At 38.2% G+C, this 144,179-nt stretch overlaps 1 protein-coding gene and 1 pseudogene across 1 annotated transcript; both read right to left on the reverse strand.

The window, feature by feature from the left end:
- Positions 1-23,386: 23,386 nt before the first annotated feature.
- Positions 23,387-97,238, reverse strand: HTR1E (5-hydroxytryptamine receptor 1E). Its single transcript, XM_019743235.3, has 2 exons — positions 96,690-97,238; positions 23,387-25,104 (listed from the first exon to the last, which is right to left on the reverse strand). The coding sequence occupies exon 2, from the start codon at positions 24,917-24,919 to the stop codon at positions 23,822-23,824; it is 1,098 nt and encodes a 365-aa protein (XP_019598794.1). The 5' UTR covers positions 24,920-25,104; positions 96,690-97,238; the 3' UTR covers positions 23,387-23,821.
- Positions 45,460-50,465, reverse strand: LOC148758788 (E3 ubiquitin-protein ligase RNF13 pseudogene; annotated as a pseudogene).
- Positions 97,239-144,179: the final 46,941 nt, after the last annotated feature.

Raw genomic sequence — 144,179 nt, forward strand, 5'->3', positions numbered from 1 at the left:
GCAATTCAGTGCAATCTATTCAATCCTTTTGTGTCTAGAGTTTTAGTAAAAATACGTAGTTTTAGCTTATATGCTTTCAGTGTGTATATAATTATACCATAGATGATTTTTGGTGGAGTGGTAGTTGTAAGGGCAAGTTTGAATAAAGTATTGCAATTCTAAAGGGTTGAGAATTGTTGATTCACAGAGCTAAAAGAGGCAATTTTTCATCACTGTCTAATTTAGGGTGAGGCCAAAGTGTGACACCTGTGGCTTATTTTTGGAAAGGGACAGAAATTGCTCTTAGATAGGATTCAACTGAAAAAAAAATTCAGTCACCCTCCCACCCCATCCTACCCCAGCCCACTCTACCCAAAACTTTGCTTTAGTACTTCAGGAAATTCAAGAGGTTTAAATTTATTTGGTTTTAAGAAAATAAATCCATTTCCTTCTTATCATCTAAATTATTAGCACCAATGTATATAAACTAAAGTTAAACTGTTTTCCTACTTAGTATTTCACGTAAAAACTTTCTTTTCTATGTTAAAACTTCCCTAAATGACTCATTCTTTGACTACTGCTCAGTGATTCTTTCCACCTCTTTTAAGGACTTTGTCAATTTTCAACCCCTTTTCACATTTCCTTCTTGCTATCACGTAGTTGTCACTCTAGAATTGGTTTGTGATGTCACGCATGAATAAAATGCCAGATGCAGCACAGACTCAGTAATTAGCATTATTTGGGAAGCTTGATTTGAAGTAGTAAAAGGTTTGAACTCAAGCCAGTTTGAAGAGAAAAATATTTATTGAATTGTGTTTCCACACTGCGTTGCTCCTTGGATGTTTAAAAAACAGTAAAAGTCAATGGTGTCTGACTCGAAGGAGTTTACACTCAATTTCAAGAGCTGCTTATGAAAAGTAACTAGAAAGAAAAGCTGGATTGTGTAGTGAGAGTGGGTGGAATGGATCTTGAAATTCAGAGAAGAGCAACTCCATAAAAATGAGTAAGAATATGTCTTTCTTCAAGGAGGTGGGACTTGCGGTGAAACTTATAGGAAGTGGGAATTGTTAAAATGAAAATGATTAAGGAATTGAGACCCTGTAGCTGTTGGAGTCCTAAGTATGGAAAACATCTCAAATTTCTAGATTCTGATCCCAAAGTGTGGGGGCAGGAGGCACGAAGGACAGAAGGGGCAAATGAGGGATCAAGTTGCCATGGGATGGATGCCCAGGGGCCACAAGCAGAGTGGCTTGATGGAATTAGGGGGTTGTACTGGGGAAGAACAGAAGCAGGGGTGGGATAATAAATAGAGCTGGATTAAGGAGGGCCTTGACTATCCAAATGAGGATCTTGGGCATTATTTGTGTACATTAGGAACTCAGGAATGTTTGAAAAGAAATATTTTTTAAGGTTAAAACACTGAATATATAGTTGTTTGACTGAAGATGGGTAGTGAATGCCTGAAGGGATGTTATGATTAGATAAGCATAATTAGAAACCAATTCATTACTCATATACCAAGGGCAGCAGTTAAAATTTTTTCTCTATTGGTCCCCCAATTCTTCTGCAATCTTGCGAATACTTGCAATTGCCTCAGTCATTTCTTTTACATATGTGGTACAAGTGGAAGGTTCAGATTCTTCAGTCAAATAATACCAATTACAAATTAGTGGTATCCGAATCAATAAAGCATTATTTATATTGAATAGTTATCTGAGAACTCTGAAGAGCTAGAGACAATAATTTAATTCTACATTTCCATCTCTGGCAGTCTTAACATTAATCAGGGTGCTATTATTGCAGTAAAGGTTACATTATGGACTGAATTGTGTCTCCCCACCTTAAATGCATGTTGCAAGCTTAACTTTCAATATGACTGTTTGGAGACAGGGCGTTTATGGAGGTAATTAAGGTTAGCTGAGGTCATAAGGGTGGGGTGCAAATCTGATAGGATTGGTGTCTTTATAAGAAGAGAAAGATATACCAGAGAGCTCTCTCCATGTGAATACAGAGAAAAGACCATTGAGGAGGTGGCCACCTGCAGTGAGAAGGTGGCCATCTACAAGCCAAGGGAGAGAGACCTTACCAGAAACTGAATTTCCTGACTTCTAGCCTCCGGAACAATAATAAATTTCTGTTATTTAAACCACCTAGTCTGCGACACAGTAGCCTCCCCTTATCTGCAGTTTCATGTTCCCAAGTTTCAGTTACTTGTGGTCAACTGCGTTTTGAAAATATAAAATGAAAAATTCCAGAAATAAACAATTCATAAGTTTAAAATTGTGCACCATTATGCGTAGTGTGACGAAATCTTGTGCTGTCCTGCTCCATCCTGTCTGGGGTATGAATCATCCCTTTGTCCAGCACATTCATGCTGTATATGCCCCCTGTCCATTAGTCACTTAGTAGCCATCTGAGTTATCAGATGCATTGACACGGTATCGCAATGCTTGTGTTCAAGTAATGCTCATTTTACTTAATAATGGCCCCAAAATACAGGAGTAGTTTAAACTGTATCACAGATATATATGTATAAAAAAAAGCATGGTATATTGTATATATAGGGCTCCATACTACCCGTGGTTTCAGACATCCACTGGGGGTCTTGAGACATATCGCCCTCACACTACTGTGCTTTGTTATGGCAGCCTTAGCAAGTTAATACAGGTAGCGACCCTCACAATGAAGCACATTGGGGCATGTGGGCTGTGGCTTCCAGCTGCTTAATTTGTCTTGCTGTCCCTACTGAGTTGTAGGCATGGGGAGCATGTAGGGTTGCAGGTTTCTATTAGAATTACTTTAAGAAGTGTGAGGTCCCAGATCCTGACTGTCATCATTATATACATACAGCTCTCAAGTGTCGGGGGATAATTTCTTCACAAAACCTTGGCAAGGACAATTGTGAATTTCGGTCATGGGTGAGAAGTTAATGAGAAAATGTCCCTGCAGAAATTCGCCCTTTTGTGTGGATGAGAGTAGTTGTGCTTTTTAAAAAGAAATATTGATTCATGGGCTCTAATTGAAGTTGGTGAGTGATCTTTTGACAGGAGCCGGGACTGACACCTCTATTTGTCTAGCGAGCAGATTGCCATTTGGTTGATGGGTGGCTATACGACACTGTGCCAATAAGCTTTTCCTCCTGAACAAATCTGCATTGCAACTTGTATTTGTATAATGGTTTCCAGGCAGAATCAACGTGATTTTGAAAGGTGATTTTCACCTATGTGTCCTAGAACTCTTTCAGGTTTTCCATTCCCTTCAAAATCCATTTGTGAGACTCTAAGGTTAAAGCTGGTCTGCCGGAAACTGTTTTGTGCTACAGGATGCATAATAATAATAATAATAATAATAATAATAATATTGCCTCCCTTCTAAAATGATGCCTGTTTTCAATCTCTTTGCCATGGGGGAAAATCTATTAATTCAAGTAGAACCTATTAAGATGTCTTATTTTCAGGTTTTTAAAAAATTATATTTTAGTAGGATAGTTACTGTAGTTTCCAGATCAGTTATCAGTTCTGGTCATTTAGAAGAGAAGCAATTCAGCCTCACTTGGTCTGATTGTAACCTGGAATTGCTGCTCTCTGTGTGATTCATACCCAAATGCTGGTTCTTTTTCTCATGGATTTTTCAGACATCCCTTCCCATCCTTGGCCAAAGCCTTCAACTTTTCCCTGATGTTGGCTGGTGTTTTCTGGCTGATCGCTTCCAACGCTTGCCCTTGTCTATACCATGCAGTCTCTTTCTGTGAGGGTCACCTCATCTCTCCAACAGGCCTCTGGGGGCAGCGTCCCCTAGAGGTCACTCAAGCCTGACTATCTTCTGCTATGCCCACTTCAACCACCTGGAAACACACCCCCTTGGCTGACTAAGGGTGCAAGTGCAGCTTTCTGACACCCCAGCCTTCTCTCCTGCCCATGTAGTCAAAAGCCACTTCACCCAGCTTCTTCCCTTACCATTTCCAGATAAGAGCAGGTCCAGATATCTGCACTCTCCAACCCCAGAGGGCAGAGGTCAAACTCTCTCCCATGGCTGCACCAGGCAGACTAACACATGCCTCTTCTCAGTAAACATCCCCCTTGGGTGCCCCTCCTCGTTGTCCACCCTTGGTCCTCCCAGCAAACACCACCATTCTGTCTGAGTAGTTCTCTGAAAGCTTTGTCCTCTGGCCAGTGACAGGGGGAGGCACCCTTCTAATGGGGTTGGAGTAGGAATGCATATGACCCTTTTGTTCAACAGCCTCACCTATAACCTTAAGTAATTGCTTAGCTTTCTTTCCAATATCCTGGAGATTGGTGATGTGCTAAGGACTGTAGTTTTTATTATTGTTGTTGTTTTTGTTATTATTATTTATCATTATTATTATTATTATTATTATTATTATTATTATTAGATGCTTCTTAGCCAGTCCAGTATGTATATTTGGCACCTTTCTTTAGAATGCAGGGATATGAGACACCTATTAATTTCAGCTGATATTTGGAAATGTCCCATTTATTTAACACTCTATTATAAGAAGAATGATTGGAATTGGGCAGGGGAGGGAAAGATGAACTAAAATGAAATCTAAGTATAAGTCATCAACAACTCATAATCAAGATAGCAAAGCATAACAGAAAAATGTTTTACAATTGTGAGCATTGTAAAACATGATACTGGAGACAGTTAAGCATGGATAATAAATACACCATATGTTATTTTGGGCACCTATTCTAGAGATTTTGTAGGATATGTACATGAAGTGCCAAACTACAGGAAGTGTAACTTGGCAAAGCTTTCACATCAATAGTGCAGCTTTTGATTTGGGGTTTATTAAGCGTCACATCTAAGATAATGAGATTGTTAATTGGACTTACAATTAAAACATAAACGAATGAATGAAATGCACCCACATTTTGTAAATAACAGTGAAAATTTGACAGACTAGTAGCAGATTTAAATTCTTTTTAAATAATGTTTTATTTTAGAATGGTTTTAGATTCACAAAAGAGTTGCAAAAATACTATAGGTAGTTTTCATGTACTCTGTATCCTGTTTCTTCTATTGTTACTGTTTTATGTAAGTATGGTACATTTGTCACAACTAATGAACTAATGTATATATGATGTATATAATTCTCATGATACATTATTATTATTAACTAAAGTCAATGCTTTATTCAGATTTCCTTAGTTTTTTAATTAATTTTTTTCTGTCCTGGGATCCCATTCAAATATCACATTACATTGAGTCATTCACATGTTTTCGTAGGTTCCTCTGGACTATGACCATTTCTCAGACTTTCTTTGTTTTTGATGACTTTGACAGGTTTGAGGAATATTGCTCAGATATTTTGTAGAATGTTACTCAATTTGGATTTCTCCTGATTAGACTGGGGATATGGGTTTTGGGAGGAAGACCACAAAGGTAAAGTGCTATTCTCATGACATCATATGAAAGGTCCATGCTATCACCATGGCTTGTTACTGTTGCTGTTCACCTTGATCACATGGCTGAGATAGTGTTTGTCACTGGTGCAGTTAATCTTTTGCCCCCTTTTCCACACTGCACTCTTTGGAAGGAAGTCACGATGCCTAGCCCACACGTAAGTGATGGGGAGTTGTGTTCTATCTCCTGGACGGGGCACGATCCATATAGACGATTTGGAATTCTGTACTACAGTTTTTCTATTCTACCTAATTTACTTATTCAATTATTTGTATCATTTGGGCTCATCGATATTTATTTTATACTTTAGTCTATAATGCAATACCATGTTATTTATTTTGTTGCTGAAATTGTTCCAGGTTTGGCCATTGGGAGCTATCAGTTGGCTCTTGTGTCCCTTTGGCATAATTTTATCATTGTGTTTTGTGAGCACATTTTTGCTTTCTAGAACTACAAGATGCTTTAAGCTCATCTTGTATGTTCCCTGATGCATCAGCCATATGGGCTCCCAGAAGGAGTCCCAGTTCCCTTTTTTTGGAGATTATTAGAAACCAAGGTCTGAACACTGGGTGTGCTCCTTGCTACTGAGCACTCGCTGTATATTTAAATGTTGACGTTTCCGTGATATCAGGAAAGAAGTAAAAACGTTTGTCATGGTTGCACATGTACATCTGTCTGTGTGGGTTAGTGATCAATAAAGAAATTTCCAGCAACATTGGTGCCTGGAGATCACAACCTGAGAGAGGTTTTAAGTATTAAAGGTTGAGGACCTTCAAGGCAATTAGGATAGACTTGCTGAATGGGGGAGACTTGTTTCCAGGAGAAGTAGGAAATGTCCCGACCTTCAAGAGTTGAATTTCCAGAGACTGGGAGATGACAGAGGTGAATGTTCCCATGGTATAGTCCCAAGAGTGTTGGCATGCTGTGTCCTACTGTGTGCAGCACCTAACAGATGGCAGAATCTTGGACGGGTACCTTGGTGGATACTCTACTAAGTGTGGAGACCTTAGGTAACCTCAGAAGTCCCCACAGCAGAGTGGTACCAGGGAAATATATTGACTGTGGAATAAGACCCTTCAATGATCCATACAGTTGGGGAAAGGATAGTGGCCTGAGAATAAGGGCTCTGTTCCATATTTTTCTGGAATACAAAGCCCTGAGTTCATTTATGTTTCTCTGTGCAATATTTATTTCTTCTTAAAAAGTGAAAACAAGACAGCCTAAATTTTAGGAAGTGTGTCTGTATATTTTTGTTTCAGTTTCATGAGTTTCCTGTTTTCTATGTGCCTTTGTTGGAAACGTATCTTACAAACGTCTAAATCACAGATGAACGTGATTGCTGGAGCTTTCCCATGTTTAGCAGACCGGGACAAGGTTAGGAACTTGGGGTAACAAGAGATATTAAAATTGAGTGAAGAAATGGTCTGGTTAATATTGCTTCATTAGAAATTACCCCAACATATACTGGCTCTAAACAATCACTTTACTTGCTCACAATTTGTGGGTTTGGGTATGCAGTTTTGGCTTGGGGTGTCTCACACATTTGCTATCAGATATCAGGTAGGGCTGCCGTCTTCTGAAGACTCAAGTTGGTTGGACATACAGTGGCTCAGTCTCGTGGTAGTGGATGCTGGGAGCTCACCTGGGGCTGTCAATTGGAGCACCAGATTGAACTCTCCAGGCTGGTAATCTCAGGGTAGGGGGATTTCTTACATAGCAGCTGATTTCCTCCAAGGTGAGCATACCAAGAGGGCCAGATAGAAAATTAATGGTCTTTTCTGACCTATCCTAGGAAGTCAGAGTCCAATTTTGTCCTACTCTATTGGTCTAGGCAATCACAAACCCATATAGATTGAAAGAAAGAGGACATAGACTATACCTCGAGATAGGGGTAGTATCATATAGTTTGGGGGGTATGTTTTAAAATTGCCACCAGCAACAAAGTCTTTTCAATTTTAACTATATTTCTCACCCTAGTCTATGTAAGTGTGTCTGTCTGACATTTCAATTTTAATTTTGAATGTCACCAAAGAAGTGTTACTTGTCCCATCTCCTTGAACTGTGGATGAGTCATAAGAGAGACAAGGCAGCTGGGCTTGGCTGTCATAACTCAAGGGATGTGCACAAGGCACGGCACTCATGAGGCCTGGTGAAGAGCGTGGGCTTTGGTGTTAGAGAGCCCTGAGCCCAGCTTTGTCACTTACAGGCTACGTGACCATGAGCAAGTTACGTAATTTTTATGAGTTGACATTTTCTTATCTGTAAAATGAGGACAATTATAGTGTCCATTCATTAATTTCTTTGTGCAATTATTGAGCATCTATTTTGCACCAAATTTACAGCATTATAGTGAGAATTATGCATGAGAAGCACTTGTTATTGTGCCTAAAATGTGGCTCGAAATGAGAAACTGTTATTATTATTATAACTAGTAGTAATAATATTTTGGCAACTGTATGATATAGACGAGGAGCTACATGAACAGAAGATTCAACCTGAGACCCAGCCAGTCGACCAGAGGAACCAATATAATGGTCCACATGAACTATGGAGCTGTTACCAAGGGTGATAAGATTCCGTGTTTAGGGAAGAAGAAATTTTGAGTAGAGGCAAGCAACAATGAGAGCCTCAACTTCCATGGGCAGATCTGAGGGACTCAGCCTATTGGTAGAACATCAAGGCAGGGGCTGCTCAATCATACATGGGCATAAGGTCTTGCTCCCTGGGCCTATTAGATACCCATCGATATTACGGGTTAAATTGTGTCCCCGTCCCCCAAGATTTATATGTTGAAGCCCTAACCCCCAGCACCTCAGACTGTGACTGTATTTGGTGACAGCGACTTTAGAGAGGTGATTAAGTTAAAATGAGGCAATTAGAGTAGGGCATGATACAATTTGACCAGTGTCCTTATAAGAACAGGAAATTTGGTCACACAGGGAGATACCAGAGAAAGGCCATATGAGGACACAGCAAGAAGGTAGCTATCTGCAAGCCAAGGAGAGAGGCCTCAGCAGAAACCAAGCATACTGACACCTTGATCTTGGACTTCCAGCCTCCAGAACTGTGAGAAAATTAATTTTTGTTGTTTAAGCCGCTCAATCTGTGGTATTTTGTTATGGAAGCTCTGGAAACAAATATAGACATTGGTCTGGGATGTGGAAGACAGGTAGAGTAAGGGAGGCAGGTGGGAGCCCAAAGATGAGTCTGGGACTAAGAATTGGGGCCCACAGGAACAAGAAGAGCCATGTGCTACAGGGAGCATAAGGCCTTAGGGATGACTGGCAGGGAGCGACATAGGCCCCCCCTTAAGTTATGGAACAGGACTAGACAGTGGGCCTTGGAAAAGGTTGTTTAGGAGGCAGACCCCACTGGGTCTCCATGTGGGAATTTTTTGCTGGACTTACCTATGAGGGGCTAGGAAAGGCAGAGACCCCAGAAATGATGTGGTGATAGAAGTGGATCTTGGGGGATCATCAGTGGTTTGATTTGTTATGGATTTAACCGACCATAATTTGGTTTATTTTATGGGTTTTGATGTTTCTTTGGGTCAAAAAGTATGATTTTACGCTGTGCATGGTGTGCATGTATGTGCACATGAGTGCATGTCGGCATTTTTGTATGTATAAAACTGTGTGGGAACCAGGAATATATTTTAGTTTGGTCTGTTTTAGTCTAAGGCTGTCGAAGTGGTTAGTACATTCACTCATGCTTTTCTGTTGCCTGTACTTCTAAACATGGCATCTCTCAACATTTGATAATCGAATCCTAATAATTCTGTTTTTCTGTGTCAAATTCAGGAATATATAATTCACTAGACCATCCTTATAGAATTTGGGGCAGTTGGAAAATTTTAAAATAAAAACAAAATTCACAGCCTAGTTATTGTATTTTATAGATCAAATATTTGGTGAAATTAGTTGATATCATAATTTACCCCAGTAATAATTTGTTTTGGGTTTATTTCATTGCCTAAATATTTTTGATGCATTATTGTATTTTTATAAATTCCTATATTATTTACTTATTTTATCTCCAAAGTAAATCTTTCTAGTGTTCATGCATATTATGAAGTAGATTAGTAGGCCATGCAGAAATAACTTATATTGTATATTGGACAATATCATTATGGCCTGTAGAGGGCATTAAGGAATACTCACAAATACAAGTTTTGATAAGACAAAAATATTGGTATTTTAACTTAAGGACAATTTCAGCCAAAACATTTGTATTAAAATAAAATAATTCTATGATGTAAAGGTGTTTAAAGCATCATGGTAGTGCCCAATATGAAGTTATTAAGAAGTTTTAGAAAGTATTGGGAGGTGCTTAAATGATGAAGCTGGAGCTCTCGTGAATGGGATTAGTGCTCTTGAGAATCCACAGAGCTCCCTAGCCCTTTCCACCATGTGAAGACGCATCCAGAAATCTGCAGGGCAGAAGAGGGCCCTCCCTTGACCGTGCCAGCACCCTGATCTCAAACTTCCAGCATCCAGAGCTGTGAAAAATACTTTTCTGTTGTTCATAAAAAACAAAACAAAACAAAACAAAAACCCATCATGGTTACATTGATGAGTGGTAATTTCAGGTCTTCGTAACTATATACATGCCTTAGTTATACATTTTGAGAATAAGAGTAGCTCTGATGTTGGAATGGAAATTGTTGAATTTTGACATTCTCAGGAAAAATGTAAGGTGTTCAATTTCAAAATAAATGGTATGATTGTTAACTTTTGAAATACATATATGCAGACTCTTAGTGCCTTTGTTTCTTCATCTGTTATGTGGGTGCTTGAGGGAATGCTCTCCACAGTCTTTTTTTAGTTATATCATAATGTGACAATGAGTCTTTGTTCATCTGGGAGCCCCTCTGCAAACAGGAGAATTTAGATGCATCTTATCCATAGCCACTTGGGGGCTCCCTTGATCAAATTAGAACTTGAATTACAAGTGCCATAACATTTCTGGACATTGTGTGTCTGATTTCTTAGCATTATTTATCAAAACAGAACCATTATTGCATTGCATTATCTAATACGGTTTTAGAGATTTTCTGATTGCACTACCCATCCCCTCCAATTCCCCCCTTTAGTTTTGCAGTTCACCAAAACACCTTTTGGAGTATTACATCATTTAACTCTCACAACAACCTGGGGAGTAAATATTTTTACCCTTATTTTTATGGAGGGAGAAACTGAGGCTCCAGGAAGTTACACAACTTTTCCTTATGTCATTCAATAATTTTGGAATGGACATTTAAGTCTAGTTTGTCCTACTCCATGTCCAGTATTCTTTTTATTCTACCAGAGTAAGTCCCACCTTAATTCCATACATATTACATGAGAAAAGTAACTTATTAAACTATAATTACTCGTGGATATATTTTCAAGAATCATAAGATTTTAGAGGTGGAAAGAATTAGCTGTTCTAATTCCCCATTAACAAAAACACTATGGCTTTCTCCATATTTCCAACTCTCATTTCATCTTGTCTCTTGTGTTGGTCTCATTAGCTCAGGTGCCTTCAAATAGCAGAGAATTTGGCCACTGGGTTCCTATTTTTACAATTCCCAGAAACCATGCATAAATCCCAGGGAAGGACTTTTATTGGCCAGGCCATGCTCAGATGCCTATTTCTCTCTGGGGGTCATGTTAAGGTGGTCACTGTGGTTGAAAGCCTCTCTTGAGCCATGTGAAATGGGGGCAGGGGAAATTCTCCAAGCAACTGAGGGAGCTGTTTTCAGAGAAAGAGAGAAATCTACTGAACATTGGATGTTGGCCACCTCTGGGAAAGTTGGTAGGCAGCTAGGAACAGCAGGTGGACTCTGGTACTATGTGATGGTTATCAAAGGACTGAAGAACACAGAGAGCAAACTTCATTTATCTAACTCCTTTGCTGGGGTCCAGCCAATGAATGTAACCAAGAGCAAGTGTAGAAAAGGCCCAAAGAGTCTAAGGGTGTTAAGGGTCACTCTTCAGAAACATTGTGTAAGGCACTTATAGGTTACCAATGTAACAAAGCCAAGGAGTGCCAAGCTATGATTTTTTTTCTTGACAGCGTAGGGCCAATCCTTTAAATGAGGAGGTATGACGTGCCTCCTTACCCAGGGCTTGTCTCTGTATTGAGGCTTTTACCAAGACTCTCAAGGCTAAGAATTACAGCTTCCTGGCAGGTAATGAGATCACAGAGTATGGTCTGCTAGAGTTCTGGAAGCCAGGTGAGCCATTTTTCAGGATGCTGACTCAGACGCACATTTAAATATCTTCTGTCAATGGTAAAGGTTTAAATCTGGGAACTTAAGCACACATTCTAGTTTTTTTTTTTTATACTGTATTAAAATGCAAAGTACAGGACATTTCCTTAGGGCAGGGTCTTTTATGAGGTCTTCAGATTGCTTGCTTTATGTTCCTGTGTGCTGCTGTTGCATCTGTTAGGACCCCAGGTTTGCAATGTGTTATGTAGGCAGGTGTGAAGGAGGCTAGCTAAATAAACAAGTGCATTTTTCTTCCTTTTCCCATTTTCTTTGTTTCTCTTGGCATTTTTATTTCCTTTGAAAAGACAAAGTGCCCGAGTGTTTACATGGTTTCAGGACCTAGGTAACTTAAACTCTCTTAGCTCAGTTATTCTTTTTAATTTTTCCTGAAGAGGATCTTTAAGATCTAGAGATTTTGTTAGGACAACAAAAGGATTAGTTGAGAAGTGCGATAAAGAGCATTTATTGATAGAATAGTTAACTTAAGCATAAATGCACATAGAAAATTGTTTTAAAAGTCCTGGTACAACTTAATCTGGGGGTAGGTATTAAATATTAATCTTTCTACACTGTGCTGTGGGAAGAAAATGGAAGCCCGAGAGAACAAGTGAGTGCTCTATCCTCGCCATGATCTCTCGACTTTCATGGCTCTGGTTCTACATGTCTGCTTGGGTCTCAAGTGTGGATTCTCATCCCCACTGTCATTCTGTCCCAACTTCCTCAGAGATGAGCTCAGATTTTCTGCTTCAGTCCCATCAGAGTTCCGCAAGTATGCTTGTATTGTGTTTGTTATTTCTTTTTCTGTTGTTAATTGCTGTTGCTCAAATTATGAAGGGCATTTCCTGCCAATTTCTCTTCAAATGGGTTTGGGTGACAATGGCCTAGACTGAGTTACAACATCCTATGTCTTGCAGAGTATGGTCCCTAGACAACCAACATCAGCATCACCTGGGAATTTGTGAGAAATGTACAATCTCAGGTCTCGCTCCAGACCTACCAAATCAGAAGTATGAGAAATAGCACCCTTTACTGCATTTTAACACACTGTATTGGAAATGTTACTTAATTTATCTCTCTCTTCCATTAGACTGAAGTTTCCGTTAGGGAAGGAATCTGTATTGTCTAGTTCACCACTGAATATTCAGGACCTGGCATAATTTACGGCAGATAGCAGGTGCTCAGTAAACGTTTGTTGTTGAATGATGAATGAATATCTGGAATAACCCTGGAATAAGGGTTGTTTGCTTAACCAAGTTGTTAAGTAACCAATGTGTTTAGAAGGGCTCAATGAAAGAGTATTGCTAACAGTGGAGACAAATGAGGTGTGTAATTAACACCTCAGATCCTATTGTTATTTCCTAGGAGAGATTTTCTGCCCAGGTGACTGTGATTAAACAAGTCTCCAGTGCAGGGAAAGGATTGGACTATTTGTCAAAGAAGGTGACTCTTGTTTGAATCTGCTATATCCTCAAATTGTGAGTTTATGATCCGCTGCTGAAAGTACTACATGTTCCTTTTGGCAGTCTGAAATTTTGCTCTCTTTCAATTTAAAAAGGTCATATTCCAGTTAAATCAACTGATTTGTCTGTCCTCCAGCTTTATCTCTGTGATCTGAAATCTCTCTACCCTCTCCTTCCCCTCACTTTCCTTTTCTTATTTAGTAGATTCCCCTTTATTGCTCTCTCGCTTACTCTAACACCTGTCTACCTGTCTTTCATTCTTCCATCCTCTTTCACTCAAGGGTGCTTTCAAAACTGCAGGTCTGGTCAACTCCTTTGATTAGAATTTTCAGGCAATTTTCTGTTGCCTGCGTGATAAGATCCAATGTCCTTAGTGAGGCATTTCAGGCCCTTCACGGACATGCCTGCCTGGCCAACGTCCACGCCTACCATTCTTCTGCATACCCCACACTAGCCACCACAGGCCGCCTCTCATTCCCTGAACACCATTTGGATTTCTGTGTCTCCATGTCTTTGTTTATGCTGTTTATCTGAAAAAATTGTCAGCGTAGCGAACTCTTATATTATGTTCCAGTTCCAATTTTCAGTGAAGGCTGCTCTCTCCATCTACAGAACTGTGTATTTCTTCTGTGCACATAGGGCATTGTGCATATCTCTATTATGCAATGTGTCACTGTTTATTTCAATCACTTACTTGTTTACTTGGCTTTCTCTTCTGATAGACCATATTTTTCTGAAGGGCTGGGGCTGTCTCATTCACAACACAGTATGTTGCAAAGCTTGACACACAGATATTCATGAATGTTTGTTGACTTAACTTTACCTTTAAATTGTTTTTTAGTAAATTTTCCCCAGCCCCCACTGGATTTTAGTAATGCTTCTTATTTGTTTTTATTTTTTAAAATCTCATCTCATTGGAAATACGCCCATTTGCTGCAGTATACTCAGATCTACAAAATTTTTATAGGATTAAAGGAAGTAATTCTATTCCCCAGGATGGTTTTGAGTGAGCTAAGCCTGGCTAAATACATAGTGGGCCGTAATGTCATGACTCCACAAGCCCTCAAAACAGCCAGAGAGGATGCAAGTGAAATTGGAGAAGCCCGGTCCACAAACCATTTAGAGATGCTTGTTAGTACTTGTCGTGTGCTGAATAGTGCTTCTCACCCAAATTCATATATCAAAACTGTCTCCCCCCAATGCAATGCTACTGGGAGGTGGGGCCTTTGGGAGGTAATTAGGATTAGATGAGATCATGATGGTGGAGTCCTCATGAATGGGACTAGTGCCCATTTAAGAGTCACGAGAGAGTTTGCTTCCTGGTGAGATTCAAGGAGAAGTCAGCTGTGTGCAACCCAGAAGAGTTCTCTCACCAGAACCTGACCAGGCTGGCACCCTGAACTCAGACTTCCAGCCTCCAGAACTGTGAGAAATACATTTCTGTTGTTTGTAAGCCATCAGCATGTGGTATTTTTGTTATAGCACCCTGAACAAAGGCAGTACTTGGGTCTTTCTGCCCACTGTCACTGCCCTTCCACCTCCTTCCCACTCCCAAGGCTAAGACTTACGGAAATCAAAATCAGTTGCTCATTCAGCAAAGGGTCGGTCACTTTATCCTAGAAACCAAAACAAATAACGATAACTTAAAAGACCCCAAACCTATGATGGATACAATTGAAATACATGGAGTGAAAACTAAATGCAGAAATTCAGTTTCATGAGGGGAACTGGAGGGTACCAGTGGGTAATGGAAACTATGTACATTTCCACACTAGAAAGGTCAGTGGAAATGGAAAGACTTGAATCTGGCCCAATTGTACTTAATGTTCAAATGGAGCCAGTGTGCCTGTTTCAGAAGCTCACAGCTCAGAGACCTCGGTGCTCTGTGTGTTAGGGCTCCTTTGTTTGGAAGAAAGAACAATGCAGGTTACCTTAAGTGGTGGTAAAGGTCATGGTAAATGTTGGAATCAGAGAGAAGGGAGTTTCTGGACTATTCTTACAGCCAAACCTCAAGGATCTGGAGCACAGTTCGGGAATCGGAAGACTGTCTGGATTGTAATAGGCAGCTGCAGAGGAACAGGTGACATTGTTAGTTTCCCAGTAGCAGGAATTAATTGAACTTCATTCTTCTGCTTTGCCATGAATGGGAATTAGCTGCTTTTCAGGTTTCAGCTTCACTTTGCTTATCTTTCTACTTCTGTGTCCACTGACAATGGAATGTTGCCATGTCGTTTTCATTTGAATTCTTGAGAAATAAGAATGTTATTATCACAACTAATCACCTTCTGTCTGGGGAAAGCCTTTGTCCCAGACCACCTCATAATATTTGGCTGGCCCATAGATCTGGCTGATCTGAGGCCAGATACCCAACGGCCCTAACCAATCAGCTGCACATGGGGGGTGCGTGGGCTGGGGGGCCGGGGGAATGTGTTGTGTCACATGTTGCCACATGATGGATTATGGTTAAAGAACCACCTAGAGCTGCTTTTCTCAGCAAGGGCTGTCTTGTAATCCATTTAGGAGTTTGTGGGCAGGGCAGCCATCCTGAAGCAAGATCTCTTCAGATAGACATATTTTGGAAACTCTGATCATGATTTCTCCTAAATATTAGCGGTAAGGCTGATATCATCATATCCGCCTGTTTTACGTTTTCTTTTGCTCATACCCTCTCCTTTGTTCTCTTTACTGGGGTTGAAAACACTGGTTTTCTTTCTATATACACATGTGTGATTAGAAATGGAAGTCAGGTCTTAGTTTTTTATTAATGAGAGACGGAAAAATTAGTAATCAGGTAAAGTTGTCAGGTAAAAGGCTGCATGCTACCTCAATGGTTTATATGTCAACACTATTTACATTATGGTTGTTCTTATTGTTCTCTATAAAACACCTCTTCTCTGCCCTTTCCCACAAAGTACAGAAAGAAAAGATGGTTGATGGTTTAGCTTGCTGACTCAGCTTTTTATATGTGTTTCATATATCTAGATGCATATTTTATTAGCATTTTTCTTACTGACTTAGATAAATACTTTTGTTATATTGCCAAGTTGTTCTCCTTTGCCACCCAACTTCTAACTCAGGCTTGATCGATTAACTGAGTAATTGATATATTCCTTTGCCAATCCCTTATTGAGTGCTTAACCACAAATCAGAAACACTTGGGGTCACTGCTCTGCTTATTATTAGACTGTTTATAAGTCTAAATTTTCCTGAGGGAACTGCTTCCATCATCATTCCTTTAGATGTTTTCATAAATTAGCTTTTCTTAAATCATCCCTTGATGTATGACTATTTGATATCATACAAACTGGAAAAACATGTCTATGAGAACTTATTTCTTGTGTTCATGTTATTTATACATTTTCTTTGAAGAACCATTCATTCTCCTCCATTCTTTAGAGTTTCTGGCATCACTTTCATTTTTCCTAAGGTTCAGATATGTAAGATGCTCTCCTCTGCCTCCTTTCTCTGCCACCCCCTTCTACAAAGGCAATGTTTATAATTCCCTCTAAAATGCAGTTTCATCCAAATAGAAAATAAATTTACAAATCTGCTCTTAAGATCTGATCTGGGTCTCATAGTTTTTCACTTGGATTATCTGCCCTCTTTACCACCGCCCCTCCCCTCTTTTGTCACTTTCCAGAGACCCCAGTACCTAACATGATGCCAAACTCATGGCAGATGCTCACTTCGTGTTTGTAAACCCAAAACCACCAACAATATTATCTTCTAACCTCTGCTCTTTCCTTTCCTGTATTATTGCTGTCTTCATATCATTGTTCTTATGCCTCTTTTCTGTCAATTAAACATTTTCATAATCCACTCAAACTCACAGTAGGTGAGCAGTCAATGCTTTTTGATTATCGAATGCTCTGCTGATATTCTCTCTCAACTCCTCCTGTTGCCGTTCCTTTTGTGTCATAATTGTCCTGATGCCCCTCTTCGCTTTAAATATTTGACAACTCCACTTCTATATGAGAAGATACCCTCCTTATCCATGATGTAGTTCTGCTCCTAAAGTCCTTGAAGTCTGTAATCAGTGTTCTTTTCAATTAAATCCAACAGATATATATTATATAAATTGAATGCCACTCTGCATCACCCTCTGGGTTAGGTACTAGGAGCTTCCAGGAAGCCAACAGACTACTTTCCTGAAGCAATTTTCCCTTCTATTCTGAAGGAAATAATTTCACATTATTTTTGTGGCAAGGCTGAAAGCGGCTGTATATTCTCCAAGGTGGGGTTTATGGGGAAAGAGAGGAGGTCTCCTGCATAATTTAAGGGTCCCAGGAACATCCAATGTCTTCCTTCCTTCTGTTTGTATTATCTCCTCCTCCTACTAACAGGTGCCAGAGATTCCCCTTTAATTCTAAGTCTGGGGTGACTTAGGTGAGCCTTTACTTAGTCTTTGAAGGCCTTTCCATCAAATAAGAATATAAGTCAATCCTCTGAAGCATTAATACCATGCATATGCTCCTCCTTGTTGATAGACATTTATTGGGTCTTTTTTGTTAATGATCTCTGCTCATGTCATGGGAAACTCTTTAACACATATGGTACCTGTATTTGTTGGCCTGACCCTCACTTTGATATTGGGAAGATTAAAATTGGCCTTGAGCCTTCAAACCCTTCATGGATTACAGTAAAATTCATAAGCAGCCCTTTCACCATGCTCAATGTTTCAGTTCTCAAATAACCCCTCGCTGACACTTGAATTAACATTAGGCTTCTGAACATCCATGTTGATGCTGATATTCCTGAGCTATTCAGGAGGCGGTGATATTGATATTCTGGGTAGAGCAATTCTTAATTGAGTGGGGCTGGTGTCTTAATTGCAGTATTTAGCTTCCCTACATCCTACCACTACATGCTGTTAGTGCTCTCTATTGGGATAACTAAACATGCCCACACGCATACCCAAACGCCTTTTAGAACTGCTGTGTAATGCTTAGATATTTTCCCATCTCATTAATTGCTTTTCCTTATTATTTGTAGATTATTGTCAATAATTTAGGTTAGAGGGCTTTTTCACATATGGCATATAATGGCCCTTGAAAACTAAACAAAATTTGATCACATTCTCATATGCAATGGTTGTCATTTTCTCAGCACTTTTCATAAAAATTACCTTTACTTGTATTTCTATTGTAGTCATATGCTTCTTTTCACTAACTTTTCTGATGCTCTCATGCTTTTGCAAATACTGTCTATAATTAAGTTAAAATTTGTGTGTAGAAGACCTTAAAAACTAAGCAAACACAATGAACACATATTAATAGACAAAGACCAATGTGATTTTTGAAACTAAAGTGTCTTGTGCTGTTAACCAGCACAGTTGCTGGACCTCGCTCTGGAACTTACTTTGTATATAATTATCAGAGCTTGCAAATTGAAGTTCATTAAGTATAGGAGTCCTATACAGTTACCCAAAGCAGATAGTGATCGCAATGCTATTAGGGGTTCTTATTGCCCTCCGTTACAAGGGAGTGACTTATGTCCAAGAATTCTTTCACTATGTACACAGACCAGGAAGTCCAAATTTTTTAGTTAATGGAGGTGATTGAAATGGCACCTCTGGGGTTTACTTTTAATCTGCCAATGTTTATATTAGAAAAACTGACCATATCAGAAGGTTTTGTTACTTCACTCTAGTTTTAATTTAAATGGGCAATAGTAGTCCATAGCAGCTAGAACTATCAGTTAATGAGTAAACCAAAGTACAGATTTTTTTTCAACAGCTTTGATTTATACTAGGAACTATATACAGATTCTTCTTTGTTAAGGGCAGGGGAAGGTGTGAGAGAAATGCATTTTATTAATGCTTATCTAGTAAATTAAAAATGAATTAGTGAAAATAAGTAAGTGAAAATTAGTTATGCAGCTGATTTTTGCTTTTTATTTACTTAGACTCTTGAAATTTAAAAACCCTTATAATTACCAAGATGATATATGAAGGATGATGGGAAAGCAAGTGAGCTGCTTTTACAATTTCTAGACATTATAAATATTATAGTCATAAGTAATAAATACTGGATTTTCAGCATATGCACAATCTCAGTTAAATCACTTGTCATTTAAATCTCAACATCCTTGCACACAGATCACCATGAGCTGGGCAGCCATTTGACTTGCCTGGTAATATTTGATCTGTACATACAGAAACCAATATCCCCTTGTGGCAGAGACTGCTCATTGTCACCTTGTAGTCATCTTCTCCTTCTTCCTTTTATTATAAGGTCCTCATTATTAGCAAGGCATATGGCTGCCCAGCTACAGATTTACTCTCCTATTCTCTCTCACAGCATTGTGTGGCCGAATCACCAAGTTATTGCCAATGGAAAACAAGCGCAAGTTACATGTATAACTTCCATGTAAGTTCATTAAAAGGAAATTATTTGTTCTCTACTTCTCTCTCTTCCTTCCTATGGACTAGAATGTGGATATGATGGAGAGTCAGCTTTGGCCATGTAGACAAGGACAAGCGCTGAGGGGAAGGCAGAGCCACAAGATGGAAGGAGCCTGAGTCCCTGGATAATTTTGTGGAGCAGAGTCTCCTACTCACTCTGGGCTGCCCTCCTATCTCTTAACTGTCATGTGAGAGAGAAAGAAACTATATTGTTTGAACTGCTATATTTTGAAGTCTCTTCTTTCAGAGCAGTTTAATCTGAACGCTAACTAGTAGAGGACATTCATTTATATTCAATGAGAAGTCTATTTGTTTTCCATGTGGAAAGCATTTCCTAGCATTTTGTGGAACAAGGCTGGGAATGGTAGCGTAAATTTGGGGGGAAAAGGAAGTCAGCACTCCACCATGAGATTTCAGAAGTTCAGTTTTCTCACTGAGAGAAGATATAATACCGTGTTTCCCTGAAAATAAGACTTAGCCGGACAATCAGCTCCAATGGAGCAAAATTAATATAGGACCTAGTCTTATTTTACTATAATATAAGACTGGGTCTTTAACATAATAGAAATAATATAATAGAATGTAATGTAATATAAATAATGTAATATAAATAATGTAATATAAATAATGTAATATAATATAATATAATATCAGGTCTTATATTAATTTTTGCTCCAAAAAGACGCATTAGAGCTGATTGTCCTGCTAGGTCTTATTTTCGGGGAAATACAGTAGCACATTTACGTTTTCTCTTTCAGAGAGTTAATTCCATTCATATTAACAGATATTTATTCAGTGCCTACTGTGTGTAAAATATTGTAGGAGTCCCTAGGGATACAGAGATGAAATAGATATGGTTCCTGTCTTCAAGGAGCTCACAGCCTACTAGGGCAGACAGCAAAAAGGCACAAACAAATGTACTACAAGATAGGATGCATACAATAATAGAGGTAAAAATGAGGTTCTATGGGAGCGTAGAGCTGAGAGAAAGGACTTCCATAGTGATAGAGAGGCACGGAGGATCTCAGGAAGACTTTACAAAAGAAGTTGCGTTTGAACTACATGATGAAGGGTTGGTAGAAGAAGAGTGGGAAGCCATGGTGTCAGGTTTCTGAAACTGGGAATGGATTTTAGGGCAGCTCAGAAAACACAGGAAATATCCAGACTTCTCTGGAGTAGGAGGTGAGAAGAAGTGGTGACAACAAACTCTGGAAAGGTAGTTTGAAGCCACACAGTGAAGTAGCCTTGAGTATTATACTCAGAAATCTTAATTATTTCATGCTAATGGGGAAATAGTAGAGGATTTTGAGTACTGCCATTAAAAATCAATGATATGCTCTAGGATAGTGATTCTCAAACATTAGCACGTATCAGAGTCTCCTGGAGGGCTAAAGTAGAGATTGATGGGTCCCCCCACCTTCAGAATTGCTGATTCAGTAGGTCTTCATTGGGACCCTCGACTTTACATTTTTAACAAGTTCCCAGGTGATGCTAATGCTGCTGGTCTGGAGAATGCCACTCGGAGAATCACTTTTCTAGGAAGATGTATCTGGAAGGTACACAGGGGCAGAGTTGCCAGTTTAGGAATCTGCAGGTCGGTGGATCAGACAAGAAGACTGGTCCAGGTGAGAGGACCAAATTATTGGAAAAGAGGGGGCATATACAAACATTTCTATAAAGGTAAATGGACAAGAGTTTAGACTATCTGGATGTGAAACAAGCCACAAAGAGAGAAAATCACATTTATTTAACATGAATGATAAAAAGCATGGTAATCCTGTTATCTGAGACTGAAAAAGTGGAAGAAGGAGAAAGTTTGTATGTGGGGAAATGAACATGAGTTCAGTTTGGAAAACTTGTGTTTGAAGCACTGACAGAGTATTCAGAGGGAGATGTTCAGCAGGCATAATTCATGGGTCTGGAGTTTGAGAAAAAGAGAGATCAGAATTAAAGACATACATTGAAGAACCATAGGCATGGAACTAATTCTTGAAATGATGAGGTTGGAATGGAGTATAAATGTACAGGAGGTGAGGGCTGAAAAGAAAGCCCTACCGTGTTTCCCCGAAAATAAGACCTAGCTGGATAACCAGCTTCTAATGCGTCTTTTGGAGCAAAAATTAATGTAAGACCCGGTATATTATATTATATTATATTATATTATATTATATTATATTATATTATACCTGGTCTTATATTATAGCAAAATAAGACCAGGTATTATATTATATTATATTATATTATATTATATTATATTATATTATATTATATTATATTATATTACATTATATTATGCTACATTATATTATACTTGGTCTTATATTATAGTAAAATAAGACTGGGTCTTATATTAATTTTTGCTCCAACAGACACATTAGAGCTGATTGTCTGGCTAGGTCTTATTTTCGGGGAAACATGGTAGGATGAAGAAAAGAGAACAAAGAATGAGGAGGTAGTGGGAGAACCAGGAGAGTGAAGTATCCTGGAAGGCATGGGCTTAAACAAGAAAGGGATGGTTAGCTGTTTTAATTGATGAGAGAATGGGATATAAATAAGGACAAAAGGAAGACCACTAGATTTGCCTATTGGCAAGTCACCAATGACTTTTGGGATATCAGTTATGAAAGAACTAGGAGGGGCATGCTCAGATAGCAAGGACAGAAAAGTCAGTGGAAAGTGAGAGGTGGAGCAGAATGAGTGGATTGATTATTGAGAAACTCAGGCGGGAGATTTAGGAAAGAGATGAAACAGGAGTTTGAGGAGGAAGTAGGGCCAGAGGAGATTTATTCTAGTGCCCAAGAGACTTGAGCAAATTAATAGGTAAGATTGAAGAAGAGTGAATAGAGAAAGAGTTGGGACAGAGAAAGAAAGGGCGGGGGAGAGAGAGAGAGAGAAAAAAGGAGCAAGATTACAGAAAAGTTAAGAGGGGATTAATTTAAGGGCTAAAACATGGCGGTGGAGGGGGGCAAGTTAATGTCTTCTCAGTAAATAAAGAAGAGAGATGATCTGTGCAGAATGAAGAGATGGGGAGAAGCTGTGGGTGAAAGGTGAGAGGGGAAGCAGAGGTTTAGAATAGTTAGTTCCTTAGGAATATACAAGAATTTACAAATATTCAGCCTTTTCTGTGATCACTCTCAACTTAGTGGTGAGCTCCTCCACATAACTTAGAGTGGTCACTCCAGGTCAGGCGAGGCTGATTCAGGCCCCTGTGTGGTCTTGGGTTCCCTTCTGCAGTCTCCTGGCCCCAGGGTGAAGTGTGGCATGGATGCCACAGGAATTCCAGGAGACACAATTTCATACTCATGCCCTGATGGGTGGCATTTGCTGTAAACATAGATATTCAACTTTTAATTTTTTTCAACATCACAATCAGTAATTTAATGAGTAATATTCTCCAACACAGTTCTTCGGGTAATATATTCCCTTATTTGATCACTGCCCCCCATGAAGCTGCTTTAAAAGTTCCCCAAACCTGTCATGTATTCCCACCTTAATCCTGCTAGAGTGACAGAGTGTATGCAAAGCGTAGCTGGGACACTTTTTAGAATGGGAGGAGCCCCATGTATCTTTCAGGTAATATAGCAACACATTGACCAAAGTAGATTTACATTATTTCTAACTTACTTATGTTTCATATTTATAGTCAAAGACCTAGGAAAGTGCTTGTGTATTCATTCCAGGTTCTTTTTAGAGAATGAAGAAGCTTATCTAATCATAAACTGAACAGGACATGCCATCTATACTATTTGTGCCTGAAAGGAGTGGGCTATGCAGTCACAGTAAATGATTTTAGCTCAGGTCTGCAAGCAGTGGATGACAGCACAATACTTTTATTTGTTTGCTTGTTTTTTGTTTTATGTAACCATGCAATTCCCACTGGACTTTGTAAGCATTTGGAGCCATAACCTCGGATTTAATGTTACACGAGGGCAAGTTATCAGACATTTTATTTATAAGTAATACAAAATTCTGCAAATAAAAATTTATTTTGGCATTCTTTAATTTCAGGGTTAACTGAAATGGCTGAAAAAAAAAGTATTTACTATTTCACCTAAATATTATTTCTATAAAATGTTTGTTTTTGTATGTTTATTTGAAATTATATATCACAAATAAGACCAGAGGTAGAAAACAGCACACCGAATAACAAGCCTCAAACAAAACAGAACAAAACAAACAAGATCACACATACTTACAAACTCTCCTGAACCAACTATGTTTAAGAATTAAGAAGTTGCACCCCTTACCCCGGTCCACTCATGAGGCGGGTAAAAGTCATGCCTTCTGATTTCTTACAATCTAAGTATGTTCTCGGCACCTAATGAGCTTTTTAAAAGCCAGCTTAAAGTCTTCATTAAAACTTGTGTAGAGCAGAGGGTTGATCAGAGAATTAACATAACCAAGCCAAGTCAAAAAATCGGCCACTTCAGAGGATACGGTGTAGATGCTCAAGCCTACAATCAACTCTTTGATGAAAAACGGCAGCCATGACAAAATGAATGCACCCAAAATCAGTCCCAGGATGCGTGCTGCCTTGCGCTCCCTGGTACTAGAGATCTGCTGGCGTTCTCCCGGGTGATCTAGGTCATTGTGGAAGGGAGGGATCCTGATGGAGGTGTGGATCTTTTCAAACTCTGTGGTAGGGTCTGAGGTGGAGAAGTCAGACACACAGAAAGTCTGCGTAAGTTTACAACTCCCAAATGAATTTTGGCTATCTGTACTTCTGTTGCTTAAGTGCCGGCTTGACCCTCTTTTCTGGTAAAGGCTCTTGGCTGCATGGTAAATCCGGTAATAGAGAATCAGTATTAAAGTCAAGGGGATATAAAATGCCCCAAGAGTGGAGTAAATGGTGTAGATGACGTGGTCATGCTGAATGGTGCACTGACTAGGGGGCGGGCTGAGCAGGCGGTGGCTTCTCCAGAACAGAGGGGGCATGGAGATGAAGATGGAGATGGTCCAGACGGTGAGGATCATCAGTCCAGCCCTCTTGGTGGTCCTCTTCCTGGCATACTCAATAGCATTGGTGATGGCCCAGTACCTGTCCAGGGCAATCACACAGAGATGGAGGATGGAGCAGGTGCAGCAGGTCATGTCCACACTCAGCCATACCTCGCAGATGAAGTACCCTAGTTTCCAGCTGTCCATGACAATGTACATGATGCTCAAGGGCATGACGAGCACTGCCACCAGGAGATCCGTCACGGCCAGAGAACAGATCAGGTAGTTGGCAGGCTGGTGGAGCTTCTTGGTGGTACAGATGGCCATGATCACAGCCAAGTTTAGCAACATGGTCAGGGTGGTGATGATCACCAGAGTCATGGAAATGAGCATCTTCTCGGTGATGGTCCTGGCTCTCACTGCCACACAGGTTTCTGTGGTACAGTTAGTGATGTTCATGTTTTCCCGTTCCAATGGACACTGTGGAGAAGCTGCTGGTTATTTTCCTTCAGCTGGAAACTACTTAGACTTGAATGTCTCTCATTTGGAAGGAGGCTGTAATTTCTTTAGCTATGTAGCCTCTTGTGTTTCATTTTGTGTGGGTAAAGAGAAGCACCACAGCATTTCTTCTGGATGGACAGTTCCTGGAAAATAGTATGCTACTGGTTAGTGAAAGAAAAAGCCATATTATTTTTCCTGGAAAACATGAAAATATTTAGTATTCATAAATTCTTTGCACAATTTTGATATAATTTTCCTTTTCCTCTCTGAATGTAAACTTTATCTTACCTTATTCCTCAAAGGATATTTTTTTTGTTGGGTTAAGTTCCTGAACTCTTTCTGATGAAGACATAACTAAACTTTAAGTCCATCTTTCCATCTGAGTGTCTTTCTTATTTATATTTATTCTTTTATATATGGAACATATTTATATAAAAGGCTTTTTTACGCTTGGAAACATATATTCACATTATAGCATGCTTTAAAAATTCTGAGACCATTACACTAAAGAAAAAATTATGTTATTTATAATAAGCAGCCTTCAAACCAGATTTTATAGTTTCACAGCAAATATTTATCTCCAGATATATTTTAGTGTCTCAAGTGGGATTGTGCAATTTTATCTAATTGTTTCTGACATTTTATATATCCTACTGTGCATTTCTTTGGAGAAAAGAAAGAAGAAAACATGTAACGTTACTTTGATGTTTACGGCAAATTGTTCTCAGAGTAATACAGTCAACCTACTGAAACGGCATCGTCACTAAGCTCAAAAATCTTTACATTTAAAAAAATGTGTTTAGTTTTGGTTAACATTTGTATTCTGTTTATATTATCTATCTGTCTGTCTGTCTGTCTGTCTAATCTATCATCTATCTATCTTTGTAATCTATCATCCGTCTATCTATCTATCTATCATCTATCTATCTATCTATCTATCTATCTATCTATCTATCTATCTATCTATCTATCTATTTATCTATCATCATCCGTTCATTGGATAACTGTGATTAAGCTGGGCAGTCACTGAGATAGTCAGTGACATTTATTGAATGCATAGCTATCAGGGATTTTTAAAAGTAAAGTTGAATATCAACATATAGTCACAAGACAATAAAAATTCACATAGGGATATTTACAGCTAATGGCTGCTGGTTAGACACTGATCAGATCTTCTGATTAGACTCTATGGGACTAGGTCCAGGAAAACTTCAAAGAGAAACTGGTGTTTCAGCAATTTTAAGAAGGGGCATAGACTGATGTGGATTAGGCCTAACAAACACAATGATTTCAGCAAAAGATGAGGGCAGGAGTAGGTGAGGCATGTGTGAAATGGGAGTGAAAGTGGTAAGGGTCATTGGGTGGAATGGGGACAGGAAGTCAGGGGGCAGGAATCAAAATCTCCAGGCTAAGTGAAATCTAGTTCAGGATTTAATTTCTCTTGTCCATAGGACTAAAACCAGGAAGAAGAGCGATGGGTGCCACTTATCTTTTAGATATAGAAAATGAAAGAAAATAATAATGATTTCACTAAAGACCCAAAATGGGGCAATTGTTTTTTAAAGAGAGTCTCTATCTTTGTGCAGTTAAATAAGAATCATTCTGCCTCTCTGTTTCCATTATGGTTTTACAGTTTCTGTGGATGTACCTACTTTTGGATGTCTTGCATTTCTCTAGTTCTCCCAGGGGATTTGCTCCAACAACAATCCCCTCTTTTTAATAAACTGAATGTTTTTTTCTTCTCCACCAGTACCTTTCCCTCCGTTTATAATCAGTTTAAGTGTGCATTTACTTTTTGAGACCAGACTATAAAGTTGAAAGAGTATAGGCTCTGGAATTAGACAAACCTGTATTTAGATTTCAGTTGGGCCATCTGCTGGCTGTTTGGGGTAACCTTGTTACATTTCTTCTTGTGTCCCATGTGTTTATTTCTCCATTTTGACCTCTTTCTCTGTAATAAAAATTTAGTAAAGTTGTTTTTTTTTTCTGTAAATATTAATCCTTAGTTATGTTTTCCTTGGGTTCTTGAGGTTTGTTGAATAATAAAATAGTTCTCATTAAAAAGATTTTTCCACTCTGATTGTAATATTGAATATAGAGAATAGCATGGATACGGGAGAGAAAGCTTTCGAAATTTCAATTTGATAATAGAGGCAATTAGTAAATGAAGTTATTTTGAAAGCATGTAATAAGAAGAATAATTCAGCTTCACAGAGCTTTTAAAAGCAGCTCTATTTATCTGAGCTCCCATACCTCCTAATTGTCATTTTTCTGATGACCCCCATTTTGTTCTTTATTTGGGAACTATTTTTTATCCCCCGCCCAGCAGATTATGCCTTTCTGGAGGGTAGGTTACATGCCCGATTCATCTTTTTAACTGCCTTTAGTTAAATCAGAAAAATCATTGCAATTTGGTGAGGACTACGTTGTCAGCTCTTTAGTGTGACTTTCTGGTTTATTTTGTGCCCGAGCCTTTCAGACTAGGAGTTAAGTTTTCTATCCTTGTGCTGTCAGTCACCCCAAACTCCTGCTCACATCCAGCTTGCCGTCTTTCATCTTTTTTCATTTAACACTATATCTTAAATTTTATTTCATAGCAACTCATATAGTACATTTTTTGAATGGCAGGGTGACATCACCTAAGGAGCAATGACAGATTGAACAAATCTGAGAACTGGGCTTTGGAGCTTTTCACTGTTTAAAGGTCAGGTAGGTAAGGAGAAATCTGCAAAGCAGAGAAGAGCTACTGAGGTGGAGGCGCACAATTGGAGAGAATTTCATCCCGAGACCATGTGAAGAAGGGGTATCAAGTAAGAGAGAGTGATCAATGGTGTAAATAACTCTAATAGGGCCTGGTGGTGTGTTCTTGACTGTTGGGCTGGGCAATGTGAATGACGTTGATGAACTTGACAAGAGCAGTTTGGTGCAGTGGTGAAGATGAAAGGCTGAATATGGTTTTAAGAAGGAACGGGAGAAGAGGAAATAGTGAATAAAAGTAATTAAGAGTTTTGCTGATAAGGGGAATAGAGAACAAGGTAGTGACTGTGGAGGGAGATGTGGGGTCAAGGTTGCTTCCTTTTTAAACTGAGAAATTGTCTTTTTTAACTAGGCTTTTTACCATTTTCTCACTCAATATTCTTTATATTGGGACAGAGAATATTTTGGGAGTGAGAGAAATATAAAAAAATAAAAAGCAGAAAAGCAGTAATGGAGGAGGCTGGGAGTCAGTTAGTGAGGCCTGGAGACCCCGGGGATCACATTGCAGGCATTGAAGGGGCCAAATAAACAGCCATATCAGGAAATGATCCAACCTCAGTTGTCTTGGCTTCCTTTTGCCTTCTTAAGAAAATAATACATGGTTTTATAATTACTACCAACTTTTTAGGAGGCAGTATGATTTCTAATTAGAACAGTGCTGGTTAAATCTCTTAAGTCTCTTTAGCTTTTCACATAGTGGAGGGAGGACTATAATAACACTTAACTCAAAACATATTCTGCAGAACCAGTCCAATCATTAATATCAACACATCAAACTTTTATTAGTCCACTGGAATGGAAACTTAACTGCAATAATCATAGCTAAAATCAGACATTTCCTATCAGGAGTTGATGCAGGAACTTCTTGGGGAATTTGTAACTTTCAGTTTATGCTCTAATTATGACATGGAAAATACCAGTGCAGTCCAAAGCCATATTTCAATGGTTTTTCATTAAAATAATGAGTAGAAGAGAGTCACTCTAAGCCAAATGGGTTAGTGCATGCTGCTCCCATTTACCAGATGCCACTCTCCTAGCAATTGTCGGAGACCAAGGGGATGAGGTCACGAGCACACTCAACTCATGTTTAATTTCCCTATCTTTTCTAGTCTCCTATTGGTTTTCAATAACTATTGATAATTCACCATATTCTTCCATCTCTTCTTTTACTGTTTTCATTTTACCCAAATTTCCTCAAGTCATTAAAAAAAAAATCTGCAATATGTGCCAATTTCTTCTTGCTATTTCAGGAGTGGCAGCTTGCCTTCATATTACTAATTTTGTCTCTCTAATTATTCAGTTCACTTCCTTAGCCTTCATAAAGACTTTTCTTTGCCTGTCCAATCAAAGGAAGTGTAGATGGTGGTATGTTTCTTAATTTGATCTTCAGTGGGAGCAAAGGAAGATGTAGAGGAGATGCTAGACTGTGGGATTCTTCATTCTCTTTTTCTTATTTATTTATTTACTTATTATTTTTATTTATTTTAATTGTGATGGTACATGACATGTGGTTATTATGAGGTTATTATATGCATACCAACAGGAAAACATTATCATTGTAAAGATTAAAACAAAACAGAGTACACAGTTTTTGGAGTTGTTTATATATTCAAGACACAAGTCCACATATAAGAACATTTGTCAAAACAATGTTTTGTGAACGTTTTCTTCCACTCTGTGGTTTGCCTGGTAGTTTTTAATGATGCTATGAAAAGCAGAGATTTTAATTTTGATAAAATCTAAGTTATCTATTTTTTCTTTATGATTAGAGCTTCCTGTGTCCTAAGAAGTCCTTTCCAACCTCAAGGTCACAAAAGTATTTTTCTATATTTTCCTCTAGAAGTTTAATAGCTTTCACTTTTATGTTCATGTTGGAGGAGGTCATGCAGAGGACATGACTGCTGGTTGACGGGAGCACTGGACCTGGGCAATCAGAGGCTCCTGGACCCCTCATGTCCTTGGAATGTACACGCTGCTTGCTGTTCTCACAGCTAGAGCAATTTTCAATTTGTTGTTGAGACCGTCTGGATGGTATATGTGACTGAACTAAATTTTTAAGATTCTCACAGGTGGGTATGGAGAGCTATTCATCTTGTGACTGCCCAAAACAAGCCTCATATGTAATTTCCTTTGCTTCTTAAGCCTGCCACCTACGGTGCCAATCTGGAGTGGTCTGCCTCTTTTTTCTGTCTTTCCTTGTCCTCTGTGTGTGTGTACAAGTACCAATTTCCTGAATTTTTGAACCAACAGTTCATGATCCATCTTGAATAAGTTTTTGCATTTGGATGTGAGGTAGGTGTTGAGGTTTATTTTCCCCCCATATGGACATCTAGTTATTTCAGCACTTTTTGTGGGAAAGTCTTTTCCCAATGAAATATATATCAGTTTATCTCTATACCCTCTGTTCTATTCCATTGATCTACCTTTATGACAAAATAACGTTATTACTGTAACTTTTATAGTAACTCATGAGGTCTGGTGGTGTGACTCCAACTTTGTTCTTTTTCAAGATTTTTTGGCTATTATAGGGCATATGAATTTCCACACTAATTTTAGAATCAAATCGTCAGTTTCTACAAAAACCCTGCTGAAATTTTAGTTGGGATTTATAAAAATTATAGAATAATTTTAGGAGAATGAAAATTTATTTATATTGTGTATCCTCCAATTCATGAACAAAATAGAGTACTTCATTGATTTTGGTATTTCTTAATTTCTCTCAGTAACATTTGTGGTTTTCAGTGTGGAGGTTTTTGCACATATTTATTTAAATTTATCCCTATGTGTTTTAATACAGAGGGTGCCAAAAAATGTATATACAGTTTAAGAAAGAAAAAAAACTGTATTAAAATTGTAATACAAGGAATGAATGATACTAGCATTCATTTGATTAACGCCATCTTTTGAGTGAACGTCATACTACATATTGCTACCGTAATTCAATTCAACTTCAGAAGTAATACATAGATAATATTTCTTAAAATGTGTACATTTTTTTGCCACCCCCAGTATTTTTGATGTTTTCTAAGTGGTACTTGTTTCAGTTTCCATTTATATTGCTTGTATAGAGAAATACAGTGGATTTTTTTATACTAATTTTAAATCTGTGATCTTGCTAAATACCCATATTAATTCTAGTAGATATTTTGTAGATTCATACCTCTTACAAATAGAGATAGTTTTATTTCTTTTCCAATTTGATTGCTTTTATTTCTTTGCCTTGCCTTATCATAATGACTAGAACCCGAGTAAAATGCTGAGTAGAAATGGTGAAAGCAGACAGTCTTACCTTGTTCCCAATATCAGAGGGGGAAATGTTCATAATTCACCATTAATATGGTATTAGCAAAGTTTTTCTTAGATCTCTTTTATTATTAGTTGAGGAAATTTTATTCTATTCCTAAATTGCTGATAGTTTTTATAATAAGTGGGTATTTAATTTTATCAAATCTATCTTTTTCAACCATTGAAATGATTTTACAAAATCTTTATTCTGTTAATGTGGTGAATTACAGTAATTGATTTTTGGATGTTAAACAATCTTGCATTTTTGGAAAAAACCCAGTTAACTATGGTGTATTGTCCTTTTTATATATTGATTTGTTGATATTTTGTTAAAGATTTTGTATTTAGGAGAGATATTTGTGTGAAAAAGTTTTTTCCTCTATCTTGCCTACTTTTGGTATCAAAGCTATGCTGGCCTTAAAAAAAATAAGTGCTCAAAACTTTCTGAATGAGTTTGAGAAATATTGATGTCCCTTCTTTTGCAAATATTTGTTAACATGTATCTGTGAATGCTTTTGATCTTAAGTTTTCCTTATGGGAAGATTTTTAATTGTAAATTCAATTTCTTTAACATATATAGGTTTCTTTAGTATTAGTTTATTCTTGTGTCACTTATGGTGATTTACATCCTTTAAGGAATTTGTCCATTCCATCTAAGTTGTTAAATTCATAGTCATGAAGATGGTGATAATATTCCTTTCATATTTAATGCCTATAATATATAATGACATTCCATTTTTCATTCTTAATATTGATAAGTTTAGTTTTTTTCTTGATCAGTAAGGTAAGGATTTTTCAATTTTATTGATCTTTGCAAATCACCTTTTTTCTTTTTTTATTCCAAATCACGTTTTGAATAACTTGATTTCCTCTATTATCTATTCTTTATTTAATTACTTTCAGCCCTTATGTTTATTATTTCCTTTCCTTTCCTTCTTTTACTTACTTTATGTTCTTTTTCTGGTCTGTTAATGTAGATGTTAATTAATTTAAAACTTTTTTCACCAATAATATAGCATTTAGAATTATAGATTTTGCTCTAAGCACTATTTTAGCTGCATGCATCCTAAAAATTTTTGTATTTAATATTTGCTATTTAATATTTAATATTATTTAATATTTGTATTTTCATTATTATTCAGTCAGAAATATTTTCTAAATTCTTTCGTGGTTTCTTATTTGACTTATGCAGTATTTAGCAGTACATTTCTTAACTTCGAAATATTGAAAGATTTTATAGATTCTTTAAAAATTGATTTTTAATTCCAGTGTACTCAGGCTCACAAAACATAGTCTGTATGGTTTCAATCATTTGAAATTTATTTTATGGCACAGCTTATAGTCTATCTTGGTGATGTTATATGTGTGTTTAAAAATAATGTCTGGTGTGTACTGTGATTATTCCATGTAATTTGCTTGACAGTATTGTTCAAGTCTCCTATACCTTTACTGATGTTTTGTCAACTTGCTCTATCAATTATTGAGAAAAGAGTGTTAAAATCTCTAGCTATAATTGTGGATATGCCAATCTCTCCCTTTAGTTCTGTCAATGTATTTTGAAGATCTGTTATTAAATGTATACTAATATAGAATTGTTATGTCTTGTTGATGAATTGACCATTATGTAATGTCTCCATTTGTCCTTCATAGTGTTTTATGTTCTGATGTTTACTTTGTATGATATTAACATAGCCACTCCAGCTTTCATTTAATTAATGTTTGTATGGTATACATCATTTTTCTCTTCTTCTACTTTTAACCTATCTATGTCTTTATATGAAGTGGGTTTCTTATGGATAACCTCTATTTCAGTCTTACATTTTCATCTGGTCTGACATTCTCTGCCTTTTGAGTAAGATGTTTAGATCATTTCTACTTAATGTAATTATTGGTATATTTTGCTTTAATTCTATCATCTTTTTGTTTATTTTCTATTTGTTCAGGTTTCCTTTTATTTACTTCCTTAGCATTTTGTAATTTTCAGCATAAAAGTCCTGTACACATTGTGTTAGATTTATACCTAAGTATTTTATTTTCTTTGGAGTGATTGTAAATGGCATTATGTTTTTAATTTCAGTTTCCACATGTTTATTTTTAGGATATAGAAATGTAATTGATTTTGTGTGTTGATCTTGTGTTATGCAACTTTGATTAACTCACTTAATAGTGATAAGATTTTTTTGGTAGATTCTTGGAGTTTCCTACATAACAGATGATCATGTCATTTGCAAATTAGAACACTTTTATTTCTTCTTTCTTATCTGTATGACTTTTCTTGCCTCATTGAACTGGCTAGACCTTCTAATACTATGTTGATTATCAATAGTAAGAGCAGACATCTTCATCTTAGGCCTTATCATAGGGAAGAAGCATTCATTCTTTCCTTATTAACAGAATAGGGACCATTTTTAAGGAATGGAATGTGAGCAGAAGTGGTATGTGCCACTTCTAGACCTGGTCTCCAAAAACTTCTAATGTACTATCCTTATTCTCAATCTCCATCCACCAGTTGGATGAGATGGAAGTATCCTGGGTCCTTGAATGACCAGGTGGGGCAGAATATTACTCCTCCTCCCTCTGACTTGCATTAGATGGTGATATGAGTGAGAAACAACATTTTATTGTATTAAACCACTAATATTTTGGAGAGTATCAGTAAAGGGGCTAATATTATTTACCTTAAGTGACACATCAACTATCCTGTGTGGTTCAATCTTTGGAAGCTTAGTTTCACAATTTGAAAAATGAAGATAATTATATCTGTTTTATATGTTTAGAGAGAGAATTAAATGAGATAGCACTTGCCAAAGTACTTGTACATTTCCCAACATGTAAGAGGTATTCAATAAACATTTGTTCAATCTATTGTTTGCTGAGCATGTTCATGTGTTGATATACTAATGGATTTGTTATCTCCATAGTGAACTAAGGGATATTTACTTGTGTTTGTGTCTTTGAATGTTTAATCTATCCCTTTAAAATTTACTTTAGATAAATCTAGAGAAGGTGCCAAAGGCAAGAGGGTGGTTGAGATTTCTTTAATGAGGTCAGGGGATGTGGGTGGGATAAATAGATGGGGGAAGTTGGGTATGGAATGAAATCTTCAGGGTTAAAAGCCTGAGTGTGAATAAAAAGCAATTTAGAGGACTAGGGGGAAGAACGTGATACACTTCATTGGCCAATTTATTTTACTACATTGGCAATGACAATATAAAAGTTGTATTTATTATAATATCCTAGATAACTCACAAAGAGAATTTAGAGAAATTTCCCAAACTTGAGGAGTTTGCCTAAAACTTATATTTTTAATTTAAGTCTTTTCTACCATTAAACATAGTCATTATTAGATAGCCAGCACACATTTGTGTTTCTGTAAACTCTGGTTAGTTTATTGGTTTGGGCTTTATTTTTGCTTTCTTTACCTTATCACTTTTCTTTTTGTTTACCATAAAGGAGGGCCTCAATTTTCATTATGATCAGAACATATTCTGCATCTCAAACTACTACACAAATAATGCTTAGCTTTAGTGAATAACAAACATAACTTTTTCTTTCGTTCTATAGTCTGTTGTTGCCGTGCCACTCCTGGCTATTGAATTCATGTAGCTTTCCAAAGCCTTCTTTAACTGTGTTTCTTGGGTTTGGCAATTCATTAACTATAAAACTCTGCCATGCTCCAGGCAGGAGCATACAATACAATAAATTTGTAGCATCTATTTTTTTTTAATAAACTTTTTTATTTTGGCGTAATTTTTTATCTATAAAAAAGTTGTAAAGATTGAATAGAGAGTTCCTCTATCCTTTTCACCCATTTTACCCATTGTTAATATCTTAAATTATCATAGTACATTTATCAAAACTAAAAAAGCAACATTGGTTCATTGCTATTAACTAAACTCCAGACTGTATTTGGATTTAATCAGTATTTTCCATTGATACCCTCTTTCTGTTTCAATCCAGGATACCATATTGTATTTAGTTATTGAATCTCCTGTCTCCTCTGGTCTGTGACAATTTCTATCTTTGCTTGTTTTTCATGACCTTCATAGTCTTGAGGATTACTGGCCATGTGTCCTGTAGAATGTCCCCCATCTTGGTTCTTCTGATGTTTTTCTCCTAATTAGACCAGGGTATGGTTTTTGGAAAGAATACCATGGAGATGAAGTGCCATTCTCATTACATCACATCAGGAGTATGGAATATCCATGACATCAATAGGGATGTTAACCTTTATCACTTGGTTAAGGTAGCATTTCCTAGGATTCTCATTATTTTTCCTTTTCCTTTCTCTGTTTTTTTGGAATTGAGTCCATAATTCTAGCCCACCCTCAAGGGTGGGGAATAAAGCTCCACCTCATGGAGGAGGGAAGATGTGCATATATCAATTCAAATTCTTCTGTACGGAAGGTTTGTCTCTTATCCTCTTCTTATTTACGTATTCAATAATTTATATTTATCTGTGTATATGTTTATGATTCTGTCTCAAGGGGATAATAGCCTGTAGTTTGGGGAAAATTACCTTTATAAAAGTGCAATTGATAGCTATATTATTTATTTATATTACAGTATTGACTCATGGATATTTATCTTATTCTGTGGATTATAATCCAATATTACATTATTTGTTTATTGCTCAAATTGTTCCAACTTTGGCCATTGGGAGCTCTTCCAATCAGCTCCTGTTGCATCATCTCTTTCATAAATCTGTTTTCCTTTGTCCTGTATAGGCTGGCTATATCTCATTAAAAGAGGATGAGAAAAAACAATCTGTCTTGTGAAGTAGGTAAGGTTTTAGTCAATAGAGCATCTCTACTGCAGGCAAATAAAGCCTTTAATATGAAGGACATCTGTGGAAAAGTTATTTGCTTTTCAGCTGAGAATAATAAAAATGAACTTTATGAAGTACCTGTCATTTAAGTTAGCTAGTGCTTGAGATTGTATTAGCATATTTATTTAAAAAATGAAATGATTTCTTTTTGACTCAGTTTAATGATTCCTCAGAGAAGATCTAGGCTCCCTCCTGTGCTGTGCATACACTTTTCTTTTAAATCTAATGCAATGTAAGGTGTTTTTGTGGCTGATCCAAAGGAATGAGCATTTAAGCTGCCTCTAGGGCTAAGGTGCTTTCTTTACTGTGTTTCCACCTGGGGAAGCATTGTTATTTCAGATTACTTGGTATGCTCCTTCTGCCTCCAAAGGTATATTCTACAAGAGGGAGGTTTGCACGGTTTTGTTTGTTTGTTTTTTTTCTAAACATACTTCAGGTTAAGAAGCAAGCAATAGTGTGCTATATGGAAGTGGAAGGGTCAAGAATAGAAACCTCTTACAAATGCATCTCAGATTTATTGATGGTTAATTGTCTGTCCCTGAAAAAGATACTCCATGCCTTTGGGTCTCAGTTTCTCTCTCTGTATAATTAGGACTTCATTGTATCTGAGCATCTTTCAGGTCCAACATGCTATGATTTTTTTTTTGTATGTTATGATTTTTATGCTACAATTTTATTGTGGCTAGAAAAATGCAATGCACATATATTTATGTTTCAAAAGAAAAGTATCCTTTAATTTTGGGAAAATTATATTTATAAATGTGTTGTCGATGCCCAATAAAAATGCCAAGGATTCCTGACATTTATGTAGGACTATTATTTTTCAAATTTACTTTCACATTAATTTTCTGGTTTTAAGATTAATTTTGTTTTCAACTTTGAACACATAATCTTTTTACCAAACACACATATTTATCTCTACACTTTGACTCTCATGTCAATATATAGCTACCTTTCTATTTTCTTGACTGTTTTTCTCTTGGTTTGTCACTTGTCATGGGTGGTGTGTGGTCTCTCACATTTATGCCAGTCTTGGAATTGACTTTGTTCCAGACTATCATTTCAAGGATGTTTGTATAGAGAATAGCCTTGAAAGACAGAGATTGGGAAAGGGAGGCATGCTTACTCTCTAGTATGATAAAGATAATACCTCCTTTTGGAATAAGGGGTTGGATGCTTACTGCCCATTATAAAAGATTTGGGTTCCCTAAGCTCAGTATGCAACCTGTAAACACTCAGTACATATGCACGAATCATCTGGCTCTCTTTGCATCACTGTGTGGGAATTTGTGCTTGGGAAATTGGTATAAGAAAATGCTAATATTCTGGCTACTGCTATTGTTGTAATAAAATCCTTACTCTCTGACCCAGGAATCTCCTGTCTTCTGATGGTTCCATGAAACTGTGGCATTGGTTAGCTTGTAAGTAGGGTAAAATATCAGATTTTCCGTTAGTTCTTTTTGCAGTGTACTGTTCATTGTGAAGTTTTAGTGGGTTGTATAAAATAACTAATTTTGTGAGGTGGTCCTCTCTTAATTCATAATTGCCTTGATGAGTTACCATAAAAAAGAGCTGAGAACTTGTGTTCCAAAAGAACTGGATTCAAGTATGCATTTTGTTATATTCTAACTTTGCAACATTGGCAAGTCACTTAGCATCTCTGCACTTCTTTTCCTTCTCTTTTTATTGGAGATGACCTACTTCACAAGGTTACTGTGGAATTAATCTTCACAGTAAAAGATAATACATATCTGGGCTATCCAATATGGCAGCCATACATGGCTATTTACATTAAATTAAATTAAAAATCAGTTTGTCAATTATACTAGTGCGACTTTTCAAGTCCTTAGTAGTGGCATGTGATTAGTGGCTACTATATTGGATAAAACAGATATATAACATTTTTATTATGGCCCCCAATTCTGTTGGGCAGTGCTGACAAAGCTCTTTACACATATGGAGTGTTATAGAAATATGACTATTTTTGTGTTCCTTTGCTATTATTGGGAGGTTGGATGAGACCAGTTCACCTGTCTCTTTCTAACCTTTGGTAAATTTTAATACTCATGTGTGCCATGGAAAACCCTGGCTTTCTATATGCAGCAAAAACTTAAGTGCAGTTTGATAACAGAGAGATAAGACTATGAATGAAAACTAAGCCTCGTTTCATGGACCAGGTGTTGCACAGACTAATGTGTTGAATTTTCTAAGGTTGCATCAGGGTTCAGCACGAGTGCTGGGAATGGTGAGTGATATTTACTGTGGGTGTGGGAAGGGGTGGGAGCACATGCACCCTATATGTTTGCCTTTTCAGTCCTATACCGTGTTTCCCCGAAAATAAGACCTAGCCGGACAATCAGCTCTAATGCATCTTTTGGAGCAAAAGTTAATATAGAATCCAGTATATATTGTGTTATGTTATGTTATGTTATGTTATGTTATGTTATGTTATGTTATGTTATGTTATGCTATGCTATGTTATGTTATGTTATATTATATAAGACCCGGTCTGATAGTAAAATAAGACCCAGTATTATATTGTATAATGCTTTATTATACAATATAATTATAATATTATAAATATTATATAATTGTAATATTATAAATATTATATAATTGTAATATTATAAATATTATACAACTATAATATTATAAATATTATATAATTATAACATAATATAATATAATATAATATTAAAGACCCAGTCTTATAGTAAAATAAGACCTGGTCTTATATTAATTTTTGCTCCAAATGACGCATTAGAGCTGATTGTCTGTCTAGGTCCTATTTTCGGGGAAACATGGTATTTATTTGTGTACTTTGTATCTGATTGTCTTGCCTCAGAAAATAAATGTGTTTTGATTTTCCTTTTGTTTTGACTTTCTTATAGTTAGATTGTCTGACTCCCAAATTTACAATATTTGTCAGTTTTCACCTCCTTCCCTACCCCCATTCCTCAACATGATGGTTATTAAGGGCACTAGAGGATTTAATGTTTCTTTTTATCCCTGATGAATCCTCTTAGTTGCTAAGCTATTATCAGTCACAGTCCCTTCTAGAATATAGTTAATTAGATTTCACTCTTTTCCAGCAAAGTGATGAAAGAGTATAGGGATTAGTATCACTAATCAGAATTTGAAAGGGCACTGATGTCTCTGAAAATATTATAGGATTATATTTTTTTCTTCTTAAACTGCTACAGGTGAGGTACTTCACATATAACAGACAAGGTAAATAGTTTCACTGAATATAAACTCCATGTCATGGATCCTGGCTCCTGGAATGTTGGGCTGAGGAGTCAGAGGTGGTATCTAGATTTGACAGAAGAAAATTATGACTGATAAGTGATCAATCACTAGTAACCAGCCTAGATTGGTATGTGAATATCTAACATGTTTTATGTCCCTAGAATTAAAAAAAAAAAAAATCACTGTCCTTTCAAAGAGCATCAAAGGGCTTGACGACCGTCATCTTTATTCAATCTAATTTCAATCCCAGTTCTGCCTAGAGAAAACCACATTCTTCCAATACCATGCTTTTGAATTCAAGCTCTTATCCGAAAACTGATAGAATTGTGACCCTTCATGCTACTTTTTTATATAGTTCATGAGAAGCACAAGGTAGTGATATAACTTTTTCCACTTCTACAACAGCACAAATAGTAAATAACAGCTGTCTAGATATTGGAAAGAAACATTGCCAGAATTTGTTCTACAAAATGTGAAGAATGTCACCATGAATTTTTAAGTAATAGTTTTTTCAATTCGGCAGATATTTAGGGCTAGTAAAATAGATAATGGCAGTTTTCTGGGGTAAATATTATGTGGAGAAAAAAATATCTCATATTTACTGCATAAAGTAAGAAGGGATGACAGAAGGAGAAACGTACAGAGAAGAAAAATTCCAGTAAATTCAATTTATGATAAAATTCAGAAGCATTTCAATCCTAGATGATAAGAGCATTCACCTTCCTCTCATCCCAACCTGATAACATACAGTTTACAAAGTCAAGATACGATTAAAAAGTTTTCCCTTGTTGTAATGTTTACCATAGAGTTTATGAGAAGTAACTGAGTGCACACATTCCATTTTATTCAATTCTCCAAACTTGAGTAGACACTTACAATTGCACAGATCCAGTTGGAGATAAAGGATGACTATGGTCATTGCCCTTGAGGTACTCGTAGTTCACCAGGGAAGACAGACCTGATTTGTCTAAATCATAGCCTGTGTGAAGGTAGGATGAAAAGAGGACCCGACCTCCCTCCAAGTTAATTGATATTACTACCCATAATTGTAGCATGACACTGTTTACGGACTAGCAATATTAACGTTCCTTTAACCTGGCACACCTTCCCTCATTTGAACCCCACTCTTTTTCCAACGCACCCAAATCCCATCCCTTTTGTGAGGTCTTTTCTGACCTGGGCTCCCCAATCCCAGAGAGATAAGACTATGAATGAAAACTAAGCCTCGTTTCATGGACCAGGTGTTGCACAGACTAATGTGTTGAATTTTCTAAGGTTGCATCAGGGTTCAGCACGAGTGCTGGGAATGGTGATATTTACTGTGGGTGTGGGAAGGGGAGGGAGCACATGCACCATATAGAGTGCGTGACTATAGAAATATGACTAGATTAAATAACTTAATTCCTAAGTTATTTGTTTAAATATCTAAGACTAAGTTCAGACTTCAGAAGCCTTAGGCATTGTAAAATATTTTGATTTTCCTTCTACGTGTAATTAAAAAAATGTTAAACAATGTAAGTGTAAGAAAGTCCAGCAAAGTTCTTACTTTTCTGTTGATGACCATTTTAATGCCTTTTAAGGACATACCAAGGATTGAATCATCTCAAAGCTTTCTTTTAGAGAAAAAAAAGAGATGGAGAAGTCTCTATTTTTGGTGCTCCTACATTGGATCCCTAAACATGTACTTGATTTACTTTGGGGTAATCTAGCACCATACAGGCCTGTCTCCTACACTGGACTGAGAGCACTATTCCAGCCCAGCACGTCACACACACTCAATGTTCAATAAACATTTGTTGAATGACTGAGTGAATACATTGTAGTTAATTATTGTCACTTCACATCTGCTGCGTTTGATTGTTAACGCAGCATCCAGAACAAAATACATGTTAATGAATTATTATTTGATGATGTTTATGGTAGTAATGATTCTCATTCCATAGTCCAAGCATATCATTGGGAGGTTGCCATCCAATCAAGGACTCTATTTTCAATCCCCACTTCCCTTGCACCTAGGTTTGATTTTGTAATTATTTTTCATCAATGAACTGTAAGCAAAAGTGATGTGTGTTACTTCTGGGCCATAGCTTTAAAGAATCAGGGTGTTTCTCCATGCTTTCCTCTTTCATTGGCTGCATATGGAAGATTATGAGGCCTTGAATGGCAAGACCAAAAGACAAAGGAGTCTGAAATCACCATGTAGAGGAGAGCTACCTCTCAATCAGGAATTCCCAAGTTAGACCAAAGTTACTTAACAGTGTTTATTTTTTACTTGATCAGGAAACATTACAGCAGAAACAAAAAGTCCCCTGCTCCCATAGACACACTGATGGTGTCCAGAATTGGTAGGACTTTGGGGTCTTCTTAATTCCCATTCCCATGGACCATTATCTGAGCAAGAAATAAACATCTGCTGTTCAAGCCACTGACATTTCAGGGATTAGTTGTTATATTACTTAGGGTTACTCTAACCTATGAAGAACTGTAGTTGATTACTTAATTTAGTGTCCCTGTTTTCTCTTGTTGGTGGTCTTGCCATTTGTTAAGGGCACAATATTGAAACCCAAGTCATGGGTGGGTTCTTTGCGTAGGCCAGAGAGAGTTGCTCTAAACACCAAGGCTCAGAGGGCTGTGCTTTGGTTTTAAAGGAGGCTGATTGAGAGAATTTGAATTTATCAGTTCACATTCATTTATCCACTTTGTGAAAAATATCAGCGTCCCAGACTTCTTCCTAATGAGAGTAGAATTATAAGACCCTCCACCCTAAAAGATAATTTTATATTTTTATATACATTTGTTCTAAACCACTACTGCTTTTGTTTCTTAAGTTTGAAGATGTGGCCTTTGGAGGCCTGAATACGTATGCCCAGTCATAGAATGTATTAGGGAAGTGAGCCTTTACATTCAAAATCAAAACGATTGAAGCAAAGACCACAGCAACTAAGATTTAATTACCTCCAGGAAATGGATCATACTGGAATTTCTTAAAGCAAAATGAAAAATAAACTATGCTTAAAAGCCCAATCTGGAAAAAAGTTTATAGTACTTCCAAAATAAATGTGAATATAGGCCAATATAAACTTGAATTTAATCAGGGCGATGAATCAGAAAAGGTATTAGTTAAGTGAAGGTCAAATAACTCTAGAATTATATACATATTTAAATAACTATACCATTGTTGTAATTCAAGATATGATCTTTGATTTTTATTAATTTTATATATTGGTTATTTTTGGAAGTTAATTGCTTAGTGAGATAAATAGTTTTATTTAATCAGAAATAGAAAAAGAATTTGATTTGAAACATTTTCATACTATCACAATGCATTTCTTTCATGATTATTAAGCTTTTACTATACTCTGGTTACATTTTCACGGGCAATGAAATTATTCAGAACTATATCAGTCTAATAATGGATACAATTATAAAACTAACCAAACTCATTGGAAAACAAAATTAAGATGGTTGAGCTGAAAGATACTCTGGTTCTATGAGGGTTATTGGGAACAATATTTGTTGATCTTTAAAAACAAATGTTACATACTTAAATTAGGCCCCTGAACAATAACCATCACAACAAATAGTCAAATATAAAAACAAGTAACATTTCAAAGGGTACCCAGGAGAATCTGTCCAAAGGAAGTAGAAGAGAGATGAGATAGACATTATTTGAAGTAATTACTGCCTTATTCAAAACTAAAATGATTTTTCTCATGATTTTATGAGGTTTTAAAGTTACTTAAGTTTTCATTTTTTATTTAATCAGGAAACGTTACAGCAGAAGCTAAAGTCTCCTGCTCCCATAGACACACTAATAGTATCCAGAATTGGTAGGATTTTTGGATCTTCTTCATTCCCATTACAACCCAAATCTCAAATTCTTCTGTAATGTCACAACATCTCTCACTATAATTGCAATTAGAGAGTTTATTGGTGGGAGAATAGTTTAAGAGATCAGAGCCAACCTGAGAAGTTAGATACTAAATTCTAAATTCCCATAGTGGGATTCTTAAAAAAGAACTTTAGAAATATAATACAGTGAATCAAGCTGTCATTTAAAAACCCACAAAATAAATTAGAAGGAAGACTTCCTCTAATTGTATTAGATTGATATGATTCTTTCTTGGTGGTGACATGCTGTCAAATTTATTCATACTCTGCGATTTGAGCCTGTTTATAATAAATAGTACAGTAAATACTACATGAACTAGCACACTTTAATTATGTGTATATATTTAGTGGAAAATAAGCTAACAAACAGTTTCATATTGGGATACCTGTTGAATGAAGACTGATGAAAAATACAAATAAGAGAATAATGTGGTATGTGTTCCTGAGTGTAATATTCACCAAAACAAAATACTAGTGTTTTTGGCACAATTAGTAACTCTAAACTGAAGATGTTTTACCCTGTTATTCAATATTATAAGTATTTATTGAATAATGGAAATGCATGAAAGTCAAACCGAGTCAAATTTTAAATATGCTCATGCGAGGTGAAGTGCAATTACAATCTTTTTCTGTTTTCTATTCTCTTTTGTTCCCTTCGTCCCTTAACTTGGCTCAGAAAAAAATGGTTTGAATATGTTTTCAACACATGTGTCAAGAACTAGGTAAAAGAGAGTTTGGTTAAGGTATGGAAGCATTTCTAGAAGAATGTTCAAGAGTTTTGAACTTTCAGCTTTCACCAAACTGGTCTGAGTGGAAGCTTTCCAGCGCAGTGTAGAATGTGGACGATATGGACGGCCGTCAGAATAGTAGGACTCAAAACCTGTATGTATTTGCTACTTGCCAGTTCTTCGACTTTGAGAACTAAGCCTACCTGGTCCTCAGTTTTCTGTATTTGGCTGTTGGAGTTGTTGAGGGTAGGATAGACTGGACCACTCATTTTCTTCCTTGCAGTTTCCCATGAAGGCATAAGAGGTACCTGTTTCACTTCCCAGGAGAGAGCGGCGTCATTTTCAGTACCAGTTTTCTGCTCACTGACAAAACTTGTGAGAGGTCAGTGAAATGGGGAAAAGCCTGACATTCGCTCCTGCCTCGTCTCCTTCAGCTCATAGACCTGCCTGGGTCCAGGTGAGGCTGGAGCTCGCACATTCAGGCTCTGTCAGTGAAAAGACCTCCAGACCACACAATTCTGTCTCAGACTTCAATTCTCTCTGTTCCAGCTTTATAGCATGACAATGGGTGGGAAAGTCAGGGTCGTCATTCCTTGATTATCTTCAATTCAGGAGAGAGGGACAAAAAGTGCAATTTTGTATCAGGTGGAAACTAAATTTGCCAACCAACTTTAATAAAGCAGATGGCTTGATTCTATTTGAACACTTGTGATTGTTGTGAGGAGTAAATGAGTTAGCAAATGTAAAAGTATTGGCACATATATAAATGTTATTTAGATGTTAGCTATGATTATTGTGATTATTGCCATTATTATTTTCAATTGGTTAGATTATAAAAGGTTGTGATTAGTATTCTCAAGCTTCCAACATGGTTCATTACTATTACCTGAATCAGACGATTGTCTTTAGCATTAATTTAGACAATATATATCAATATGCTTTGTGAACTATAAAGCATGTTATGTAATAGTGATAATGATGTATTATTTAAGGTCTTTATGTGACTCCATGCGGTGTTATTCCTTGCCAAGTTCTCTTGTCTCTCCTGAGTTTTCCAGGGTCATTTCAATCTCTTGGTCAAACAGCACAAGTAAGCATCACAGCTGAATTAGTCGGTATTTTGTTTGTTTCTCAGCATGAATAATTCATGGTTAAGATATTTCACAAATAGGCCACCTCTTAACTCTCTATTGAAACAAAACTGTCTTGGTTCTGGGTTTATGCTAGTTATGCTATTTTGAAAGATTTCAGAACATTTATGTAAGAATCTAAGATTGTGAACAGAATTTGGACAGACGTCAATAGAGTGTTTAGTGTTAACCCAAACCTGGATTGAACTTTACTTTAAATACCTGCTAGTTCTCTTTGTAAGACAACATACATTCACTGAATGGCCAGGATCATTTCTTGTTCTTTATATTGTCTTATAGTCCTCACTAACTTTGTCCTAATTTATTAATTTAACAGACATTTAGTGAGAACCTACTTTATACCTGTTACTGTTCCACTTGGTGAGACGGTGTAAATAAAATAGATAAAAAGCTTTGCCTCCCACAACTTTAAATCCTGTTTGTAGCAAATTTATTTCAAATGAAACATTAATTGTGGTTCTGTTAGACACAGACTTAAAAGTTCATTTTATGTAATTCTTAGGACACAATAAATTGTAGGAAATGTTTTAAATAAATACATACATACCCCTTTATTCTTTTTTAAATATTTTTTTAATTTTTCAATTACAGTCGACATACAATATTACATTAGTTTTAAGTGTACAACATAGTGAGTAGACATTTATGTAACTTACAAAGTAATCACCCCAACAAATCTAGTACCCACCTGATGCCATGCATAGTTATTTCAATATTATTGACTATATTTCTTATGCTATACTTTACATCCCTATGACTATTTTGTAACTACCAATTTGTAATTCTTAATCCTGTCCTCTTTTTCATCCTCCCATCTGGCATCCATCAAAATATTCTCTGTATCTATGAGTTTGTGTCTGTCTTGTTTGTTCCCTTATTTTATTGTTTAGATTCTACATATAAGTGAGATCATACCACATTTGTTTTTCTTTGTCTGACTTACTCCTCTCAGCACAATACCCTCTGGGTCCATCCAGCTTGTTGTAGAAGGCAAGATTTCATTTTTTTTTTTATGGCTGATGCAATATTCTGTTGTATATATGTACCACCTCCTCTTTATCCATTCTTCTATGGACAAACACCCAGGTTGCCTCTATATCTTGGTTATTGTAAACAATGCTGCAATGAACATATGGATGCACATGTCCCTTCAAAGTAGTGTTTTGGGTTTCTTCAGATAAATACCCAGAAGTGGGATTACTGGGCCTTTCTTTGTCTCTTGTTATAGCCTCTGTTTTAAAGTCTTATTTTATCTGGTATAAGTATTGCTAGCCAGCACTTTTTTTTTCCCCAATTTTCACGAAATATCTTTTTTCATCGCTTTATTTTCAGTTTGCTTGTGTCTTTCAATCTGAAGTGAGTCTTTTGTAGGCAGCATATGTAAGGGTTTTGTTTTCTTATCCCTTCATCCATACTATGTCTTGTGATTGGAGCATTTAGTCCATTTACATTTTTTTAAAAGTGGAAAACATGTTTATTAACATTCAAACCTCTTTCATGCTGGTTGTATAAAAATTCTTAGCATTTTGATTACACATAAGTCTATATTTTCTACATAGTTTCAATGGTATATAATTTAGCTTTTCATAATACATTGTTTAACTGCATTATTAGTTCTATTAAACATACGCAATTATTTCCAAATCTAATACTTTAACAATTTCCTCTGTCATAGGTTAACAAGACTAATTAGTATAAGATGCTCTTTATTAAGAGGTATGTGATCTGTGTATTAACAGTTGTAGAAGGTTGGTATTTTTGTACAGCATTTCCTTTTTGCTTTGATCACAACTCAAAACCTTTAAGGATACTGAAATTTAGTAAGTAAAGTTCAGAGACATATTACTTTAGCTGACAAATCAAATTCATATATAGCACTATAGTATGAAAAACCTTAAAACTTGAAATCTGCACTAGACAGACTGTTCCTATCAGAATATCTTGGGAATAGAAAGGAAAAAGATAGCTTTGAGTTTCTTTGTGGTGCTTATGGGAGGAAAAATGCTAAATCACCTTGTCGCCTCTCACTAATGATGGCCACTTGGGGTAATACCAGAACAAATATATTCCAACTCAACAACTCTAGGTAATTTTATGGAAATGGAAGTTGGCTTAGCACATGCTAGGTGGCCACAGCACTGACCTTGCATATAAAACACAAAATTTGCATACTGTGATCAAGGTCTTAATTGCAAGCTATACTGAGGAATGTTTTTTTAATGTTATGGCTATGTTTCATTCCAAAATAAGTTGATTTGATGCTTGAGTTACAGCATCAGTTTATTATTAATTATTAGTGAAGTGGAGTACACTCCTGCAGGTAAATAACCAATCAAAGACACCTGATTTAGTAATCTGGTTAAATTGTAGAATACTAAAAATTAAGTTATTTCTACACAAATCTCTGAAGGGAGCAAAAAAAAAAAAGTCAAATTATATACCTAAATAAACATTTTAAAGGGAAATAACCCCATCATCACCCTCTGAAGGTCTAACAGTATTTGCTATGTTGTAATCCTGTTCACCATTAGACTACAGCTGGACCACAGCACTATGCTCATTAATTTCGTTTTTTGCATCACTACTGTCAGTATCCATAGTCTGAAGATTCTGTCATGTTCTCATGTGAGTGAGATTCTGACAGAGCCCCAAGTGACTGGGTGCTGACAGAAGCCAAAGGTCTAAGTAAAGAGGAATGTTCTGACACTTCGTTTTCTTCTTGACTACAGTCTGTTTCAGAGTCTGAATCTCCTTAAGAAGAAACAACTTTTTGCTTGCAGACTAAATAGGTTTTTTGGTTTTAGTTAACCAAGGGTCTACACACTTGCAACAATAAGCATGGGAACAGCAAAGAATTCTGAGCTTATCTCCATCTTCATATTCATCCAAACTAATGGCACATGCATCATATTCACCTCCTTTTATGAATCTCTGTACAGGGAGTTTCTTAAGTTGATCTTTACAAAGTCTGTTTCTTCTAACTCTATGTCTATCCTGGACACATTTTGTGATCATGAAAATGAATACCAAGATGAGAGAGATGCCAACTATAGTTGCCATTAGATAGTATTCCAGAGGAAGACTACATTATGGAACTAAGATAAGGTGGCCCCCTTTTTCATATATGAATTCATCTTTCAGGGAATTAGTTGATGGTTCACCAATAAAGACAGATGGTATGTCAGTTTTCTTAAGCACATCAATGTCGTTGGATCCCATGCTTATGAGGTCATCAGAGTCAACATTGTGAACTATGGCTGCTTTATATCTTGCTCTCTGTGCATTCAAACCTTTATATCAAAATTACAATTAAGTCTTCTCATTAACATGATGAAAGTGCCAGATGAATTGTCTTTAATTGGTGGAGGAAGCACTATGGCTTCACAGGGATTCTCTGGTTTTGAGTTAATCAAGAAACCTTTAAACTTTCAGCTGGAAGTCTATAACCAAATCTTGCAGGAAGGTCATCAAAGGTCCTAGATGCATTTTCAAAATTACATGCTAAAATATCTGGTTCGACAGGCAGTAGGTTTAAGAATGCAAAAAACTGGACAGTCAAGATGGTAGACTTGTGTGGCCAACAGCATGAACATCCCTATGGAGAGCAGCATCTTGCTGTAAAATCACCTTCAGCTGTCAGCCCGCTGTGTAGAATGATGGACTTTGGACCAGGTGGTCAAGGCATCTGATCTTCTCCTTCCAGGTCTGTCACTGGCTTATTACATAATTTTGGAGCTTTGATTCTTCATATCTTTGCAAGATTTTTGCAAATGGAAGAATCTTCTGTCTCCAGCATGCATGACAGGGAACATTTGAGTGAAACACTGTTGCAGGCTAGTAATTAAAGCTCAGGATGCTGAGGAGCCGGAGCTTCTTTGTGTTTGGACTCCGTAGGGAAGTGGCAAGCGTGGGGCATGCACCAGGTGAAATCCACTGCCCAGAGAAGATGCTGCTGGATTTGTCCCAGGAGCATAAGGAGCACCTGGCATTCCTGCCACAAGTAGACAGCGGATTAGGGGACCGGCCGTGGAGAGTGGTGTTCTGTGGGATAGGGAGGTGGCAGGGGAGCGCCCAGCGCTTGTGGTCTCCTGCCTTCCATTGCAATGGTCACCAACTTTGCGCTAATTGCCTCCATTTACATTTAAAGTAATTGTTGATAGATATGTCGGTATTGCATTTTATTATTCATATTTTTTATCTTTCTTCTTGTTCTTAAAGAAATCCTTTTAATATTTCTTGTAATACTGGTTTGGAGGTGATGAACTCCTTTAGCTTTTTCTTGTTTGGGAAGCTCTTTATCTGTCCTTTGATTCTAAATAATAGCTTTGCTGGGTAATCTTGGTTGTAGGTCCTGCTTTTCATCACTTTGAATATTTCGTGCCAATCCCTTCTGGCCTGGAAAGTTTCTGTTGAGGCATCCACTGACGGTATTATGGGAGTTCCCTTGTAGGTAATTAGTTGCTTTTCTCTTCTTCTGTTAAGACTCTCTTTGTCTTTAACCCTTGGTATTTTAATTATGATCTGTCTTGGTGTGGGCCTCTTTGAGTTCATCTTGTTTGGGACTCTGCACTTACTGGGCTTGTATGTCTATTTCCTTCACCAGGTTAGGGGAGTTTTCCATCATTATTTCTTCAAAGAGGTTCTCAATTTCTTGCTTTCTCTCTCCTCCTTCTGGTACCCCTATGATGAGAATATTGGTATGCTTGATGTTGTCCCAGAGGCCCCTTAAAGTAACCTGATTTTTTTAAAATCCTTTTTGCTGTCCTGATTGGGTGTTTTCTGTGATCTTATCTTCTAAATCACTGATTCAGTCCTCTACTTCATCTAATCTACTATTGATTCCCTCTAATGTATTCTACATTTCAGTTATTGTAGCTTATTTCTGACTGGTTCTTTTTCTTGTTTTCTATCTCCATTTTTATGTTTCCTATCTTTTTGTTGAAATTCTCCCTGAGATCATTGAGCAGCCTTTATAAAAGTGTTTGGAATTCTGTATCTGGTAGATTGCTTGTCTCCATTTTGTTTAGTCCTTTTTCTGGAGCTTTGTTCTCTTATTTCATTTTGGACATGTTTCTTTGTCTCCCCATTTTGGCTGCCTCTCTGTGCTTGTTTCTACGTATTATGCAGGGCTGTTATGCCTCCTGTTCTTAGTAGAGTGGCCTTATGTAGTAGGTATCTTGTGGGTCCCATAGGAGCAATCTCCCTGGTCACCTGATCCAGGCACTCCAGGTGTGTCCCTTGCGTGGGTTGTGTGATTCTCTTCTGTTGTAGTTGAATCTTGATTGCTGTTGACACATCAATGAGAAGGATTGACCCTCAGGCTTATTGGTTGTGAGAACTGGCTGTGACTACAGTGGAGGTGCTATTGTGGAGGGGCTGACCCTACAGAGCAGGACAGAATAGGATTCACTTTAGCTGGGCTCTGGGGTCTACTGAGTCTGCCCTTTGGGTATGTTGTTTGTGACACTAATTGGGTGGTTCTCTAGTGTGGAAGCTGGCCACTGAGTGTGTTGGTTCAGGGACCTCTTGGGAGGGACATTGTTAAAGTCTAAGGTCAGCTGCAATCTGTGCCCTGCCTAGGGCCACTTGGTATAAGCTGCAAAGTGATCTGCAGATGGTTGCCACTTGTACTGGGCTTGGAGCTGCCTGGGAGAGATAAAGCTGCAAACTGAGGCTTGCTGCCACTAGTGCCAGGCTTAGGGCTGCTTAGCAAGAGTATGGGGCATGCCGAGGCCAGATACTGTTTGTTAGGTGTTTGTGAACCTTTGAGAGATTTTAGGAAATTCTGCAGCATGAGCCAAGGTCCCTGGGGCAGTGTCTCAGGGAATAACCAGGGCAGGATGAATGGTGTTAGCCAGGTTGATGGAGACTACGATATGGTGCCCACCTGGGTCTGTGTCCTGAAGCCCAGAGAATTCAGTTCCTCCCTGTATGTCACTGGCACTTTTTGAGTTGCTGCCCCAACAACTGGATCTCAGAGCGAGTGAGTCCATCAGAGAATAAATCTGTGCATGGACCCTTTAAGGGGAACATGTGGGACTCCAGCCACCCTCCATCTCACTCAGCCACAATTTTCACTGGTTTTCACAGCCAAAAGCCATGAATACTTCTCTTCCAGGCACTGGAACTCTGGGCTGGGCAGCCTGGTATGGGGCTGGGACTCCTCACTTCTCACTTCTCACTTCTCACTTCTCCTCACTTCCCATGAGAGATATACCTCTGAGATATACCTCCTGATTCTTCACTGCCATACATGGGTGTGGAACCAGCTTGTTCCACATCTCTGTCCCTCTTACCAGTCTAAAAGTGGCTTCTTCTGTATTCCCTTAGCTGTAAGACTTATGTTCAGCTGGAGGTGATTCTCAGTGATGATTCACTTTAGGTGATTCTCAGTGATGATTATTTTGTTGTTTAATTGCATTTTTGATGTGGTTGTGGGAGGAGACAAGCACAGTGTTTACCTACTCTACCATCTTAACCAGAAGCCACCCCTTTATTCTTTATATGGAAATAATTTCAAAACTTTAGGGTGTTTCTTGAGTTGTTGATTTATTTGATCAGATTAACCTAACAGCATTACTTACATATTTATTATTACAGTTTACCCTTGAAGAATACAGTTTTGAACTGCATGGATCCAGTTATATGTGTTTTTTTTCAATAAATACTGTAAATTTATTTTTTCTTCCTGATGATTTTCTCAATAACATTTTCTTTTCTCTAGCTTACCTTACTCTAAGAATATAGTATACAATATGTATAACACACAAAACATGTATTAATCTACTGTTTATGTTATCAGTAAGTCTTCTGGTCAACAGTAGGCTATTAGTAGTTAAGTTTTTGGAGAGTTAAAAGCTATAGATGGATTTGACTGCACAGGGAGCCCCAATTCCTGTGTTGTTTAGTTGTAATTTTGATGTAGTCATGACAGGAGACAAGCACAGTGTTTACCTACTCTGCCATCTTGACTGGAAGCCACCCCTGTATTCTTTAAGGGTCAACTGTAATCTATTATGACAAAAATAAATAATTATTTTCAATATAGGTAATACCACCATGTGTTTGATTCTATATTTTAAAGTAAGAGCTTTACATTTTCCTCAGCATCATTCAGTCACTAAACCTTCTTATCCTAGAAGTTGAGGTATATATATATATATATATATATATATATATATATATATATATATAAAATTATGTATATATATATATATTTGAAAGATTATCTTTAAAGTTTGAACAGAAGAACCTAATAATAGAGATATGTAAGTCCCTAACTTAGCAATTTTAAATTAACACTTTGTGGAAATTAATTATGTCCTAGGAAATAATTTCATTTCTAGGTTTTGCTAAATTCAATTGAAGCAACAAAGCTTCACGTTAAGTTAGGTCTGGAAATGGTTCTATGTGTTACAAATTGTAAATGGCTCAAGTTGACGGAAAGATGAAAGGGAAGGAAATTACTAATAGTTTAAGATAAACCCAGCTTATTTATAGAAAACAAAAGATGAACTTCCATCATCTCTTTTACATATTAAAAATGTTCCTGAATTTGCCTGTATTCTGCCATCCTTATTTAAGCTTCTCTTACATGGAGCCTCTGTCTCTCTCTCTCTCTCTCTCTCTCTCTCTCTCTCTCTCTCTCTCATCACATAACACAGACTTCACACTAAAAGGTTTAGGGTATGAAAATTGCATGGTAAGTAGAATAGAATTAAATTATGCAGCCTGATAATGAATCAGTAGTATGATATATTCCACATATATTTGACTGGCTTTCATTCAAATTACCCAATTTCATTGTATTATTTTTAGAATTTTCATATTTCATAATCTTTCTTTGTTCCATTTAGTTTCCCAGGAGAGAGGGCTCAAGATCTTTTAAATTCTGCATAGTCAGATCCCAAACTAGTCTTAAGAACCTTGGAAGAGGTTCAGGCAATGAGACTGAAGACATAAATTAGGCCCACAAGTCTGACAGGGTGTGCTGCATACCGTGCTTCTCATCTCAGACCCCTCATTAGGGATGACCCAATCCTAGGTCCTCCTTCGCTCAGTCCTTCTTTCTTCACTTCCTTGCAGTGTATCTCCTGAGAATACTCCACAGCCACCCTACTGCATACTGTTCTCCATCTCAGTCTGTTTCTAGGAAACCCAATCTAAGACAGAAGGGGAGTAGTCAACGGCAGTGCCTCCAATCCTTCTTTATTTCTCAAAGACCAATAAAGGTGTAAAATTTTCTAAAGCATGTTTTGAAGGTAAATGTTTTCTAGGGAGAATCGAAGTAGGGGATAAGCTATTTGGACAGTGGGGTAATTATGGTGGAAGGAGACAGGAGATAGATACTTATGGGGAAATGAGATAGGACTTTTAATGCCTTAAATGCCTTGCTGAGGTCTCATTTGCCCCTGTTACAGAGCTTGAGAATGCTGACAGCTGAGGCCAAGTCCATCCGGTTCTCATTCCTGATGGAGTGGTGGATATTGCTAGAGGGACATGTGAAGGGGCTCAAGGTGCAGCAGCACTGCTAAAGGGAGAAAGCAAAGTTAGTTTCAAAGCTTCATTTTGTATGAAAAACAAATGAAGTATTTGAGATGCAGTGGATGTATCTGACCAGTGTTGCTGGAAGCACTAGGGTAACAATAATGAAGGCATTGGCTTTAGAGTCTTAGGTTCAAATCCTGCCTCCGTCATTTACTAGTGATTGTCTTTAGTTATGTTACTTGACTTCTCTGAGACCAGCAAATTTGATTTACTATCAAAGGGCAGTTGTGAGAATTAAAAGAAAAAAGTAATAACCTTAATACAATGGATAGTAGGTATTAAATACATAAGTAATTATTTATTTATTCCATGCAGGAATGTGTACAAGTACCCACGTGACAGCTTGTGTGGAATAGTTCTCCCTCAGCAGTGGCTGAATATCTCTTTCTTTGGTTCTAGGGCACAGAAGACCACATTAAGGATGTAAAGGAGAGTTTCTTCAATGGAGTTGAATTACAAGGTACAGACCTACTCCAGAGCATAAATTATCCTCTTCATTTCTCATAGTTTGTGGAGTCATTACTTATGCATGTAAATATTTACCTGTGAAATGGTAAACATAATTTATGCAATCCAGGGAAATGCCAAGGTTCATGGGAGGCTATAACTGTTAGACTCAAAAAATCACTGAGGATTTGCTACTTTTAATGTCATCTGTTGGTTTCTTTATCTAAATTTTAATTTAAGATAGAGTATTTAGCATTCTCTACATTGGCTATAAAAGTCCTTTCAAATTAAAGCAACCAATAAGCAGCAAAACTGATGGTTCCTGTGAGGCATGATAATTAGAGACATGCATTGAAAAACACAGAATTTGAAAGTTGGAAGTGGCATCAGAGCCTGTTTTGCCTCAACTCCTTTTATGGAAATAAAAGAGAAGCTGGATGGGTGAAGAGACTTGCAGAGTCCTACAGTTTGTTAACGAAGAGACAGGGCATAACCAGTGCCTCCAGACCTAAAGTCTAGAATGCTTTCCATTGTATCACACAACCTATGTAATCAGTTCTTGAAAAGACACAGACATGGTGAGCTAGTGTGGCATTTTAGATCACCTATCCACATAGACTCTCTATTGATCAGTTCAGTAAATTATACGTACACATTTACCCATACTCCCAGACAAAATTTATGCTCATAGCAGCTCAAAGAAGAAATGTGAATCTAATGTGAATCAATATAGTTTGGAGATGGAATCAAAGTAAATTCTCTCAAGTTTACATAAATACTTTGCACTTTGACACTAATAATATACTGCCTAGATTATGGAACTAGAAGAGTATTTTTGTCTGAGGGAAAAGAATTGGATTAACTGTCAGAAAATTAATGATTATGAAATATGTATTTGGTTATATTAAAAAAGTTCTCAACATGAAATATGATGACTAAAAACTAAAATTAGCAAAATGGAAAGGATTATAAAATATATATCTTAGCCCAAAATGTATATTCAAAACTATTGTAGAACCAAGTATCTCCATTTCTTAATGAGTCCCTCCAGTGCTGTTATTTGGGCAGTGTCTGTGTAGGGCGGTGTCTGCTTGCCCTGTCAGGTTCTTCTGCACCCTTGACCCTATTTGGGCCTCAGGGACTGACGTCTTTACACAGGATAATCCAGTTACTCCTTCCCTCAGGTTTTGTGTGGATTTGGTCAGTGAGCGGCTCTGGTAGGAGGTCAGAGGATGTGGAGCTAGTGAGATTGGGGCATTTATGTTCCTGGCTCCTTTCTTGTGGGGCTGCAGTTTGGCAGTTTCTGCATCCCTCTCCTTAAGGTCAGCTGCCCTGGTCCTGTAGCTATGGATCTCACAAGGCTAGCTTCCGAGAAAACTTCCTCCTCTTGCCTCTTCTTGTCCATCATAGGCTCCTTCACCATCCCTGTGGCTTCACTTAATCCTGTCCACTCTTTGATAAATATTCCTTTCATTAAAATCTCTTCAATTAGCCTTTACATTGTGCCATACGTTTCCTGCCAGGGCTATGAATGATGCAGGCATGTACCTATTTTTCACATGTACTGCAATGTATTGTCATTAAATATCTTCAAGTCTTCTGTGGCTTCTTATGCGCTTGCTGTGTTTCCCACTATACTGTAACAAATACATAAACTACCACTTTGCCATATGCAGGAGACAGTTTTCTTATATCTGTTCACCCTTGTATCTGTCCATGTCACCGTTCTTTAAATACATTCCTTCTAGCTCCTTTCCCCTTTCATGGTAATTTCTCTGACCACCTACAGTTATTACTCAGTCTCCATCTGCAATAGTTTAAAATTTTTGAGTCATGACTTCTTTGTGAATCAGATGAAAATATAATTTTTCTCCCCAGAAAAGTACATAAAACATATATATCACAAATTTGAATGTGTTTTATTTTACTAAATTGGTTATTGATTTTGAGCACAGAATAATTTAATTATAGAAAAAATCATGTACAATCTAATGGTGACTTTCTGGAAATAATTGAAATAAATATAATTTGTGCAAAAAAAAAAAACCCGTCCCAAAAGTAAAGTAAATATTAACTCTACCCAAATTAAGGCATTAGATGTTAACTTTGAATAAGAGGTTGACATAGCAACATGAAAGTTATCTTGGGCACTAATTTGATTTTGACATTTTTATTTTGATGGCAGCTTGTGCTAAAAACTGTGACTCAAAGGTAGATAGTTGTCAAAGAACATCAGAATTTTCCAAGACTCTTTTTGGTTGAATTTATGGAACATCATTTCCTTTGTCCTCAAACCAATCAGTTTACTTTTGCAAAGCTGGCATTGTTTCTCTGTCTATGCCAGAAAATAAAGGGTTACAGTCCATACTTATTTAAAAGTTGTCTAAACAGAAGGAATCTGCAATAGAATTCTCTAGTGTTCTCAATTATTTTCAGATTTATTTTTTTCTGCAGGGAAACTGAGCAGTCCTTGTAACTCTTGCCTCTAACTTGTAAAAGCACTTTCCCTAGCACTGCAAGGTTGGCATGGATGTCTGCCTGCAATTTCGGCTTTCAGACTGGAGCTTGGACCTGGTTTGATCAACTAGGATGCTTCTGGCTACACATATAAAAGCCCAATTTAATGAGAATTATGCAATAATTATACAGTAAAGAAGTTTATTGTCTCACATAACAGTGAGTCCAGAAGTACAGTCAGGTTTGGTCAGGTTGGTGTCTCAGTAATTCAACAATGTCATCATGGATCCCAATTCTTCCTATATTTTTGCTCTGCTTTCCTCAGTGTGACAGTGTTGAATTCAGACTGGCTTCTCTTATGGTTGCAAGATACGTGCCAACACTATTTGATCCAAAATATATTCTTGTCCACGTTCTAAAAGAGATTGGGACCTTTCCCCCCACTATGATTGGACCAAGGTAGGCCACATAACTTCTCTGTCTACAATAGGAGCCAGAGCAGTCCCATGTGCTGACTGCAAGAACAACTTGACAATGAGGTCTGTTTTCTCTCAGTCTTTTGGGGAGGGGTATCCAAATGAAACCAGGATTCTCTTAGGAAGGAAGAAAGATGGGTGTTGGCAAAGTAACTAATGTCTTCTACTGATATTTTCAGTAGTATCTGTAATAGCACCTGTGGGAAGCATGCAGAAAGATTAACCTTCACTAAAAATATCTGTGAATTAAATCAAACTATGAATTAACTATGTATTAAGTTATTTTGAGAATGGATATTCTTTTTCTCTAAAACATTGGCCTTAAGTTCTATTGTGTTTCAAGAATATATTTTGGAAATCCAGCAGTCTTAGGTACAGTAATGAAGAACTTCATATTCTGTTATACTTTTTTGAATGAAAACTGTTTAAAAAGGCAGGGGTTTAATACCCTGTTTTTTACAACACCACAACATAAGACATCTTTCTAGATGGTTGATAAGGGACTGAGTCTGAAACATTGACATTATGAATTACAGGATATGCAGTTTCTTTTTTTATCAAAGCAGCAAAATTAGATGTGATGTTAAGAATTACAGGCGTTCCATTTATACATAGAATATCAGTATTTTTCCTCATTAAAATTTCAGTTAACCAAGAACCGTCTCATTGTGTAGATAGCCATGCCTAGGTGGTCTCCAAAAGTGACTCTCAAAACAGGGATTATTTAAAGATGTCAGTAAGCAAATATCTAGACCAAATCCAGAAGTTGGTGATACCGCGCTTCTGGATATCAATCTCATTCAGTTGTGAATTAAAGTAAGTGTATAAAATAACAATTTCTCCATTACTTACTTAGACATGACAGTAATCTTGAAATAGATGATTTTTCTTTTTCATTTTGACAGTAGCACTGCTTTGGGGCTAATTATAGAGTTGTTTCTCTATAGAGGTGTTTCCATGGGATTTGGTGGCCAAGTCAGACTCTCCTGAATGTCACTTGACTATTCCCTCTTCACATCCCTCCCATTTAGGCTACTACCTCTCTTGGGCCTCCTCTTTGCACCTCTCTCCATGCTACTTTCCTCATTTCCACATTTTAACTGTCTTTTTTTCTCATTTCTCTCCTTCCTCTGTTCCATAACCTCTTCCTTATAGTCCCTTTGCTGCTGCCATCATTCTCATTGCATCAGAGGACTCTTTCCAGCAACAGAATGTAATAGGCAGTGTTTTCCATTTGAAGTATTAATAATTTGATTCACTTGCCCAATTTTGATCCAGAGAGAAATAAATGAGAGTGAAGGAAACTCCTCTAAATAGGGCTGTTTACTTAATCTACCTGCTTTGGAAACCAGAATCTAGTTATTGAAATAAAACTCATTCTTATAAAAGTTATACATGCTTATTACAGAAAATTGAGATGGTACAATTAGTTGAAAATGAGAAGTAAAAATTATCCATAATCCTACAACCTTAATAATCACTGTCAAAATTTCTTCCATTTCTGACTCCACCCATACTCTATACTTACACATATACCGGTAGATATCTGGGATAATCCTCTGCCCTTGTATGTGTCTTACACTTAATAATAATTATAAGTGTATTGTCTTGCTATGAAATAATTTTTGAAAACACGATTTTTAAAATTACAGACACGCCATTACTGTTAGAAAGTTACATTTTTTCCTTCTAAATAATGCTGCAATGACATATCTTTTTTTGTGTATTTAATTATTTTCTTAAGATAACTCCTCAAAGTGTAATTGAATCAAATGCTAAATATTTCATGGATTTTTATTCAAATTGGAAAATTGCCCTCCAGAAATAACATATTAATGTAGACAACCACCAGCCCCCATGAAAAGGGTAGCAGAGCCTAGTTTAGGCAACTTTTTTTTTCTAAGATTGCCCAAAATATATTTTCAAATATTCTGTTTGGCCTTTAAAGCCTGCATAGCAGGGGATCTGAAAGGTGCAAAAAAATGCATAAAGAATTTTTAATACATTTCACTAGCAATTTAAACAGCATTAATTTATGAGCAGAATAAATAATGCTTTAGCCATCACTTGTGCTATTTTCAGAAGATGGTAATTGAAACATGAGATCATTTAAGTGGTATAAAATTTTACAATTAGTGAAATTTCCACCAACTACAGTAGGTAAGATTGTTTTAAGTTATTGCAAAATAAAAGATTACACTGCTACGCTAAAATCATAATGATGCAGTGGAATAAAAAAATTTCTTATACTCTGCCAATAGTAATCACTCTGCCTCATAGACTATTTTGAGGATTATATGAAGTCAAATTTTTAAACATTTTAAAATCGTTCCTTTTCCTGTCCAGCATAATGATTATCTTCTTTATCACCCAGTCAATATGTGCTCAGACAGTCCAAACTCATTCTGGTGCCACTGTAGGCAAAATGCAATTAGGAAGGAAAATTTACTGCTGAACACATCATAGAATAAGGTCCCCAAGCACATATAGATAACTTTGGATTACCCACTACTTTGCATTCTCTCATTAGCAGAGACAATTGGAAGCTGAATAAAAACGTAATTTTATTTGCAGAAATCAGAGTAATCTCTCAGAGCCATGATGCCTTCCTTTCAGAGTTTAGGGAATTCTATGTGGTTTTTATAATCCATAAAGATTCTGAGGAGCAGGAGAAAAAGGCTGAAATTATCAGTTTTAAGAATAAGTATTTGTTATGTATTATTATTACTACTATCATTATTATTTGTGTATCTAATAAAACTGTCTTTACAAAAACAGGCATCAGGCCAGATTTGGTTTATGGGCTGTACTTTGCCACCCACTACCCTCCATGATACTCAGCAGATGACCTGGCTGCCCCAGGGGACTATGGCTCAGTCTGCTTCTCTGTAAGACAGAAACCACTCTAAGTCCTGGTGCTGTGCCCAGAGTTGTATATGTGGGCGGAACAGGGCACTGTGTTGGGGAGTTTTTGACCAAGTGGTGGGTGCAGGAGCCAGAATGCGGGGGCTGTGCTGGAATAAGCTGAGCCTCCCTCATATGAAGCACCAAATGCTTTATTCCAGATCAGGCCCAACTCCCCTAACTCCACGTACACGTAGTCCCTGGGCCCTGGGCCAGTACTGTACCCTCTGAGTCCCTAGGAGCCCCTGTGCTGTGGTCTGACCACCAGCCCTGCTCTGGCATGGTCCATTTGTAGCTCTTCAGGGAGTTCAACACTTCTTCTGTCCGTGGCTCCAGGACTCTCAGGTGAGGAAGGTTTTCTGCCCCATACTGGAGCTGTAGCACCTCTGGCCCTTGGAGCTGTGCGCCCAGGCCTGAGTCTCTAGCCTGGTGTGCCTTCTCCCTGGCCTACCTCTCCTCCTGCCATAGCGAGTGCAGAGGCTGGTTCTCAGCCATGAGCTCCAAACCCTATCCTCCAGGGTCTTGCGCTCTGCCATGACTTGGCCCAGGCCTCCAGCACCTTTTCTGCACAAACTCCAGCCTGAGGGCACATAGTCTGGCGGTAAAGTTGTTAGCTCTCAGTCAGCACAGAGAACTCCGCTGGATCCATCGTGAGCAGGCCCCACGCAAGCGATCCTGGACTTGGCCTGCAGTTAATGGTGGGTCTTGCAGGCTGGTGGCTGGCACGGGGCCGGCCACACACACAGGCCTATTATCATCACTTTAATATCATCAAACCTCAAAGTAGATATTATTATCACCATTTCATAGATGAGAAAACCAAGGATTTTGACCCAAATGAGTCCTGAATTTGAATACAGGCTCTGCCATCAGCTAGCTCAGTGATCTTTTGAAGGTAGAGTATCAATACATGGAAGCAATTGTTATTTTAGGATCACGGTACTAGAAATACAATAGCACTGAGACACAGTTTCTGCCCTTAAGAAGCTTAAACTTTAGGAGCAGTTAAGAAGCTGTTGGGAGTGACAGAAAATCCAACTGAAAATAATTTAAGAAAAAATAGGAAATTTATTAGCTCGCAATATTAAACAGTCCAGGGACAAGACTAGTTTCAGATTTGACCTAAGGCTTCAAATGCCATTCTCTTGCTCTCCATTTCTCGGTCCCACTTCTTCATATTTGATCCATTCTGCAGCCTTGTGTTGTAAAATGACTTCTTCTGGTGTGAATTTTCATCCAGGTTCTCTGGCCCAAGTTTCACTGCATCTTATTGGCTGTCATAGGGCACATACCCATCCCTGAACTAATCATTGGGGCTTGGAGAATGATTGGTGCTAAGTGGCTTTGCTCTAGATCTGGTATGGGACCTCTGGGTGGGTGGAGTCGATGGCACCAGAAATACAAAAGCTTATTGTAAGAGAAGGTGAAGACCCTCAGGAAGAAATTTAGTTACCAGAAGAAAGAGAAATAGAAGCTGGAGAGTGGAGGAAAATGTCCACAACAGAGGTAGGAGTCTTAAGAGCCTAGACTATTAGACTCTATAATGTATAGAATCCTGCAGAGACACAGAAGAGGAGTTGCTGACTCAGTCTAGGCCAGGTCAGGGAAGTAGATCTGGGGGAACAACGCTTAGGGTGAAACCTGAAAGACAAGTAGGGGGTAACCTACACCCTGGGCTAGAGAGTAAGCAGAGGCCAGATCAGATGGGTCCTGGAGTTTGCGTGATGGAGTTTGGACTTTATCATGAGGGTGGTTGGAACAGATCTCTTCCTATGACCTTCTGCATTATTAAAGCATTTGTTTTGAATCTTTCCTACTTTTTCCCTCATATTTTTATCTTAACTTTTCTCTGTTCCTATTTGCTGTCTTAATGACAGCTAAGCACTCTGCTTGTTTCCTGCATATTACTTTTTCTGTGTTCCTTGCCCCACAGATCTAGTTGGATTTAGTAGGTCACGTCTAGCATCAGCTCTGGTGAATTAACCCAGGAGAATTTCTAGATCCCTCAACTGAATAATGGCTTTAATAATGCATTATTCTCTATAAGGGAACTTAATATATGACAGAAGTGGCATTTCAAATTGTGGAGGAAAGGTGAATTATTCATGAATGGAGTTGGGACCACTTAGTAGCCACCAAGAAAAACAACAACACCAAAGTTAGATACTTACTTCAACCAAATAAATGCCAAATGGATCTATAATTTATAAACAAAAATCATAATACTAGATGAAAATGAGTGAGTTTCTTTTAGAAATAATCTTGCATTAATAAAGACCTTTATGAATATGAAACAAAACCTAAGATTGATTAATTCACTAATTTATTAAAACTAGACAATTCTGCAATGCAGAAACCATCATGAACAAAGCCAAAAGACAAACAGCATACTAAGAAAAATATATGCAATTCAGATTATCTACTAAGGACTAATTTCATTAATATTAAGCGTTCCCTTAAGTCAATCAGAAAAATAATGACTAACCCAAAAGAAAACCTGATAGAGGCTATTCAACAGAGTTCACAGAAAAGGAAGTAGTGATATTTTTTAAACTATGAAGAAATACTCAAGCATTTTCATAATTAGAAGGATGGTAAATGGAACTATCATAAGATCCTGTTTTTGCTTATCAGATTATGAAAGATTAAAAATTTTGATAACTGGTTTTAGTGCCAGTGGGGAAATGGGCACTCCATTACATTGCTGCTGGAATGTCAATCAATATGGATTTTCTGGAGGGGAATTTGACAACAGCTATCAAAATTACCAAGTCACACAGACTTTGGCCCAGTAACTCTACTTAAGGGAAATTATCTTACACATATATAAGAAAGAGTTGTTTCTGCAAGGCTATTTATTGAATCATTGTAATAGCAGAAGGTTGTAAAAACAAAGAAACAAACCAAAATATCCCAAAATATGCTTTAAGAGCAGGCTAGTTAAAAAAAATTATGGTACATTTATACCTGAAATAGGACACAAGCATTAAAAATAATAATGCATCATGAAATATTCTCCAAAATATGTTCTAAGAGAAAGAAGTGGGGTGCAGAACAATGCATATAGTATGATACTATGTGTGTAAACTGTATGCTAGTGTGTGAATTTGCTATGTCAGGAAGGAGACTCAAGAAATTGGTTACAGTCACTGCCTCCAGGGAGGGAATCTAGTGGCTTGAAAGACAAAGGTGGGAGCGGCAATTATTTTGTGAATGTATTTCCTCTCTGAAATATCTCTCTCCTCCCTCAAAGCACATCTGCCTTTTGATGCTCTCACAGGCCAGCTGACTCCACCAACTTTTTAGGTCTTCTCTTAAATAAAACTACCTCTTTTTAACATTCACATGTTCCAGAAACTATATGCTAACTTATCTAATGAGATATACATATAAATCCCTTTGTAAAGTATAAAACACTGAACACAAGTAAGGAATAACTGTTATTAGTACTAGTCCAATATCTTGAATTATATTACTTTGGCAAGCAAAGTGAGGACAAGTTGGAGTAGAAAGATAAATTTCCCTGATCCGATGTAGATCTAAGCTTTCCACTCTTCGGTGTATTTAATCTTTCCTTGTCAAAGAAAGAACCACATCTTTCTAAAGTTTAGTATGGTGCTTAGCTCACTGTGGGTGTTTAACACATGTTAAATAATAATAATAATAATAGTAATAATAATAATAGCTATTTATGGACCATTGTACCACTTGATAATACTTTCCCTGCTATTGAATCACACCTTTTAGCAAGCCATTTTAAAACCGTATTCCTAACTAAATTAAGGTGCAGTAATTCACAGTGAGAATTGGTATTTATATAAAAAGGAGAACTGGCAAAAAACCAATGATTTAAACTGCTTCTTTCCAATTTCTCCTTGGTGCCATTAATAATGGTGCCCTTTGGAAATGTCTTTTCTTCTTTCAAATACCTTATTATAATTGTGATAGGCTGGCTAGAGGATATTGTCTCCCCATTTGCTGTGTTTTTCCCCTTCCCTTTGCTTTTATAGTTTGTGATCTGCCATGGGGGAAGGGCACCAAAGGGGAAAATAACCTAATTTTAACCTTTAATTGCTCTTGCTCTTTAACTGTGGCTCCGAATCTGCAGCCTCCCTGCTCATTGTGCCGTATCGCTCCTCAGCCATGGCACATGTACACGTGGGATTACTCGTATATAATGTCTGGGGGCCCCTCCAAGGCAGATGCTCTGTGTCGCTCTAAAAAAAAATGTATGTTTTATGTGCCTTGGGTTATTAAGAATTATGTCGGCTTATTAAACTTGTATGCAATATTAACCCTTTAAAAGGATAAAAATTCTCTAGGTCCTTTGAGAATATGTCCACAGAGCCGAGTTTCAGAAATCCAGGTAGAATGAAAACGTGCACTCATATCCCCAAGCCTCACACATGCCCTAGTGTCCTCATGTCTGTGGGGGATATGTTCTAAGACCCCCAGTGAATATTTGAAATTTTGTATAGTACTGATATATATATGTCTATATAGACACAATTTTTCCTATACACCCATACCTATGATAAAGTTTAATTTATAAATTAGACACAGCAAGGGATTAACAATAATAACTAATAATACAATTTAACAATCATAACACTATATTGTAATACAAATTATGTGAATGAGGTCTCTCTTTCTCTTTCAAAATATCTTATTGTACTGTACTCAAAGGAAGCATTTTACGGCTTCTCTTTGGCGTATCCAAGTTGCCAGCACCACACTCTTGTGCGTTAGGGCTATTACTAAGTAACATGAGGGTTACTGGAACGCAAGCAGTGTGATGCCTCAGCAGAAGATCTGCTAGCAGAGCCAGCTACTAGGTGACTAACAGGCTGGGAGCATATACAGTGGAGATGCCGGACAAAGGGATGATGCACATCCTGGGAGGGACGGAGCAGGATGGTGTGAGATTTTATCATGCTATGCAGAATGGTGCTCAATTTAAAACTTATGAATTGTTTATTTCTCGAATTTTCTGTTTAATATTTCCAGATCATGGTTAACCATGGATAACTGCAACCCAGAAAGCAAAACCATGGATGGGGGAAGGGGCTACTGTATTGGTTATCTTACCTGGAATGCCCTTTTTCTGCTGGGTAAACTCCTACTCAGTATTCAATGCTCAGCTAGAATGTCATTACCCTTCTGAATCTTTCCTCAATAGAGAAGAGTGGGCAGCTCCCTTCTCTGCTCCCATACCATTTGATTATGCTGAAGCACTTCCCTTGAGCTCTATACTTATCTGCTTTTGTGACTGTATCTCTCATCAGACTGTGAGTTCCTTATCAGCAAGAGTGTTCCCTAGTTACCTTCCAATCCCCAATGGCTAGAACATAGGAAGTACTCAACAGATGTTTCCTGAAGGCATAAATGAATACATTATTGGAAGTGAGAAGTCCTGAGTCTTAATCCCAGCTCTGCTGATAATAATGTGTAGTCCTGGGCAACTTGATTAGCTTTCCCAGATTTCAATTTCCTCAAGTATAAAATGAAGGGACATTTTAGAAGCTCTCTTTGGTCTATTTGATGATTTTGTGTTCTTTCTTGATTATTATTATGATTATTAACTCCTTTTTTCAGGGATTATATATTGTGTCATGGTGCTCAGCACACTGTTTAATAAATATTAAATTACTCAGGGAAACATAAATCTAAAAAGTAACCTATAATTGCGTTGTTGAGCAAATGACTGGTATCACCTCAAATCAAAAGGATTGGTCCTTCGGCACAGTTAGCTTTGAAAAAGCATCCATCATACAGAGCTTTCTGTTCACATTCTCATGCATCCTTAAATTTGAATAGAGTGATGGCAGAAGCCAGATCTCAGAGACAGTAGTTAATGGAAATGAATGACAATCATTATCATGAATTCATGTTATTTATTGAGTACTTATTTTGTGCCAGGTAAATTACACACATTATTTCTAATTTTCAACACAACCTTACAAAGGAGATTGTCCTAAACCAAAACCTTAGAAAACCATTGAACCAAATCTTAGAAAAGTATGTAACTTGCTATTCCAATTATTGATTGCTATGTAACAACCCCCCATTTCTCCCCCCAAAAATGTTATAAAACAACAACTGTTTTATTATACTCCAGTATTCTGTGGGTCAGGAATTCAGAAACAGCATGGTGGGTATACTTTGTCTCTGTTCCTCTGTCTAGAGCCTCAGCTGGGAAGACTTGAAATTGGAAATGCCTGAAAGGATGGGGCCACTTTAGAGGTTGATGGTGGTGGTCAGCTGGGACCTCAGCTGGAGCTGTTGGGCACAATATCTACAGGTGGCCTCTACACATGTGGTCTCTTGCTTTCTCACATCATGGTGACTGGGATCCAAGAGGGAGCAGCCCAAGAGAGAGCTTTCCCAAAACAGCTATATTGTTTCTCGTGACAGTTTCAGAAGTAAGGGAGTGTCACATCCATTGTAGTCATAGGCCCACCCAGATTCATGGGGAACATAGCCCTCCCCCCCCATTAAAAGATTTAATGTCACATTGTAAGAAGAGCATCTATGATAAGAGATTTTGTGGGCATCTTGGAAAATCTGCCACAATTGCCCAAGGTTTTGGAGTTAGAAAGAGATAGAGATGTGATTGAACCTGTCTATTTTAGTTTAAGAGTTGTATACTTTTCATTACACCACAGGGCCTCAGTCATTTGATTATATAATAATTGGATGAAGATTTCCTTTGTTTGTAATGTAGGTAAGATTAAGTTTCCATAAAATCTCAATTATTCCCTCCTTACTTTTCTCTCCCCTCATTTCACCTCTTTTTTTCTTTGGACTCAATGGCTTCACCTGACTTTTGTTTTTTGGCTCTGTTTTTTCTCTTCTTTCTTCTTGGTAATATTCTTCTTCTCTCAAATTCCACATAGCCAAGGCATTTCCTTTATTTTAAGTCTTTTTGAGTCTGAAAAATTATGAAACTACCTTATCCTTTCATCCCTTGCCACCCTCCAAGAAAGACTGTATCCGTTAGAACTTCTTAGTTATAGAGAAAGACCACTTATTTGTTATACATTCCTGGAGTTACTTATAGCAAGTCTGGTTGTGTGTGTGTGTGTGTGTGTGTGTGTGTGTGTGTGTGTGTGTGCAACCCCTGGATGGACTGGCCTGGCTATTGGCATTGTCTGGGAAGGTGAGACTGGGATTATTTGTGGAGCCTACTAGGGCAATGGGCCTCAACTCAGGCAGTACATTAGAACTACCTGGGAAACTTCTACAAAATGCTGATGACTGTTACCCCCCCAGAACTATTAAATCAGAATCTACGGGTTTAGCACCTGATACTGGTATTTTAAACAACAACAACAAAAATAACAAAAACTTCCCAAGTGAATAAAATGTGCTGTCACTTTTGAGAACCATTGCACTGAAGACGTCTAATGTTTTCAGTTGAGAATCATTGAGAATCCTTGAACTGGGATTCAGAAGTTGGGGGGCATGGGATAGACTCTATGCCAGAAGTGGGAACCACATTATCAGGTAGGGAACACTTCTGTAGAGGGTGAGGACACTCAGGATTGCCTTGCATCAGAGGTTAGCTCTGGCCACACTTTGGGTCAGAGCAGCGGTGAGCACGCACTGGGATTGATGGAGGAGCCCTCAGACAGCTCCACTGAAAGGGGGCAGGAAGCCAAAGGTGCTGAGTCCCTCAAGTCAGGACTGGTTTGGAGGCTGCATGTGGGGCATGGAGTGGGTGCATTGAGGGGGAACTTGGCCTGTAGAGGCAACAGAAACAAGGCAGGAGGTGATATTAATTGAGCAGATTTGGTTCGAAAGCAACAGCCTGAGAAAAAGCAACAATCTGGGGGTGAATAAAGCACAGAAATTCAGAGAATATGTCTCTAATGATGTTCCTTTTAATTTCTTTAATGGTACTATATTGTTTCCTTTATTAAATTATCAGTTGCAATTTTATGTAAAAGCTATCATTCCTACAAATGAAATAATTCTTCATAATTGCAGAGCATTAAAAAAAATCTAAGGATACTAAAATTAATAAACATTAGTTATTTGTGAAGGGTTATTTTACTTCTGTTTCATTTAACTCTCAGTACTGTGAATACTATTTTAAGAGAATTTGTTAAGCTATTTTGAGGACTTTTCTTCAAATTGTAACTTATTACTGTTGTAAAGAGAAATCAAAGTAATACAGTGTAATCATACCACGTGCTCATTTAACTTAGACAAATCAAATTACCCATGCTTGAAAAAAAACTAAAGGCAGAGGTAGGAAGAAATAATTTGAAAACTGCAAACAATTCTGCTATATCACTAAATGTGTATGGCGCTCCATCACATTTTGTGATTCTTATATTTATTGCTTATACCACATATTTATGCATATGTTTACTGAATATAAGTATAGCATAAAACTGCACATATTCATGTACATAGTATTTTATGAGCAACATGAAGGAATTTTACAAATAATTGTAAATACATATACTTGACTTTTGTCTTGTGTGCTAACAGTGCAACCTATCCCACACCCAAGATACTATTCCAATGCATATTGCGTAATTCCTGCAGGTGACTACATCAGCTTTCTTCATAATCACATGACCATTTAGTTTTTAGAACTGGAGGACCGGATGTTGTCAGGAAGCCTTCCCTAGCGTGCACGGCCCAGATAAGATACCTCTGCTCTGGGTTCCAGAGCACCCAGTACACACTTCTCTTCCGGGCTTTTCTAGAATTATGTCCTGAACTCCACAGTAATTTTTGCTTGTCTGTTTGTCCTGGCTTTTCTAGAACTATGTCCTGAACTGTACAGTAATTTTTGCTTGTCCATTTGTCTTATCCCTAAGACTGTGAGGGCCTTGACCAGAGAACCTGTTCCTTGTGGTCCCAGTGCCAGGCATAGCATTTGGCATGTAGGAGGTGCTGGGCGAGTATTTATAGGATAAATGATTATATTAATCTCTTCGTATCTATGACTGACCAGTTTCACAGCTGGTTACGATAGTTTGCATTCAATCCCTATATTTCAGATCCAAGCAATTTCAGGCAAATGGTTTTTGATGTTTTTCTTTGCGTGCTCTGGGTTTGGAGACGACACAACCACATTTTATAAACTGTTCCATCGTTCGTCACCAGAAAATTCTTACTGTGCAAACAGAATTTCACCTGCTTTATGTTCCCTTCTTTTTTCATCATTCTGTGTGAATAAGCAAGAGGTACACGGAGAAACTTCTTTTGAGAAGGCAGTTCTTACTTAGAAGATTACCTTTGGGAATTAACGGCCAGGCAGAAGCACAGGGCACGGGTTGTAGATTTATTCTTCCTCTACGAGTGACATTAGCCTCAGTACAGTTTTTGGTGGCAGTGGTACCCTTCCACAAGGATGTACTCAGGCTCACGCATCTGCTTTCGCACACATTTTTAGTATTGGAAGACATTCAGTGTATGGGGCTGAGCCATGTGCCTTAGGAAGGAGTAAAGGAAACTACTGAGGGCTCAGTGGACCAGGGACAGTTTCATAGCTTTCGTGGATCGGTAGGAGCTATACACACCTTTTCAGGTTTAATGTGTCTTCATTCTTAATTGCAGGCACTCACATCAGAGTCTTCATTTTCCTTTAGCAGGTTTAACATTTCCCTCAATGCCAGTCATGAGCATGTATGCTTGGGGTCTGAACTTGTACCACAAGTTCATGCATTTCTTACTTATCTTCCCTGCCGTGCATGTCAGCCTGTGACTTTGCTATGACAGCAAAGGCACGTAAATAGCCGAATGTTAAGGGAATCTGGAGTCATTAGAGGGCTCTGATTTAAAAGGGGTTACTCAGATGCAGCTCTGCAAATGAGCTGAATCTAGACTAGGCTGAAAAATGTGGACTATGCCCCTCGTCTGCACTTACCACCCGTTAACAACATACGGATACATTCAGTGATGCATATATTTGTGTGTGTGTGTGTGTGTGTGTGTGTGTGTGTGTGTGTGTACATTACAAATCCCAAGGGGAAAATAAAGGTGACAGTCACTGCTCAAAGCCATGACCTCATTCCTCTTCTTCTGTTCAGCACGCTACTTGTTTCTTTATCCAGGGTCAGAGCTTCTTAACAGCCAAGGAAACACCGCTGGCTAACGATACTGCTCTGACGCACTTGGCGAAAAAAGGGCATGGAAGTGAATCATTAAATCCACTGATAAGGAGGAAATTAATTAGAATAACCAGATGCTCAGGAAAAGAGTAATAAAATTTTACCCTGAGCTTGAGCAAATTAAACTTATATAATTGATTTTAGTCATACTTCAGTTGTATTCAAGTTGGATGTGAAAGAATGGGAAAGAGTTAAATTCTGGTAGAATAATAAACTTAGATAAAGTATACTCTTTTATTTCACACGTGATCTCACATTCAATTTTTCAGCATTATAATTAGGTATGACTTTTAATTATAAAGGCATGAAGAGGGTATTTTAAAACAGATGCAAAAACCCAGTCGACTTCCATAGCAACAAGAGATTTTCTGAATCAAGTGAGCAACAAGAATATTAAAAAGGAAAAACCAACTCCCCAAATATTGGAAACTTATTTGAAACCAAACTATTAAAGAGCATAATAGGATTTGGAAATATGACCAGGTTCTCTTGATAGTTCCTAGCTTCATTTTTTTCATCACTGTCACAGTATTATTTTCTATTTATAATTAGATAAACATAGAGTTTATGCGTAAAGCAATTCAGAACCTGTATTCTGACTCACCATTGTGGAACAAATAAATGTTTTTTAATATTGTTTTTTTATTACTTAAGTGGTAGAAATAAAATCAACAGCAGCAGTGGCGGATATTTGAAGGCACATGGGGTTAGTTTTAGGCATGAGGAGAGGAGCCTAAGGCCCTTATGGCCAGCTGAGCATCTGAGATTAGATATCCCATGAAATTGTTGGGCTGGGAGAGAATCAGAAAGGAAATTGATTGAGGCTTGAAGATTAAATGACTTTGTCCAAATTACCCAGAGAGGTGTTAACCCTATTGAATTCTGTTTCTCTGATCCCCAGTCCAGGTTTTCTTCCATAAACTCCCATTTTTTTGGAGTGGTTGTCCCTAATCAACTCCTCAGGCCACCTGCACCTCAACGGAGCACCTAACAGAGCATCTGTGACAGTAGAGCACCTGCTTGAGTTGAGTCGTAAAGAGAATCTAACTGGTGAAGGTCATTAGCTGGAATAATGTGAACCCAAAATATGAGCTTTTCACACTTGACTGCCAAATCTTATCCTGATTTATCTGGACAACTTTTTCAGTGTGCCACCTAAGTTTGCTTGTTTACATAGACAGTCTGCTTTTCAATCTATTTACCTATAAATTGGGTAGAACTGGCTTTCTTACTAGTACTCAAGACTAGAGTGACACCGGGGAAGAGTGTCACTACAGACAAAGTGGGGGATTTGGAGATACCTGGTCTCTGACAACAGTTTTATCTTGGCTCTTGGCTGAGATGAGATTGGAAAGCTAGGACTCGCACTGCTGAACTTGGCTCTAATTTTCTGATTCTCTTTGCAATCATTACATAAAAGAGGGTTAAAAGAGGTTAATAATCTGTCAGGAAGTTACTTTCCCCTTCTTCCTTACACATGCCCTTGTTTCTAAATCTTTTCATCACAAGACCCTCTACCCATCTGCATGTGCTGACGGTCTGTCGTCCTGCCTCTGATGGTTAATTTTGGGTGTCAACTTGGCTAGGCCATGGTAGCCTGATATTTGGTAAATGCTAGTCTAGATGTTGCTGCGATGGTATTTTTTTCAGATGAGATTAACATTTAAATCAGTAGACTGTGAGTAAAGTGGATCACCCTCCAAATGAGGGTGGGCCTCATTCAATTAGTTGAAGGCCTTCGGAGAAAAAAGACGAATGTCTCCTGAGGAAGAGGGCACTCTGCCTGCAGACTGCCTTTGGGCTTGAGCTGTAACACCAACTCTTCCCTGGGTCTCCAGCCCGCTGGTTTACCCTGCAGGCTTTGGACTTGTCAGCCTCACAATAATGCAAGCCAAGTCCTTAAAACCAATCTCTCTCTCTGCCTCTCTCTCTGTCTCTCTCTCTGTCTCTCTCTCTCTCTACACACACACACACACACACACACACACACACACACACACACACACTATTGGTTCTGTTTCCCTGGAGAACGCTGATTAATACACAGCCTCATGCTGTTTGGGAGCCTGGCCAAGAAACATGTGGTTGGTGGGCACTTCTGTCACTGCCAGGATCTCTCACTGGGCAAATTTTCTCTGGGGCCCTTGAAACAGTGTCCCTAACAAAGCAAAGAGGGGTCCATTGGAAGCAGATGTAAAACCTGGGCAAATTTCTCCATTTCCTTGTGGCTCTTGCCCCTTTGGGGTTGTGCAGCTGAAAATGATGGTACAAGGGCATTGGAGAATTGAAACTGAACAAGAGCGATGAGACTTTGCCATCACAAAACCTGCATTCTAGTTGGTGAGGGGAGAGGCCAAAAAACATCTATACCAGCTAGTTTTGCATTGTGACAAGTGTTTTCAGGAAAAAAGGGAAGCAAGGACAGACTAGAAAAAGAGAGGGTACGCTAGAATGGTCAAGGAAGGTTATTTCAGTGAGCTGACATTTAAGTATAGGCTTTCCAATGACAAGTGCCTCTACTGATCAAGGACTACATGTTCTCTTTCAATTAAAACCAGCTTAAAAAATTAAACAATATGTGAATATAGCTTACATGTAAAACATTGAAATAATACTGAAGTATTCATAACCAAAGGTGACAGGTCCCCTTCCTCCTTCACACCTCATTCCTCTTCCACGGGTTACTGCTCATGCACCTTTGCCCACCCACTTCCATGCATATGAGATCTTGCTAAGTCCTCATTCCACCGCATGCTTTTTTCCCATTTAACAATACATCATTGAAATCTGTCCATGCAAATGCATATAAATCTTTCCCACTGAAAAAATTATTTTTTAAGGAATTCTAAAACAAATAGAAAGTAGTAAACATTCAAATCAACTGACGTGGGAGACAGGTCCCACTGTGCTCCTTCTCCAATGCACATGACCGAGATGATGGGGCTGAGGTCTTCATGGAGAGTCCTTAGAGAGGTGACAGGGAGCGGGAAAAGTGACAGCGTAAGGGAAAGGTTATCTGGAATTCTGGAGTTTAATTCTAGCAGTGTTTCACCAAAACATACATGATCTTGGCCAGCATCTATCATAAAAGTAAACTTCCAAATGTCCTAGTAAACAGAGGTTAATCTACATAGATATTAAGAGAAGAAAAAAAGATATTTTCTTTTTTTGCCTTTTTAAAAGGTTAGAGTGGAAAATTCTTCTTAAACTAGGATTATTTGAATTATGTTGCTCAAGTAATCACCTCATAATTAGCTTTAAACAATGTTGAGAGTTTATTGTTTTTGAAAAGTCCCACCATGCCAGATCCACTTGAGCAAAAATCCCCCCTGGGTTGGTGCCTAAGTGCGATGTCAGAGGGATAGTGGATGAGGGGGGTTCACACAGTGTGAGGGATTTAAATGATAAATGTCTAAGTATTGTTTTGTCTTGTGCACCTGAAACCAATAAAATTAAAAAAAAAAAAATGCCCCCAAAGATCTGCCTCCAAGACTTCTTAAATTCTGTTGGGTAGGTTTTACTAAGCTGTCTCAGTGCCATAAGCTTGTTGGGAATCTGAAGACTGTTTCAACAATGGTACAAATCCCACATTGTTTTATGTACTGAATGACTAGATTGACATGTAACGGAACTCAGCCACTGAACCCAGTGAAAACCAATAAAGAATCAAACAAATAATCAAAAACCTAGCTTTACAGTCTTTGAGCATGGCCAAACAATGTGCTAAGCATATTCGTATACTTTAATCATTTTATTCTCATGGAACTCTGGGGTGGGTGGGGTTATTCTTTTTCACACACACACACACACACACACACACACACACACACACACACAGACACATACACACACAAATGAAACAAACAAGCAAAAATGTACATAATGCATACAAGGCCATAGGGCAAGTGAGTAGTATCCTAGCTCTTTCTCACTCTAAAAAAACCCATGTTTTTAAAAATGTATTTCATTTTTTAATGTGTAATTTTCCTCTCACACACACATATTCTCACACTCAAGCCTACACACAGTCATACACACTTAAGAGCCTGTTATTTAAAATGTTATTTTTAGATCGAAGATTGAGCACTCTTAGTTGTTCATTACTAGGTAATAAACCACCACAGACTTAGCATCCTAAAACCTAATACATGTGTATCATCTCACAGTTTCTGTGATCAGGAATCTGAGCATGACTTAGCTGAGTCCTTTGCTTAGGGTCTTACAAAGCTGCAACCAAGGTGTTAGTCAGGGCTGAGCTCTCATCACAGACGCGAAGGCAGAAAGATCCACTTTCAAGCCTCCTCAGGTTTTTGGCAAAATTAATTTCCTTGTAGCTGTAGGATTCATGACAGCCTGCTTCTTTAAAGCCCACAATGGGGGGGGGGGAGAGAGAGAGAGAGAGAATGAGAGAGAGAGAGAGAGAGAGAGAGAGAGAGAGAGAGAGAGAGAGAGAGAAACTGAGACTCTAGAGCTTTCATTTTCTTGTTTGTTTGTGCTGGCTGTTGGCCAGAGATTGCCCTCAGGTCCTAGAGGTCACCCCCAGTTCTCTGCCTTCTGGTCCACTCTGTACTTCACAACATAGCTGTTTGCATCTTCAAGGTCAGTAGGAGAACGAGAGTATGTCTGCTAGCAAGACCCTGTCTTATATAATGGAAGGGAATGGCCTCCCTTCACCTTGACTGTATTTCACTCATTAGAATCAAGTCACGGGGCTCATTCACATTGAAAAAGAGGAGAGTACACAAAGGCATGAATACCAGAAGGTGGAATCATTGGGAATCACTCTAGGGTCTGTCCACCACAAACACTTTTCCAAGTCTTTAAATTGTGAGATACTGGGCCTGATGAAACCTCCTGCCTTCACCCCTTACAAGCACCAATTGCAGAAGGAGTGGCTGTTGTATGAAACCTAGTTGGAAAGTTATGACATTTATGTTAAAGCTTGAATAGACAGATAGACCAATGGAACAGAATAGAAAATCCCCAAATAGACTCCACAGCAAATGGAAATTTTGATTGTGATAAAAATGGCATCTAAAATCACTGGGAAAATAATGGACTTATAAATAAATGGTGTTGGGACAATTGGATTGCAATTTGAAAAAGACAAAATTAAATCCATACCAGAATTCCAAATTAATCAGAGTTCTAAATGCAAAAATGAAACAAAAGAAAATAAGTCAATTCTTTTATAGTCCATAGGAAAAGCATTTATAATGTTGCTTCAGAATACAAATGCAATAAAAAATATTAATAAATTTGACTATATTAAAAAAAGTTACACGGCAAAATGCAGACACATAGAAATACACGGAAGGAAAGTATTTGTAGCATGTATGGAAGATAAAAGTCTAATCTACCTAATATAAAAAGAGCTCTTTAAGTGAAAAAGACCCAAATTCAATATAAAAAATGAACAAAAGACATGAACTGACAGTTCATAGAAAAGATGAATAGATGAATTTTAAATACATGAAAACATGCTCAAATTCACTCATAATAAGAGAAATACATAAAAAAAACTATACAGAAATATTATTTCTTACTTAGCAGACTGGCAAAAATTAAAAACAAACAAACCTGACAATATACTTTACTGGGCAAGGTAGAGAGAAAACACCACTTCTCCACACTGCTAATATGGCAATCAGACAATACCTAACAAATCTACATATATATATATATATATATATATATATATATATATATATATATATATATATACACACATTTTGCTTTACCAATCCCATTTCTAGGAATTCACTGTACAATTATATTTCATCCTTGTCTCAGTAATCCTACTTCTATGAATTTACTTCTAAAAATATTTAAAAAGCCCAACATTAATCATCACAATGTTATTTTAAAAGTAAAATACTAGAAACAACTTATTTTTAAAGTTTGAAAATACTTTGTTGCTAAAAATTGCTAACCATCATCTGAGCCTTTTGGCTGGTGAAGGGTTTTTGCCTTGATGTTGATGGCTGCTTAGTGATCAGGGTGGTGGTTTTTGAAGGTTGGGATGGCTGTGGCAAGTTTCAAAATAAGATAACAATGAAGTAGACACAACTGCAAAGCTCTTGCACATGTTGCTGGTTGAATAACCTTGGTCCATACATACAACAGGGTATTATGTATGTAGTCATGAAAAAAAATCAAGAAGAAGATCTCTTTGAACTGATATTCCCAAGATATACTGATAAGCAAAATAAGGCAAGGAATAAAAGAATATATCTACTTTTTGTATAAGACAAAAAGTAAATGTATATCTTTAGTTTGCAAAAAGAAACACAAGAAAGATAAACCAGAGACTAATGCAAATGGTTACCTGTGAAGAGTGGGTGAGAATGAGGTAAAAAGCATAGACATACTTACTTCTTCTCTAAGTGTAATTAAAAAAAATTATATATATATATATATGAATATATATATATTCTGACTTTTGCACTTCATGAATATTTTATGTGCTCAAAGAATAATGAATTGAAAAGCAAATTGTAAAATGGGGTATAAATAGAAACAAAAGTACCTAATCAAACTGATAATATAGTGACACATACTCTGTAATACTAAATGATATATATTCTAAAGAGGAAAATAACTGCAAAGAAATCTTGACCTTTTCTCAGAAGCTTTATTGTTAGCAATGATTATTGGTACCATAATTCTGAAGCTACTTTGTGCATGCAGCAGGGTAGAACACGTGAGAAAGCATATTAATGTAGTTGGAAACAAGCGTTCTCACTGTGAAAGAAGAGACATAAGCATAAAATGGGATGGTGAGGAAGAACCCTGGGTGCTAGATATGAGTTGGAAACATTAATATAAATTCATAATTTAAAACTGCTTTTCCTAGTTCTGTTCATTAAGAAAGCCTAGAAGCAACGAAACAAGTATACCTAGAGCCCAAATTGTGGTTTCCAAGCCCCATTCCCCATTAAAAGAAACCAGCACACCTTGGCGAAATGGGTGATTCCAAATTGCTGTAGCGAAAGTTGAAAATGAGCCCAGAACATTGTGACTTAAAATAGTTCAACCTATACATTTACATATACATATATACACATATAGACATACATGAATATGCATAATGTGTTTATGTTTAATTTGTGTATATGTACACACACATGGAGAGACAGAGTTAGAGGGCAAATTAATGTGGGAAAATGTTGAATCTAGAAGAATATACCCATTTTCATGGTACTAGTCTTTCAATTTTTCTGTAGATTTGACATTTATCAAAATAAAACTTTGGAGTACTGGAAAAATTCAAGTGTAAGAATTAAAAATAATAGCAAAAGGTACTACATCCAGAACATAATTTGAAGGTTGAGTGTTTTAGCATCTTACAATTTTGGGTCTGCTTGACATTTGGAAGAAATTTCAAGGATAGGAAAGCATCATCTGTTAAAGAAAAGTTCAAAGGAAGTCAGAGGAGGCGATACTAAATTTAGGAGAAAACTACAGAAGCGATATCAGAAGGAGGGTGGCCAAAGGTCTTCTAAACTAGAATCGTGTGACAAGGCATCACTGAACCCACTGGCAGGCTCTCTGGAGGCTATCTGGGAAAACCAAATTTTGTTTAGTTCTCATGCCTTCAACCTTCTTCTGATGGACTTGAATAGTCAAGTATTTCTACCTAAAGAGGAAGGCTAAGAGGAAAAGCCTCCAAGACACCGCAAGGAGCAGCAGCAGGCTGGGGTGGCAGAGCAAAAATACTGCACATGGTCACCTACATTTCCACGGTGGGATTTTACTTCTGGACTGTGACACTGGCCATAAAACGACCTGTGGCAACTGATCTCACTACTAAGTACCTGGGAGAGAAGTTCCACTTCTTTTCACGTGTGGAACATTCTACTGTTTTTAAAGAGCTAGCACCTGTAGACACGGTCTTTTTGGATCTCTATAACCAATATATGGAGCACCAGCCAGAGCAGATATTTTAATCTAGATTTTGCAGTTGACAAACTGACAGAGCGGAGGTCCCACCTGAGGTCACATGACTGGCAAATGCAGATGGGGAGATAATCTGTGTGAGGCCCATGTTTCCTCTAATTTCTTTGTAGGAAATAAATGGTAGTGCCAGCAAGAGATATTGTTTGCCACAACAAGACTGCCAGGGAGGCTGATTCTTTGCTGGACCTCTAGGAAGTACAGCAAAGTGTGGTGAAGTCCTAAGACAAGGGCTCAGGGACACTTCTGAAAATCAGGCTGGCTATCAGGAAGCAGATAGGCTATTTGCTCTGGTTTATGCTGTGCTCATAGCCCAGACACATTCTGTGATGCTGCTCTGGAATATTTCTTTTATTAGGGGATGTTCCCAAGAAAGGAGAAAAAAAATATGCTGCAGACCAAGTTTGACTTCCATTAAATATTGTTTATAAACCTGAATGAACAGAAACTATTTTATAGGCATTTCAGATTCAGAAGGAATAAAAGAAAATGACAAACTTGTTTTCAATTTTTGTTGCACTTGCCTGCTACTGACTTGGTAACAGAGTGCTCACTTCACTTAGGGAGCTTTCTCACTGCACGCAGGCTTTGTCATTATACTTGGTGATAGCAAGTGCCTCTGGGTCTCTCATCCTCTGGGAAGGATCCCACAACATCCTTTCCCAAAGGGTGGGCTCCCAGCAACCATGTATCTATTTTATGGCTCTCCGCCCAGACACAGTGGATGAACCTGGGTGAACAGCTACCCGACTGGTGTCGATAGACATTCACACTGGTGACATGTGGGACAGTCATCTCTGGTCTTGTACACACACACCAAAGAGGAGAAAAAAGTCATAGAATAAAGCTAGTTGTTTTACTGAGAGGAGCACAGCCAGAGACCTTATGAGGAGAGGTACACAGATAGCCTGAATAAAAAGGGAACTGTCCTAGGCTCTGCTAGCTTTACAGTTCCCAGTTCTAGCCGCTTTGGTGTCTGGCCGTGCATATTATATTTGACTTCCTTGAAATATCCCTTGCTGGAGATTGTAAAAATGTCCATGATATTTTGCAGCTCTTTCCATCAGGAGGTGGACCTTATGAATTACTTTGACTGATAGAATATGGCAGAAATGGAACTGTGTGACTTTTGAATCTGGGTCTCAAGAGCTTCTCAGCTTCCTCCATTGCTCTTTTAGGATTCCTCTGACCACCACGTGCAGACACCTTGTCTAGTATCCTGGATATCGAGTACCACATGGCCCACCTGCTTCCTTTACACTAGCTGACAGCCTGTCAAACACCAGAAATGTGAGAATATACTAGATCATAGGCTTATAAATGACTTGCCAGCTGTGTGCAGATGCAAGAGCAATCTTAGCAGAGACCAGCTGAGCTGGACCAGAGCAGAAAAACTATCCAGCCAATCTCCCAAATTGAGTTAAATAAGGTGTGCTGTTTTATGTCATTAAGTTTTGGGGGTCATTTGTTATTCAGTAAAAGCTAATTGATACATCCCTGTACCATTCTGATACACTCCTTCCAACTTATTTTTACCCTAAGCTAACTTGAAGTATGTGGGTTTGTATCTGTGCTTGTTTTTACTTACAACATGAAGACTCTTGATTAAGAGAGAAACTGTATCGATAGTGAAGGTTAGAATGAACAGAGCTACAGGATATGGAAACACGTGGCCGAATCTCTCAGGGCGGCATACAGAAAGAATACCCTTATTTGTATTATGTTGTAGTGAAACAGCTGATTAGGCAAGGAACCCACCCCAACACCAATGGATGCCAGTAAAACATGTTTTTCATACCCTTTACCTCCTGATCCTTGTCCTGAGGGATGCAATACATTCTCTGCTCTGGTAGTCAATGTATGGTTGCAGTGAAGAGTTTTGCATTTTGTATCTTTTTCTAAGTGGGAATGTTTGTGGGTCTGTTAGCTAATTTTTCCATTTAAACACTGTATTATGAGGTGGAGAGGAGTGTTGTTTGAACAAAATGGAGTCTGATCTAGAGGGAAAATGGACTAATCTGGAAATCATTCACTTTGAGAAGAGGGGCCCTTTGATGACATTTTTTAATTCAGTTACTAGCTGACTAATTGGATTATCTCCCTTTAGGAAGAGCGTGGGTGAGAGTGTAGTTTAACGTAAGATGGTTAAATCATGTATGGCAGGGAGAGTGCTTAATAAATGGGAAGAAATGTAGGAGTGTGTGTGTGTGTGTGTGTGTGTGCACGTGCACGTGTGCATGCAAGTGCTCACACATGTGCCAGCCAAAAGGAAGAATACACAATTTGGGGGAGTATCTCTGCAATCCATATCCTTTTTTTTTCTGCACACTGTTCCCCTCCTGCTAGGATTAGATTCCCAGCAACCATTTTTGTGTTCCATAACTTCACTCCTTGGACATTGTTGATTGGGCCAAGGCTAGAGACATAACTATAGCTGGGCCAATCAGTGTCTTTTTAAATTTTTGAAACTGTGAGTAAGAGATGCTGAGTTGTTTGACTCTGGACATATAAACTAAGGAGCTGTGGAACACCTGTATTTGGCCACATGCATGTAGAAGCTCAGAAAACCAAACAGGAGAGAGGATAAGAAGGGAGGGGAGGGGAGGAGAAGAGCTAGCTAGGGAAGAGAGGGGAGGAGAGAAAAGAGAGACACATACCCACTGGGTTCCAGGTTCTCTCTCCATAACTGCCTAGCAGCTAGTTCTGGCTCTTGAATTCCACCAGGTATCCTAGCATCTTCCAATCAATTCCCTTCACGACTAAGATAATTTGAAGTGGGACTATGTTACTTGTAATCAAGAGATCCTCAGCAAAGAAAAACTCACATTAATGAAAAGGTATTTATGAGTTCCTTAACAATCAAATAAAAGGATATTTGCCAGCACTTGGTTGTATCACGTTTCTATTTTATTTACTGGTACTTATGCCAATAGTCAATCTGGGGGCCAAAACTATTGTGTACCACTTTAAATTCCATTTATATTATTAGAAGAACAACATTTTTCAATCTCACAGGGTATATTTAAATAGACATAGCTATTGTTTATTCTTCCAGTGAATTGAGTTTTGAATATGTCCTTTATCAATCTACAATTCATTTAGGAAAAATTAGTGTACATATCAGTTAGCACATAAACAAATGTTGTAAGAGGGTCATTATTACCAGTTTAAAATCTGCTTAATGACTAATGCTCTTGTAGCCTCTTTTTCCCTCGTGGTAATTCTTCCTGGAGTTCATAAATCAATATAACCATAGTTATTCACATAAGAAATGGCACTAGTTTTAAAAGTTGCAACTTTTAAGGAAAAAAATACTTATCAATTTAGATTTAATGATAATATACAGAGGCTCTCAGAGTCAACGTTAGAAGTAATGCTATTTAAATTGATTTCTTACTTTTGGAGGCAAAAAAATTTAAAAACTCTTTATGAAAGGAAAAACAAATACTTCAAAGGCTGTGTTGGTGAAGTACAAAGTTAAGGTCTGATAAGGAGATTTTCAGGTTAGCTTGGTCAGTGTACACAGCTACACAGTGCATCCAACACCCACCCTGCCAAAGCAACTGAGAGGGGGAAAAATCTACCTTGGTGATCCTCATTAACTAAGTTCATATTTGAATTGGTTACTTTTTTTTTTTTTTTGTCTCTGTTGTCCCATCATGAATCCCTTCGGTTATGATAAGGCTTTATTATGGCATCTGAAATAATGTCAATAATACTATTAAAGTCATCATGATGAGGAAAGTTCTTCCACAAGCCACTGAACTCTCCTCCCCAAACAAATGGTGAAAAATTTGAGTAGAGGATGAATGAAAAGTTATGAATGGATGAACCTTGCTGTTTCACCTGAGGAGATGATCACCTTCGGAGAATGGAAGCAGCTTGATTTCATTGTGAAAGAATAGGTTAAAAAAGTTCTCCCAACTCTGACACTGTGATAGATTTTTTGGTTTACTCCATACCTGTAGGCATTGCCATGGCATTTTAGACCTGAAAGGCATTTTAGACCGAATCTGGTAACTTATTTGTAAGGATGACAAAACTGAGGCCCAGAAAGGTTTGATAATTTTGCCATGGTTACAAAGATAATTCAGCAAAACCTTAGAACCAACAACAAAGCAGCTGTCATTATATTTGAGTGCTTATTATGCAGCAGGTGTTATGCTCAGAGCATTGTATGCATTTTCTCATTTTCATTCCAACAATCCGATGAGATTTGTACATATTATCATCATCATTGCATGATATTATTACTATCATTTTACAAATGTGGAAACTAAGGCAGAGGGTAGTTAAGTACCTTGCTCAGTGCCAGGAAGCCAAGAAGTGGCAGGGCTGTGTTTGAACTCTGACCTGACTATTGCAAAGCCCAGGGCCAGGGACTTCCCCCCACACCCTTATTCCTCCACACCCCCCATTTCTATCAGAACTTTCCAAGGCCTTACGGAAAACTTCAAGGAAGAGCTTGTATTTTAATAACAGGCAATAGTAGCTGTCTGAAAATGTTTTCAAATAATAGAATTTAAAAGTCAGCCTAGACTTGAATAGTATGACCGTAAATACATGTACCTTTTCAAGTAAGATAGTGGGATTTTGTTATAATTCAAAAGAATGACCCAACTCTTAATATTTAACAGTGACAAGGAATTTGAACATAATATTCTTATTCAGAAAATGTTTTATTCACTGTGCATTTAGGTATTAGACTAATTCTCGGTGGAAAAATTCACCAGGCAGCTGTGTATTCATTTGCCATATGCCACGTTCTCTCTGAGCCAGACGTGATGAAATCTGATTTACATTTGGGAGAGACCAGCTGCCTCTCCCAGCAAACATGCTCACCCAGTGCTCAGTAGGTAATGGGAGCCTACTAACTGAATAGAGAATGATTTAAGCATTCTGTAAGTGCAACCGGGAAGGGAAGGTATATTTTATTTACACAATAAAAAGCTGGGAAGAGTACCAAGTATTTCTTTTTCAGTCACTTGTAATAATAGAAATTGCAATGAAACATATTTTCATTTTAAGTAAAAAGTGAATTTAACTAAATTTCTTATAATAAAAGATATTCAGTTATATAAGTTATATTCAGAAATAAGTTATAAACTACAGTTCTAACAATAGGGTCTGGTCACTGCTAATAACATAAACCTATTTTGTGGGCTCCAGGTTTCCCTCGAATGCTTTTGACAGAAACATTCAAATATATAGACAGAAAACCTCTCAAAGCTTAATGCTTAAATCTGTCATAAAGATGACGGCGTGGTAAACTTTTGAGAAGGCCCACTAAGCAGAGACGAGAGAAGACCTCAGCTGGAATTTTAGCTTGGCCAATGAATCCCTGCATGTGAGAAATTTACCATCCAGTGTTTCACGTTCAAAGTAAGAACAGTAGCAGCAAGGCCACACTTCTAGAACACATACGAGGTGCCAGGCACTGTCCTAAGCACTTTTTTTTTTCTTTATTTTTTAAATTTTTTTTGTGTTAGTTTCAGGTTTACAAAACAATGTAACAGTTAGACACTTCATCCCTCACAAAGTGATAACCGCCCTCCCCCATTCTACTACCCTTCTGACATTGGATATAGCTGTTATAATTCCATTGACTCTGTTCCCTATGCTGTACTCCACATCCTGTGACCATATATGTGTATTAAATTATGGTTGACATTCGATATTATTCAGCTTCAGCTTCAGGTGTACCGAGCAGTGGTCAGGCATCTATACTGTCCATGAAGTGGTCTCCCTAATAAGACAAGTGCCCATCTGACACCCTACAAAATCTTTGCAACATTATTTTCACATAGTAACTTTAACCCTTCAAAACCTTGTTAGGTAAGTATTAGCCTTGAGTGGGGAAAGGTCATGTAGCTTGAGTGATGGAACTAGGGTTTAGCTCCAGATCTGTCTTAACCACACCTCACAAAGTTATAAAGTATGTACTTCTACTATCTTAATCACCACTCATTTTCATCGATTGAGGGTGGAAGATCTCTGGATCAGTGATGATCCTTTCGAACACAAATGAAAGAAATCCTCTTAAATTGTTTTTTTTGCAAAATAAAAGGGAATGTATTTGCTTGGGAAACTTCAATGTCCAGGGTAGATCTAAAAACTCAAACAAGTGTACTCAAGAACCTTTCTCCATGTTTTCTTCTCACCATGTAAGCTTTTATCTTTAGGAGGCTCTGCCCTTATGCCAGGTCCCAGTGGTTCCAGGCATAGGTCCTCATATCTCCAAAGCAGTATAGACATAATACCTTCATGGTCCCTGTGAGCCCCTGAACTGAGTTTCATTGATTCTGAATGGTCTGCTCTGGATCATGGGCCATCCCTGAACTAAGCACAGTAACCAGGAAAGCAAGATGATATGATTGGTCTGGGTCACATGCAACTCTTGGAGTAAAGGGTGCGTTCAGTTTGATCTGAACCATACAGAACGAGCGTGAAGAGACGTGGTTCCTCAAGGAAAGTCAGGGCACTGTTACCACAGAAGGGGGATGGGTGCTGGGTAGGCCAGAAACCACAGATGGCCACCCCAATTAGATTGTTGCTTCGGCAATTTCCAGCACTAAAAGCCTATAAACTTCTGCCAAAGAAGGGAAGGAAGGGAAGCGGGAAGAGAAGGTTATGATGTATATATAAATCCTATCCGCACTTAAATGACCAAACTTCATTTCCCCCTAGTGACTTCCTTTGCTACAGAACTTTTACTAAAATAATCAGAATCATGAAGGACAAAGATTTATGTGAAAATTTCTTTTCTCACTCTAGTTTTATAGTACTATATTAAAAAACAAACAACTGGTGACAACCTAAAAGTCCAATAGCAATGACTGGTTAAATGAGTTATGGCATATATATCCTTATGATAGAATATTATACACCTATTAGAAGTGATGTTTTTAAATAATATTCAATTATATGTGAAAGTATTGAAGATAAAATGTCAATTGCAAAAAGTTAATTGGATAAAAAATACATAGTATGCTTCTAATTTTATTAAAAAGAAAAATCTGTTTTCTGCCTATATAGAGGAAAAACACAGGGGAAGCAGAAATGTACCTAAGTCTCAATAGTAACTATCTCTTGATGGTGGGGTTTTGAGTAATTTTGATGATCTGTATACGTTTTTATATTTTCACATTTTCTACAATGAATATGTAATACCTTTATAATCAAGGAAAAAAACCCTTAAAGTTGTTGAACAGAGGGTTTTGAACTTTACTTGTTTTGTGCCTGTAAATTTGTGTCAGTTTACAGTGAGAGAAGAAATGTAGGTAGCACTAGAATCAAACATAAAACACTCTTTGAGATAACCAAGAGTTGGTTATATTTGTCTACTTCAAAAGGCTGTTTTGCAAGTTCCTTCTTTCATAAATATAAGGCTTGATTATATACTAGAAGAATATTTATACAGGTGTGTTTAATTCTAGAGCAGTTGATATAATGTCAGATAATTCAAGCTAATTAGATAAAGATAATGATTTACATTATAGAAATGCTAATTATGTTACAATATCTCATGTGCATGGTAAAATTCCACTAGATATATGGAAACCCTCTCTGTGCATTTGAATTATGAGTCCATTTCCAAAAATTCTATTTGCATCCACCTTTCAGGGCAGCATAGCTAATGTGCAAAGCAATATTAGATTAAGCCATACAAAGTTACTGTAAAAATTGGGAGTAGCAGGATTTAATGCAAACATTTAAATAAAACTGATAAAAATCACACCTATTTAGCTCAATTGTTAACACAGGAACAAGAAGCAGTAGCTGAAATACGTAATCTTTTTACATATTTTTGCCATCTTCATCATCATCATCTAATTTTAATCATCATCTAATTTTTAGGTTTCAGCATAATTTTATGTATACTATCACATTTTATCTTGGTAAGACTATTATTACCTTTGCTCTTATAAGAAAATTAAGGCATGATACAAATAAATGGTTTTCCAAGGTCACACACAGAGTAAGATGTAGAATTCAGATCTCTTAGACCTTGGTTTGCTGTTCTTATATCACCACTTGCAACTGGGAACTAGATTCTCAATGTTAATAAAACTAATAAAATCTTGATTTTTGCGTGGATCTTTACATTTTACCATTTTTTAAAACCTGGATGATCTCATTTCAGCGTAAGAACAGTTCTATGAGGTAATAATATCAACAGCCGACACTAAGTTGAGCCCTTATCAAACCGCTTTTTGTGTATTATTGTGTTGTGGTAGGCAGCCTTACGATGGCTCGCAGGGATCCCTTGCTGCTGGTATTCAGACCCTTCTTTCACTGTGTCCTCTTGAGTGTGGGCTGGAACTAGTGACTTGCCTCTAATGAAAGGAATATAGCAGAAGTGATGGGATGTCACTTCTGCGATTAGGTTACAAAAAGACTGTGGCTTCCATGTTGGAATCTCTCACTCTTAGCCTTTGTTTGGGAGAAAGCAAGCTGCAACCTCTGGGAAAAGCAGGGTGTTGATAATAGCCCATGTGGCAATGAGCGGCAGTCTCCAGGCAACAGCCAGCCAGGAACTGAGGCTTGTCAACAGCTACGCCAGCGACTCTGGAAGCATGTCTTCCCCCAGTTGAGACTTGAGATGTGTGCAGTCCTAGCTGACACTTTGCAGCCCTGTGAGAAACCTGAGCCAGAGGACCCAGCAAAGCCATGCCCAGATTCCCAACCTACATGAAGTGTGAAATAATAAAAATCTGTTGTTTTAAGCCATTAGGCTTTGGGGTAATTTGTAATGCATGTTTTTTGATTCTCATAATAGCCCTATGCGGTAATACTATTATGCCAGCCCCACCTAACAACTGAGAAAGTTACGTTTTAGAGAGGTGAAGTAATTTTTCCTAATGCAAGTAGTTAACAACTGACAGAGATGGGGTAAGAAGCTGACTCCCTGGACACCTGAATTTGGGCTTGAGTCCCATGCTGAATTGCCCTTGTAAATGATACAAGAAGCAGTTTGACTTAATACAGGTGATAATTAAAGGATGAATTTCAACAGCACACTTGGATTTGAGAAACTTCCCTGAAAGGAGACTAAGGTAGGCAGAGCAGGTATTACTGTCCTGTTGTAATGATGACAAACTAGTCAGCTCACACTGCCACGATGTGGGGACATTAACCCAGGTCGTCTGGCCCTAAGTCTCTGCTGCATGCTCCTCACCATTAGATTCATACTCATTTTTATTAGACAGGTAAACGATAAGCTACAAAATCCACATATTTTAATACAGCAACAATAATGTGTAGCAATCATAATAACCATAATATGGAACTGTCTATAATTAATTAGATGCAGGCTAATGTTACGTATGTCTGAGAAAGAAGCACTCAGTACACTCAAGGCAACGTGAGAGATTATTCTAAAGTCAGTGGGACCTGGCTGACCATCACCTTCTTGGTATAATGGTATAAATTGCCATGATGTGCTGGAGAAAATTGTTCCATTTGCATCACAGGAGCATTGCCTCTGCTACCAAATTGAAAAACAAATCAAGTCTTAAGAGCTTTGAGATTCTTGTTTTTGCTAGTCATTTTCATCCCTTTTTAGTAAGATGCTTTATTTATATGTAAATCACCAAACCCTGGAGTCAGTCCATTTTGGTCCTCCAATGCCTTAAGTATAAAATAAGGCCTCAGGTGGCCTTGGAAACAGGATTATCATGTCACGGAATGGGTGAGGAGATTGCATTGATTTACCAGTTTAGAATCTATGAAATAAAATATGCCAATACGAATTTTATTTAAATTTTTTTCTGAAAGATATTTACTTGTAAATTTATTTGCAAAATGGCCAATTACTTATTAAATGCTTTATTTAATACTAGATTTTTAAAAGAGCATCTGTATAAGGAATTGAATTAGTTTTGCAGGGACAGAGTCAGCAAAAAGTTAAAATAATTCTAACAAAAACATAATCAAAGAGAAAACCCTATTTCTTTCCCTGAATGGTTACTTAAATTATGCCGGAGTATTTATGGATCAAATTCTCTAAATGTCAAATTCTCATGCCAGGTGACAAAAATTTCCTTTGGTAGGGCGGAGTTCCACGTTGAAATTTGCAGTATGTAATAAAGTTTTAAGATGTAAGCTACTTAAGGAAGAATACAGTTCTGTTCATTTATGATAGTACAGGAGATAATTAATTACAATGCCACACTGTATTGTAGGGATAAATATTATAGAATTCATAGGAATGAGTTTTGGAATGTGGAGTCCTTTCCTACGGGGTCCTCTTCCTCCGTTTTCTTCAGATGAGGCAGGCTTTCATTTCTCATTCTTCTTGGACTCTGACAGAATCTTCTTCCATTTCTCAGGCCTGTTTTCTCCACAGTGATTTGCAAGCTTAGTATAAATCCCTGCAATTGTATCGTTGCCAGTCAGGCAAGCTAGTGGTTTTGTATATTTTGTAGCTACTCATCTTATTGAATTCTCCCATTCCTTAAAATGGCATTTTCATTTATTCATTTGAGTTTTCCTAGTTGATAATCGGTAAACAATAAACAGCTACTGCCTGACCAGAATTTATAAATTTATAACACGCCTTCCATTCCCTTCCATTTCCTTCCCTTCCTTTTTCTTTCAGATGAGTGTTAAATAATGAAGGCATGACAGTGCAGGCATCCTTGTTCTATCTTTATAGTGCTTTACCAATAAGAATGACGTTAGCTTTTGTTTCAGAAAGATGTTCTTATTGTGACAAACTGTTCCTTTCTAGTTTATAAGGAAATTTATTTCTTCTATTTCTAGTTTATTAGTTTTCAAAAGTTATGAATTTATACTGAATTTTATAAACTTTTGGTAATCTTTGAGATGGGCATTGGCTCATTGATGTGGTCTTCTTGCTCACCTCTAAAGGCAGTTTGCTTTCCCCATAAAGTAGACTCTGGTAATAGAATATTTGCAATATGAGAGCAACATGCTTCCTTGCTTAAAGATTACATATCTCTAATCAGGGCTGTAGTTCTTTGAGAGTCAGTTCCCTTATATGTTTTTCTGTTTCTTTAGCTGTAACAAAAACATATAGTTTTCTATGTTATGCTGACCCTGGTAGCTTCATGCCACCCAAAGCGTGGTTTGCAGATGAGCAGCGTCAGCATAACCTGGGAGTTTGTGAGAAATGCAAATTCTTGGCTTCATCCCACCCTACTGATCAGCGGATCTGAAGGTGGGGACCAGGAGTCTGAGGTTTAACATGCAATCCAGGTGATTCTTCTGCTCACTAAGGTTGAGAGCAACCCCTACAGAGCATGTGGAAATCATGTGACTCTCTGGGTGCCGAGCAATGGCCAATTGAACTGGAATCACATCCTGGGGTCAGTCTCTGCTTCCACATCTATAAAGGAGGTATCTGTGAGTAAATTCAGTGTGGAGATTCAATGGTTGGAGAAAGCACCACTCAAGGGCATTCTCTGAGGGCTTGAAGACATACCTGATCTGAGGCAGTATTATAAGTAAAAGGGAAAAAAATTCTTGTCAATAGGGTTCAAAGCAGTGGAACTCAGCCCAAACCCATTTCTCTTTATTTTCTACAAGGCCAGCTTCATATGCTTCACTTAAATTCAGTATTATTTCTACAACACCCATACAAGAATAACTATGGAGATAATAGTTGTAATAATACCTCCCATTTCTTCACGGTGCATGTTGCATTACCCTTTCTTCACTCCGCACAGTATGCTTATAAGGCAGGAATTGTCATTCACATTTTAGAGGTGGGACAACTGAGGCACAAGGCCATCAAAGAAAGAATTTGCTTTAGGTGATAAGAACACAGTGAGGGAGGAGCATCAGATTACAATCAATAGAAACAAACCAGAGAATTGGAGTAAGAATGTTACAGAAAAGTAATACAACAAAGGCCAGAAATCAGTGACAGTTTCTTAAAGAACCATGTTTCTTTTATAATGATGCTTCTGCAGACACTACAACTATTTCTGAAATGAGACCAAACTGGGAGAAAAAGTAAGTAGCACCCAGGAATGGAGCTGGATGGACGCAGAAAACAGTGTGATTCTACCCTTTCTGGGCCATTAAAGTTTTGTGGAGTGGCTCTTTTGGTCGGAATTCACTAAATAGGAAAGCTGGAAGCCACAGCCCCAGCACTGAACCATAAAGTCAGGGGCAGTGTCTCCAGTTCAGGGGCTGCTGTGTCTGACAGGAGAGCAGGGATATTCCCAGCAGAATCTGCTTTGAGAGGTTCTTCAAGCTGACAAGTATCAGCCAGTCCCTTGTCAAAAGTGTAAAGAAGTGTACAGCATAAAATCCCTTTTCTGGGTACTTACTGAGTTGCACAGGCTGAGAGAGTAAGAAGAGACTTTTCATGAGCAGTTTTTCAGTTATATTTCAGTTGTCACGCAGGTCCAAGCGTTAAATACAGGTATTATCCTCTCTCTCTCTCTCTCTCTCTCTCTCTCTCTCTCTCTCTCTCTCTCTCTCACACACACACACACACACACACACAGCCTTTATGATCATCTAAAAAGTTCTTTCTAAAGACAGTTGGCCGTATACCCTCTCTACCTTATGAGAAGTTCTGCATCAAGGGGCCATATATGTTTATGAGAATTCTTGCACCCACCCATTTTGAGTGGTTCAAGTGAAATATTTTAAGTAAATGCAGATCTCAGAATTGGAAGGAGCCTGGAAAGTTATCTAGTTTAATCCTTTGTGGTTGAAGTCCATATGAAAAAAGTCCTGAGATAGACACAGAGACAAGCTTCCTAGATCCCTCCTTCAAGAAAAGGCTTATAGCCCAGCTGCTGGGACTGGGTCAGGTTAGCCTTCAGCTGTCAGCCCCTTCAGGGATGTCCTCAGTGGCAGACAGCTGCCTCCTCAAGACTGTGCTCTTCTCAGGGGCAGTCCACATTCAGCTCCTGAGGCAGGAAGGGGTTGAAAAGCCTGACCCTTTTTGGCCTACCTTGGGACAACTCTGATGGACCATTTTAGTGCAGACTCCCCATGAGGTTAGCTGAGGCTGTTGTTGGGCCCACTTTGCAGCTCAATTTCTCCCTCTGCCCAGTTTGACTTCCTTTCCTTCCTCCAGCCTGATTCCCAAGGGCATTCCCTTACATACATCCTGCCTAATACACCCCATCGCAGAGTATGTTTCTCTTAGAGTATGGAGAACGCAACCTGTGACGTGCCCCCAAGGGTGCTGCACTATCCACTGATGCAGACTCCACACCTCATAGGCAGTCTCACTGCATTTTCAGATAGTGTCAGGCAGTTCTTCCATTAAGCGTTGGAGTCTGCCTCCCTATTCTTGTGTTAACTGGGTCTGTCTTCCTGAACCAACCAGAACAAGATGAGGTGGTCTACATTCTATTTGCTTCATTTCCGTTCTCTTGCCCTGGATTCTGTCTTGTAGTCTAAAAGATAAAACAAAATTTCAGCTGATTCATCATCATCTCCTTTTCTTGTGATTGTGCTGTTCGAAGGAGACAAAATTGAAGGGAAAAGCCAATGATTTATAGGGCAACAGTTCAGGAAATATGCAGTAGTTCTTGTTCCTTTTCAGGTTACTACCCATTGCAAATTGGGGTGTGAGGGGTGCTATTGCAGAAGGAAGGGGCATGATGGGAGCCAGGGGAGAAACAAAGTGCTTTGTAGCAGAAGCACAGCTTTGGAACCACCTTGGGCAATTCTTTTAATCTTTTGAGATCCAACAAATGTGTTATTGTCCATTTTCCTGTGTTCTCAGTCTTGGAGAAAGGAAATGTCACTCACCAGGTTTAGAAACCTCGGAATTGTCCTGCATTCCATACTTTCCTCCACTACTCACATCCACTTAATCTCTGCGTGTTATTATTTCCTTCTGCCCCTACAACCTCAATTCATCTTGTTTCCCTCTCTCCATGTCTACTACGACTGTCTTGGTTTGCGCTGTCATTACGGTAACTTCCTCCGGCAGACCTCTTTCCTTCCACCCCATATTACAGCCAGGGTGAGCTCTCTGTAAAATGAAACTAATTATTTTGGTCAACAGCTTAAAATACTATAATGAAGCATTATTTATTACAGCAAAAACCTGGAAGTAACTCACATAACTATCAATGGTAAAAATGGATAATTAAATGGTGGCATATTTGTACAATATGATGCTGTACTGCAACAATAAATGAACAACCATCCACATGAATAAATCTCATGAATATAACATTGAGCCAAATCACACAAAAAGATCATCCTGTACCATAGCTGAAAATAATCTATGACGTTGGAATACAGGTAGTGGTTACACTTAGGGAGGAGGGTGAAGTAATGACCGGGTGGGGACAGGACAGGAACTTGTGTGGTGGTGGTGTTGCATTTATTATTTTGGTGGTGCTTAGTTACATGAGTCTGTTCATGTTGAGAAAAGTTGCTCAGCTTAATATTTAGGATTTTCACATTTTCCTGTATGTACATTATTCTTAAAATAAATATATTTGAAACTCCTATAATGATTCCCCCAGGCCTACAGGATGAAGTCAAATTCATAGGATCCTCTCTATGAACAGCACACTTCTCAAACCTTCTCTCTAGCTATTTTCACTGTGTGTGTTCACTTCAATCACTCTGGATTGTTTGCAGCTTCCTGAAAAGGTCAGGCGGTTGAATGACAAATACAGGTTTTTAATGAATGAATGAATTGTGGGGTTGATAATACATACCCTTCAGTGCTTTTTTGAGGATTAAATAACAGAACATATGTGCAGTTCTTAGCACAATTCCTGAAGCATAGCAGGCACTCGTCCTGTGTTAGTTTCTTCCTCTTTTTTCCCTCCCCCCAGGACAGATAAATAGAATTCTGATATCTCTGAACATTATTATGGTATTGTAGCTGAAAACACTTTTTGGGAGGTAGTACCTATCAATCTCTATCCATTTGGTGGAATTTACTCCCCAGAGACACTCTGGCTTGTCTTGAATTCTCTAGAATACAAGTCTTGACACAGACTTCATTTTCCTGGACAAATGGTCCCAACAAAACCCATACTTTAATGTTGAAGTCAGCTCCTTCCCAAATCCCTGGAAATATTACCACATGCCCGTTATCTGATAAAGGAGTAAAGAACAGCTATAGCTAAGGAAAGATATTTCATGGGGTCTAGGTTTGCTTTATTCAGGCATGTTAGGTAGATGGGATCATAGGAAGATCTGAGAATTTAGAACTACAAGTGCTGCTGCTACTGGTTGCTAGTTTTCAAAATATTATCTTCTTGCTATAGAAATGCTTTCCTTCTGATGTCAGATTTCATACAGACCTTCCATCAGGTCTGCACTGATAACCAGATTCTTGAGATGCTCATTCCTCTTCCAACTTGTACTTTACAATGGTCCAGATTGGATTTTACAGCTTCTTCTAAAGGATTTTGTCTTCCTAATCCTACAACTGCATGTGTTGAGAATTGATCAACAATGAACCTATGAACAACAATGAACAACGAAGTGTGTTGCTGGCTATGTGTATTTTTCATTTTGCAAGTCTCAGGGGAACACGACCTTGAAATAAAAGCACTGAACTCTATTAGGACAAGGACCATAGTAAACCAAGTAATGCACAGTGGGTGAGACAAAAAAACAAAACAAAAGAAAACAAATATGAAAAATAAAGTTAGAATTAGACTGTATCAGACTTCTCAAGGATTATGCCAATTTTTATAAATTCTTTTTCTGTTTCTTAATCCACAAAATGTGGGAAGGGATACCAAGTTATGAAAAGTAGATTAGATATTGATAAAAGTTATTTTATTCTCAGGAAGATGGACTTTGGTAAGTGGACTCATCTAGGCCCCAAGCTTTCAGGGCCATGATACTGGTTCTTAGAAAATGACTCAGGGAGCAGAAAACAAGGGAGAAGTCAGCCACTCTAAAGAAACGCTGCCCCCTTCCCCCCCCCCCCCCCCCGCTTTTTCTTACCTGTCCACCCATCTGCCCTCTCTTTTATTTGGCATACTCATCTTCAGTGTTTCCTTGAAGTTAATGTTCACTTAATTTCACGTGTATGAAAATGGGGGAGGTGGAGAAGAAAGGAGCCAAAAACATGAGATGCCCGATTCACCTCTGCCCTGAGATGGCCTTGAGAACATATGGTATAAACAATAAAGCCTTATTTGGTTGAAATTCACCTCTTGAGCAGCCTCAAGCTTATTTTCTCATGTAAATAAACCTACAGAAATAGAGGGAAGGCCTCCCCATATTGAAGTATTAGATTTAGATCTTTTACTTTTAAAGGGTAGCATAGAAGTAAAATTCCAAGAAGGACAACAGAAACATGAAAAAAAAAAAAACCTGTGTGTAAAGCTGAGGTATAGGGAATACCTAGAATGTTTGCATAATGAGAAGAGACCTATCGGGTCAGGGCCTCAGGCTTTCTGAAAAGGGAACTACTTTCCATGAGACAACTTGGGATCTTGGCGGTGGTAGTGGTGGGGCGTAATATGGTGACTGAGCCCGGTGGGAAGGAGATGCTGCTAGTGATGCATCTCACTTTGTTCTCCATATTATATTAGGTTGATGCAAAAGCAATTGTGGTTTTTCCAATTATTTTTAACCTTTTAAACCACAATTACTTTTGCACCAACCTATAATAATCGCATCAAACAGCAGCAAATAGGAACATATCACAGTGTCATCTGGGCTAGAGATGCATCCTGGATTTTGTCTCTTCCTAAATACCATCTCTGAGACATCCTAACTTGGTTATTTTCTTCCAAAGAACAGAAATATATTTACATGATTAATGCTGACCGGGCATCACTAAGAAGAAATGGGGGGCAAGTGTTTAGAATAGCACATTTGACTAACAAAGGCGACAACAGGGTAAGCTGCAAGGGAGGCTGTGACTAATATCTCAACACGTGCTGAGGGAATGGTGTGTCCAGGAGGACACCAAGGAACACTGGGTCTAGGAACAGGCCCTGAGTAAAGTCACCATGGGCAGAAGAGAAAAGAATGAAAACTTGACTTTACTATGTTCATGATGTTGATTTCTGTGGAATTTAAAATTTTCCAGCTGGTGTATGTATTAATAAATTGTTGATATGAATACTTTTTAATATAAAAATAAGCTACGAAGTGTTCATCCCTGGAAATCTTCAAGAAAGGGACAATGTCACCTACAGGAATCTGGCACCATGCACATACCTGACTCTGAGGCTCAGTCTTACCTGCATTGTTCTTTGAGCCCCTCTCCCACTCTACCATCACAAGTCTCAATTTATAGAGCTTTGTAGCAATCCTTGTGTTTCAACAGCCCGTATCAGGTGAGGATGACATAATCGTGAAGTTCTCTCAACAATGATGAATCAGGATTTGAATGAGTTTTCTGTATAGCTCTCTAGTGATGAAATATCTGGGCTGAAGCACATCTCCCACCTCTAGGCAGCAAAATGGTTGGTTAGCTGTGGAGGTGCTATGCAGTTTCAGAAATGAGCAACATACTTTGCTTTAAACCTGCTACAGAAATTGGGCTGCTACCTAGGAGGCCAGCTTCATTTTCAGAGTTCTGTGGTCTGGGGGCTAAAGTTCTGAAGGGAGGAAAAAGGCAAGCGCTGGCATAGGCTTATTTTCTGAAATTGCTAAGTGGGCCTGAAATGCCTCCTCTCATTTATTTGTTGAAGACAAGGTCATCTCACTTAATTCAGCAGGAATACAAGTTCACCAGCAGGAGAAGAAAGGCGGGCTATAATCTCCTCTTTGTATTTGAAATATGATTTCAAAGGGATTTCGAATATACTCCCCAGGGAAGAGACTGCACAGGGAGCCAGACCCAGGCCCCTGCTTCCTGCCGCTTGAATAGGATTGTCAGAAAAGCCCCAGATTCACAAGTCCATCCTGGGTGTTTAAGATCATACACATTATGTCCAAATGTGTAACTGTGGCAAATATATATCCTAAACCAATGTCAAGTTCAGACCAGAGCATATACTGCTTGGAGCTGGGGGTAAAAACAGAATGATAGGAGAACCCTGAATTATTGAGGAAAACAGCCCTCTCCAAACCATTTGCCCATCCATTATCCCATCGTGGACTCTGAGAGATTTGGTGCAGGAGGCAGAGAAGGACAGTGAGGAAGGTCAGGAAGAAGCTCCCTGGGATGCTGCCGCTCTCCGCCTCATCATTCTCACCCAAGGACATGCAGGGTTGGATTGAATACATGGTCTTGCCCAAAACTGGACGCAGGCAGACGCATGAAGTATACATGCCGTATTTTAGCAAGGCAGAACCATGTATGGTCCTGTGATAGGAGCAGGAACCACTTGCATTTAGTCTCGATTCCCATTCATTTCACTACGTGGGGGGCCAGTCTCTCACCTTGCAGTATTGGGTGGAAATAGCTTAAGACCAAACTTCCCATCATAACTCGCACTTCCAAGCTTTATTTTGTAATTTAAGAAAAAGAGTCAGCTCCACCTGGGAATTTTCTTTATCAGGACTAAGCACATCATTATTTGGTGAGGGCTGGAGCAACCATGCTGTCCTCTCTAATCAAAGGGTTTTCAGTCGGCCTTGGCTTTGAAATCACCTCATCTGTACTCCAGCAGTCCCTGGAGCTCACCCCTCTCCGCGGGATTTCCACTTAAGTTTTTCCTCCTAGAATCCCTTCCACATTTTAAAAATCTTTAAGCCGCCTCAAATCCTTTCACAAGGAAGCAGGGTAAAATTCATAAACCACAGTTATACACAATGTCGACACTCAGGTTCACACATCTGGGGGGGATTGTTTGAGAAATGCATTCCTTATTAAGAGGTCCAGGGGGCAGGTACGGTTACCAGGCGACCCCCTTAGTTTCCCGCCTCCTGCCCCAACCCCCGCCGCCTCAGAGGTAGCAAAAATCCCCCCAAGGCCGAGCTGGAGCCCCTGGTCCGGGGTGGGGATGAGCAGGGAAGTCGCGGTCGCCCCCGCGAGTGCGCCCCTCACCTTGTGGACGGTGCGTGCAGCCGCGTCGCACTGGGCGAATTGGGCGTCCCGCTGGCTCCAGAAGTCTGACTCCGAACACGCTCCTTTTTCTCCCGAGCTTTTATCAAAGCACCGCTTCTCGCATTACCTGCCTCTGAGGTACGCTGAGTCCCGGGGTGCTGTCCTCTCGAGAGTCCCTTGCCCGCAACGATGCCTCAGGGCTGCGGCGAGACGGAGCCGGGAGCGCGGCGCGCTGGGTGGTAGGTGCTGCGCTTCGTCAAGTCTGGGCGCCCAGACTGGAAGAGGCAGCGAGAGCGGAGAAGAGGAGGAGGCGCAGGAGCAGGGGGACAGTCTATTAAATCAACCGGCCGGTTGCAGCCATTCAGGACACCCTTGACCCGAGAAGGGGATGGGTGGGATGAAAACGTGAGCCGGGATGCAATGCGGACGGTGGTGGTGGAAGAGAACTGGGGGTCTTAGCTCCGAGGTGCTTCAGGTCTTGCTTAGGCTGTAAAAGAAATTCTGGAGCTGATGGAGCCCTCAGTGCTCTCGGCTGCAAACACTAGAGGGCAGCGCTGTCCACACTATAAACCCGGCCGACCGCGTTGGAGGTGTGGACAAGGGTCCCACCTCCTGAGCCCTCTGTTGGCAGCGGCCCTGGAGGAGAAGGGGCCAGTTGGCGCCATGAGAGGCAGGTCCCATTCCCCTCCTGTGCGGTCAGCCTGGGTTGAGGAGAGAAGGAAGAGCGGGGAGGTTTGAACTTTGCCTCTGCACGCTCCTCCAGGCAAACCCTTCGGAGGTGAATTACTCAACATTCCTTGAGGGGAAAATTACAGTCAGCCTGCACAGAAAGCCTTAATGAGAGGGATGGGGAGAAGGATGTGAGAAAGAAGTGGAGGGAAATTGGGGTGGGGAAAAGTAAAAGGGGGCAGAGAGGTGGGGAAAGCTAAGAAGAAAAGGAGAAGGGGTGGGGTGGGGAGGTTGGAGCTGGTATTTCAGGTTGGCAGAAGGCTTTGTGCTCTTCCTAGTGGTCCAGGAGTGTCCACCTGCCGCAAGGCCAGAGAAGTTAATTTGGGAGGGACCTTATAGAATCGTAGCACTGATGAAGGAAGCTTCCTGAGGGCTAGTTCTAGTTGGTTACTTCCTGTCAGGAACTTGGGTGGCTCTGAAACCCTGAAGCTTTACATAGATCAATTCCCTAATATTTGGGGGGAAAACTCAAGATTATTTGAACTACAACCCTGGCAGATGGGAGAAGAGAGATGGGGAGCCAATAAATGAAATAGAAAACCTTATGCAGACAAAATGATCTGTAGACAGCCTGATACAATCTTCACACTGAAAGGAACTCGACCTCAGGAACCTCTGTAGACAACTCATGCTGTTCCCCCAAATATCTGCCTCACATTTGTCTGTCTTATGTGTAGCCTATGGCTGAATTGAGAAGGTTTTTTTTTGGTCTGTAGATTGGCAATTATAAAACAAAAACAAATGGAATTCTTCTTCAATTCAGAAAGCAAGCCTGTGTGCCCTTCTTCCTGCCACCTGGAATGCCTCAGGATCAGCAAGGGTTGGGTGATGGGTGTGAAAGGGAATTTCTCTGAACAAGAGAAAGAAAAGCTGGTAAACTATAGTCATGAATTGTGATTTGTTTCTGTTCATCCTATTACACTAACAGAAACGGCTTAAGTGGACTAAAACCTAACAGGACGATGGGCTGGAAGGATGTTTTCCTATCAAAGAAAGATAGTGCTTTCAAGTCATCATTTCAAAGGTGTTTAATGATAGAGGCATTACATAAAAATAAACAGAACAAGAATCAGTCCTCATGTTATTAAAGAACCTCAAAGGTTTTTTGTTTTTTGTGTTTTTTTTGTTTTTTGTTTTTTTAGATATCTCAGGAGTAAGTGAGGACATGGTCCTTCCAAAAGATGAAGGAAATTTGGGTTTGTTATATTCTTTTTTTAAGGAAATTAGCTTGCCTATTCTTTGGTTATTGCAGTGTAAGCAACTATAGAAACATATATTAGATTTGGAAACTCTCCTGCACATAGCTCAGAATACCCCAGCTTTGGCAGATTTCAGCTTCATGAGGTTCATGGCATTCTCAAGCTATTAATTAACTTCTGGGATATATTTTACCAGTGTTAATGAAAGTCAACATCTGCTTAATTAGTAGCTGATAATTCAATTTGTGGATTGTTCATTTGCATTTCCATGGGACTCTATGAGTGCTTTAAGACTGTAGGTATATGTAAATCACATACTGCTTTGATAATGAAGAATTCCTTGTCAGTTTAAAAAATCTATAACAATTGAGTAGAGCCCTGGGCACAAGGCATAACAAATTCATCAACTTGCAGTGAGAACTCAAAGGTAATTATAAAGGAATTAGTTAATCAAAGTCATCCCTTCCTCCCTCTCTCCCTCCCTCCCTCCATTCTTTCCTTCCTTCCTTCCTTCCTTCCTTCCTTCCTTCCTTCCTTCCTTCCTTCCTTCCTTCCTTCCTTCCTTCCTTTCTTCAAATAATGATGGTTAACACCCACCCTGTATCAGGCATGAGCCAACTCTAGGAATACAATAAAGAAGATACAGTTTCTTCTCTGACAGATCCTAGAATCCAGTGGAAACATTGATCCACAAACTAGTAAATCCAATCCAGAGTAATAGTTGGGAGAAGGGGGAAGTACAAGGTACTGGAGGAGAACAAAGGAGGGCAATCTAATCCAGCCTCAGGATCAGGGAATAACAGCTGGAGGTTAGGGCAGTGGTTTTGTGTGTATAGGAAGAGGGGTGGTTGGTAGTGGGAAAAATGATGAACATGGCTTATCTCCATCCCCAAGCCACATCCTAATCACATTTATTAGTTTTCCACTTGGAAGCTGGGACCTCACTGTAATATATGAGGAAACAAGCATGCACATGCTGCATTTTCCTGCTAGGAGTTAGACTGGGAGCCCTTAAGGTAAGACTGTGTATGACTTGTTCATCTCACCAGTATAGAGAAAAGTCAAGACCCTAGTGGACATTTGTCCATGATTTCCCACCTCCACCATGGAAGTGGGAATAAAATGGGGAGGGAAGGAGTAGTATTACGGAGGAGCTCACACCATCCTAGGTGCTCTCTGTGTGTTAGCCCACCAAATAATCCCAGGAACCCTAGGCATAGTTTTTATGTCTTTTACTGTTGCTTTCAAAGAATGAGCTTCAAATTGCATTCTGTATCTGTGGCCAGAAGGAAAGTCCAAAATGTCTATAGGTAGCTTTCTGCGCTAGTCAACTTTCAGTAAGTTATGCTATGGTAACAAAGTATAACCCCCAAATTTCAGTGGCTTACCACAGCAAAGGTTTCTATCTTGCTCACAGTACATATTAGCTATGGATTGGCTGCAGGTCTGGGCTCTGTAGGGATGGGCCTGGGAGTGTCAAAATGTTGTGAACAAATTATTTAATTCATAACAGTCTTCAGCAAAGCTTTTGAAAAAAAGGCATTTTTTTGTTCCTCTAAAATATTTACTTGTTGAGTCTACTGGCTAATGGTGTTCACTAACCTCAGGAGACAGGGAGCAAAATAGTGAATCTAGGTTTATTAACTTAACTGATCAGAACATGTCATGGGGTGCAAACCTTACGGGAAAAGTTGGTCTTGCCGTGAGCAAAAGCTCCATTCTGTGGCCACAGACTGGCGATTTCTCCATGTTGGCACATGCTAACATTTGTTCCCATAGAAAATCAGTAAGACCGACTAGGTAGATTAGGAGAAATCTAACATGGAACAAAACTTCAAGCTCTCGTATGGAGAGTGGCCCATGATCAACACACTCCTTCATCAAAAATAATTGTGAGTAGCAATGAAGAGTAGAAATAGTTGACACCTTTTCAATAACTATTTCTTGAATATCTCCAACCCGCAAGCTTAAAATATCTTTAGCTAGTCCCTGCCCTCAAGGAGCTCCAAGTCAAGGTGTGTGAAGGCACTTTCATGAATTACTACCTGAAATTACGGAAGGAGCAGAGTGAGAGCAACAGGAGCAGGGAAGCCTATGCCCGAGGAACTGGGGCTAACCTGGATTTGGAAAGATGCGCAGAGTGTGACTAGGCTCTCCTGGGGTAGGGCTCATCTTGCTGCCTCACTGTCTGTCTTCCTGCCCTCTGGAAAAGGAGGAGCTCAGGGTAAATACTTTGTCTACAGACGTACAAGTAAGTGGTATGTGGCTGAGGTGAGCTTTGAACCCATGACTGGCTCTAAAGCCTGTTCTTGTCTCTTCCATTGCAATGTGTTCCAGAGACGGGTTGATAGAGCTGTAAGGAAAGCCTGGTTATGGGGGTGAGGGGGCGGTGGGACTCAGGTTCACCAAAGCGGGGGATTCCTGCAGAGGTAGTTTATAGTGAGGGTGTGGGGCAGGCGGAGAGGTGGGCCAATCACAGAGTCCCTTCAACGGTGTTTCTTATTTTGTTATTAGTAATATTATTTTGTGTAGAGATTCAAAACTTTCAAAACTCTTTTGCTCCCTTCACAAAACCCAGTAACTTCAAATCATTTGAAAACAAAACAAAACAAAACAAAACATGGTTTACAGCAAAACATAATTAGGTGACAATAACACCTTAGCTTTATTTATTTACTTATTTATTTTAATAGCTTTACTGAGGTATAATTTATATTACATAACATTCATCCATTGTGAGTATACAGTTCAATGGGTTTATTAAATGATAGAGGGGGGCAGCCATCACCCCAATGCAATTGTAGAACTTTTCGTTCTCCTGAAAAGTCCCCTCGTGCCTGTTTGTAGTCAATTTCGAGCTCCCACGCCCCCTGTTCTAGGCAAACACTTACCTGGTTTCTGACTCTCTAAATTTGCAGGCCAGTGCATATAAATATGCAATATGTTGTATCTGGCTTCTTTGACTTAACAAAATGTCTTTGGGTTCATCTGTATGTAGCATGTACCGTTAGTTCCTTTCTTTCAATTACTGAATTGTTTTCCATTGTATGGATATGGCACATTTAAAAAAACCCAGTCACCAGTTGCTGGACATTTGTGTAATTGTTTAATTTTAAATATCTCTTTTAAATTTACAAATCACTTTATCTTAATTGGCCCTCATGACCATGGGAAGGGGTCCAAGCAGGTTGTTATTCTCATTTTGTCACAACAATAAAGATGGTAATAGTAACTGACATTTATTGAGCTCTTACCATTTGCAGTACGGCTCTAAATATGCTATGTGTAGTAATTCTTTTCATCTTTGCAACAAACTTATGGGGAAATTGCTATTATTGTCTTCATATTTTAGATGGGTAGGCTGGTGCAAAGAGGTTAACTAACATTCTGAAATCTTTGTAGCCAGTAGGTGGCCAAACTGGGGTTTAAAACCAGGTAACCTGGCACCGTAGTGAGACCTAGAGAACTTAAGAGATGACTTGATTTATTCAAGGCCCCTGCTAGTAAATGGAGGTGTTTCTCTCCCTCTCAATATAGATATATTTGATATAAATTCATTTATCAGATCCCAGAGACTTTTAGAAAAATTAGACACCTAGACATTAATATATAGTACACTTCTTTTTTTTTTTGTATAGATGAGGATACGGGCTGAGAAAAGAAAGATGTGTCTGACCTTTTCCAAAGTCACACATCTGGTCAGAGGCAGGGCCTGGATTAGATTCCAGGTCTCTTGACTCCAAAGGCGGTACTTTCGTCATTAGCTTCTTTCTTAAAGATTGTTGTGAAGCCTAATGTGGTGGGAAACAGAAAAAGAGTGAGCTTATATTGAGGAGGATGCTGAAACAGGAAGTAAAAGCCTGAGGGAGACATCATTGCTTGTCTTGGAGGTTGAGGCCCAACGAATGCATGTCTGACAGGGCCCACACCTACTGAAGTTCCAGTGAATTATTGAATTCACAGGTAACTGAGCAAACATGATAATTCCGTGTACCATGTCTACACGGAGGGCATTGGCCACAAGTCTTTCAGAAAGAGTTGGCATTAAAGAAAGGTTTTGAAATTTAGCTATATCGGGCTCTGGAAATTAATTAACAAGTACTTCTCAAAGTGAGTCCTTGGAAGGAAAATAGTTCTGGTTTTCTATGAGAGCCTCTCTCAACTTTCCAGCTCTAGGAAATGTCAAATATGACTGCAGTGCTGAGACAAATGTTGCAGAGCTGACTCTCTCCAGGCACCAGACTCTCCCTTCATCATGGCTTTATCAGATTCTTTGCTTTACATCCCAGGCTCTAGAGACATAAACTCACGGCTTGGTTTTTAACTCCCCATACTCTTTTTCTTACCAAGAACAGCCCTATCCAGAGATTTGAGTTAGTCACAAAACTTTTTTTTTTTTTTCCCTGTTAACCCTGCAGGTATTTCGCAGAGGAGGCAGCATTTAGGATGGTTTGGAAGAAGGGATGAATATGACTGGACAAGTTTTAGAGAAGTCATATTCCAAGCAGAGGGGCAATTTACAATAGAAAGTGTGTGAAATTCATTTGTATCATGAGAAAAAATTTTCAGAGAATAAAATAGTTCATGTGACTGGCCCTGGGCTGTGTGTTTATAGTTCAGGACTGGGGTCAGGCTGTGGGAGTTAAGCTTGAAAGGAGAAAAAATCCCTGCTGGTACCTGTAAGGAATGTGGAGGACCTTAACCAGGATTAGATCATCGAAGGTCAAGCTGTAAGCAATGAAAACTAGAGCTATTGCAATAATTGTGTGTGAAATCATAAGAATTGGAAATAAGGCAGAGGTTGTGGTTAAGTACAGAGGTAAGAAAGTATTTAAGAGAGACTTAAAAAGGCAAAATCAATAGGATTTGGTGACCGACTAGAGAGGAGGGGCAGGAGGGAAAAGGGTGTTGGAATTTTCACTTGTTTCTAGGCTGGGAGACAAAAATCTATGGTTTTAAAAGGCAAAGGTAAATAGAAAGTAAACAGACTAATCCAGGAGATTATTTTGAACCCAAGTGTCTGGAGATCTGTAACAGATCTGGTGAGCAGACAGAATTGATTCTGTGTCTTCCTGAGGTTCTTATCCTGCTCTTGTGTAGATTATCTGATCATTGGACCACAGAGTGGCAAGTTTCTTGTTCTTCATCAGAAAATTTCTACATACTGATTCCAATGTAACACTCTGATTCATTTAAACTCATTTTACTGGTAAGAAAAGGAGTGGGTGGGGTATAGACAAGTTTAGAGGGAGGAGGGGATTTCATTCATTTCTTCTATTATTTCTGAGAAGGTGCAATGGTTTCTGAACTTGGCTGTGCATCAGAATCATCTGGAGAATGTAAAAACACCAACAACACAACCCAGACCCCGCTCTAGACCTAGTGAATCAAAATCTCTGAGGCTGTAGCCCAGAAATCTGTTCTTTCAAAGTCTTTCCCAAATTATTCCTTAATGTGTTAGAAAGAAAACCAAAATATTGCTGAAGACAAAATATTGCTGAGGACAAAATATTGCTTCTTATCCTGCTCCTGAGGCAAGAGACTGCTGACTGGCTGCTGCTACTCCAGGCTCCTGATGCATCTCTCCTGCCTTTGTTTTAATACTATATTAGTGCATTAATTTCCTAGAGTACTATAACAAAGTACTACAAACTCAAAACAACAGAAATTTATTCCCTCAGAGTTCTTGAGACTAGAAGTTCAAAATCAAGATGTTGGCAGGGTGATGCTCCATCTGAGATTTTGGGTAGATTCCTTCTTTGCCTCTCCCTAGCTTCTGGTGGTGGGTGGCATACCTTGGCTAGCAGCCACATCACTCTAATCTGTGCCTCCATTGTTACATAGCTTTCTTCCTGTGTCTCTGTCTTAACATGGCATTTTCCTGTTTTTATAAGGACACAAGTCATATAGGATTAGGGCCCAATCTAATAACCTCATCTTAACTGCATTACATCTGCAAACATCCTATTTTTGAATGAGCTCACATTCACAGGTACAAGGGAGTGGGACTTCAATTCATCTTTCTGGGGACACAATTCAATCCATGACACCTGGTAAGAACCCCTGGATTTCTGTACCAGATAATCATCTTTGTCTCCATATTAATACATTAGGCTAACCTGCGGAAACTGTTCTGTAATTTAGATAATATCATTCCTTAAAAAAACAAAAATCTTTAAACTAAAAAGAAAATGCCCAGTTAATTTCTTCTTGATGGCTATGCATTCCTTTTAGGAGTAGAAAGTATTATTTTGTGGAGGAAAAAAGATAATCAGAACTCTCACCTTGTTTGTGAGCTTAGATCGAGCTGGTCAAATGCCTGAGTTCAGAAAGGTTTTCATGTGTCTATGGGAACACAAACTCTGGAATTATGGAGTTAAAGTTTTGTTCTCAGGATAACCATAAAAACTGATCTTGATGGTATATACCACTAATAACGGGTTACTTCCTTATTTTTAAGCTTTTATCAAGTATCTGTAGTGTGCAAGTGTTCCAAAAGAACAAATAAGATTCTGTCTACCTTCAAATGACACTCAGCGTTGCTTTCACTTCAGATGTAGAAAAGCACCAACAAAAACTATATTTGCCTTTAGCAAAACATAACTTAAAAGGATGTACTGTACCAAACAGGAGAGAGGTGATAGAGAGACAGAGAGAGAGATAGAGGAGAGAGAGAGAGAGAGAGAGAGAGAGAGAGAGAGAGAGCGAGAGAGAGAGAGAGAGAGATAAACTCTAATAAATAGTAATAATCCTGTTGCAGTCATGTTTAGATAATTTAATTCTGTTTCTTAGAGAGGCATTGATAATATTTGTTTTTGTTTAATTATTTTTAATAGTGTTTTTACAGTTGAATCTATCTTTGCTTCTAATCCCTTTTTAAAGCCAGACCTGATGTTCTCTCTCTGTGCCCCACCTTGGGAAATCAAGTTTGTAATCTGGAACTGACAGTTCAGAAGCTGAGATGATTGCACCAATGTGTGTATAATGGTTGTTCAGTAAATCATTATCAGTAAACCACAATCAGCACTAAAGATTACAGGTCACTAAAGGTTACAGCACATTTCAGGATCACATTGCCTAAAATTCAGAGAAATCATAGTACATTGCCAGAGTGAGGTGACACAATCTGATGGACATAATGAGACAAAATAAAGACAATATCTTGTATCCTATCTCAATTAAGGCTGATAGAGAGTACTACATAAATTGATGCAAAAAATTCAAGGTTGCTTGGTAAGCTTAAAAGAACTTCTGTCCTTGTATTTAGTTAGTCATTTCCAATGCATTCATAAAAAGAGAATTGGCCACACAATTGAACAGATTTAGTCTAGAGGGACAAGTTACAAATCTGACTCTCGATGTTCCTAGAAGCAGTCCAATGCTCACCTACTATCAAACAATGAGGCAGAGAAAAGAGGCAAGATTTAAAAAGTCCTCATTTGGCAGCTATAATTCATCATATGCTACCTACGTCCCCAAATTGGTTAGTCTGATTCTGTAGAAGTAAAAATGAAAGCGTTTTTCCAGAAAAGCAGAGCTGCCCCTGTTTAACTCTGCCATCGTGACCAATGCTGGTGAGCACTGAAGCGACTTGCTAGTTTAACCACTGATTTATTTCATTTTGCTTATTCACTCTCCTCAATTGGGCTTGTGCTGTTTTCTATGGGTCCTAGCTGACTCCATGATTTACCTTTGGGCATTGCTATATAACTCATACGAAAAACAGTATTTGCAAACATCACCCTTTGTTTTCTATGAACGCTTGTTACCAACAGAACAAAGCCCAAATGTATTAGCTTTGCACTAAACACCCTGTCCAACTATATCACTCATGCTGTTTATTCTGCTCGAAGGAGGTAACAGTTAATTTAAGTTCTACCCATTCTTCAAGTTTCACCTCCTTCATGAAGTCTGTAAGGGATATCACTTCAATTTAGCCTTGCGATGATCTCATCTAGGGGATTTATTTGAAAAAGGCAAAGCAGACTTTAATCCTGGCATAGGTATCTTCTTTTGAAGATATTTTTTCTTCCCTCGAAGAGTCAAAGACTAGCATTCAAGTTTTTTGGCTCAAAAGGTACCAGGGATTATGAGGTAAAATTGTATATTGGTCAGCAGGACCCAGCTGGCAGAATGTTCTGGTTCAGTGAACTTGTAGTTGGTCCATCCAATAGGAGCTAGACCTCTTGATCTCCTCCCAGTCTTCAGAGAAAGAAAGCCAATGACAAATTTTCTCTCATGCAGCATTCCTGATATAACTCATTTGGGGCAGACACATGAGCTTCAGTAGCAGTTGGTTTTCCTGTGGAAGACAGAAGTCAAGGAGGCAGGGACAGTTCTTATGGTCGCAGTCCTGGGCTGCTTCAATGGCATCATATCCATTCCGAAAAAGACGACAGCATTCCAGCTCACCCACAGATACATCACTCTAAAGCCTGAAGAGTTTAGCTTTTAGTTTTGGCTTTGGTGTTCTCTCCAACACTCTTAACTTCAAGGCTGAAGTCTTGAGGACATTTGAAATAATGGCTCCAGTAGGAAGCGGCATCCTCAGGCTTGTCATTGCCAACAGATGCACCTTCCATCTTAAATACTGTTAATGTTGTAATTTCTTTTTTTTGTACTTCTACAACATAGGTTCAGGTTCTGAATTAACTTTATTATTTTTTAAATTATTATTTTCTCAGTTACAAATGACATTCATCACTATTTTATATTAGTTTCAGATGTGCAGCACAGTGACCAGACACCTATACAACCTACGCAGTGATTCCCCCTCCCCACCCCCAGTCAGTCTACCACCCACCACAACCAAACAGCAGTCACAACACTACTGGACCGAGAGGGCATTATGCTAAGTGAAATAAGTCAGACTGAGAAAGACAAATGCCACGTGATCTCACTTATATGTGGAGTCTAGAGAACAGAATGGGCAAACAAATGGAATGGAGGCAGACTCGTGGATGCAGAGAGCAGACTGGTGATTGCCAGAGGGGGTGGGTTTGGGGTATTGAGAGGTGCAGATTGGTAATTGTGGGGTAGTCGGGGAAGTGGAGTGCAGCATGGGGAATGTAGTCACTAGTGTTGCGAAGTCTGCAGTTTTACAGACATTTCTTATTACTGCTCTGGTTGAAAGTACAGAAGCAGTGATTGCTCTTACAGGTTGGAAGCTTTGAACTGTGAGTCTTTCATTCAACTTACGTTGCAGACCTCGGGTAGAGAACAGTTTCCTTGTTCAGGCAGTGTTTCCTTTAATCTCAATTTACAGAATTGATAGCTCTGGTCTGAGTTTATCTCTCCCTTGTAGCTTTTACTAAAAGCGACAATAAAGAGCCAACACATGTATCATTATGAATATTCCAACCATTTCTCTTAACACTGGAGTCTCTATCAGCACATGGACATTCTTCCAAAGTGCAGAGGAAAGCATTTAACTGAGCATTGTGCTACCTCCTTATAAGGATCACTAGTTTTCCAGCTGATTTGCCTCCACTAAGCCTTGACATATTTTGGCTTAAGTTCTTAGTAGCACTCCCCTTTCAGGTACCAGTTTCTGTATCACTAAGATTTTATTCAGCTGTTTATAAGAAAAATCCAAATAAATAGCTAAAGCAATATGAAAGTTTACTTCTCTTTCATGTAAAAGAAACCTGGAGGCAGGCAATTTGGGGCTAGAACTCAGTTTAATATTTGTCCACTATGCCATCCTTTGCACTTAGATTTTAGCTTTTTAGGTTGCCTCATGGTGCAAAATGGCACCTGGGGCTTCCAGACATTTTGTTCAAGTTTTAGACAGAAAGAATGCAGAGGACAGAAGGGTAAAGGGATCCCCTTCCTATTGAGTTTACCTCCTTAAGAGAGGGTAGGAGATATAGTCTTCTAGTTGGCATATTGAGGCCTATAACTACACCAGGAATCTGTTAGGAGGAAATAGAAAATGAATATTAAATAGAAAATTATCATATTATCCTAACCATATCTCTAGCATTTAACCATCTCTTATGCCAAATGCTTAAAAAAAAAAAAAAATTAAGCCCCTGAAGATATATCTTACAAATACAAAACAAAAATGTCCCAAATTACTCATGGCAAAATGACATGTATTAGTAAAATATTGGAAAACAACCTACACACATGTAAAATAATAAAACTAGACTGCTATCTGTCACCACATACTAAAATTAACTCAAAATGGATCAAAGACCTAAATGTAAGACCTGAAACAATGAATTGCATAGAAGAAAGCATAGGTACTAAACTTATGGATCTTGGGTTCAGAGAGTATTTTATGAATTTGATCTCAAAGGCAAGGGAAGTAAAAGAAAAAAATAAATGGATGGTACTATATCAAATTAAAAAGCTTCTGTACAGCCCAAGAAACCATCAATGAAACAAAGTGGCAACCAATGGAAATGGGAGAAGATATTTGCAAACAATACCTCCGATAAGTGGCTAATATCCAAAATATATAAAGAACTCATAAAACTCAACATCAAAAAACCAAAAAATCCAATTAAAAAATGGGGCGATGACCTCAACAGATACTTCTCCCAAGAAGACATACAAATGGCCAACAGATATATGAAAAAATGCTCAACTTCACTAGCTATTAGGGAACAGCAAATCAAAACCTCAGTGAGATACCACCTCACACCTGTTAGAATGGCTATTATCAACAAGACAAGTAATAACAAGTGTTGGAGACGTTGTAGGGGAAAAGGAACCCTCATACACTGCTGGTGGGAATGTATTGGTACAGACACAATGGAAAACACTATGAAGATGCCTTAAAAAATTAAGAATAGAATTACCGTATGACCCAGTAGTTCCTCTTCTGGGATTTCAAAAAAATCTGAAAACATTTATCCATAAAGATATATGTACCCGGATGTTCATTGCAGCATTATTCAAGGTGGTGAACAGATGGAAACAACCAAAGTGTCTGTCAATAGCTGATTGGATAAAGAAGATGAGGAACATATATATATATATATATATATATATATATATATATATATATATATATATATATATATATATACAATTCAGCCATAAGAAAAGATGAAATACTGCCAATTATGACAACATGGATAGATCTTGAGATTATCACGCTAAGAGAAATAAGTCAGACAGAAAAAGTCGAGGACCATATCACTTAACTTATATGTGAGATATGAAACTGAAAGCAACAAATGAACAAGACAAACAAACAAAAAATCATTGACACAGACAACAACTTAGTGGTTACCAGAGGGTAGAAGAGGGTAAAGGGGGACAAATATATGGTGACGGAAGGAGAACTGACTCTGGGTGGTTCACACAAAGCAATATACAGATGATGTATTATAGAATTGTACCCTTGAAACCAACATAATTTTACTAACCAATGTCACCCCAATAAATTTAATAAAACTTAATAAAAACTAAAACAGCTTAAATACCCACTCTTAGATTAGTTGAATAACCATAAAAATGGAGTAATTTTCCACCATAAAAATAGCAAGATCTTTATGAAACTATATGGAATGATTTCCTGGATATATATATAAGAGTACACACACACACACACACACACACACACACACACACCTGTTACTTAGTTTTTCAAAAAAGAAACACAGAATGACAAACAAAACTAATGTAAGTGGTTCCACAAGTAGGCAGGTGAGAATTGAGGAAGGGATAGAACTGGAAACTAGAATTCTCTGAATGTACTTTTACATAGTTTTGACTTTGATAATCTTTTATATATTCATTTAAATTTTTTATGTAATTGTATATATTCAAAAATAAATAAATAAAAAGTAAACAAACACTAAAACTGAGAACAGATACAAACGATTCTTACTGTGTGTAAGGTTGATATCATAACTACACACAAAAAGGCATTATTAATTCAAATAAGTTTTGAACAGAGGCTTTGATCATACATACTTACAAGTATATATTCCAAGGACATAGACAATTACAAAACACTTTTGAATTCTTCTTCTTAGGTTTGCTGTTGTTAGTGATATTGGTGTTGTAACTCTCAAACTATTTTGTGGAGTAGGACAGAGCGAATGAGTGAATACATAAGTTTTGGGGGAAAACAAGAATTTTCATTGTGAGAGAAAGGGGCTACAAATATGGAATGGGAGAAATTAAGGAAGAAACCTGGGATATTGGATTTGCATTGGAGGTAGCATGAACTAATTGTGTATAGGTATTCCTTGCTCTCTTAACTAAAATGTCTGAGAAGCAATTACATCCCATTAACAACAATTACACCTCATTAATTTTCTTAGATGAAATAATGGTGTTGGGGTTAGGTAAGAGAATATTGTTATTCTTAGAAGATGCATGTTGGAGTAGAGTATCTGTAAGTAATTATGCTTACAACTTATTTTCAAATGGCTCAATAAAAAGTTAAATAATGTAAAATTTTCTCTCTCTCTCTCTCTCTCTCTCTCTCTCTCTCTCTCTCTCTCTCTCTCTCTCTCGCTGTTTACTTGTTATTCCAGAGTCTTTAATAAAGCCTTGGTGAATTTTCAGGTTTTTTCCTTTCTGCATTGGTGATTATTGATCAGCATCAATAATAAGTGCTTGAAACCAGCAAGATGGTGGCAGGAACGTTCATACAGGTATCTTGAGATAAGAGCTAGGGATCCCCTCCCAAGAAGAGATTGTCCTTTTATTGTGAAACTTGCAATAGTTAGCTGCAATATTTTAAAAGAAAGTAGTAAGCCATCATTCCAGACTGGTATGGGTGAACAGCCTCAGCTTACTCATGTATATGGAGCTCAGAAAAAATGTTCATCTTTAATTTTAATACAATTTCAAAACTTAAAATAAAATTTTAGTCTTCTGTTGCTGTATAGAGCTACAGCGTTCTTCAAAAAATATTCTTTCACAGCAGCAATAATGAATGGCATCTTTTGTAAAATTAGATTCATGTCAAACAGCCAAAATTACCTTGAGATTAGAGGACAGCTTGGCTGTAATTACTTTGACCTAACCATTTCTTCTTCCCTGCCATACAGTATTTCACAATAAATGATTCCTACCAAATCAGAGTATTGTAGAGAACATGATGTGAGCTCATTGTTAGCTTCTTTGGACAAATTTTTCAAGGTCTTTGACAAGAATTCGATAGAAATGAAATTAAATACAATTGTAACAAAAAGAGCTGTATAAAAGATATTTTTAAAGGACAGGATTATTATTATGTTTTAAACATCTGAGTTAAAAACCCATAGTTTCAAGTAAATATTTAAAGTACTTCAGAGAGCATAAAAGAATGTAAAGATTTCAAAGACATATCTAATCTTTAAGTTCCAACTCAAATATCCTCTACTTTAGGAATCTCTGTGTCCCTGTGTTATATAAATATTTGTCTAATTCCCAACAACTATAGCATATTATCTGGACTCCACTTAGCATTTTCCACTATCTACGAGGTCTGACAATTAAGTTTGTGAACTCATCCTAGAAAAAGTGCTACATACCTCATTGCTGAGTATCACTACAGTCACCTTTGAAACACTCCCCTTGGGAAGCTATGCACTGACATTAGTGCCTGGTCCAACCTTCAAAGCAATTTTGGAATTCTTTTTCTGGAATGGCCATCAGAGCTGTCGTCGTGTTACCCTTGATGTCCTGAATGTCATCAAAATGTCTCCCTTTCAATATTTCCTTTATCTTCAGGTAAAGAAACAAGTCATCAGGGGCCAGATCAGATGAGTAGGGAGGGTGTTCCAATACAGTTATTTGTTTACTGGCTAAAAACTCCCTCACAGACAGTGCCATGTGAGCTCCTGCAAGAGCCATGAATTGTTGGTGAAAATTTCAGGTTATTTTTGTCTAACTTTTTCACACAGCCTTTCCAGCACTTTCAAATAGTAAACTTGGTTAACCATTTGTCCAGTTGGTACAAATTCATAATGAATAATTCCTCTCATATTAAAAAAGTTTAGCAACATCGTTTTGACTCTTGATTTGGACTGACGGAACTTTTTTGGTCGTGGAGAATTGGCTGACTTCCATTGGGCACTTTGATGCTTTGTTTCAGGGTCGTTTTGGTACACCCATGTTTCATGAACAGTGATAGTATGGACAAAAACATCATCTTGTTTCTCCAAAACGTCTGGGGAAACTTCAACTCTCCTTTGCTTTTGTTCATTGGTGAACTCCTTTGGGACCATTTTTGAACACACCTTTCTCATGCCAAGGTTTTCAATTAAGATTTTCCTAACTGTGTCTTTATCGGTGTATACTTGGTCTGCTATGCTTCTCGTAGTCAGCCGATGATTTTGATACACAATTTGATGATTTTTTTTCAATGTTTTCATCAGTTCTGCTCATTACTGGCTGCCCTGACCTCTTTTCATCAGTAATGTGTTCTTTCCCCTCAGAAAAACTAATCCATTTGTACTGTGCTGTTTTCTTCATGGCATTATCCCCATAAACTTGGACTAACAAGTCCCTGATTTCACTTCCACTCTTGCTAAGTTAAGAAGAAATTTAATGTTTTTCATTGCTCTAATTCAAGTTCAGACATTCTTGCGACGGCACACAAAAACACGCAACAACAATAATGAACACCTCCACACATTGACACAAACACAGCTGTGAGACACTGATCTACCAATGTTATAAAACCTTACTGAGCTAGTTTTACAGTGCTGCCAATGTAAGCACACGGTGGCAAGTTCGCCAACTTAATTGTTATACCACGTACTCCCAATGTGGTTTTATATATATAATCTTTTATTACAAAATTATAAGTTGCTTGAGGATGGATTCCATATCTTAATCATCTTTGTTTCTCCCTTCATATAGTGAGCACACAAAAAAAAGAAAAATTGAATGAAGAGACCATTCGAATGATTTATTTTGTAGAAGAGAGGTCTACAAACTTTGCCAATAAAGGGCCACATAGCAGATACCTTAGGCTTGGTGGGCCATATTGTTTCCCTCTCAACTACTCAACTTTACCATTGTAGTATGAATGCAACCACAGGTAATAGGTAAATGATAGGCATGATTGTGTTTTTATGAAACTCTGCTTACAAAAACTGTGGGTGGGTAGGCTGGATTTGTCCCATGGACTAGTTCGCTGATCTCTGTTGTAGAACATATATTCATTGGATCTTCAAACATGTTAACAATTTTATAAACTAGTATAAGCCCTATATTTCTGCCCCTCTCAGTTATAATGGCACAGTTTTCCCCCACTCTCTCAAAGCCCACTCCTTAGATGTCTAGTGATCTTTGGCTCTCTCCTCATATTTAAATGAGGGATCTATACAGCTGATTGGAAGCTGTGTGCATGTGGGCAGGGCTTGTTGATAGTGTGCTTTGTCAGGAGACCTGACTGGGCCATTTCATCAGGGAATCTGGGTGGTATCTTTAGGCTTTTCTCTTAGACTGATAACATTCCTCAGAAAAGAATCCTCTGAATGCTTTCTGTACAAGTGGTGTTGGGTGTGTGTGTGTGGGGGGTTGGGGATAAGTAAACACAATGAGCAAACTGTGGTAACAGTCTCAAAATATGCTTAGTCCACATTACATGGAGATGAAAGAGCCCATGTACTTACTTTATTTACCATGAGACTGTGAACATTTTGCAAACATAAACTATGTTCCCTTTACTATTGGGCTACTCCTTAGCATGGGATCTAACATTGGATAGATGTTTGTTGCATAGTTGCAGAACAGAAGACCAGGAAGGCTGGGAAGGATATTTCTCTGTTCCTAATCATTGGGAATCTAGACAGCTGATCTTCTACTTCTGTCATGTTTTCCACACCTTTCTCTCTCTCTCTCTTACTTACTGTCTTTCTTTCTTTCTTTCTTTCTTTCTTTCTTTCTTTCTTTCTTTCTTTCTTTCTTTCTTTCTTTCTTTCTTTCTTTCTTTCTTTCTTTCTTTCTTTCTTTCTTTCTTTCTAAAGATTTTTTTATTAAAATACAGTTAGCAAACAATGTTATATTAGTTTCAGGAGTACATCATAGTTATCCTCTGTACCCACCTAGTTCTATACAGTGTTATTGCCACATTATTGATTTTGTTCCCTATGCTAAAGAAGTGATCACCGTGATAAGTCCAGCAAGCATCTGACACTGTACAATGCTATCACAATATTATTGATCTTCCCCCGCTTTTTTAAATTTTCAATTAGAGTGGTTAGACATTTATATAATTTAGGAAGTGATCACCCTAGCCATTACTACCTAGCAGTATACATAGTTTTCACCATATTATCGATTATGTTCCCTATACTCCACATCCCTATGACTATTTTGTAACTACTAATTTGAATCTCTCAGTACCTTCACATTTTTCACTCTGCTCCCAAACCATTCCCATCCATCATCCCGATAGATCTAATACCAATCTGGCACCACACACAGTTATCACAATATTATTGACCATATTCCTTAGGCTATACCCCACATACCCATGACCACTGTGTAACAACCAATCCGTACTTCTCAATCTCCTCCTCTCTTCACCCACCCTCAACCCCCTCCCATCTTAAAGAAATCCCTCTAAGATTCCTTGTAATATTGGTTTGATGATAATGAATTCCTTTAGCTTTTTCTTTTCTGGGAAGCTCTTTACCTGTCCTTTGATTCTAAATGATAGCTTTGCTGGGTAGAGTAATCTTGGTTGTAGGTCCTTACTTTTCATCACTTTGAATATTTCTTGCCAATCCTTTCTGGCCTGCAAAGTCTCTTTTGCGAAATCAGCCAACACTCTGATTGGGGCTCCCTTGTAGGTAACTAACTGCTTTTCTCTTGCTGCTTTTATGATTCCCTCTTTGTCTTTAACCTTTGGCATTTTAATTATGATGTATCTTGGTGTGGACCTCTTTGGGTTCATCCTGTTTGGTCCCTGTTTGGGACTCTCTGTGCTTCCTGCCTTGTATATCTATTTCCTTCACCAGGTTAGGGAGGTTTTCTGTCATTATTTCTTCAAATAGGTTCTCAATTCCTTGCTCTCTCTCTCTTTTCCTTCTGGTACCCCTATAATGTGAATGTTGGTACACTTGATGTTGTCCCAGTAGCCCCTTAAACTCTCCTCATATTTTGGATTCTTTTTTCTTTTTGCTGTTCTGGTTGGGTGTTTTCTGCTACCTTATTTTCTACATCGATGATTCGATCCTCTGCTTCATCTAATATACTGTTGATTCCCTGTAATATATTCTTTATTTCAGTTATTATAGTTTTTATTTCTGACTGGTTCTTTTTCATGTTTTCTGTCTTCATTTTTATGTTTCCTATCTCTTTGTTAAAGTTCTCCCTGAGATCAGTGAGCGTCCTTATAACCAGTGTTTAGAACTCTGCATCTGATAGATTGCTTGTCTGCATTTTGTTTAGCTCTTTTTCTGGAGCTTTGTTCTTTTCTTTTATTTGAGACATATTTCTTTGTTTCCCCATTTTGGCTGCCTCCTTGTGTTTGTTTCTATGTATTAGGTAGGGCTGCTATGTCTTCTGGTCTTAGTAAAGTGGCATTATGTAGTAGGTGTGCTGTGGGGCTCAGTGGTGCAGTCTCCACCTTAGCCATGCATTCCAGGTGTGTCCCTTGTGTGGGTTATGTGTGTCCTCCTCTTGTAGTTGTGCCTTGGTTGATAATTGCACATTAGTGGGAAGGACTGACCCTTGGGCTCACTCATTGTGGGGCTGGCCTTGAATACAGTGGAACAGTTTTTGTTCAGGGGCTTACCCTATCTGCCTCAGCAGGACTCTGGTGCCTGCCCAATCTGCCCCTTTGGTGTGTCATACTTCAAGGCAGCTTGGTGATGCTTCAGCTCATTTTGAAGCTAGCCACTGGGGGCACCAGCCCCAGGACCACATTGGAGGGGATTCACTACAGGTTAAGTTCAGCCACAGTCTATGTACCAACCAGGGCCACCAGGCAGGAACCACGCAGAAATCTGCAGGTGGCCACTGCCTGTGCCATGCCCAGATGTGCCCTGAGAGGCCAAGCAGCAAACCAAGGCCGGCTGCTGCCAGTGCTGAGCTAAGGACTGCTCAGCCAGAGAGGTACAGGACATGCTCAAGCCAGATGCCATTTGTCTGGATTCTGCGAACCCTTGAGAGACCCTAGGAAAGTCTGGAGCCTGAGCCAAGGCAGGTGGCTTGTATGAAAAAGTCACTGGAAGTGTGTCTGTAAGGTTGTGTCTGTAAGTTGGGTGGTGCAGGTCTTGAATTGCCAGGGTGTGGCAAATAAACGATGGAGATTCAGATACAGTGGCCACCTGTGTTTGGGTGCCAGGAAGGGGGAGGGCTCAACAAACAAACAGTGGCCTCCACCGGCTCCTTCATCCAGGAGAAATCCACCTCTCCAGACCCTGTCCCAAGCCAGACAACTCAGTTCCCCACCATATGTCCCTGCTGCCTCTCCAACCGCTGCTCCTGTGCTGGAGCTCAGAGCAAGTGATTCCATTGGTGGGTAAGTCCGTGCAGTCCCTTTAAGAGGAGCACCTGGGAATGCAGCCACCCTCAATCTCGGTCACAATCTCCACTGGTTTTCACAACCAGAAATTGTGGGGACTTTTTTCCCTGGCACTGTAACCCTGGGCTGGGGTGTAGCAGGGTCCTGTAGCTCCTCTGGACCTCCATAGCCAAGATATCCCTCCTGATCTTTCATGGTCACATAGGGTTGTGGGACCAGCCCTTTGGTGTCTCTGCCCCTCCTCCCAGTCTTGAGGTGGCTTCTTTTGCGCATCCTTCATTGTAGAGCTTCGGTTCAGCATGATTTTAGGTGATTCTCAATGATGGCTGTTTTGTAGTTTAGTTGTAATTTTGATGTGGTTGTGAGAGAAGATAAACACAGCATTTACCCTCTTTTCCACACCTTTCTTAACTGTAATTTGAAATGATAATATCAATGAATCCATACTTCTTACATGTATATCTTCCTGCGGGGCTTGTCAGAAAACATTACAAAATCCAGGAGAATGAGCAGAAATAGGAAAAGAATTATATTCCAGTAAAATGCTGGTTTATATTTATTCTTTCATTAATTTTTATTTTTTAAGTACTGTCTTCTTAATCAGCTCTTTAGAACAACTTACAATCATTACTTAACATTAATTTAGGGTATTTTATTAACCTAAGTAGTTTCTCATCTGTTCTTAAAAATTCTTAGTTCAATTAGATTTTAGCTATGTGTCAAATAAAATGGTAACTTAGAATAGCTTCCCTCCCTTTCCATAGTCAGCTCTCTCCTGTTTCTCATGCCGGTGCTTCCACATTCTTTACTCTTCTTAAATCTCCCTACATCTCCCCTGCTACTCCGTTCCCAATACTCTCAGCAGATGACCTTTCCTTCTGCTTTGTACAGAGAATAGTTATAAATGAACCTACAGCTTATTGCTTCATCCTTACTTTCCTTTTCATCCTTCCCTCCTGTGATAACGTCCCTTTTCTTATCTAAGGCTCTTCTCTCCACCTCTGCTTGGCAAAGCCTCCTGCCTCTTCTTGCCTTTCACTACAATTCCAGCATACCACATCTCTCCTCAATCTTTAAACATTTCATTTGTGTACAGACTTTCCCCTTCCTTTTAAAACTGTGCAAATCCTTCTTGTGTTAAAACAAAACAAAACATGCCGTTAGAATTTTGATAGGGATTGCATTAAATAGCTTTAGGTAATAGGGCCATTTTAACTATGTTGATTCTTCCAATCCATGAACATGGAATATCTTTTCTTTTCTTTGTGCCTTCTTCGATTTCTTTCAACAATGTTTTATAGTTTTTAGTGTATAAATCCTTCATTTTCTTTCTTAAATTTATACATAGGTATTTTATTCTTTTTGCTGCATTTGCAAACAGAAATGATGCAGATGATGTACTATAGAATTGTAAACTTGAAACTTGTATAATGTTATTAAACAATGTCACTCCGTAAATTAAAAAAACAAAACAAAACAACAGCCTTCCTTGAGCCCATGTGCCTTTTTCCATTTATTGTTGTTCTTGTCACCTTTTTATATTCAAATTTCTTCCCTTTTTTCACCTCTCATTACTTCTCAAGCCATGGCATTCTATCTTAAGTTACCAACACAGGGAGCAACCTTTTACCAGCAAATAGTTTGCCATGCATCCAGTCCATATGCCTTAGTCCTTTTTTACTTCCCACTTGGCAACATTTTACACCTTTGCTACTCTCTGTTGAAGCACTTTCCTTGCTTTCCAGAACCCCGCCTTACTACAGTTTTTCTTTAACTCTCTGGTCATATCTCTCAGTTTCCTTTGCAAGCTCCTATTTCTGAACCATCCCTATAATGTTGGTGTTCCTTTGTTAGCCATTTCCTACCCCACCTCGTCACTACACACTCTCCCCAATTTTACTACACTTCCACATCTTTGACCATTATCTCTATGTCAGAAATCCCCCACTTCCATTTCTGACCTTGACCTCTCTTCTGAACTATAGACCCATCTAAGTGGCTCAATCTCTGCGTGTCCAAATTTGAACTCCCGGTCTTTTTACTCTAAACCTGTTATACTTTCTTTTATTCCCCAGTTTGGTGACTCTGCCCTCCATTCCTCTGCCTACATCCAACAAATTCTCAAGTCTGGGAGATTCCAACTATTATAATCTTGAGTTTTTCCACTTCTCTTTATTCCCACTACAAATACTATTTTTTTCAGCTCAACATTATCTTTTGCCTCAACATTCCCAAGTGCATTTCCTGTTTTACTGCCCTTTAATCTATCTATTCCCTACACTGTCACCAGAGGGAGCTTTCTACAACGTAAGTCTGATCACATATGAAGATTAAAATTGATGGCTACCATGCCTTATGAATTAGTCCTATGGATTACAAGGTTCTTCATGACATAGCTTCTGCTGATTAGTTCAGGCTTCTCTTTACTTCTTACTCCTTTGCACCTTATTTTCCAGCCATACTAAAATTAATTCATTTCCTTAAATACAGCATGTGTACTCTCTTTTAAGTCTATCTCTCTATCTAGTAATAAATGAGTGAATAAATCCTATTTTCTCAATTGATTACTAAATACACTTATTTTCTTCTGATGTGGGGAAAATTTGTTTACATTTACATATGATATCACATATATTAGGTTAGTGCAAAAGTAATTGTGGTTTAAAAGGTTAAAAATGATTGCAAAAACCACAATTACTTTTGTACCAACCTAATATGATAAAGTGAAAATCTTGTGTATATCTCCTTTAAAAAGGAATATTCTTTGGAATGTACCTACATTCAGAGTTCTAGGAACCATAGTTTATTTTAATGACATTAAAATAAAGTTGTTTGGTTAGGTCATCATGACTTTAATGTAGGAAGAATGATATGGCATTTATGCTGTCACTTCCCCACCCTTCCCGATATTGCTCATCAATCATGGCCTTTTTTTGTGAAGAGCTTAGACTCGACATCACAAACCCATCCCTATACTCTAGGAAGTTCCTGCCAGTAGGAGCAGTTTCTAAGATGAAACCTGTGGGAACAGAGCCAGGAGAGCAGTTTCCAGGCTCTTGACCTCACAGGGAAAGGTGCTGGCTCGGGTATTAGATGGTCATCAGCTGTGACTAGTTGGCCATCAGCTGTTACCAGTTAGTCATTAGCCACTAATATATCTGCTGTGGCTACAGCAGGGGGTTGTTTTGGTTGGTTGGTTGGCAGAGAAACGGACGATGGATTGCAGATCGTGTGGATCCTGCTTCCTGTGTCTCCAACCCAGACGCCAGCGAGAATATAACGGTATGACTCCCCTGTCTATGGCTCCATTGGTGTGTCTTTTTGGCCTCGCCATATCCTGCGTTTTTGTGTGGGGAGCGGGAGCTGAGTCCCTGCATGACAAAACCTCTTTGCCATTTGTGTGTGGGGGCATGGCAAATAATTTTGCCCTGAGGGCTTGAGCATAAATGGTCCAGGGAAGTGAATTCTTACTTGAATTTGATTTCTGTCTCATTCCTTCCAATAAAGACATCCCAACTTGCTGCACATACTTTTTTCCCCCCCAACCCTATAGAAATCTCAGTCCAGATATCTTTAAATAGGACATACATACCTTAGGGAACTTGAAGACTTTCTAGGGGTACACAACTTGGGTAGCTTTAGGCAAATCATTTTGTAGATGCTCAACTTCCATTGTGTCCCTTTCTAAAGCTGACCAGAGAACCACACCTGCAGTCAGTTTTTCTCCTTTCCTCCCTCCTTTTTTACAGTAGACTTTCTTCTACTTAAAAAGAAAAGTGCACCTCTCTCCCATCTGAATCGTATTATGAGGCAATTTCCAGGGTATGAAAAACTGAAGGGCACTAAACAAAGGGATGTTTGAAAATACAGAGCTTCTGAATGAGAGTCCCTAGATTTGGTAACACAAACAAACAAATTTTTTAAAAAAGGATGAAAGTAATGCTTGATTTTATTCAGGTCACAAATTCATGGAAAGCCTCTATGTCCACCTTGCCTCTGTCTGTGTATGTTAGAAATATTAATAGGATTCAGACATAAAAGCATGGCTATGGAGCACACACTGACATTTTACTAAAGATGAAGTTGGGTTTTTTATGGCAAAAAGAAAGTCTGATTTGACTAATTGGTTTGACCATGAGGACTGGCTTTGCTAGTGAAGTTTTATATAGCAGGTATGTTTCATTAATTGAACAGGCGAAATTTGCAACTCCAAGTATATTTTAAAAACGCATTTAACTACTGCACATAATATGCAATATACTAGAAACTGCATCTTCGTAACTATTACATTTGAGATAAAAATTCAGACTCAATAGTATATGAGGAGGCATAAAAGTTTTTGAAATTTTGGTGTCAAGCTGATAATATTTTAGGTACGTTGTGAAAGAAAGCTTCAAGTTTAGTATCCTATAATAATAACAAAATTTTGCTTTGAATAATAAGGCTTGAACACTTTCGGAGACCATAAAGACCCCTTCAACTTAACAAAGAGAAAGCTAGGGTGTAGAGAAGTCAGTGACTAGCTCACACCAATCCTCTAACCTAAGGGCAGATCTCTCTTATGTCTCCCAATTTGTCAGAATACTGACTATTATACTCCTTATTAAAAGCCTATATAACTGGCATTGATATTCACAAACTTTGATTATACAGGGAAGCACAAATATGCTATAAAGTATAAGAAGCACATGCATGCAGCTCTACTGTGTTATAAATTTAGCCTAATAGTGACATAATAACTATAATAAACATTAACTGAGCATTTAATTAACCACAATTTTCTTACCTTCTTAACATTTAGAAGGGCTTTTAGAAGTTATTTTTATGGTATGGATCTTTTAAAATGCTATCCAGGGAGCTATGGATTGATTTTCCTTTCAATGATTTTCCCCTTGGCAAATAAAGACATTTCAAGCTGTTACAAATGTTAATGTACTAATAAGCCATCACAATACTTTGTAGAAGAAAGAGTGCTAATCTCAGGAAAGAGAAATCCTGGACCCTAGTCCTAGATCTACCACTAATTTTTCATGTGACCTTAGATCTGTGTGTGTGTGTGTAATTGTTAGAGTGTTGAACAGTTTCACTCTGAGGACCAGTTCTAATGGATGACAGTTTCCTGGGGTTTTGTATAAAGAATGATTTCAAGACTACTTCTGGCATTTGTGGTGAAGGGTGCTATGACTGGTTTAGAATATTTCTTATGGGCGTAGATGATGTATAGTGTATACTTATCAACCCATATGATGAAAAGGATTTTGTCGTCAGTGTTTGGTCTTCTGGTACATGTGGTGTGTGCATGAGCGTTTCTTCTAAATAGGAGTTTGTTAAAGAAAATAAGAAACCAAGAGCAGTCGTATTACTTTAATTAGTGTTGGAGTCGTTCCTATTTAAGTGTTTTAAAAAATAACTGGCAAGGGGCCGGCCCGGTGGCTCAGGCGGTTAGAGCTCCGTGCTCCTAACTCCGAAGGCTGCCGGTTCGATTCCCACATGGGCCAGTGGGCTCTCAACCACAAGGTTGCCAGTTCAATTCCTCGAGTCCCGCAAGGGATGGTGGGCAGCGCCCCCTGCAACTAAAATTGAACACGGCACCTTGAGCTGAGCTGCCGCTGAGCTCCCGGATGGCTCAGTTGGTTGGAGTGCGTCCTCTCAACCACAAGGTTGCCGGTTCGACTCCCGCAAGGGATGGTGGGCTGTGCCTCCTGCAACTAGCAACGACAACTGGACCTAGAGCTGAGCTGTGCCCTCCACAACTAAGACTGAAAGAACAACAACTTGAAGCTGAACAAAACCCTCCACAACTAAGATTGAAAGGACAACAATTTGACCATTGTTCCCCAATAAAGTCCTGTTCCCCTTCCCCAATAAAATCTTAAAAAAAAAAAAAAAAAAAAAAAAAAAAAAAAAAAAAATAACTGGCAAGATCACACATTCCCCTAGATTTACAGCTCACAAAAGATCTACTGACATGAATTAGAAACACATTTATAGGAGTTTCAGGGAAGGCCAATGAGTTTGCTGTACGGAAGACAATTCAGCTGTAAGTAGAGTCTCCTAGAAAAAGCATCTTGTTTGAATCACCATTTTTCTACTGTTTGTCCCACGCCCTTGTCGGTCTAGAAAAAAGATTTGCTTGGTTAAACCAGAGATTATTGTCTCTTAATTACAGACTCACTGCTATTAAATGTACATGCAACTCATGCATAATAACGTTATATCCAATTTATGCTCGGCGACAGACCTTTCATGAATCCCTTATCCATGATATATATTCTTGGTATCAAAGTGTCTGGGAAGTGAGCTTATTACTTATCAGAAGATAAGCATGGAATTATAGTCCTAGAAGTAGAATGTCCTAGAAGTAGCATTACACAGACTCCAACGGAACCCTTGGCACCTGGGTTAAGGGGCAATAAACTATAATCAGTAATGGACTTGTTTTCCATTTTATCTTAGAATGCTATGTATCACATTTATATGACTATGTTCTGAGTAATAATATTCCCACGAGTCATACTTTTGGTTTTGGTGGAATTTAGGGAGGATAACATTTGGGCTGAAAAGGTTGGCAATGCCCAGATCCATCTGAAAACTGTGCTGTTGCAAATGAGTGGGTGCTGTGTGACACAGCATTCCAAGAATTTCAGCATAACAAAAAGGTAATAAAGGCAATCTTCAAGTACAAACATTCCAGAATGGAAGTAATAGACTTACATGCTAGTTTGCTTCCTTCTTCCCTCCTTTTTATGGGATGTGAAATATTATGGTGAATGGGAGGCTGGACTGGGATTGTGTAATGTGTGTGGGTGTTGTAATCTATGAAAACTCATCAAAAGTGAGTCTTGAGTCTCTATTTGAGATACTACATTGCCTATTCTGCTTTGCAGACTGTTGGGAACCTGCGTTAAAACAGGGAATCAGAACAATAGACTAATGGTGGGCTGGGATTTTGAAGTCCCATGCGGCAGAGACTAGTGATGGCTCTTCACTAACCCTTTTCCCCTTTGTTTTTAATAATAGAGTCCTTCTCCAGCAAACTTTAGTGGAACAGGTGGTTATCTAGCTAGAGAACACATTAGAATCAAGTTGTGGCCATGTAAATAAGTTTAAGCCAATGGGATGTGACCAGAAATGTGTGTAATTTCTAAGTCATCTCCTTAGAGAGAACCTGTGTGTCTTGGGTTGTCTCTCCCCCCTTGTGTGCTGGCTGAGAAATGGTGACAACTGGAAGAACCTTGAAGGCCATGTGTCACCAATGGTAGAGCCCCTCTGGGAGCTCTCGATTGACTTGTGGGAAAGAAATGAACTTTATTCTTATTATAAGCCACTGTTTGGGGGTCTTTGGTTACAGCAGCCTACTAACAGGAAGCGATAACCTAGAAGTGAGTTCCTACATACCAATAACTAAAACTGCGCTTAGCAGTCCCCGCACAGGGGACAGATATTGCAAGGCAACAGATACTGCAGTTGTCATGTTGCTGACTGTAGGCTGTGAAAAAATAATTGGTAAAATTTAGTCTACAATAAGTTGGAAGACAAAATACATGCTTACTGAGTCTGTTGGCATAGCGTAACTACATGGAAAAACGTAAAGGTTTGATGTTTATTGGCTTCTTCTTGCTGGGTTTTTACAAAAGAGAGATGAAAGCAGACAAGATTAGCCAGTTTCAGAAACAGAGATGGGAAGGAATATAGATCTGCTAAAGGAAAGTCCCTCTGCTTGTGACCTACAGGTTAAATTTGGGATTCACAGGGTTAGAAAACTCAACTCTTCTGTAGCAAACATCTGAAGATAAAACTGTCATTTAGAGAGCTTTTCTGAAAAATCGGTTAAGACACCATATCCAGACCTGGGAGTAACTCAGTGGCAAGGATCTGATTAAGGGCAATGCTTTCCCTCCCAAGCTTATTGTTTTGAATGGCCTCCGGGTAGCAGTCATGAAATTGAGGAAATACAGAGGTCAGTAAATAAAGGGAATAGTCACTCAATTTAAGAACTATGCCTGGAGGAGAACTTTAGGAATGGTTATTGCACTTGGAACTTGGCAGAAGCAAACCCACAGAGCTTACTACATTTTGAGGGAATTGTTTTGCCAAAGAAACCACAAGTCTGACCTACAAAAGCTTATAACTGTTCTTCCCTGCCCCCCTGAACCTGTACCATCAGAAAACTGGAACATGTGTCAATGACCCCTTCTTTAGGTGTGGGCCACTATGATGGTGAACAAGAGAAAACCATCCAGAGAGCAATGCCAGTGGCCACAGAGAATAATTGACAAGGAGGTGCCAATCAAGAGAACTGGTGAGCAGAACCAGGTTCCAATCAAGAGAACTCCTATGCTGAATAATACTATAACTACTAGGCTTGAACTTTGAGTCGGGGGCTGGGGGGTACTAGACTTATTGGGGGGATTAGTTTATAATATAAATGTCTAACTAATATGCTATACACCTAAAACTAATATAATACTGAATGTCAACTGTAATTAAAAAAAACAAACAACAATTTTTAAAAACAGAACTCCTAGACTTCCAGGACAGGGTGTCTTCATAAATTCCACCCAGCAGGATTCCTCATTGTTGGGACCACTCTGCTGTGCATGTGCCATTCTTGTCTTTTATAAATAGATTTTATGGCAGCTATCCTGTTCCTTCTCTACCATTGTTGTGTGTGTGTGTGTGTGTGAGAGAGAGAGAGAGAGAGAGAGAGAGAGAGAGAGAGAGAGAACCCTTGTATATTAGTCTGTAGCTCACTGAAATGTAAGGCGCATCACTTGGACCTGACGGAAAGGACTTCGTTTCACTCAAAGACCCAGGGCTTTGAGCTGGATGAAATGCAGGGGGCATGGGGAAGGTGTGAGTGTTCTATATGTGCAAAAATGACTGTGCATGCATATTTGGATGATCGGAAGGTTGGAATGTGACAAAAACTAATCACTTCCTCCTAGTATCCTTTCTCTTCTTCTTTTTCAGTAAGAAAATCCTCTCACCTTTTCCAGCTAGGACTGGCCTTGCCTTATGTTCTTTGCAGCTAATTGCTGACCAATTGTATTTGAATACAAGGGATCTGTGTGGTTCCTGGAGCCTCACCTTTAAGATTAGTTCTCTCATCCTAGACACTCTTTTTCCCCCCGATACTGACTGGGGAATGATGAGAATTAGAACAACCCTGAGAGCCTTATGTAGGGGATGGTAGAGTAAGCTGCACCAGTCCTGGGTTGTTCACATCCAGATGGCTGTGCGAGAGAATAAGAAACCTCGATCTGATACAGGCCATTATATTTTGGGGCTGTTTGATGTACTTTGTTATAGTGGACTAATGTCTTTCTCCTCATATTACTCAAGAAACCCCAGGTACTGCTGATAGTAACAACAGAATGATTTGCTTGGATGTTTCTACTGAGCTCTGAAGAAGTAGTATGGCGTGTTAGCAGACCTCAATGTAGAATATCTCTCTAGTGATGGGATTGCTTGCCTCTGTCTTGAATAGTGCTAGATAAACAATGCCATGGTTTGTTTTCCTGAATCTGGTATTATTAGCTTGATTATGTTTTTTCTGGTGAGGCTTTCATTGAATGTATCTATACACCTGATTATATTCTTTTAGGACTAGAAGACATTCTGTGTTATTTCGATACATATTTATATAATTAATCCAACCCCCAGCATTCTTGGAGCATCTTACTATAACAGGATAAATTAATGAATTAGTATGAGATGACCTTTAATAAACAGCAACAACAAAAATGAAATGAAATCCAACAAATGATGGATACTGTGTAGATTCTATTAATATAATAATAACGATACCATACTAATACCACTCAAATAAGGTTATAAGAAGTGATTTTACATTTGGTAAAAATGGAAAAGGTATATTAATATTATTATTTAAATAAATTAGTTTATAACACTGAGTCTGAAAATAGAACACAGGTGCCTTGGACACTTATAAGATGACCCATTGCTACATTCACATTGGGGTAGAGAGAGGAAGAGAGACTCAAGAGAGTCACATTATTTTAACTTAGCTAAAATTGTGGATGATCTAATTTATAGTGTAGTTTTAGTGAAGCTGTCATAGTTATTAATTATTAACTGATTTGAAGTGTTTTGCATCAAAATATGTCACACATATAAGGAAACTTTTTTGTATAAGTATGATCCATGGCGGGGGATGTACATATTCTTCTACCCACAAACACATAGATGGTTCCATAACTCTACCGTAGTAGGCAGTCTTCATATGTACACTACAAAAGGATTAATAATATTTGCAAGAATGAACCCAGAAGTGTATTATAAACTTGTCACTCTAAGATATTTTGGGATAGGCCAATAATTATACATGCCTATGGAGGAAATTGAGAGAGATCAAAAGAGATATTTTTCTTAATATCGAGAAATGTTTCTAGTCTGAATGACTGGAAATCATTCAGATTTCCAATCTGAGCTCCAAGAGCTCAGATTTATCATCGTGATCGATAAAGTAGTTTTGAATATTGGTTATGAAACTGTGCCATATAAAACATTACCATGATCTGCTTTCTATATACAGAGATCATGATGGTGTCTGAGCCACTCTTCACAGAGTACTCATTGAATTGCCATTGTAGTCGCTGCTTTGGCTGTGTTGTTCTTTCAGCCCCTTTTCTCTCTTCTTCTCATAATGGAGGGGTACATGTTTATAAGAAAATGGATGGGTGCTAGTGGGAAACTGACTTGCTTTAGTGTTAGGCTTGAACTTTGAGTATGAAGTTTAGAAACTCATATTCTCACTCACTGAGTAGCATATCAGTCCAGGCGCTACATAATTATCATGCCATTGAATCTGCCACCTATTGTTTTTCTGTAATAAAAATCTAGTTAAGCTGGGAAATCAAACATAACAGGAAAGCATCATTTATAGCACTGCCTGACATCTTTCATAGTAGTACAAAAACATAAAAATAAACCTTTATTTCAAATATTTTCCTGTGGTGGGTCATGTGCATAGTATTTATTTTAATGCCCTGAAATTTAGAAAGGTCATTTCAACAGTGAATAGAAGAGTCGCTTCAATTTTCTTTATTTGAGTTCATTGACATTTAGTTGTTCCCAGCGCTCCTATAAAAACAGAATAGAAACTTCTCTTCCCTATTCCTATTTTTCTTTCCACTTCTTTGTAACTTTTGATGAACCACTTGGCCTATATCTGAAGCCTGGTGAGGTGGTTTTATGCACAGATATTTCAAGGGGCAGAGCTAGTTTTAGTTGTGCAATCTACAATACTTTTCTTGTGTCACATTGTTAAATATAACTCAGTTACAGAAAAGTTATTTTTAACATGAAGTTTCTTATATTGTTTATTCGTAGCAGATAATGATCTTAATAGAAATTTTAGGCTTATAGTTCTACAGGCTGACATTCTGTATCATTAAACTGTGACGATTCAAGCTTTGCCCAAATGTGTCAGGATGACCCAGAAAGAATGTCAGAGATAGTGAACTTGATGTTTTCTCTCCCTCACCACATTCGGTGTCAGGAACTGCGTTGGCTTTGGTAGTGAGTTTATTTTATGTGCCTGGAACTATGGAAATTGATGATAGAGAAGGGGAGTTATGGTGATGGAACATTGGGGCTATATTGGCTACTTATAGGGTTATAGGATGAAAATGCAAAGGATTTCAGAGATTACTGAATCTCTCACTTTTTAGGTTGGGTTAAATTGAGCTTGTGTCACAGCCTTACTAGTCCCAGTGGTTAAAGAGATTGGAGCAATGTATGGGGTCAAAATCTGGTCATGTTACCTAAGGAGTTCAGCCCTACTCTCTCTCCTGGTGTTGGTTTATCATCTCTATGTGGCCTTCTCTGTCTCACCATCAATGTGGACCAGTCTTCAGTCCATCCAGCCCACCCATAATGAGAAGCCTTGCCAACAGCATTTCCCTGAAGCCTTTCATATGCCTAATGTTCATACCACCAAAGGCCTCATTACCACCTGCACTACCATTTTAATTTCTGTCTTTTTACCCTTAGAAATGTGTTAAGAGTAGAGAAGAGAAGACACAAGAAGGAAAGAAGTGTCTTGCAATGACAACTTGCTATCTCAAGGAAACACACCATTTCTCCTTCCTGGGCTCCCTTCCTATCTGAGTAAAAGCTCTCCACACTCAGCACTTTGAGTGCTCTTGCTCATTTCCCTCCACTCCACAGAAACCAACCTGGAATAGGTCACCAGCCTCTCCTGGATTGCCCAAGCCAATGGATACTTTTCTAGTCCTTTGATGACTTGACTTTTCTGTACATTGATATATTTTGAAGCTTCTTCCTTGATATTGTTACTCCTTTGGTTTCTATAATAAGACTTTCTCCTCATCTTTTTACTCCTTAAATATTTATGTTTCATATGCATCCTTCCCAAGACTGTACTATTAATTGGGAGGCAGGATAATATAGTACATATGAGCTTTAATTCTGGAACCAGATCACCTGGGCTTGAACCCTGACTGTTCCACTTGGATTGGTCACTTAGTCTCTTGGTACCTGGATTTTGTCATCTGAAAAATGGGCATTGTGAAAAATGAAATTATTTAATATTCGTAAAGTGCTAATGAGACAGGTTAGTTAGTATATTGCTAGGTAGACAGGGTTGGGGGTGGGTGGTGGGGGGTGGGATGGGGTGGGTGGGGGGTGTCCCTATTGGAATTAACAAAAAGCAGCCATATCCTGAAACTCCAGGTCCTGGAATGTCTCCCTCACTCCAGGACAAAGATATGAGACTGCCTCGAGGTTAACAAATTATCTCAAATCCTTTTGGCCAAACAAAGGAACAGATCTTATAGATAGGAATGGGTTATTTCGTTAATCCCTTCAGGATTACATCACTAAGGATAGTGCCTGGCAAATGGCAAATGTTTTGTAAGTTTTAGTTGAGAAAGAGAGAGAGAATGAGAGAGAGAAAGAGAGACAGAGAGAGGAGAAAGAAGAATTCTTTGGTTAAGGATATCTAAATGTGTATGGTCCCCTACTGGAACTCCTGAACAAGATATATGCTTAAGAGACACAGGACACCTAACTCACAAACACATTTATTTTTCCTTTAAATGTCAAAGTTTTGATATTGTGCCTGGCTACTTTTTAATAATTCTCTCCATCAGAACATTTGTGATCAAACAAACCCTAGAGTCTCTGTCACTATGTTCCTTATCGGTCACTGGTCTGTATCAAGCCTGTCCTGGCTGCCTGTTCATAGTCCCCCATTGAATGTCAAGTCAGCCTTCTCTGCCCTCCCGAAATGTGGAACTTTCAACTCACTACACTAAATCTAACCTTAAATAAAAGTGATGGGATAAAAATTATTAATACAGAGTCTACAACCTTCTCCCACCCCTATAGAAATGAAGAGGATGGGGGAGGGGTTTGTTGCAATTATCACAGGAAGCAACCCTGGGGGCAGAAGACATGATATTTCCCAGAGGTCCTGGTGCAGGGAGCTGTTGGTGTTGTTGGTGTTGGTGCGGACAGAGGTTGTGCTCCCAGATGGTTGGACCTCCAACTTGTGGTGGGGAGAGGGGTGACATACTTATGGGCTATTTCTAGCCAGAGTAGGTGATTTCCAGATGAACAAGAAATATTCTCCAGGACTGTTGTGCTATGAGAGGGAAGTGTTGCGGGGTGAGAGGGAGAAATGTTCACAAAGCTTTGCTATGGTCTACGTGTACCCCTCACAGTATTCAATAAATGCAAGAAAAGAACTCGGAATAGTTTTGAACTGACATTGGCTGTTTCACTGTATTTCCTCATTGCACCATTGAAAATGAATTACGTGGTTCCCGGCCTCATAGGTGTTAGATAAGCCAGTATCTTCTCAAAGCATGAAATGATCTTTTTGTTCATCACCAAACCATATACCCTTGTTTGTATAGCCCCAAATCTCCTTTCTGTTTTGCACTCTGTTGTCTTTTAACTCTCCCACCCTGGCCCTTTAGCAATTATTGAAGACACTGTACAGCTTCCTGTCTGTGGTGTGATTCTTCCCACTGAGAGTTATTCATCTATTTATTCATCAATATGAGTTTTTAAATTTCACTTTGAAATTATAAACTTCTTATGGATAAGGAAGCTGGTATATTCTTTGCCTCTGTGCACATTTTATATAATTTTTGTATTTTTCTTAGTGATTTTAAGGCATGTTTCACATATATTATCATAGTAAATCCTTGACAAACTCTTTTGTGCAATAAAGAGGGAGGCTATTTATCACACTTTAAGTGGAGAAACTGAGTCTATTGATATGAGGTGATCTATCCAACATCACGTGGCTAAGTAGCAACAATATTCTGTTTTTGAGTCTAGTGACTGTCTTTACTCAGCTATATCATGAGAAGTTGGACCAGACTTTTGTGGGTTTCTGTTTACTCATTTGATACTACCAAAAAGAGAAAAAAAAGAGACCAAAAAGAGAAAAAAAAGAAAGAATAAAAAAGAAAAGATAAGAAAACTCCCAGCGTGTTACAATTCTGTGAATGAATAGTGCCTGGATATTATTTTAGAATCTCTGGAAACAGAACCAGATTTCAACCTTCTTATTTTGCTTCCATCTCATTTTACACTGAGGATGAATCACCAGTCAATTCAGTATTTTGCAAAGTAGCTCAGTGTGTGTGGGAAATTATTGGACATGACAGAGGGGCATAAATCACATGAAAATTGTGGGGAAGTTTAATATTATAGATTTCTAGAGAAATAGATATACTCCTTCAAGAAAAGGAAAACTAAGACCTGCTAAAATATTTGTAATCTGAAAATGTGGTTGTGATAGACTTTTTTTTAAAAAAAAACAGAATGTTGATTGTGAGGTTAGAAATTCCATAACAAGGAAAAAGACACAGAAGTGATAGTATAAATTATATTACTTATTGTTTTTTTTTTTTAAAGTTCAGCCTCTCCTTCATTTCTTAGAGAGAGACAGAGAGAAATCAAAAAATGTATTTATTGTGTGACCTTTCTTATTATTTCTAAGATTATTGATAATAGATTGCATTTATTGAGTGCTCACTCTGTGCCACCCTAAACAAATTTCTGACGTAGGTACTGTTGTTATTATACTCACTTAATCTGAGGAAACTGAGGCTCAGAGATATTAAGCCACACATCCAAAATCACTCAGCTAGCCTGTGAAAGAATTGAAATTTGAGCCCACATCGTCCTTGGTGCAAGCTAATGGGGGTTCTGCCATCTTGAAGCTGCAACATCTGGAACATGCAGACTCCTCAGTCTATGCATCATGGGATCATGTGCTGGCTCTTAAGTGCTTCCTCTTGGCAGTGACAAAAGCCACTTCTGCTTGCAGTCTGTTGTCCAGAGCTAATCGTGTGGCCCTTTGTACTGCAAGAGAGTGGGAAATGTGGGACAGCAAAGAATACTTGATGAGTAGCAAAGGTCTCTGCCACAGCTATTCTCACTAGAAACTTCTTTGAAAGTTTTAAATAACAGAAAACCGTTGAATAATATGAATTTCAAACTTTAAGCCAGGAGAGAACTTGTGTTAGATTTTCAGAATTTCTGGGCAACCTTAGCCTGCCTAGGCTCTTCACCTCATTTGTTCCCCCTGCGGTGGTACTCCTTTCTCTGGGTGGGTGTGCAAGACTGGGGGGAACATTTACTTCTTCGTTCCGTTTTCTGGCACTTTCTGGACTCCATTGGATATGTAGAATCTTAGAATGACTGAAATTCTCTCTCAGCTTTGCCTCCTCCAGTGGTTCTTCTCTTCCCATTGAGATTTGAGTCTGCCTTGCAGAAGACTGACTGTCAGACTGAAGCGCTTGCTTTTTGCCCAATTCCCTGAATACATACATACAACAAAACTATCTTCAAAACTGGCAGAGGGAATAAAGAGTGTTACTTACTTCATTTTTCCCTTATTGTATTTTCCCCTTCCTGCTTCCCTCACTATGGTCTATGACCATTTGTTCTTCCAAGAGTGCTTTTATCCACCCATTGATTCATCCATCCATCCATCCGTCCATCTGTCTATCCATCCATCCATCCATCCATCCATCCATCCATCCATCCATCCAAAAAATATTAAGTTCTTACTAGGTATCTCAGTTTTTGATCCTTTATTTCATTCAAGACTTTTTGTCTGAAAATGAACGTCCGTTGTTTTTCAGCCCCCACCAATTCCTCAGGGAGTAAACAGCTTGCCCTGCAGTTGACACCAGTGTGCTCTATCCACGGATTTCTCTCAGGAATTTGACCATAGTAAATACTCGATGGACATTCAGTGTCTAGGAATGCAGAGAGAAAATAATGTCATATGGATCCCTAGTATTATTTTAAGGTAGTAAACACAAGGCAGAATCCTTGACTTAAAATCTCATTGTTATGCAACTAAAGTAGGACAACAAAAATACAAGCCATAAAACTCACCTCCTGAAATATGAAATGTACAAAGGAGGTTAGACTAGACACTTACATTGGAACGTTTTTTTCTGTGAAAGCTAACACACAGCTGGAATAAATGCCGTAATATAAACATACCGATTGCTGCAGTTATGTATTTATTAACATTGTGGTGCTCTTGTCAGGCTAAAATGAGCATTACAGCCAGATAACCTTGGGCACACCTGTGAGTTCTGGTTCTTAGCCTGGATTTTGGTGGTCTCTGCAGCATCAAAAAGGTATAACAGGACTTTACAGAGGTCTCAGGGTGGGGATTATTGGTGCTCAACAAAACTCATTGTGGAAGGAGGATAGATTTGCGAGACAAAGGGAGGGCTTGTGCATAAGACAGCCTTTGTGCTTTAAGGTCTATGGGGAAAATCCTCTTTCCCAAGATACTCCTCTACTTCTCCACACACTGCCAATAATATGCCGGATTCACTTAGTCATAGCAACGGAAATTTCACTAATTAGAGATTCATTTATGTTAACAAGAATGTTTTTTAAGATGCAATTACCTCAAGATGGCAATTACTAATTCACAAGTTCATGCACATTTTCTTAATCAGATTGCTTTTCTCCTTAACATCTAGCTGAGATTAGTGTCTTTGAAAGAAATGGAAGGAGAATTTGGAGTTGGAGGGGTAGAGGCGGGCAGAAGGTAAAAACAGGAGGAAAAAAGATAATTAAAACTATGTTTTCCCAGTTATGAAAATCCTTCATGCAGTTCAGTGCTTAAGCGCATAGGCTCAGGAGCCAGGCCACCTTTGCCAGCCTGGTGATGGCAAGTTACTAACGCCTCATCAGAGAGTTGTTGTTGTTGTTAGGTTAAAGGAATTAATGCATGTAAAGAGTTTAGTATATAGGAAGCACTCAATAAGTATTAGCTACTTTGAATAATTTAGAAAATACAAAAGAAAATGAGCCCAAAGTTCCATAACATATCTTCAGACTATCATACCTTAAAATGGGCACCATTAACATTATAGCTGATTTCTATCCAGTATGTTTATATACCAATACAAATATACATGTGAATTGGGATTACAATGCAATTATGTTTTAGTGTCCTATTTTTTTTTTATTTTTTTTTTTGTATTATTAACTTATGAGTACTTTGTTGAGGGCTTTATGGAGGAGGCAGCCAGTAAACGTATGTGCATTTCCACAGTCAGATTTGAAAGGAGTTTCCAGTCTAGGGGTACAGTTTAAACAAAATCATAAGTCAGGAAGCTCAGGAAGAAATGAGGACACCAATGTGGGCCAAGAGGGCTCAGGAGGTGGGGAGCCTGAAGGAGAGCTTGGGTCTAATGATGGAGGAAGAAGAGTGCTTACTTTTTAGACACTTATAGAGGGTTGGGGTGGAGGAAAGTTTAGGGAGACCAGATAGGAGTGAATTGTAATAACCAGGGCAGAAGGGGTGAAGGACTGAAATTGGGCCTGACCTATTCTTATTGGAATAAATAGGAAGCTTCGGGTATGAGGAACAGCGTAGAGAAAGACTTGACAAAACATACTAACTGATTGGATAAGGGACTGTTGGAGAAAGAGGGAAGAGATTAATAAAGATGACTGAGAATTCTAGAAACTATGACTGAGAGGGTGTTTTACTATTCAGGCCTTTGAGAGAAGACTTTTTAGAAGATTAATGAAGAGCAGTAAATGGAAACTAGGTTATAGGATTAACAGCACATGGCTAAGAAGTTCAGGAAACAAGTACAGAATATTCTTTTAAGGGCTTGGTGTCAAAGAAGATGTAACATGAAATGGGAATGTAAAACAGGAATAAAATTGAAGTAAGTCTTTGTTTGTTTGCCTTGATTGATTGATTGATTATTTATTTATTTTCTTAGAGATAAGAAAGACTTCCATTCCATAGGAAAGGAACACACAAAGATGAAGGAGAAAGAGAAGATATGTTGTAGGGGAAAGGAATGGAACCCCAGGTGGAAGAGTCCACCTAGGAAATGAAGGAATTCCCACCCTTTTCTGAGGAGAGATGAGAAAAAGATGGGGTGGGGAGGGAGGGTTGGAGAGATATTGCTCAAAATGAGCTGAAGGACATCAGGTCATTGGCTAAGCGTAGAAGGCAATGTGGAAATGGAGATTTTCCTAGAATGAAAAATATTTTGAATAACCATGGGGAAAAGATGGGCTAAGGTTAAAAAATTTTTAAAAAAGGTATGCAAGAGTTATCTTATTTAATCAGAGGAGCACATATGCCAATTTTGAACCAGACTTAACATTAGATCAATATGCTTTAGTTATATAAACCTAATAGTTGCTGAAGACATCTTTCATAAAGTAGCAAGAGCAAAAGTAAATCTTCATTAAAGTTACGTGTTAATTAAGTTCATCTTAAAATTCTTGCTTGGATGAGGGTTCAGAAAGGGTTCATAGGCTTCTATGTCTATCTTAGGAAACAATTATGAAGAATCCTTCCATTTGTCTAGTGACTTTCAATTTACAAAGTATGTTCACTTAAATTATCTCACATGCTAAAAGTATTGGAAGAAATAAAACTCTTGAATGTAAATCACACTGCTAAAATATTTCCAAAGAATCTCCTCATGCTGAGTTAATTTCCGTTTCCAGGAAGGGTGTGTAGCAAAGAGCGTTGTAGAAAGAGCATCTCAAGGGCTGCTCGGAGTTCCTCTAAGCCCTTATTAAAGAAACCTTCTCCAGCTGAGGCACATGTTCTGGGGTTGTGATACTTGGCCAATATTTCCTTCTCTTTAAATTTATGTAAGATGCATGGAAATCTCTAAGCTTCTTGAAATTTCAATTGGGGCTTTTACATAGTATAGCAATAATTATTTCTTGAACAACTTTGAGAGCTTTACCAAAAATGGTGATGAGTTTTTCACAGATTAGGCCAAATTTCTGTGTAAGCATTTTTTGTTTGATATTTAGGATATGCTATTGTCCTTAGGATGAGTCAGATTCTCTAATCATTCATAGGGTTCTGAAGGATTGGCTTTGGCCTTGACACGAATATAAAAAATGGAGTCAGCATCACTGTAGAGGGCTCTTGGGCCTTCTACACTAATTTCTTTTTATTTTTTGACATTTTATGTTAATGATTTTATTAATTTTCAACAATTATCCTATGAGATGCATTATTAATCTGTTTTATAAATGAGTTCAACAAATTGCACAAGGTCACACAGTAAGTGGAGGGTAAAGATCCAAACCTTGGTCTACCTTTGAATCCAAAAGCCTATGAACTTTGTATTAATACCACCTACATTATACACTAATTTCTAATGCTACTGTTTCACATTTGAAACTTGGAAATGTGGCTTGTTGGATTTACCATATATATATGTGTGTTGTTTATATAATCATTTTATGTTTTATATCCTTTACAATTTTATATACTTCATTTGCTCCCCAAAAACACTTTCTATAAAGTGTTCAGGGCAAGCCAATTCTAGTTTTTCAACAAGGAAATAAACCCGCAGTGAGGTGATTTGCCTACTAATTTCTCACTGCTCGTCAGTGGGTAAGCCAGGATTTGAACCCACATCCTCTGATAACCTGTTTTTAACCTTTTAACCTGATATTTTGATGCTATTTGTCATGGTACTTGATTCAAAAGTAATAATGGAAACTAATTTTATTCATATTAGATGGAATCACACACAATTTCCACTATGTCTAAAATGGTTGACTATTGGCAATGCCATGTGGTTCTACCCAATTTAGAGCCAAGTCTTGTGTGGAGTTAGAGTAGACTTTGGAGTCAGACAAGCCTAGGCTGGAAGTCCTTCTGTCCCAGGCCAGAACTGTTACATCTATAACATTATATAACCTCCGTAACTTTTGTTTCCTCATCTTTAAAAAAGGTTGACAATGGTACTTACTTTTGAAGTTCTTACGAAGATCACACAGTACAATATTTGCAAAATACCTGTTTCAATACATGGTGCATTCTAAGTTATAGATAGGTCAAAGCAGATATCATTGTCAATAAGTGTTAACAAATACTACTTTGGAAAATAAAATGAGCATTTTAATTATTTATAGTATGTTTAGCATTGTGCTTTTCATAGTAGATACAAAGTTATAAGATAAAATAAAAATTAGTTTAAGCACTAAATGATAAGTTATCAAGAATGTGAAAAAGGAATATCATCCTAAAAAATCAACAGCCTCTATATAAATAGAAGTGTTTTCTGTTTAAAGCAAAAGTTCATATGTCTCTTCCTTCTACTCACTTGTCTCATGTATTCATTTATACAATTATTCATTCATTTAACAAATAATATTTAAGTGCCCACTATGTTCCATGAACTGTGAGAAGATAGAAAGATGGAATTCTTAACTTCTAACTTATATGGGTGACTTATCTGTTCATCAGAATTGTGGAAATACCAAAGAGATTCTTCTGTTTGGGGCAGCCAGATGCACATACTCTATATGCATATGTGAGCTCATTAAAATGGATCAGGGCATAGAAATTTAGCTTCATGAAAATAATAGATTATGCCTATCATACATACAATGGCAACTGGTAGACTTTTTTATAGCAATAAGTCTCTATAAATTTTGCCATTGAAAAACCTTACAAAAGATGCTAAGATTAGGTATTAACTTACATTAAAAGCCTTATGCTGTTATTAAAGAAACGAACAATCAAAAGAAGTCACACAAGGAAGAATACAGTAAGATTTTAAGTTTTTATGAATGTTTACCTTGTGATAAAGAAATCCATAACCGATATTTAAGGAATCCTTTAAATGATCGACAACAATTGACCTGTTATGAGTTTTTCACTGTGTTTGGCACAGGCCCAAAGAACATATTTCTTTTCCTTCCATGATGTAGGTCACAGTAAAGACATTTTCTGGTCCAATGTTTTAAAGTTGAGTTAAGTGACATTGGTCTTTATCTATTTTTAATATTGTGATTAGAAAAATATATAAATATATTTTCAGATGGTGCCTGTAACATAACAGGCAGTGGAGTTTGAATCCTGTTTCTGTCCTAATTAGTTGTATTCTCTTAGGCAGCTTAGTGAACAATTCTGAGCTTCAGTTTTCTCGTCTATTAATGAGACACAATGGTTTCTAAGATACAGGATGGTTGTGAGGATTAAATGAGGCAAGATAAGGAATGTGCCTAGAACAGTATCCAGGAAACAGATGAGATTCAAAAATGTTATCCCTGTCATTCAAAAAATATTTGATTTATGGACTGTGTGGTTTTCAAAGATTTGCTATGATTTTAATTCTACTTTTAATAATTTTTTAGAATCATTCCCCCTGCCCCCTGTGGAAATGCATAACCAAATTTATATAACAGTCAAATGGGTAATATGGTCTAATTCCTTAAATTTACTTCATTTTCAGCTGGCATTTTAGAAAAATGTCTTTTTTTTTTTTTTTTTTTTTTTTTTTTTTTTAAGAGAGGTAATCTTGTATGTTTGCAAACATTTCCAAATGACACAGGGATAAGAGTACCAACTGATCCTTCATTCAACAAATATTTATTGAGTGACTACTATGCTTCAGGCATAATTCTGGGATGTGTACACAAACATGGTCCTTATTCTCAAAAAGCTTACAGTGTGGTAAGTGCCATAAAATGAAAGAAGAGGGTGCTGTGATAGGGAACAACAGGGGAGGACAACTGTACAGTGGATGGGCAGAGAAGTCCTCCCTGAGTGAATATGACAGTGAAGGACAAGAAAAAGCCAGCAAGCTGTGAGAGAACAGTGAATAGTAAGCCAAATGTCTGAAAGTTGTGCACAAGGAAATGATAAAGATCAGTGAGGCTGGAGCAAAGGAAGTTTGGGATGAGTGGTGAGAAATATCAAAGTGTTGGCGGTGGACCCCGTCATGCAGGAGCCTTGTAGATCATGGCAAGGTGTATGGATTATAGTTTTAGAGAATGGAGAAGCCATTGAAGGAAAGTAGATATTGTAAAAGAACTGGCCTCTGTGTTATAATTTAGGTTAGAGATGGTCATGGACTAGGTTGCTGGCACGAGAGGCACAGAGAAGCACATAGATTAGTCATCTCTTCTGAAGATAAAAGTAAGGTGTGTGTGTGTGTGTGTGTGTGTTAGCCTGGATTAGATGTGAGAGATGATAAAGGAGATAGATTAAGCAAAGATGATTTGCAAGTTCTTGGCTTAAGTAATTGGATAGTTTGTGATACCATTTACTAAAATGGGGAAAAATGGAGAAGGAACAGGATGATTTTGTTTTATTTTTGGTGGGAGAGAGGTAAAGTGTTCTGCTTTGAGTATGTTAAGTTTAAGATGCTTGTGAAACACTCAAGTAGAGACAGTAAGTAGACCACTAGGTCAGACCATATCATTCACTTGCTCAAAACCCTCCACTGGCTTGCTTCCGTCTGAGTTAGAATAAAATCTGAAGTTCTTATAATGGCTGACAAAGTCTTGTTTTGGCTTCTGCTTACTTCTCTGCTCTCATCTTTCTTCTTTCTTCCCCTTACTCACTTCTCCAGACAGGCTTATCTTCTAAATCTTTGTGGAAACTCACCACATCCTTTGTGCCTTTGCACTCACCCTACTTTCTGCCTGGAAAATCTCTTCCCTCAGATATTTGTCTGTCTCTCACCCTTTACTCTATTCAGGTCTCTGATCAAATTTACCTCTTCAGATATTCTTCCCTGACCACTTTTCCTAGAATGGTTTCTACATTCAACTCAACACTCCCTGTATCTTGATTAATTTTTCTAGATGCTATTGCCTCTAACACATAAGTATTTTACTTGGATATTGTGTTTATGGCTTGTTTCCCCATTAGAAGATGAGCTTCATGAAAGCAGGGACTTTGTTAAGCTCACCTGTGTATCTTCAGATCCAAGTTAATACCTTGTACATCACGCGCAATCAATAACACAAAAAGTGTTTACTGAATGAATGACTATGTAAGTCAAAGTGCAAAAGAGAGGTTGAGACGAGAATGTACAGTTGGGAGCCATTAGCACATAGATGGTGTGTAAAGCTCCAGGAGTGACTGAGATGATCCATGGGAGAGTATGCGCTATGCAAAGAGAGGGCCAGGACCTAATGCTAAGGCACTCTCAACATTTAAATGTTGGATTGAGGAGGTTGGGGGAGTGTTGAAGCCCACAGAGACCAAGGGGTGATAATTGGAGAAGACTGGAAGATCACGAAGGAAATCAGAAGAGTTCAGAGACATGATTACAAAAAGTGAGTGCTACTGGAAAGTGGAAGCAACCTCTTCTTATTTTATCTTTTCTCCAACAAAATTATTTTTCAACTGTCATATTGTTGCTCAAAGTTAATTTCTCTACATAACTGAAACTTAGCCACATTAAGACTATTCATTATAAATTGAGAGAAAGTACTCAAGTAATTAATCTGCAATTGCTTACCATAATTACAGTCCTTTCATTAAACTTTTTATCTCCTTACTATTTATTGAGATACCTATTTACCAAATACTTAGAAATATTTTAATCCTTAAATTGTTCCCATTTCCTGTCCTTTTGTCTTTGTGCAGATAATTGTAATTACAGCTGGGTTGGGGGTGGGGTGGGTGGATGAGTGAAATCAAAGTAGCACCAGAATAGTTGGACTTTCAGAGGAAATAGTATTATTTGTCATTGATCACTTACATATCAGTTCTTAAAAGTTAAAACTGCTGTATGAAGAGATCAAAAAAGTTGTTTGAAAACTAGTGGGTTGGATACTAATATTTGATCTATTCAAGTAATATAGATTTAATAAATCAACTTTTCAGGCTGGGTGTTACTTAAACAAAGCTAAGTTTGTTTTAATTTTTTAAAACATTTTCAGAAAATAAATTTTCCTTCATTGTTGATGTCACCCAATTATTTCCTTGGTTTTGAGCTACTCCAGGGAGGTCTTAAATAAATAGAACGAAACATGCATTTTTGTAGTTGATTTTATCTGTTCTCTAATAGTCTGACATTATTTGAAACGCATTTGAAGCCACAGTCACCTTGGTCACTGGTCAAATGCATGTTATTTGCTTCTGTCAGAAGAAACTATTCTTTCAACTTAGATACTGTGCAGTGTTCCAACATTGTTCTCGTGGACCATGAAGAAATTATTGCATTCTCTGCTTTATGGAAAATCATATTCGGTTATGGAAGGCAGCTTTTGCTTGAAATCACAGGCAGTGTTTATGATTGCATATAGAATACTTTAGCTTTAGAAAACTCTAAAATCGATTTTTATTATCTTTAAGATATCAGCAAATTGGTTTCTCTTATAATTATTATTTCTGATACAAGTGGGACAAAGTGTTCTAAATTTGTAACTTTGTGTTAATTTCAGTTTGAAAATGTAAGAAATGACAGCTTAAAAACCTGAGTCTTATCATCATAAATGGGTATTAATCTTTCTCTCCCTCCCTCCTTTACTCTCTCTCCTCTTTCTCTTCTGTTTCACAAAGATTTAAAGTAGTATACAAAACTATAAATAATAAGTTATAGTAAATATAAGACCAGTAAGATATATGAGGTAAAGGGGAAAAATAATGGATAAAAAGTAAAGGGAATTTGCAATGAGGTTAAGTGCCAAAATTCTAGTCACAAATTTCAATATATTTGTTAGAGGCAGGCTGTGAATGTGAAACTAGACTCCTAACTGGCAATTACAGGAGGGGAACACAGTACGTTTTTCCAAAAGGAAAAATAAGCCAGTCACCTAAGATAATCATTATTTTTTCTAACAGTGAGGCCAGAAAGCCTTTTTTTCTACGCTTGACACTCATAGAGGGGACACTTCATAGCATAATGAACAAAGTCTTGGACAACATTCTCAACAATTAACATAGGGGTCATTTTCATGTGGGCTTATGGTATTAAGCTAAAGTACAACTCAGTAAAACAATTCAGGTCCATGGAGATGGGACCATGGAAGGGGTGCTTATCATACAATGTGGTCAAGGTGAAATGCTTCCTAATGATCTACTCTCACTTGGTTTATATAATATTTAAATGAATGGTAAGTTTCATATCCTTTAGGGCATAGGTTTTCAAACTATAGGTTGCATCTTTTAGTGAGTAGTAAAACTAATTCAGTGGGTGGCAATTTTAAAGAGGAAAAAAATAGAATAGATGAATGTGAAATAGAAAAATTAGAGTGTCTTGAGAAATGTTTTATGGTGTATTTCAAATGTGTGTACTGGGTAATGATGCAAAATATATTTCTTACTGTGAATCTAGTTAAAAGGTTTGAAAACCCCTGCATTGAGGCAATTCTCATAGACTATTCTCCTTCCTTAATTTTGCAGAAGGTATTGCTTGGCAGTAACTCTAAGATTATATCCGTGGGCAAGTGCCTTGAGAGCTGCAATTCTGTGTTAATCATCAGCTGGGGGCCAGGAGTTGGGGTGCAGAGGTGGAGGGTGGAGAGAGAAGCATTGAAATACACTTGGAAAAATGGTTGCTGGTAAGTCCTTCACACTACTAAACTGAGGGTGAACCAAGACAGTACACACCAGGGGAGGAAGAGGCTCTCTGGAGGCAAAAGAAAAGCCCACATAACTAAATGCACAGCTTAATATGGAGTCTCAGATAATAACCCAGTTAAAAGTTGGAAGTCACTCAACCAACATAAAAATTTGGGTCCTCTTTGCAGCTAAGTATAGTGCAGGTCTGGTGATAAGCAATAAGTTGACTGCCTGATTGTGATAAAAATCACAGCATTTACAATAAGAGAATAACCTATGAAAAAAGCACCCTTGGTTTCCACAAGGTAAGTCTCCCTCATGCTAAAGACTCTTTCAGCTCTTTAGAATTTGATTAGATTTAACCAACTACAACTGGAAAATTTAAACTGTTTCACTTCAAAAGTGATTTCCTGTGTATCGAAGTGCCACAATTTGAAATGCCTCAGAAAATATGACTTCATACGTGATCACTCCTAGATTTTATTTACTCCATAATTAAACCCAAGAAGTACATAAGGGGAGATTATTACAGTGCATGTTTTAGGAAATGTTCTACTTTTGAAGAAAGATATACTTGGTTATTGTGAATTGTCTTTTCGCTGATCTTGCCTTATCCACCACCCACAGGCTCTCTGAGCTCAGGGACAATATTATAATATATACCTTTAAAAAGAGAGTGAGTTTACTGGTACATAATTTATGTACAGTGGAATTCACTCTTTCTATGTGTATTATTTTAGCGAATTTTGACAAATGTATACTGTGTTGTGTAACCAACATGGAAATCAAGATGTGGAACTTTTCTACCGCAAAGTGGTTTCCTTTCTAGTCATTCCTGTTTCAGCACTCACGATCTTGGCAACCACTCATCTGTCTTGGTCCATGTTACAGTCTTGCCTCTTTCAAAATGTCATTTAAAAGGAATCATACAATATGTAGGCTTTGAGTCTGTCTTCTTTTACTTAGCATAACACTTTGAGACTCATTCATGTTTTTGCAAGTATTGGCAGTTCCTTCATTTTTAATCCTGAGTTGTATTCTATATATAACTTATTTATCCATTCACCATGATGGAAGTATGTGTCTTCTCCAGGTTTTAGTGGTAGTGACTAAAGCTACCATAAAAATTTATGTACAAGTGTTTGTGTGGACATACATCTTCATTTCTCTTGGGCACATGCCTATTTGGGGGATTGCTGGGTCATAAGGTGAATATATATTTAACTTCATAAGAACAAGTTCCTTTTGACTACAATCACTCATCGATTATTTTGGGCCAA

Source organism: Rhinolophus sinicus, chromosome 2 (genome assembly GCF_057876585.1).
Source record: "Rhinolophus sinicus isolate RSI-liver-muscle chromosome 2, RSI-T2T, whole genome shotgun sequence".
In the NCBI taxonomy this organism is placed as follows: Eukaryota; Metazoa; Chordata; class Mammalia; order Chiroptera; family Rhinolophidae; genus Rhinolophus; species Rhinolophus sinicus.

Coding starts and splice junctions, on each gene's coding strand:
- HTR1E (XM_019743235.3), bottom strand. CDS start 24,919: ATGAACATCACTAACTGTACCACAGAAACCTGTGTGGCAGTGAGAGCC.